We start from the raw sequence: 144,179 nt of genomic DNA on the forward strand, positions 1-144,179 counted from the left end.
TTGTTTATCAAGAATGTGACTTTGCTCTTGTAGAACTCAAATACTAGTATTGAAAGATGTATTTTATAATCTTATCCATACCATTCACTTCTTTCTTGGCAGGAGATTCTTCCCAAAAGGGATTTAGTTACCTTGTTATGAATATTTCTTTTCAGTATTATGCTGTAATTTCATAAATCATTAATTAGAATATATTAGATGACTCTTTTTTTTAATGCATAGAGACTGGAAATATTTCATCAGCTTTAAAGTGAACTGGATGAGGCACTAATTTCCATAATATATCTTCAAGTAGGGAGTAAGCAGGGCAGGAAGTGAAATCAATAGTGCTCTTACTACTGCACATGAAGCACTATTTTTTTTTTAATGTGATTGGTCCCTATCATGAACTTCCTTCTAGCTATCATTTAAGCAATAAGAATAAATAGGCCATAAAAAAGGAAAGCCAGAGAGCAGAAAGCATTCTGAAAATAAGATATGGTGAGTCATTTGGGAGCAAATTTTTCTCCAAGTCCCTTTGTTCCTTTTTTTCAGATACCAGATACATGGATAAGGGACTCACAGTGAGAAATTGATAATAAGTAATAAAGAAGGACCATAGACTTGTAACATCCTCTTGATTACTCTCTTAGCTTCTGTGTTTGTTGACTCCCATACTCACTGGTCACTCATTCCATACACATATAGGCATCATGCACTAAGTCTCTGTGCTTACAGCTTATTATGCACTTTTCCTTAAGGAGTGATTGTTTTAGTAAATTACCAAAAATTTTAACCACTTAAAGTCTAAATCTTGAGTTTCAATAAAATTGCTTATTTATTTGTCAAGATTAATCCAAATCAAAACAAAATTAATCACTTTTTTAAACAATCTACCTTACAAAAAAGGCATTGCTTAAATTCTATTAGTATTGTAATAACCTATGGCTACAACTAGGAATAGAACAACAAAAGCTTTTGTGAATAGCACTGACTGCTCAAATGATTGATTAATCAATTTTAATAATAATATGAAGAGCTGTTAGTATTTAATTAGAATTTATTAAGGATCATGATAGTAAATATTTACATGTATCTGGCTCCCCCACTTCCTTTGGCCAACTTTTGCTCATCCTTTACACATTAGCATGAATATTAACTCCTAAGAGCAGTTTCCTAACATATCAGACTAAAGTAGAACACTGTTATTCTAACTCACTTTGCCTTCTGGTATCTATGTACGTACATACCTACATACAGGAATATAGTATTATGTATTATATATTATATATATATTTATATGTATATGCTTATTTTAAGAATATATTTGTTTACTATATACTTGTTTATTCATTCAATTTATGACCTTGGAAGGTTAAAATTGGGATTTATTGCTGTAGTCTCAAAAATTAGCACAGATTTTGTGTATTAATATGGTATTAATCAACATGTAGAATATGTATATTAATCAATTAATTTTATTTGGCACATTCTGTTCTTCCTTTAGTAATCACCTTCCACTTCATTCTTTATTTAAAGAGCTTAATCTGGTCAACCAGACTTTGACACAACCATCCCTTTAAGATGATTCATTGTACTTCTACTTTGATCTCATATACTGAGAGTCTGCCACTTGATTCTGGGGCTTCCTAGGTGGCTCAGTGGATAAAGAATCCACCAGTGATGAAAGAGATGCAAGAGATGAGGGTTTGATCCCTGGATGGGGAAGATCCCTTGGAGAAGGAAATGGCAACCCACTCCAGTATTCTTGCCTGGAGAATCCCAAGGACAGAGAAGCCTAGTGATCTATAGTTCATGGGGTCACAAATAGTTGGCCACCACTGAGTGACTGAGCATGCGTGTACAAACTTGACTAGAGGATAATTTTGCATTCAAGATTCAGCTTTATGTTAATATCCATGCCAGTCATTTGGAAAATAGATACCTAATGCAAGATGATTCTATCATTTAAATTTTAAAGAGATATTGTCAATGTGACTAAAAGCTTGAATATATTTTTTCACTCTAGCCTTTTTGAGGTATATTGTTGTAACTCATGGTGAATAAATACATTTACAAGACAAATATTTTAAAATAGTCCAAAGCATGACTATATCTTTATTGGAAAAATTCCCTAATTCACCACTTGAGTCACAGTGACTTTTCCCTAATGTAACCCTGCTGATTAATCCAAGATTAAAAGAATTAGGAGGTTCTGTTTAGTTCATTCTAATGCTCTATATCTGGATGCAGAGAAAGTTATGGTCAATTTCTTTTTATAGGTGGCTATTTTATTCCTGAATTATTTGAAAATTGAGGATCGTTTCAGATAATGACGATATTCAAAGCATGAGAATATTTTATCTCTTACACTTGTCCTCACACTTGCCAGCTATTGGGAATTCATTTGATTAGTGTTAACAATTATATAGTCTCTGTGAGTCCAAAATAAGTTATGTAGGAAATATGAGGGAATAAGATAGATTTTTCAAATCTGACTTTTATATGCTGTATCGATGATTACATTTAGGTACTAATATCGACAGGAAAAGGGTGCATATGAGGATCACAGTATCACAATAAAAGGCAGAAAGTATTAAATTGTTGACTGCACTAAAATAGATGGAAAAAATAAGATGAATCATAGTTAAGATGTATGGGAAACTTTAAAAATAATTATTTTATTTAGCAATTCCATAGTATAACTCTCTTGTTTTCAGAAAGAATGTATATATATGATAACTGGTAGAGAAAACTATAGTACAAACGAGGTGAATGCCCACTTAAGAATCAACATTAGAAAATCCTCTAAATTGTTTCTCCTGATGAAAGAAATAATCCATGTTTTTCTCTCTGGAAACATTATCTTAAAACAGAATTTTTCTTTGTTGTTTCATTGAACATATTTCTAAATTCTCTCAAACTCTATTTATATCTTTGTACCTAAAAGTTAATAAAATTTATTTGAATATTATAATTCATGTTATATAAGTGTCTTAGGTTCACATTTTGAACAACTGTTAAGGGTCACACTCTGTAATGTTTGACAGTGAAAATGTTAGTCCCCTCAGTCGTGTTCAGTTCTTTACCACCCCATGAATTGTAGCTGCCAAGCTGGAGTCCATGGAATTCCCCAGGCAAAAATACTGGGTTGTGTAGCCATCCCCTTCTCTAGGGGATCTTCCCAATCCAGGAATCAAATCTAGGTCTCTTGCATTTAAGCTGAATTCTTTATCATCTGAGCCACCAGGGTAGAGTGGTTAAATGCAAAAATACTCTGTAGATTGGAATTAAAAATTAGTTAGTTTCCTTGACATCTTCTTTTGAGTGAAAAAAAGGAAAGAAAAATTCCATATGACTAAATGGTCTAGCTGTTGGGATTTAATAAATCAAAATATTAATGCTAACACAAATGTAAAGTATAATTTGATTCACAATTTTGAATTAATATAAGAAGATATTATTTGTGTTATCAATTATTTTCATAGAAGTATAATTTGTAATCACTAATATATAAAGTCTTAGTATTATTTGGGTTTGATAAGTGAACTAAAAAAGTTTAATACTATTTGAAGGTTTTTAGTTAATTTTGGCAATTTACTGAGTCCATCTTTGTAGTCTATATTTTTTGTCTCTGACTTAGATTTAGGGATTTGAATCCTCCCCAGATTTCCTGACTTTGACTTCGTAACCTGATTCCAGACACAGAGAAGCAGGGTCAGGTGCAATATCAGAAACTTTACTACATGAATTTCCTTTCACTTCCCATTCCACATAACCTCAACATCAACATTAGCACTTTATCATAAAACCTCCTCTATGAGATTCTTAATTTTAAAAAATCCCATTCAAGCTTTCTTTGAAAATGTTCTAGAAGGAGAGCTGACTTCACAGCAAATGCATGACCCACAATCTTATGTTAACAATACACTTTCCCACAATGCACTTAGAACACAGGGCAGCACAATGCACTGCCTTGCCCAGTGCAGGGTACACAATGCACTGCCCTGATGGGGTACACAGAATGAGGTCTAATATTCCTCAACTCCACCTCTTCCTCCTTCTACTGTAAACTGCAATGCTTCCTTCCAACTTGGTAACCTAAGACTGAATCCTATTTGCTGTAGGGATGTTTACTCAGCAAGGCATGCGGAGAGCTGGCGGGGACTTATATTTCCTTCTCAAGTTTCTTCTCCTTCTCTTAATTAAAATTATGTTAAATTATTCTGACAATGTATTGGAGAGAATAAACCTGGAAAATCTTATTGCAGTTATATCCACATGGAAAAATGCTTTAAAATATCTTTCTGTCATTGAGATAAATGTTTATGACAACTATAATAGCCTAGTTCTGTGACAAAAGCTTGTAGAAACCACAGGGCCTGGCTCTCCCATGGTTTATATCAAGGAAATGGAATACCTGTTTTCATAACCTCTCTACTTAGGTCTTCATGGGAAGACCAGACACAGGAAAGCACATTTTTTTAATTCAAAATCTACCACTGTTAAGTCTGCACACTACAAGTGGGGATGCAAAGAAGAACACCATGACTCTACCTTCAAAGAGCTTATATTTCAGTAGGATTGATAAAAGATGCTTGCAGAGAGCTGCAATACAGACAAAATTTCAAGAGGCAATAAACTGTATAAAAATTACAAAGAAAATGATGGTTTCTGACACTCTATTGTGACAATCTTGCACTCCCATGGATATGAAGAGCTATGATTATAGAGACACGTCTACAGTGCATCCATTTACAATAAATCCTATTTTGTAAATTCAAAACATGTTTGAAATTTGGTGAGAAAAAATAGTTTCTTTCTTCTATATCACTATTTTCTTTAGATAAAGAAGAACAGTCATTATATCATTGATGTATTTATGAACATATAAAGCTCAAGTTCCTAAGTAATGGCTCAGTCTTCCTTCACAATTAAGTTTTTTTAGCATATGGATCATTACTGATTTCATCTTAATTGTTATGACAATTTCCTATACACTTTGTAGTAACATTTGACATTGTGATTTTATTCAGAATGAATAGCTCAAATATCTGACATTCTAATTTGGGGACATCTGTCAGTCTAAACTAGATCTGATCATTGATTTTTCAGCATCAAAATATTTAGAACTTATAGCAATGAAATGTAAAATAGTCTCAGAAATAATTGAATCATTTTCTGAAAACTAAAGAGTCAGATATGACTGAGAGACTAAGCACGGCACATATCAAAAAGAATATTCTATGTCAACATGGGCAATATACTATAAATCCCTTTTGTTTATAAATATCAACTATAAAATAAAATGTATTAATCAGAATGTTGTGTTGAAATATATATCTCCCCCTCATTGAATAGCAAGTAATTTTTGATTCCCCCTTTAATAAAACAAGATGAAAAGAACCCTCCTTTGGCTAGTTTCTGTAAGTTTTGTGGTTCAGTTACTATAATATGTGATTTTTGATCTGTAAATATTTTGTGAATATTGCCAGTAATTTATTCCCTGATTTTTTTGTTTTAACCAAGATTCAAAATAGCACATTATTGAGATTTGCAGTAGAAGTGGTTTACAAAAATGGCATCAAGAATTCTCAAATAAACTAGAGGTTATAGCTTCCAGTCATAAAATTAAGTTGCAAGGATGTAACATACAGCATAAGAATATAATCAACAATATGGTAAGATTTTTGTATGTGACAGTTGCCAGACTTGGTGATTATTTCCTAATGTGTATAAATGTTGAGCCACTATGTTGTCCACCTAAAACCAATGTTGTATGTCACCTATATTCAACATAAAGTAAAAAATTAAACTAATAGGAGTTATAACAGAATGATCTGGAGAGATCATAGTCCCTTACCAACAGTGGTTTACTTTGTTTTTTCATACACACTCTATTCATTCCTCCTTTTCAAACACTTTAGTCACCACTCTTAGAGACAGGAGCACACTTAACTACTTCGGTGTGTGAAGGGACAGCCAAATATTTGAGAACCATTTGCATATAATACATTAAAAATATTTCCGTTTAGCAAAAAGGAAAAAAAATCATCCTTTTTTTATTATGATATTTAGGCAATTTTTGTAGACAATGAAAGTAGACAAAAACTGTTTCTATCTCATTCCAGGCTTGATTTTATAGATAAAGTGGTTTCTTGTATTTATCCTTTGTCTTTGCAGTTACATGGACTGCTAGAAGACATGCACTGAAATTGTACCAGCAATTACTGTGAGCATGGTCAATTTTAATTATTACAGTTGGATATAAACTTAGGAGGGTTTGTGTGAAGTCAAAGACCTGGAATCTTCCACTGACACTGATGTAAATGTTTCATACTTGGCTCATACTTGGAGAAACATTGCCATGGGGGTTGAGTTCAAGGTTTTCAGAGTCATACCATTTAATTTTGACTCTTGGATTTGTCACTTTTCAGTTAGGCCCCTTCAGACATTGCTCATTTAATGTCGCGAAGTCTCCATTTACTTGCCTGCAAATGAGGGATAATAGTGTTGTCTATTTCTTGGAACTGTGGTGAAGATGTTAATAGATGACACTATAGCTCAGAGGCTGACACTAGGAGAAAACAATTAAGCTCTGTAATCACCTTCATTATCATCATCTCAGAGACATAGTGTAGTACTCTAAGTATTAAAAACTTACAGGAAATTTCCTTTACTATTTCCTTTGATAATATATAATTTAAATGCCATTTTATTTACTTTCTTGTCATTTAACTTTTGTTTTGGTTTGGTTGATTGGTTTGCAAAGTCATAAGATATTTAGAGATATTTTACTAAAGTAATTTGTATCTTTTTAAATCTTTCTTGCTTTTTTTTCCCAAAAATGAAATTGCTAAGCCATTTTAGGTGGGTAAAAATTAAAATATCAAATTATACCTAGCTGGAAAAATCCAGCTGATGTCTAGAAAGAGTAATTTGTTAGTTTTAAGGAGTACATTTTTATTTCATTTCTTCTAAAAAAAGCAACCATTTCAATATTAGACTAAGTGACATGTCAGGAAATGACAAATACTATGTTATATCACTTATATATGGTGTCTAAGGAAACAATAAGAATTAGATCTGATAGAGTGCCTGAAGAATTAAGGATGGAGGTTTGTGGCATTGGTCAGAGAAAGCAGTGAACAAGACCATCCCCAGGTAAAAGAAATGCAAAAAGGCAAAATGGTTGTCTGAAGAGACTTTACAAATAGCTGTGAAAAGAAGAGAAGCCAAAAGCAAAGGAGAAAAGGAAAGATATACCCATTTGAAAGTGGACTCCCAAAGAAGAGCAAGGAGAGATAAGAAAGCCTTCCTCCATGATCATTGCAAAGAAATAGAGGAAAACAATAGAAAGGGAAAGACTAGAGATCTCTTCAAGAAAATTAGATATACAAAGGAAACATTTCATGCAAAGATGGGCTCAATAATGGACAGAAATGGTATGGACCTAACAGAAGCAGAAGATATTAAGAAGAGGTGGCAAGAATACACAGAAGAACTGTACAAAACAGATCTTCACGACCCAGATAATCACGATGGTGTGATCACTCACCTAGAGCCAGACATCCTGGAATGTGAAGTCAAGTGGGCCTTAGAAAGCATCACTACGAACAAAGCTAGTGGAGGTGATGGAATTCCATTGGAGCTATTTCAAATCGTGAAAGATGATGCTGTGAAAGTGCTACACTCAATATACCAGCAAATTTGGAAAACTCAGCAGTGGCCACAGGACTGGAAAAGGTCAGTTTTCATTCCAATTCCAAAGAAAGGCAATGTCAAAGAATGCTTAAACTTCCACACAATCGCACTCATCTCACACCCTAGCAAAGTAATGCTCAAAAGTCTCCAAGCCAGACTTCAACAGTATGTGAACCGTGAACTTCAGATGTTCAAGCTGGATTTAGAAAAGGCAGAGGAACCAGAGATCAAATTGCCAACATCTGCTGGATCATCAAAAAAACAAGAGAGTTTCAGAAAAACATCTATTTCTGCTTTATTGACTATGCCAAAGCCTTTGACTGTGTGGATCACAATAAAGTGCAGAAAATTCTTAAAGAGAAAGGAATACCAGACCACTTGACGTGCCTCCTGAGAAATCTCTATGCAACTCAATAAGCTACAGTTAGAACTGGACATGGAACAACACACTGGTTCCAAATAGGAAAAGGAGTTCATCAAGGCTGTATATTTTCACCCTGCTCATTTAACTTACATGCAGAGTACATCATGAGAAATGCCAGACTGGATGAAGCACAAGCTGGAATCAAGATTGCCAGGAGAAATAAAAATAACCTCGGATATGCAGATGACACCACCCTTATGGCAGAAAGCATAGAAGAACTAAAGAGCCTCTTGATGAAAGTGAAAGAGGAGAGTGAAAAAATTGGCTTAAAACCAAACATTCAGAAAACTAAGCTCATGACATCTGGTCCCATCACTTCATGACAAATAGATGGGGAAACAATGGAAACAGAGACAGCCTGTAATTTTAGGGTCTCCTAAATAACTGCAGATGGTGACTGCAATATGAAATTAAAATACGTTTGCTCCTTGGAAGAAAAGTTACAACCAACTTAGATAGCATATTAAAAAGCAGAGACATTACTTTGCCAACAAAAGTCCATCTAGTAAAAGTTGTGGTTTTTCCAGTAGTCATGTATGGATGTGAAAATTGGACTATAAAGAAAGCTGAGCGCAGAAGAATTGATGCTTTTGAACTGTGGTGTTGGAGAAGCCTCTTCAGAATTCCTTGGACAGCAAAGAGATCCAAACAATCTATCCTAAAGGAAACTGGTCCTGAATATTCATTGGAAGTTCTAATGCTGAAGCTGAAGCTCCAATCCTTTGGTCATCTGTTATAAAGAACTGACTAATTGGAAAATACTCTGATGTGGGAAAGATTGAACGTGGGAGAAGAAGTGGATGACAGAAGATGAGATGGTTGGATGGCATCTCTGACTCAAAGGACATGAGTTTGAGTAAGCTCTTGGAATTGGCGATGAACAGGGAATCCTGGCATACTGTAGTCCATGGGTTCACAAAGAGTCAGATATGACTGAGTGACTGAGGTGAACTAAGTTGAGGGAAACAAACTCTCTTTCTATGAGAGTAAAATAATAGTTGCCAAGGGTTAGGGATGAAGAAAATGGGGTGATACTGGTCAAAAACTCTAAATTTCTAGTTCTAAGATGAATAAATTTCAGGATTTAAGGTACAGTATGGTGAGTATTATTAGCAATACTGTATGATATACTTGAAAGTTGCTAAGAAAATAAAACTTAACTGTTCTCACCACAACATGCATAAGGCTTCCCAGTGGTAAAGAATCTGGCTACCAATGCAAGAAATGCAGGAGACTCCAGTTCAATTTCTGGGTCAGGAAGATCCCCTGGAGAAGGAAATGGCAACCTACTCCATTATTCTTGCCTGGGAAATCCCACAGATAGGGATACCTGGAGGCTACAGCCTACTGGGTCATGAAAGAGTCAGATACAACTTAGTGACTAAACAATAACACATACATAAACATGGTAATTATGTGACCTGTGGAATGTGTTAATTAATTTTGTAGTAATCATTTCACAGCATATACTTGTATCAAATAATCAAGTTGTATGTTTCAAACTTACATAATGTATCTCAGTTATTAGGAAAAAAGCAAACATCCCATGCGTTCCAAGGGTGGTGGAGGCTCTTCCACAGAGAGGACCCACATACACGGCTTTTTACTCACTCATGATGCCACACCTGAGAGACAGCTGTTAATATGAGGAGACATCTTGATCACCTGGCTAAACTGTATCTGCCATTAGTTTGGTTAAGAATAAGGCTAAAGGTCCTAAGGAAGCTGTCTACCTTCTAGTCAACAATAGATGAAGCTGTGTTTAAGATTAATGCTTCAACAAAGTGATATTGATTGAGAAACACTGAAGTTTTCTGGGGGCTTATTTCCTTAAGTGTTCCAGTATTCTCACCCTTTTTTTTTTTTTTTTACACCCTGAGAGCTTTCACTTGTACAACACTCTTGTAAGTACCACTTTTTGGGCAGGGATAAGACACACACTTCTACTCCCTGCCTTGATGCTTTATGAACCATGTTAATGCCTGGATATTCTGTTAATTCTAAATTGGATCTTTCCCCAATTTTGCCCCCACCCACTCCATTCTCTTAAGAATCATACTCTGTGAAAGTGATCTGAAACTTCCTAAAGTGATGAAAGTGTCCTCTGTCTCAATTAAGGTGTTGCCTTATGTGGAAGTATGCATTCCGTTCAGTTCAGTTCAGTCGCTCAGTTGTGTCCGACTCTGTGACCCCATGAATCGCAGCATGCCAGGCCTCCCTGTCCATCACCAACTCCCGGAGTTCACTTAGACTCACGTCCATCAAGTCAGTGATGCCATCCAGCCATCTCATCCTCTGTCGTCCCCTTCTCCTCCTGCCCCCAATCTCTCCCAGCATCAGAGTCTTTTCCAATGAGTCAACTCTTCGCACGAGGTGGCTAAAGTACTGGAGTTTCAGCTTTATGGCTAAAGTACTGGAGTTTCAGCTTTAACATCATTCCTTCCAAAGAAATCCCAGGGTTGATCTCCTTCAGAATGGACTGGTTGGATCTCCTTGCAGTCCAACGGACTCTCAAAATTCTTCAACACCACCGTTCAAAAGCATTAATTCTTCGGCATTTAGCCTTCTTCACAGTCCAACTCTCACATCCATACATGACTACTGGAAAAACCATAGCCTTGACTAGACGGACCTTTGTTGGCAAAGTAATGTCTCTGCTTTTGAATATGCTATCTAGCTTGGTCATAACTTTTCTTCCAAGGAGTAAGCGTCTTTTAATTTCATGGGTGCAATCACCATCTGCAGTGATTTTGGAGCCCCCCCAAAATAAAGTCTGACACTGTTTCCACTGTTTTCCCATCTATTTCCCATGAAGTAATGGACACAATTAACTACATATGTGAAATCTATGCATAAGCTCCTTACACATAAATTTTCCTCAGTAAAAAATAGAATGATCTATGTTGGTGTATTTTGCTTGCAGTATGAGATAGATAATTTTACACTGGTCATATTTTATTGTTTTTAACAGAAAGACATAAATCATATACCTATTCTTCTAGCTCAGTCAAATGGACTGGAATGTGTGGCAATTTTGTCACCAAGTAGCAACCCATTACCATTGGAAGAATGAGATTTACAAGTAAAATTGCAATACAAAATTGAAAACAAATGTGCTGAGTTTCATACCAATGTAGAATTTTATCTATGAAGAATATCTAAGATTTGAAATACCTCTCACCACTCTCAACATCCCTAACAAACTGAGAAAAAGATAAAATAGGCCAAAATGTCGGCCTTCCATGACTACCTTGTTGGACACAGCTTAAATAAGAGTCCAGTGGAGTGACTCCCAGGCCAAGCCTGCAAGAGCACAACTGGGGAAGGGTTTAAGTCTATAGAGCAAAAACTCACTTGTTTTCCGTCTTACGCTAGATTGAAATGGAAATGGAAGAAGAGACAAAATCCCATTGTTTATATCTTTTGGTAGATTAGCTCAGTTGGATGGGAAAAATGCATAACAATGGCTTTTACTCAGCAACCAAATTGGCTGCCCTTGTGAGAGTAACAGCAAGGGGTAAAGGAAGAGGAAAGTAGTGTTTAGGGAATATTAAAATCAGAAGTGTGAAGGAGGGTCATTACCTATTTAACAGAGTCTGAAGACATATACAGAAAATAAGAGAAATCAGAACATGAACTGTAGGCATCATAGGCCTCAGTCCTGGATCCAATGTAACATAGATCACTCTTATCAGAATTTGGTGGTTCATAAATTCATCAAAACAATTCTTTGCAGATGTAGACAAATTTTTTAATGTTGTTACAATACGAAAACATCAACATGAAAAATAAAATTATAAAGCACATCCATCAGGTATTGTTTATTACAAGGGTATTTGTCAACCCCTATATATTATTTCCCAAACAATGTTAAAATAACACAAGTGGCTACCTCTGGCTGAAAATAAGGGCAAATACAAGATCAGGAGACTTTGGTAAGTCTGATAGGATTATTAGTACTTGGAGATAGGGAAGAGTAGACATAAAAATCAGCCACAGGTGAGGACAGGAAAGCCTCCTTGCAGGTATAACATGGGGCTAATGAAACCCCAGGGTTTTCTGGTGTCTGTCTATACTTGCCAATGGCTTCTCATTTCACTCAGGGTAAAACCCAGACCCTGTTAAAGTCCTACACAGTTCTATGTGATAAACCTCTCATAGAACCTTTCAGTCATCATCTATAACTACCTACACTTTTGCTTAGTCCACTTGAGATGCACTTTTCTCTTTGTTATTCCACAGGCACAACACATAGGATCTCATCTCAGTGTTTTTCAGTTCAGTTCAATTCAGTCACTCAGTCATGTCTGACTCTTTGTGACCCCATGAACCGCAGCACACCAGACCTTCTTGTCCATCACCAACTCCCGGAGTCTACCCAAACCCACGTCCATCAAGTTGGTGATGCCAACCAACCATCTCATCCTCTGTCATCCCCTTCTTCTCCTGCCTTCAATCTTTCCCAGCATCAGGGTATTTTCAAATGAGTCAGCTCTTCACATCAAGTGGCCAAAGTATTGGAGCTTCAGCTTCAGCATCAGTCCTTCCAAAGAATATTCAGGACTGATCTCCTTTAGGATGGACTGGTTGGATCTCCTTGCAGTCCAAGTAACTCTCAAAAGTCTTCTCCAAGACCACAATTCAAAAGCATCAGTTCTTCTGTGCTCAGCTTTCTTTAGAGTCTAACTCTCACATCCATACATGACCATTGGAAAAACCATAGTTTTGACTAGACAGATCTTTGTTGACAAGGTAATGTCTCTGCTTTTTAATATGCTGTCTAGGTTGGTCATAACTTTCCTTCCAAGGAGTAAGCGTCTTTTAATTTCATGGCTGCAGTCACCATCTGCAGTGATTTTGGAGCCCAGAAAAATAAAGTCTGACACTGTTTCCACTGTTTCCCCATCTATTTGCCATGAAGTGATGGGACTGGATGCCATGATCCTAGTTTTCTGAATGTTGAGCTTTAAGCCAATTTTTTTCACTTTGCTCTTTCACTTTCATCAAGAGTCTCTTTAGTTCTTCACTTTCTGCTGAAAGGGTTGTGTTATCTGCATATCTGAGATTATTGATATTTCTCCTGGCAATCTTGATTCCAGCTTGTACTTCATCCAGCCCAGCATTTCTAATGATGTACTCTGCATATAAGTTGAATAAGCACAGTGACAATATACAGCCTTGACATACTCCTTTTCCTATTTGGAACCAGTTTATTGTTCCATGTCCATTTCTAACTTTTGTTTCATGACCTGCATACAGGTTTCTCAAGAGGCAGATCAGGTGGTCTGGTATTCCCATCTCTTGAAGAATTTTCCACAGTTTATTGTGATCCAAACAATCAAAGGCTTTGGCATAGTCAATAAAACAGAATCAGATTGTTTAGCTTATACTTTTATTTCCTTCAAGAGTTTTAAAAATGTTACTTTGTCTCAGTTATGACTATTCAATAATTAACTCTTCTGGACCCCTCGTTTGCTTTTCGTATTCCATGGACCTTTTCACTTACCACTGTATAATATGAATGCTTATTATGTTAAAGTTTGATTCCCCTGACTGGAATATAAGTCTATGAGAGAGGGTATTTTTGTCTCTGTTAGTCCCTGCTGTAGATGATGAATGAATGAGAAGCCTTACAAAAGATGACTAAAGCAAAGAACTTTCAAGATTTCCTGATGTTGCAAGATATACATCTCTTTCTGCCACAGTCTGCTCTCCTCGTGACACAGGCTCCAGATAGATGAGCAGCAAAGAATTATCCTTAAGTGCAACCTAGCTGTTAGGTGTTTTCCCAGAATAAAATTCCGAAGGTCTTCCTGCTTAGCTGTCTCTCTGATCCTGTCTCTCTGGTCCCTGGCCTTATACCTCAAGCCTCTACCTCAGATTCTGGTCCCTTCATGTTGATGAGTGCTTTGGGCTTTGTTGAACTTCTTGCCTTTTCATCCAAGTCTCTGTATTACATTCTTGCTCACTCTCCATTCAGGATCACTTCTGTCATCCTGGCCAAAGGAGAGGAAATAGCTGCCTGCTTCACTTTTACATTATTAAAATATGCAGCACTCAGGATAGTAATTTGCCGCCTATAATTTGTTTATATAGCTATGGCTGCAATTTAAAAAATTTGAGATATAACATGCAAAGTGTAAGAAACAGAGGTTTTTTGTTTGCTTGTTTGTTTTTCTTCATTTCAGTCATATTATTTCCTCTGTTCTTCAGTCCATTTTCCTCTAGTCTTTATTGAGTTATTTTATTTTCTGCTTGCCTTGGGGTGTGTCTTCTAGACTACATCTTAGGGTCCTATTTCTCCTGCCTGGCCTCTGTGCATGTTAAATTTCAGAAGAGAGTGTGAAGTGCAGGCATCTAAAACACATCATCTTCCAACAAGGGCCATGGTGGATACTAAGGGGTGAATACTGCACAGAGCAAAAAAGAAAAGAAAAAGAAAAAAAAGATATAAACATTTCATCATATTGAGGTTTTAATTCTGAGAATAAGAAATATTTATTTTTAAGTCTTAGCATCGTCATTTTGCTAGTGGTGACTTGAGAGAAAGTTTTGTTTCTGCAGTTTTCATCTGGGGCTGATAAAACCTGTCTATACTGAATAAGGCTGACAGACTCTAAGATTCCTCTGCTGCTGCGTGGTGATCCCAGCAAATGGAGGTTAACACTTTTGTGTAGGACTCTCCCATGTGTGTGAATAGGACCAGTGACTGGCTTCTAATCAATAGAATTTGGCAAAGGTGATGAATGTCACTCCCGTCATTCTGTTACATTGAGTAAATCTCCATCTTGCTGGCAGACCTGCTCTAGACATGCTGCATGCTTTGCCACAATGAAGTACAGTGACATGTTGGGAAAGCTAACCCCTACTAGGAGGTGCAACAGCCTCCAGGAACTTAGGCAGCCTCTAAGAGCTGAGAACGACCCTGGATTTCAAATCAGTCAGAATCTGGGGCACTTGATCCTCCAGCTACAAAGAAATAAATTCTGCCAAAAATCTAAGTGGACTTGAAAGCAGATTGTTTCTCAATCAAGCCACCAGATAAGAGCCCCAACTCACCTTTACTGTAGCTTTAAGTTCAGTTCAGTTCAGTTGCTCAGTCGAGTTTGACTCTTTGTGACACCATCGACTGCAGCACGCCAGGCTTCCCTGTCCATCACCAACTCCCAGAGCTTACTCAAATTCTTGTCCAGTGATGCCATCAAGCCATCTCATCCTCTGTCATCCCCTTCTCCTCCTGCCTTCAATCTTTCCCAGGATCAGAGCCTTTTCCAGTGAGTTAGTTATTCATATCAGGTGGAAAAAGTATTGGAGTTTCAGCTTCAGCATCAGTCCTTCCAATTCAGGATTGGTTTCCTTTAGGATGGACTGAAAGACCCCAGTGTTTTTAATTTTTATTGGAGTATGGTTGATTTACAACATTGTGCTGCTTTCTGCTGTACAGCAAAGTGTACCAGTCATAAATACACACACATACACACACACACACACACACACACACACACACACATATCTACTCTTTTTTAGAGCTTCCTAAGTAACTCAAGAGGTAAAGAATCTACTTGCCAATGAAGGAGCCACAGGAGACTCAGTTTTAACCCCTGAGTGGGGTTAAAAGATCCCCTGGAGGAGAAAATAACAACCCATGCCAGCATTCTTGCTGGGATAAACCCATGGGACAGAGGAACCTGGTGTGCTGCAGTCCATGGAGTGGCAAAAGTGTCAGACATGACTAAACGACTAAACAATAATGAAATGTCAAAATAGCAGCTTACAATCAATATAAACTTATTACATTCACTCCTACCAAGATGTGTTATTATTTCTGTGCTCTGCATATTTAAAAGAAAATTGGTGATGAATTTATTTATGTAATACAACATTCTCTCAGTTCAGTTTGGTTCAGTTCAGCTACTTAGTCATGTCTAACTCATTGCAGCCACATGGCCTGCAGCACGCCAGGATTCCCTGTCCATCACCAACTAACAGAGCTAACTCAAACTCATGTCCATCAAGTCAGTGATGCCATCCAACCATCTCATCCTCTGTCATCCCTTTCTTCTTCCACCATCAATCTTTCCCAGCAACAATGTCTTTTCCAGTGAGTCAGTTCTTCACATAAGGTGGCCAAAGTATTGGAGTTTCAGCTTCAGCATCAGTCCTCCAATGAATATTCGGGACTAATTTCCTTTCGGATGGACTGGTTGGATCTCCTTGCAGTCCAAGGGACTCTCAAGAGTCCTCCAACATCACAGTTCAAAAGTATCAATTCGTCTGCACTCAGCTTTCTTTATAGCCCAACTCTCACATCCATTGGAGAAGGTAATGGCACCCCACTCCAGTATTCTTGCCTGGAAAACCCCATGGATAGAGGAGCCTGGTAGGCTGCAGTCCATGGGGTCGCTAAGAGTTGGACACGATTGAGCGACTTTACTTTCAATTTTCTCTTTCATGCATTGGAGAAGGAAATGGCAACCCACTCCAGTATTCTTGCCTGGAGAATCCTAGGGACGGGGCAGCCTGGTAGGCGGCCATCTATGGGGTAGCATAGAGTCGGACACAACTGAAGTGACTTAGCAGCAGCAGCAGCAGCTCACAACCATACATGACTACTGGGAAAGCCATAGATTTGACTAGATGGACCTTTCTTGGCAAAGTATGTCTCTACTTTTTAGTATACTGTCTAGGTTGGTCATAACTCTCTTCCAAACGGCATTGTGTTTTACTTTGATGGCTGCAGTCACCATCTGCAGTGATTTTGGAGCCCCCAAAATAAAGTCTGTCACTGTTTCCATTGTTTCCCCATCTATTTGCCATGAAGTGATGGGACCAGATACCATGATCTTAGTTTTCTGAATGTTGAGTTTTAACCAATTTTTTCACTCTTCTCTTTCACTTTCATCAAGAGGCCCTTTAGTTCTTCTTCGCTTTCTGCTATAAGGGTGGTGTCACGTGCATATCTGAAGTTATTTATATTTCTCCCTGTAATCTTGATTCAAGCTCGTGCTTCATCCAGCCCAGCTTTTCTCATGATGTACACTGCATATAAGCTAAATATGCAAGGAGACAATATATAGCCTTGATGTACTCCTTTCCCAATTTGGAACCAGTCTGTTGTTCCATGTCCAGTTCTAACTGCAGCTTATTGAGTTGTATAGAGATTTCTATGGAGGCCAGTCAAGTGGTCTGGTATTCCCACCTCTTTAAGAATTTTCCACAGTTTGTTGTGATCCACACAGTCAAAGGCTTTGGCGTAGTCAATAAAACAGAAGTAGATATTTTTCTGAAATACTCTTGTGCTTTGATGATTCAGAGGATGTTGGCAATTTGATCTCTGGTTCCTCTGCCTTTTCTAAATCCACCTTGGACATCTGAAGTTCATGGTTCATGTACTGTTGAAGCCTGGCTTGGAAAATTTTGAGCATTACTTTACTAGCATGTGAGAAGAGTATATTGTGTGGTAGTTTGAACATTATTTGGGATTGTCTTTCTTTGGGATTGGAATGAAAACGGGCCTTTTCCAGTCCTGTGGCTACTGCTGAGTTTTTTAAATTTGCTGGCATATTGGGTGCAACACTTTCACAGCATCATCTTTTAGAACCTGAAATAGCTCAACTGGACTTCCATCACCTCCACTAGTTTTGTTCATAGTGATGGTTCCTAAGACCTTTTGTTGACTATGATGCCCACTCCATTTCTTCTAAGGGATTCTTGCCCACAATAATAGATATAATGGTCATCTGAGTTAAATTCACCCATTCCAGTCCATTTTAGTTCACTGATTCCTCAAATGCCCATGTTCACTCTTGCCATTTCTTTTCTGACCACTTCCAATTTACAATATTCTCTTGTGTAAGATATTTTGATCAGAACTGTTTCTAATGGGAAGAAATAAAGACAGCATAAGGTTCCTGAATTTGTTGAAGTATAAAAAAATTGTTAATAGCAAATAAATGTTTGCAAACTGTGTTAAAGGCATAGAAAAATCATGTGCAATTTTATGATTATAATTCTAGGTAGAAATCCAAAATCAAGTTTCCATAATATAAGTCACATAGCCATGTTTTTAAAATAAGAAGTATTGGGTAATGCCTCTATTGGATGACATGTACTGCTGATATAGAGGTAAATAAGACACATTAATATCTTTTATCAAACATTTCATAACTGGAGGAAAAGTATTATATAGCCCAAATGTATTGTATTCATTCCTGATAAAAATTAATGTTGAACTCAATAGCTACATCCTTCAACTATTAAAATGAGAAATTTTTAAAAGAACTTTTTACATTACTTCTTAAAATGTAACATTGAGCAGACATAGCTCTTTTTAGTAAAGAAAGGAAATATTGACAAATATAATTGTCATAGTGAAATCTATACTTATTCTCATCAGAAAATTGAATTTCATTTCTTTCAATTAGTGAAATTTTCAACGATTGTCCTAAAGGGTTGAGAGGTTTTCTTTCATAGTTTCAGTTAGAATTCCGGTTAGAATATTTGTTGTAGAAAAGAAATATTGATTCACTTAAACTTGCAAATTATGTCACAGGAGATTGACAAGATTGAAATACACATTTTTTTTTCTGCTCTGGGAATGAAGAAGGAACCACCAGAAAATAATTAGCAGAGTCGGAGATGGTTTTGTTTTGGAGAATAAGCATCAGTTGAAAATCAGAAAAGGGATGGAAGAATAAAGCCACCTGAATGCAAAAGAGTAGGAGATTTGCATCTCCAAAATCACACAAGCTCAGTTCTTATAATAAATCCCCCCCATTTCTTTCTCCATATATGTGCGTATCTTCTAATGGTCCTATTTCTCTGGAAAACCTTGATGTAACAACTCTCTCTTGAATATTTATCCATTCTGAATAATAATTTTTCCAGGCACAAAACAAAGGAACTGGATCAACTGACTTTAAATTCCTTTGTATCCAGAATTTCTGTGAGTTACAATTTAAGGTCATTTTTTCAGAGATATGAGAGCTTGAATGAGCTGCATTCTATTTCCATTGTTGATCACTTATGATATAATTTTTAGTAAGTGCTAAGAGGAAATAGTTGTAATTATGTACTAAGTAATAACCATGTAAACACAGTCTGTTTATAAAGAAATAGGTTTTAAGTCCATATTTTACTAGCAAAATTGGTGGAGAGAAAAAAATCTAGAAGTACAGATTTGTCCTCCCAAATGACCACTTTTTTTTTTTTTTAATTAACAGACTGAAACACCTAATACTTTGTTAACATTTTAGTAGAGCTATTGCTTTGCTTGAAATTATATTTATTTTCAATGTTTAGTCCATCTTTGCAATGTTATTTTGCCTTTAAAAGCTAATGATCTATGCAGAATTCACATACATATATCATCAAAAGCATTTACATAAAGACACAAAATAATTTATTTTCTTGATAATCCAACCATGTTGGCAACTATGTTTTATAAACAGATGGCACTATGATAAATTATCCAGTGCGTAGAAATTATGGTATGAATCTGGAAACTTTGCACAGACGCTTATAATGAGACATTCATGATCACATACCACTTGCACATTCAGAGAATGACAAAGCCTTCTGTTGTAAAGACATTTACATGGTGAGGTTTCCTTTAGTAATGTTTAGGGATGCTGCTTTCCTTTAAGGGTGATGTATTACCTAGGAAATAAATTTACTTATATTTACTTAAGGCAAAATATTTCTAAGAAAAATTTGAATTGGAAAGATCAAGTTAATACAATTTCATATAAAGATTTGAAGATAATCTGGACTTAAAGGTGTTTGCAAAACTAGATTTCCAGATCTCAATAAGATTTTAAATTTCAACCACAAATCTCTCCAAGCTGTCAGGAGAAAATCTTCATCTGAATATATAAAAATAATATTATATAAAGTAAAAAAAATGCTGATATCTAGATATAAAAATTGTACTGCTATGTTAATTCTCCTTGAAATACAGGCTACAGAGCAGCAGATAAAATGGACCATTCAGGAAAAATATTTTCTTACAAAGGCACAAAGCTAATCAACTTGAGTTGCAAAGGAATTTAAGATGATATGAATATGAAACTAGTGATTTGAAATGTTGAGCAATGATTTCCAAGGAAGGCAGATAAATCATTTCCCTTAAGTGGAAAATCCCATGGAGAGAGGAGCCTGGTGAGCTACAGTCCATGCATGGGGTCACAAAAGAGTGAGACATGACTGAAGTGACTAAACAACAACAAAAAAGAGAAAGATCAGTTTTTCCCTGTATTTTCTTAATTTTACTCTGTGGACTCTTTACTTTTTATTTTAATGTTGAGGTGCTGTAACAGCTATAACAAAACAAGGAAACTATCAAGAAACACCCAAGTCAACAGTTTTCAAAATATGAATTAGGGATCTCTGAATTTCTATGAAATCTTTTAGGGGATCGGTAAAGTCAAGTCTTCATAACACAGATACCTCGTTTGTATTTTTCATACTCATTATCTCATGAGTGTGCAGTGGAGTTTTCCAGAGGCTACATTACATGTGATATCACAATGGATTGAATGTGCAAGCAGTTATGAGAGTTTAACTGTTTGCTATTGACAGACATTAAATTTTTTTATGTTAATGTCCCTCTTCTGACTAAAATTGTTTAGTGATTTCAAAAATCAAGTTATTTTGCTTAAAAATGTATTTAACTTAACATGTAGTAGATTACTATTTTGGGCTTCCCTGGTGGCTCAGTTGGTAAAGAATCTGCCCGCAGTACAGGAGACCCAGTTTCGATCCTTGGGTCAGGAAGATCCCCTGGAGAAAGAAACGGCAACCCATTCCAGTATTGTTGCTTGGAAAATCCTATGGACAGAGAAGCCTGGTGGGCTACAGTCCATGGGGTCACAAGAGTCGGACATGGCTTAGTGAGTAAACCCCAACCACAGATCACTATTTTAAGTAAATTTTTAAAAAAAATTCTGCTCTAAGTTCTAACACTGTAAATATTAATATGTGTAGCTCATTAAAAGCTATTTGAACCTTCAATAACCTTTAAGTGTATAAAGAATTCAAAGTTTCTAAACTTTAAGATGTTCTGCCATAAATTCAGTCTTCCCTGGTAGTTCAGATGGTAACTGATAGCTGGGATTATTGCCACTTTCCATATAAATATAAAAACCTAAACTGATCAGAATGCCCTAATATGTACATCTCCCTCTTCTGTTAACCTATTCAATTAAAATAAAGATTTTTTTTTCATATTAAAATCACTGTGCTAAGTGCCAGGGTTGAAATTACCAGTAAACCCCTATGTCTATCACGGAAAGATGCAGTGTTCTAGATTACCATATTCTTACAACTGTGAGGGAGATATTTGCTTGGGAAATTGCACCCTATATCTGATATGGAGCTCTGTTCACTAAATACTGCTTTTGCATTTTATGCTAATTATTATGCCTTAGTTATTCTTTATCTGCAATTACAGCACTGAATTAAGTTACCTGCTTCCTATACCTAATGTGGTGGTGCCCCTTTTTTACACAAGGCTCAGAGTTTACCTGGGCTATGCACATTGCCTCAAAAGTTTTTCAGTTTACATGATAAGAATATAAAAAATAATATTCTTACAATGTCCTTACAGTGTTCTGAGAGTCTATTTTAATGTGAAAGCACTTGATTGGTTAAAGTAAGGCTTAGTCAAGAGAGTAAAATATCATGGAAAAGCAAATGTTTAAGGTGCCAATAGCAAAACATAAGCTTATGTCATAATAAGGATTAGATGATAGAGTCACTTGACCCAAGGAAGATGTAGTTCATCTGACAAAGAATGGGATTTAGAAGAAGATACTGAAAACTGCAGTCAGAGGTGAGATTTATGGAGGCCATGCAAGGAGAAGCAAACACAGCATCACAAGTCTGGCCAGTCTGGGTCATGTTATCACAGAGCTATGTGGGATCCAGACCAATACATGAGTCTCATCAGTTCCCAAGTGAGCATGTGCCTCATGTGTGCTGGGCTAAGGAGTCTTGTAGGTTATGCATCTCATCATTTCTAGTAAGGGTCTTCATCAACAATTTCCTACAGGTTGCTTATGAATAGTCACACAGAAGTGATTCTCGTCAATGCTACAAGATTTTGCAGATCTCCAATCAAAAGGGTTAATGTGGGTGCTCCAGGTTTTACATCAAGACCTCTTATAAACCTTTTGAATAACATCAGAGAATTTATAAAATTATAATTATACACAAGACATAGACCTTAGCTGCTGGGCTATAAAGGTATAAATCAGACAGACCTATTACTCATGAGGATTTATATCCATACCACAGAGTCAATACCAATCTTTGGGGAAAAAGAAAAAAAGAGAGAATTCTAGTCATTTGAACCCAAGGTCATAACTGACCCTTTAGGGAAAAAAATATACCAAGAAAGAAAGCTTTTTCAAGAAAATAAAAAGTGAAAAATACAGAAAATAACCTCTAAAGCTTCCTTCTTGGATTTTAAACTTTCAAAATATGGAAACTCTTTTCAAGTACAGAATATGAATCTCCACAGCAAAATCCTAAATGTTACAGCCAAGAGAATATTTGAAGAGGTGAGAATTTGTAGAAAAAGACTCGTCTGTATATCTAGGACAGAAAGAATATGTGTAGCTGGTAATGTGAACGCTAAGTCACTTTGAAGATGTTGTGAGCAGGCAGAAAAGAGTCTTGTCATTATTAGGGGGTGAGGATGCCTGCATCCCTCTTGAATTAGATGCAGCTGTGATTCCACTGGAGAATGATGCACAACTGCTCAAAGAAAGCCTTGCCTATGCTAGTGGCAAAGCTACCAATGGAGGACATGAACATTCTTGGACCCACTGCAGACCTTCTGAATTGAAAACTCTGGGTGCAGAGATTTAACAAGCTCCTCTGATGATTCTGATGCAGTTATTTTGAGAATCACTATTCCAGGTTGAAGAAGGAAATGGCAACCCACTCTAGTATTCTTGCCTGGAAAATCCCATGGACAGAGGAGCCTGGTAGGCTACAGTCCATGGGTTCACAAAGACTTGGACACGACTGATCAACTGAGCACTTTCTGGGTTAAGGAGCTTCCTAGGTGGTGCTGAAGAAGTGACGTGTTAGTTTCTCAGTCTCAACCCACCTGCCAATGCAGGAGACATAAGAGACTCGGGTTCTAGCCGAAGATTGGGAAGATCCATGGGAAGAGAGCATAGCAATCCACTCCAATATTCTTGCTTGGAGAATCCCCGCAGAGAGAAGAGCCTGGCCACAGGGTCACAAAGAGTTAGACACAACTAAAATGACATAGCACACAAGCATTCTAGCATGCAAACCTTAAGATGTAGTATCCTCTACTATTCAATTTCTGGAGAGATGGCATGTCATAGAAAAATCAAGTTTGAGAGTATTTGGCTTTCAACTCTAGGACAAAATGGCATCCTTGCCAAAGAGTAAGTGTCTTTTTCAGGAAACAGTGGTGTACTTGGATAGAATGAAATTAAGGTAATATTTTCCAGATGAAGGTAATGGAATTCTATTTCTGGTCATCTCAGCTATATGCTGGATTCCACACCCATTAAAATAATGGCATACATTGTATCAGAGGAAGTTCAAATATAGCCTAAATATTTATTGATCAATTTTGAGTTTCAAATTAATCTTTTAATCTAATGAACATAATTGACTTTGGTATTCCTTTTCCCTCACATTTTAGAAGCTTCTTTTCAAATATCAAGATAAAATGAGAAGTCTAAGCACAGCTTTTTACCAAAGCCAAATGTAGGGTGAATATAGTATATAAGTGACATAAGGACAGTATTCTGTGACTTAGAAAAGATATAAACATGTGAGTATTGGCTGTAACATAAATATAGAGAATAGAAGACTTGTTAAGATATTGATTAAGGCCTCAATAGGGCTTCCCCATTGGCTCAGTGGTAAAGAATCCATCTGCCATGCAGGAGACACGGGACATGCGGTTCAATCCCTGGGTTGGAAAGAACCCCTGGAGGAGGGCATGGCCACCCACTTAGGTATTCTTGCCTGGGAGGATTCCATGGGCTGAGGAACCTGGCAGGTTACAGTTCACTGGGTCACAAAGAGTCGTACATGACTGAGGTGACTGAGCACACATCCAGGGCTCTGATAAGGGACAACAGCCACTCCACCACCACTTAGGATGGGGGAAGAGAAAACAATTGCAAAACAGGGCAAAGAGCAAACCGAAAGAAAAGACTTGCTCTCTGCGGCACATTATCATCATGGAAGAGGAGAAGTAGCATTTGGACATTCATAGACATTTCTAGTCAGAAGAAGACCTGGAGATGGTGCACAGGGATCTAACTGAGAGCTTGCCTGAAGCAGGCATGAACTACAGAGGGTCTTCTTCACTACTAGAGTGTGTGGCCAGGCTGAAGATCTGAGATCTGAAAGGGACCCAAAGTTGGAATAAGGCAGCAGAAGAATCCAGGAATCTCGTGATCTGTCAGTTATCATGAATGAGGACCACGCTGATAGTCTAAAACCAGGATGGACCCGGTGTTCCTGACAGGATCCGTTCAGGAGTGACTGCCAGGGCAGTGTTTAGTGAGGACAAGAAGATGCTTATGGATGATGCCTTCTGCAGAGATTAGAAAACTTCACTTTGAACCAAAAGATCAAACTGGAAAGTCGTGATAAGACCATTTGAAGCACAAAGCAGCTCTGACAATGTGTTCAAACTTTATATTGATAGAATATTTAAGTAAAAGGAACTATTGTCAACCAGAAGAAATCAAATTTAATAAACAAATGCAGAGGCCAATACTCTATCTCTACCATCAGCAAGTATGTGTGTTCCAAGAGGTAATGAGGTCAGCTATAGATAACCAAGTTATATTGTCAAAGTCAAAATACATATCCATCTTCATTGCAGGAGACCCAGGTTCAATTTCTGGCTTAGGAAGTTCCCTTGGAGAAGGGATCAGCTACGCACTCCAGTATCCTTGGGCTTACCTGGTGGCTTAGATGGTAAAGAAACTGCTTGCAATTAGGGAGACCTGGATTTGATCCCTGGATTGGGAAGATCCCCTAGAAGAGGGCACAACAACCCACTCCAGCATTCTTGCCTGGAGAATCCCCATGGACAGAGGAGTCTGGGGACAATAGTCCATGGGGTTTCAAGGAATCAGACAGGATTGAACAACTAAACACAAAATATATAACCAAACACAGAAGGAGTCAGAATCCATGGGCTTCTCTTTTCCTGAAATCTCAGATCTTCCAAGTGAAGCTGCCTCTCACAGCAAGTAAGGCACTTTTGCAACATCTTAGATAAGTAGGTCAATTTTGTGTCCAAAGAGACATTATACTGGCATTTAAGTAAATGCAGACTATCTGAAACAACAGTTACAGGCAATCTATGTGTGTATAAAAGCAGCAATAAACTGCATTTGTTGAAGTAAGATTTTCACTATCTGACTAGCATCTTTTCAGATAAATTTGAGAGGAAGGCTACAGCAGTCAAGAAGTTTCCCAGGAAAAATTTTGAAAAATCAGTATGACTTATTTATCAAAACTAAGCTGAGTAACCTGGCTGTGTGTTTTTCAAATAGTGGCATCTACTTCCAAGGCCAATATAGCATGTAGCCAAGGTCTGAGTGCAAACAGGTCAAGATATGCTACATAAAATTATGCCAAATGAGATAATAAATGCCTTCTATAAAAACAAACTTACTCATAAAAAACATTCTTTGTTAACAGATAACTCATGCTGACAGCTTGTGAATTCCAGAATTCTTCAGGCAGTTTTTCTATTGGCCATTCTTTCTGGCCCAAGTTTAAAAGGTTCACTGATTATCACAAAAAGGTGGCTAAGGATGCATTTTAAAAAGAGAGTTTGGATAATTTTGGATTTGCAATGGCAGACAATAGAGAGCCTTAATATGTTATATGTTATCTTTCTAGATGTATAGACCAATGAAAAGGATAAAGCACCAAAGAAAAGATCCCGGCAAAACATGCATGGTTATATAAAGATTGCAGCCTTAACCTACAAAGACAAACTTCCAAATTGCACACATTTTTAAAATGCAGCCATAAATCTATTTAAAGCGCTTCTTCATTCAGGCCTGCAAACATAGCATTGTCTTTGTCAATTTGTCTGTAGCCTGTTCTGGTAGGTGACATTGTTCTTGAGCACTAATCAATTGATGTCTCCGTGCCATCTGGCATTCTGTTGCTAAGCACAGCAGCAACACTGTAAAGTGAAGTGTGAGTGGCAAGAAGCAGGGTTTGTGTTCATCACGATGTCATCGTCCAGACTATACAGTCAATAAATCCTTCACATACCGGTCTTATCCTAATGGTGAAGAAATGCCTTGGCAATGCATGGGAGAAAATAGGATGAAAAATAATCACTCCAATGAGACTTTGAAGATCTTGCTTTGTTTACAGAGTGACCTCATAAAAAAAAGGATACTGTTCTTTACTTGGATGGGATATATATGTCATTACATAAAATGACATTACTGAAAACTCTGAGCTCATATTTGTTCTTTCTCACCTAGATATATGTGCAACATTTCTTATGGACTCAATTTCATCTCTCAGCGGAGCCCTCCATAATTTTTCTTCAAATTTCTGAGCATAAAAGGCAGCACTATTAATAATTATGCAGAGAAAGCAAGCTGATACCAAGAGTGTCCCAGGCAAAGTACAAGTCTGCAATTTGAGAAAGCTGTCCCATTAAATATTGTAAGATTCAAGAAAAAAAAAGAGGTGCTTACTAATATGTTCTCAAAATACTGCTAATAGTTTACTTTCAAAATATCACAGATAATTGGCTATAGTTAAGCTTGGATGTAGTGAAATTGTACACAATTTTCCTTGATGCAAGAATAGTAAGGTGTTGATTTCAATTATAATCACTAAAACATATGAACTATAAACATGATGTACAGCCCAGGAAGTCTCTATTACTGTGTTTCATAGTTACCAAAATCAGCATAATCTGATGTGGGAATGTGTGTGATTAGTTCAAGTTACATCTCCCTGAATATGACATTCCAGATTTTCTATTCCTTAGACAAAAGATATATGCCTAACTTTCAAATAAATCACTCCATTGGCTATATCTGGCTGGAAAACAACTGGTTGAGAAAATACCATGGGGAAAGGTACTGGCAAATCCCTGTAGGAGGTAACCATCAATAATCGATGAATGGCTTCAAAGGTTATTCCCAAATATGCGAAACATTTCTTCTTTTTAAAGCAGTGTACTTTCTCATTATAACAATGAAACTTTTAGAGTAATAGGCACACTGTACATTTAAAATGTTTTTTGAGAAAAAACAGTTTAAATATTTTGTACATTTATACATTTAATTATACATTCAAACAACTACCAAATTTTTATAAAGTATATAATAATAATACTATGTGCCAAGGAATTTGCAAAGTACTGGCAATACAAACATATACAAATGACTATGCATTTTAGAAACAAATATAGGAGGAGAGTGACACAAGAAAATTAACATGGAAAGAACAAGAGTAAGGTATTTACTTTAAAAGTACTCCCTTTCTTTTTTCTATGACCACTTACCTTGGCTTATTCAGATGAGCTTAACTGAAGTAATCACTGAGTAAAATAGTCACTTTAAAATTACTATTTGAGTGATATAGGTCAAAAGAAAGAGGAATAGGAAGAGGACTAATCATCCATCCTTCTATACACATTGTCACTTTAAAAGTAATAGATTCTTGGTGTACGGCCAACCTTCCTCATGACTGTTGCGACTGCCCATAAATGTACTTATGTTTCCATTTATAGTTTGATATTGTTTTTGAAAATCCTCTACCGATAGACTATGATAACAGAGGTTGGGGCATTTCTTATTTCTCTAAGATCGAGTAAGAAGATCCAGACTCTGATCACTGTTGGTGATACAATGCTATTGTGCTTTGGGGAACAAAGAATGAGTAAAACAGAAATCAAAATGTTTTCTGGTTATTCATATTTATAAAATATAAAATAGAGCTATGCCATGATATAATTCATTATGTGATTTTTCCATATATTTCTTCGTGATTTTTCCCTAAATTTAATGAAATACACAAAGCAGGAATATATAGTCTCTCTTGAAAGTTCTTACTGTCTTTACTGTATCCACCTGATACAGTACTTACAGTACACTGATATGGCTTACGAAAGCTTATCAGTTCAGTTCAGTTGCTCAGTTGTGTCCAACTCTTTGCAACCCCATGGGCTGCATCATACCAGGCTTCCCTGTCCATCACCAACTCCTGGAGCATGGCCAGACTCATGTCCATTGAGTTGGTGAGGCCATCCAACCATCTCATCCTCTGTTATAAAAGATTATACATCCATAATTTTAACAATTATATAAAAATAATTTAGATGTGTGTATATATTTGTAAAAGAATACTCTGTAAAGGCTACAAACATGTCCTTTCAAGTCATGTTTCAACTTGTGTCATGTTGATTGTTTCAACAGAGTCAGAAATTTGACATTAGAATAATTATACAGAGAACTGAAGTGCTGTCTGATGGATTTAAGGAGAATGTCAAAGGTAGAACCAATACTTGGAGGAAACAAATTATTTTAATAAAAGCTTTCTACTGGCCAGAAAAACAACATTCTCTATACTTAGGCATATACTCTGAATAAAATTCCTTTGTATGATAAAATCATTCTGTGAATGTGATCACCATATATGAATAGACCGAAAAGCAATATTAAGATACAGATTGTACTGATGTAGCAAGATTTATTACTAGTTGCCTGATTATATTTAGTAACTGTTGTAATGCAATGGCAATCCAGTGCTTTGCTAATTAGTCAGACAATTTGGCACTACATTCGTTGAAAAACAGAGGTGAATGTCGAAAAACAGAGGTGAATCTTAGCAGTCCAGAGATTTTGCCTTCTGGCTTTTGATTCTATTTCTCTGTAAATACAAGATGAATTTTGGCATTTGCAAAGTCATCCTAGAGAAATAAGTTTCAAATAAAAAGCAGAAAAGGAGGTATCATAGAAGACGGAAGATTTTCAGACAAAATACAAGACTGAGGAGAGATTACCTTGGAGATGAAGGCAAGACCACTCTGAGGAAGATGCCACTCATCTCTCTTTTTTAACTCATGTTGCAGAGGTCTCAGATGGCTCCAAAATGTGCTAGTAGAATGATCAATATTGTTTAATAAAAAGCTTATTTTTATTTAAGCATGTTACCTGCAAATTAGGAAGCTTTTCAAGCTATAGAAATAGAGAAAGAGAGCAAAGTGTCACAATTTCCAATGTCACAGATACCACACCATAACTATTTTACATACTATATAAATTTCTCTTTTTTTTTCCTGTCTAAAGTCCAGCTCTGCATAATCTCGTAGCCAGTGTTTCTCTTATTCTACACACACATACATTTGCTCCAGGATCATTAAAAAAATCAATGTTAGTCTCTACTAACAATTTGAAGATTCTCAGGAGGGATTTACACTTCACAAATATCTGCCTTCCTAAAAGTCTTTCCTATGTGCATAACTCCCCCACCATTCTACTCTTCAGGGTGACTCCCCAAATCACTCCCTTTTCTTTACCTTTCATCTGCCTCTCATCTTATTTAACCAACCTCAACATAAATCTCTTTGCTCCGGCTTCTTCAAACTACAACTTGTCTTTTTTTTTTATTATTGCCCTTAACTTCTTTTTCATAAAATTTATATTTTTTCAATATTTCAGTATCACATGGCTGGCTTTGCCTCTTCCCAATACTCTAAAACAATTAGCACAAAACAAAGTCTCTTGTTAGATCACCTTAAAATGAAGTGCAAAGTGAAAATTTTGATTGCTATTTATTTAAATTTGACTATATATATATAAATATGATGATAGGAATAGTACACTTGCATTATTGAAAACTGGAAAATAGAGCAATGAAACGTTTAGAAATATCACATACATTCACTAGGCAGTAACAACCACCATTAATATTCTAACGATTACCCTTCCAAATCTTTCTCTCTGTGTATATTTGTGTGTACACACACCACAATGGAATCGATTTTTTCATAGTATACTACTACCTACTTCTTTTAATCCAGAACTTTTACCACAGTTATTCTCATCTAATCTAATAGCCAGAATTATTTAGATTTCCAAAACTGACCCCCCAAATATCATTTCTGATATTCAAACCCATTCCGAGCCTGAACTATGCTCTCTGCATCTGATAATGTCCCTTATATGTGGTCCAGTCTTACATAGAAACTTTCTTTATTATTTTGTTGAAATAACCAGGATAGACTGTCCCACTTTCAGAAGTTCCTGGATTATTTAGTATGATATAATTAATTTTGCTCATTTATTTTGTTTATTTCATACAAACTTTGCCAGATCTTCAAGCTTAATGATAAAAAATGCAATTCAATTAAAAAAAATTTTAGATGGACTAGGTCCTGTTTTGTTCCCAATATTCCTTAAATTTGACCCTCTGCTTAGGTCATGAAATTCTAAATGTAATATATGCGATTTCTAAGTAATATCAAATATGTAGTTCTCCGTCAATCATATACTTAATAATTTTAATACCAGTTGTTAATTCTTGGCTGACCCAATTTCACCAGTTTGTTAAATCTTTGTTTCTAACATATTATTTCTTTTACATATATTTGTTATCCTTCTCTAAATTAGATTCATCCCTCAATAGCAGGGCTATTTAGTTTGTATTATATTTATCATACTGCTGATTGAATTCACTTGTATCTGCAGCAGGTGAATTTCCATATATCTTAAAGGAGTATTCAAAGATAAAGGAGCATTATGCCTGCAAATAACACAGAAATAACTCAGGAAAAATAATAGTCAATATATACACATACATATATATTTCACATAAAGAAAGAGAGCATGATATTGAAAATATGTCAAAATAGAAGCATGCAGTGAATCTGGGGGCTTTCCAGGTGGCTTTAGTGGTAAAGAACCTGCCTGCCAATTCAGCAGATGTAAGAGACAAGGATTAGATCCTAGTCAGGAATATCCCCTGGAGGAAAGTGAAAGTGAAGTCGCTCAGTCGTGTCCGACTCCTTGCGACCCGTGGACTGTAGCCCACCAGGCTGCTCTGTCCATGGGATTCTCCAGACAAGAGTACTGGAGTGGGTTGTCATTTGCTTCTCCAGGGGATCTTCCCGACCCAGGGATCGAACCCAGGTCTCCCTCATTGCAGGGACTTTAACCTCTGAGCCACCAGGGAAGCCCCTAAGGGCATGGCAATTCACTCCAGTATCCTTGCCTGGAGAATCCCAAGGACGCAGGAGCATGGCAGGCTATGGTTCATAAGGTCGCAGGGTGTTGGACGTGATTAAACCGACTTAGTACGCATGCGTGTGAATCTGGGTAAATGTATATGAGAGTTCTTTACAGTGTTTTGAAATTATGTCTAAATTAAAATAGTATATTTTAAGAAACCGATAAACACATGGCTGATCACAGTAACAGCAAAATAGTTAAATATAAGGTTGTAGTTTATCAAGTGAAATGGAGAAACAGGAAAATACATAATCATTTATCTTTTAAGCATAAAGCAGATATATTAGATTGCCAGTGGTAATATAAACTGATAATATTTTTGTAGACATAGTTGGTGATATGTGTCCTAGCTATAAAAGTCCATGTACCTTTTGAAAATTCTGATTTAATTATTCCATGAAAAATAAGAAATGTATAAAAATGTCTACATTTGTTATGCCTATTTTTATGTTACTATTCCCATGATAAGTTTAAAGAAATCTAACTTTACAAGAACAAAAAAAAGAAGTTAGGTAAATTATAGTACATTGTAAAAACAATACACAGGCAATGAAATTAAGGTGGAGTATTTATTTGATAGACTTTCAAATAGTATTTCAAATAGATATATTTCAAATAGTATTTATTTGAAAGTAGTATACAATTATTTGAAAGTATTATATGCAATATTGCATTTGATGCTTTTCCAAATTAGCTAAAGTAAAAGGTGTAATTACATACAAGTGGATAGTCCATTCTGAAGGAGATCAGCCCTGGGATTTCCTTGGAAGGAATGATGCTAAAGCTGAAACTCCAGTACTCTGGCCACCTCATGCGAAGAGTTGACTCACTGGAAAAGACTGATGCTGGGAGGGATTGGGGGCAGGAGAAGAAGGGGACGACAGAGGATGAGATGGCTGGATGGCATCATTGACTCGATGGATGCGAGTCTGAGTGAACTCCAGGAGTTGGTGATGGACAAGGAGGCCTGGCGTGCTGCGATTCATGGGGTCGCAAAGGGTCGGACACAACTGAGCGACTGAACTAAACTGAGCTAAACTGAGATAAAAAAAGATAAACCATAAATATGAGACGACAACAATTTTCTAAGGAGTCAGGACCCCGGCCTCTGCCACTTGGTGTGGTCTTTGAACTTCCTGAGTCTGTCTCACATAAGAGGCTAGTTTAAAAATCTGAATCCAGGATTTCTAAAGAGCACCAAAATTGATCCAGTGGCATGCTAATGTACATTTTTTTTGTCTGAGCATAGAACCAAGATTAATCAAGGGCTTGGTAAGACTAAATTTAGGCCTATACAATAAATAAGATTATAAGCCAAGAAAGGTACTGATTCTCTCTCTTTTCATGTTAAAAAAAATTAATTTCTCCTTTCTTTGCTCAAGCCCTGTGTAATTTAGTTTTAGAGCTTATTTCTTTACTTTGATCCTTTTTGCTTGCAAATTCCATGAAATTGGGCTTGGTATTTCCTCAGAAGCTGTGGCTTATTATTGATCTTAATTATCTTCTAAGAGTCTAGCCTTCTAGACTGTAATCAAATTGTTGGGAGCTTATAAGCCTCTTTCCATAACATTTTACACAAACTACCTGTATCCTGGTCTAAATAGCATAGAGCTAGTTCAGACTTCCCATTATTCACGCGCCCTTAATTCCAAGAGATCTTTGCTTTATCATGCAGGATAAAACAGGAATTGCCTGCAGGCACTTCCAATATTAGGTGTTACCAAACTCAAAAAATTATTTGTTTGTAGGACGGGAAACTTTTAAAATCTGTCAAGAAATTTACCTTTAAATACCTCACTTTGCCACATCCAGAGATGAATATCTAGTCTCCTAACTTCAGAGACTTGTTCAGATTTATTCCTATCAAGAATATTTCTCCTTTTGCCAGAATTGTTGAAAGGCTATTCTTAGTCAACAGTCTATTGAGGACCTCAGAAAATTCCAAAAACAAAATGAAACAAAAAAACAAACAAATTCTAACTACATTGTACTAATTATGCTCACTTATTCTGCTTCTGGGAAAATAGATTAAGAAAATGAACAAAAGTTGCAAAAATGCCAACTGTGAGTGTTTACATTTAAAAAATTAGATAATACTTTCATTACCTGTATGATGTTTGGTAAGTTACTAAAACACTTTCTGACTAAATTTCTTTAACCAAAAAATAGGGATAATAATAGTACTTACTTAAAAGGTGGTTTTGAGTTTTGGATGACTTAATATATTCAAAGTCCTTAGAACAATGTCTGCAAGTAGTAGTGCTTGCAAATTATTTTATCATCATAAAAGAAACAAATGGTGCAAGAAATTGTAGTACAATCATTGATAATGTATCACTAAGTCATTAAAACATTGTAATAAAAATTAATAACATGAAATAAATTTTTAAAATAAGGAAAATTTTAATAACTTAATTGAGTATTGTTTTATATATGTCTGATTATAACTATGTACATAGTTTTTTTTTTTAAAGTAGAAACACTTCAGTTCAGTTCAGTCGATCAGTTGTGTCCGACTCTTTGCGATCCCATGAATCACAGCACGCCAGGCCTCCCTGTCTGTCACCAACCCCCGGAGTTCACTCAAACTCATGTCCATCAAGTCAGTGATGCCATCCAGCCATCTCATCCTCTGTCGTCCCCTTCTCCTCCTGCCCCCAATCCCTCCCAGCATCAGAGTCTTTTCCAATGAGTCAACTCGTCACATGAGGTGGCCAAAGTACTGGAGTTTCAGCTTTAGCATCATTCCTTCCAAAGAAATCCCAGGGCTGATCTCTTTCAGAATGGACTGGTTGGATCTCCTTGCAGTCCAAGGGATTCTCAAGAGTCTTCTCCAACACCACAGTTCAAAAGCATCAATTCTTCGGTGCTCAGCTTTCTTCACAGTCCAGCTCTCACATCCATACATGACCACTGGAAAAACCATAGCCTTGACTAGACAGACCTTTGTTGGCAAAGTAATGTCTTTGCTTTTCAATATGCTATCTAGGTTGGTCATAACTTTTCTTCCAGGGAGTAAGCTTCTTTTAATTTCATGGCAGCCGTCTGCAGTGATTTTGGAGCCCCCAAAAATAAAGTCTGACATTGTTTCCATTGTTTCCCCATCTATTTCCCAAGAAGTGATGGGACCAGATGCCATAATCTTCATTTTCTGAATGTTGAGCTTTAAGCCAACTTTTTCACTCTCCTCTTTCACTTTCATCAAGAGGCTTTTAGTTCCTCTTCACTTTCTGCCATAAGAGTGGTGTCATCTGCATAACTGACATTATTGAGACTTCTCCCAGCAATTCTGATACCAGCTTGTGCTTCTTCCAGCCCAGTATTTCTCATGATGTACTCTGAATATAAGTTAAATAAGCAGGGTGACAATATACAGCCTTGACGTACTCCTTTTCCTATTTGGAACCAGTCTGTTGTTCCCTGTCCCGTTCTAACTGTTGCTTCCTGACCTGCATATAGGTTTCTCAAGAGGCAGGTTAGGTGGTCTGGTATTCTCATCTCTTGAGGAATTTTCCACAGTTTATTGTGATCCACACAGTCAAAGGCTTTGGCATAATCAAGAAAGCAGAAATAGATGTTTTTTTTCTAGAACTCTCTTACTTTTTCAATGATCAAGCAGATTTTGGCAATTTGATCTCTGGTTCCTCTGCCTTTTCTAAAACCAGCTAGAACATCTGGAAGTTCATGTTTCACTTATTGCTGAAGCCTGGCTTGGAGAATTTCGAGCATTACTTTACTAGCATGTGAGATGAGTGCAATTGTGTGGTAGTTTGAACATTTTTTGGCATTGCCTTTCTTTGGGATTGGAATGAAAACGGACTTTTCCAGTCCTGTGGCCACTGCTGAATTTTCCAAATTTGCTGGCATATTCCGTGCAGTACTTTCACAGCATCAGCTTTCAGGATTTGAAATAGCTCAACTGGAATTCCATCACCTCCACCAGCTTTTTTTGTAGTGATGCTTCCTAAGGCCCACTTGACTTCACAATCCAGGATGTCTGGCTCTAGGTTAGTGATCACACCATCATGATTATCTTGGTCATGAAGATTTTTTTGTACAGTTCTTCCATGTATTCTTGCCACCTCTTCTTAATATCTTCTGTTTCTGTTTGGTCCATATCATTTCTGTCCTTTATTGTGGCTGTCTTTGCATGAAATGTTCTCTTGGTATCTGTAATTTTCTTGAAGAGATCGCTAGTCTTTCTCTTTCTGTTGTTTTCCTCTATTTCTTTGCACTGATAGCTGAAGAAGGCTTTCTTATCTCTTCTTGCTATTCTTTGGAACTCTGCATTCAGATGCTTCTGTCTTTTCTTTTCTCCTTTGCTTTTTGCTTCTCTTCTTTTCATAGCTATTTGTAAGGCCTCCTCAGACAGCCATTTTGCTTTTTTCATTTCTTTTCCATGGGGATGGTCTTGATCCCTGTCTCCCGTACAATGTCATGAACCTCATTCCATAGTTCATCAGGAACTCTGTCTATCAGATCTAGTCCCTTGAATCTATTTCTCACTTCCACTGTATAATCATAAGGGATTTGATTTAGGTCATACCTGAATGGTCTAGTGGTTTTCCCTACTTTCTTCAATTTCAGTCTGAATTTGGTAATAAGGCGTTCATGATCTCAGCCACAGTCAGGTCCTGGTCTTGTTTCTATTGACTGTATAGAGCTTTTCCATCTTTGGCTGCAAAGAATATAATCAATCTGATTTTGGTGTTGACCATCTGGTAATGTCCATGTGTAGAGTCTTTTCTTGTATTGTTGGAAGAAAAGACTCCACACATGGACATCACCCCATGGACAGTATGGAAAAAAGTAGAATGGAATACATCAAATGACCTTTTCCATCTCTGTGATACATAAAACGTTGGGTATTTTTTCGTAACCCATATTTTTTTAGAGAAGGCATTGTTCTTTTAAAAAAGAAACTATTAATAAAAGATTAGGGCATTTTCATAGCATGAGTGTATCTAATGATGGTATAATGTGGTATTACTATTTCCCGCACTATGTCAAATCTCCTTCAGAGCTGCTATGTAGAAAACAAGCAGATCAGTGGTAATTAAGTAACAATAAAATCTTAAAAGTAAAAAGTCTGTGTGATAGACTAACTGAAAATGTTAAGACTATAATGTTTGCCTTGCCAGACCTTCAGCGTACATGGTTGCAAACCCTGAGTGGTATTAGCACCATTTCAACACTCTTGTGGTATTTGAGCAGCATTACTTAGGAGGCAGTCTCAACATTTAATAGTATGATCATGAACCCTCAAGGGTTCTGTCAGGTAATAGAACAACCCTTGCCAAATAACCTTGAAACAAAATTCATTTTGTGTGACCAAGTCCTCTTGCTGTATAAGTGTGAAAAAATATTGGCATCACAGAAGTAAAGTAGCTGCTATATGTTGAGCCACAAATGAATAAAACCTCCAATAAGACAGGAAAAAGAAATGCATTAAATAGGATGGCATGTCTGAGGAACGCTGAGGGTAAATGAAATAAAAAGAGAAAAAATTGCCAGATTTTGTTATCAGTTGACATTGCTAGTCAGCCAGTTTAAACATGTGTTAAAGATATAAGGATAAAAGATTTTTTTGTTTACTTTCCTGTTTAAAGATGAAAATGAAATACAGTAATATCTGATATATTTTCATTGTGATGTGTTAATATTACATGCAGAATGTTCTCCTTTATTTGCTAACATCAAAAATATCACTCAATAATTGCAGGAAAATAAGATCAACCACATGCTAACCCTGAACAATGCAGTGCAGCTGTGTTGGAGAGAAGAAATTTGGCATTTCAATGAAAAAAAAAAGGCACATATATTAAACTAATGAACTCTGTTCCACAGGGATTACTAGAATGACTATATTTTAAACAAAATGCCATCACCGCACTATTCTCTGCGTTGTCAGTGTACTGTTTTTGAAAAAAATCTTTATTCCTTTAGATAAACGATTTACTCTGTAACTTTGGTGTTACTAGATTGTCATTACATAAACTATATTCTAAATACAATATAAATCATTGTATTTATTGTGACTGTGAAATTCATTGTCTAAAAAATACCTGCTAAGGAGCAAATTTACCAGAAAAGATTATTTAAAAAGGCCAAATTGGTTAGTATTGGAAACAGTTGACATGGAATGACATCAGAAAAATCTAGGTTAAAATTCTGATGCCAATTCCTACTAGTGGTAAAATATATATATAGCCAAGTTTCTGATATTTAAAAGCCTTAGTGTCCTCATCTGAAATGCAATTAGTAATATTTAACTTGTATATTTGTTGAAATAAAATAAAACAAGTTATGAAAGCTGTCAATTATAATGACTGATACAAGACAATATTAATAACAGATGGCAGTTCTTACATTTGCATATTTGAAATCTTAAACATTATGTTTTAAAAACAAAAAATAGGCTTATCCACAATTACATGCCTACTGGTTAGTCCATGACAAGCCCCAGGGCGAGATATTTAAAAGTGAAAGTGATCTTTTGTGGGAGATAAAGAATATAACTGCATTGAGAAGTCAGGCATTAAATGGTTCATAAAAAAATTTTTTTTAATATATTTTTTCATTTGCCCGAAAAGCCAAGTCAGGGAAGATAAGGTTGAAAGATGCATATACATCCTTGAGAATTCACACAGTTTCAGCTGACACGTGTGTTTTTCTATAAAGTATAGTGATGAATGTTCATTGTATTTCATTTTCCCTGTTTCAAGCAGAAAATTTGTGGCTTCTTATAACACTTGGGTGCCTGCAGGGTCCCCAATTAGGAAATTATTAAAGCTGAGATCTGTATGATTTACATGGATGTTGGGGTGTAGGGGCTGGAAGGACATACATATTGAAGGAGGAAACAGACAGACCAGGCTCCATCTTGAAAGCAGGAGTCCATCTTGGGCCGGACTGTGGACTTTGAGCTCTATGCCCAGTATCTATGGAAACGACATACCAACTGAAAAACCAGGCCCCCTGGATGGAACCCCAGGGCTCGTAGCTAGACTCTCGTTGCCTAAAAGAACAATCTAATTATCTGTGTAACTGAATAGAATCATAAATTTTATTATGCTTATTGGGGTATGATCACAGGCCTGTTGATAATTGTCCACTGTTAACTTACCTAGGCTTAAGGAATATGAATCATGGGTTAACTTTGATTGTATCTTTCTTTTCCTTTGTTCAGACTAGTTTCAGGGAATTTGAGGAGGTGGGTATGGGCACGTACACTTAGGGTATATAAAGTTTTCAGAAAAACTGGTCAGGGTCCTTGGCTAAGAGGAAACTCTGCTTTGGGCCCGCCGATGTAATAAACTGCACTCCACTATCTGCATTGTCCTTCTGAGTGAGTTTGTTTCCCGGAATGTGTGGCTACAACAATATCACATTCATTCACTGATAAAGCTAGTCTTTTGATTTTCATAGTTTTATCTATAGAATAATTAGTTTCCTATTTAATTTTTTACACTCCTTTATAACTTATATGTGAAGAAGGAAATGGCAACCAACCCCAGAACTCTTGCCTTGGAGTATCCCATAGACAGAGGGGCCTGGCAGCCTACAGTCCATGGGGTGGCAAAAGTGAGTAGGACCCAACTGAGGGACTAAACAACAATAATAACATAGCTACGTTCTTGACACAGATTGAAGGTACAACAATTTCAACAACATTTCTTTAAAGCAACATATATATACTTAAATCAAAATCAGCATGAGAAAAATGTAGATTCCATAAAGGAGAATAAAACCTTAAAAGATCTGGTAGTGTTTAAAAAGAAAATGAAAACAAACGATTAAAAAAAAAAAAAAACCCTGTGTAGTTTCTGTTCAATTTCAGCATCTGCTCTGTAGCTTTCTTTTTCTTCACTCTAGATGAGTGCCTGCAATCGTAAAACACGACTCCGGTAATACTTTTGTAAATGAATCACTACAGCATTCATACAATTAGCCTCTGAACAGATGTCAGAAAGTAAAGATCGGCCGCTTCTAGATCAAGTTGCCGCTGCCAACTCTCGCGAGCTTTGTCAGTAACTGTTGATTGTAATGTCAGTGCAGTCCAATTTACAGGCTGGAGAAGCAGCTGCATACTGCATTTCCCTGAAGTATTATATGATTTCCACTCCTTGCAAACTTTATCATCTTTGTTGCAGTGAGTCGGGTAAGTTGCTCTGAATTTACGTCTTCCTGTAGAGATGGAAGTTACCCTGAAGCTTATTCTGTAGGAGGAATGCGATCCCTTCACGTGTTTGTTTGTGCCCCTTTGGTGCTCTGTGGGAGGCAGTCATTGGAAATGGGACAGATGAAGGCAGCAGCCACATACATCAAATCTTCTGATTATTCAGGGAACACAGACTGAGTTCATTTAACTGCTTACGGAAATAATGAATTTGTTCAACTTTGTATAAAGGACCGTAGCAGTTAATAGTATCACTGTAATGTATGTTCCTAATGCACCCTCTAAGGGAAAACATTTTATGCTGTGTTTTACATTTAAATGCTCTGTTTGGTGAATGTCGCCTTAAAAGAGTAACAGAAGTGTTTCTTGACCAATCTTACTCTATTTTTCTTTTCTTTTCTCTATTTTTCTTTCTGTTTTTCTGAAATGAATAGTTCTCTTATTGTCTGGTTTTACAGAGTACTTAACATTTTGCTATTTGAAACTTTAACAAAATCAATTTGCAAAGGAAAGGTCTAAGTTTGTTTTGTATAAAAGGAAAGATCTATTTCTTGATTTGATTTACAAACTTTTGTCTAGTTTGCCCTGTTTCTTCTCTTTTGTAATATGTGTATTTATAGAAAAGTCTTTTACATTCGTTATTTTTATTATTATAGAAATAATAGCAAATGCACATTTTCTGCTCATCCTACAATTTTTTAAATCTACCTTTATTTTGATATCAATTCCTATTTCACCAGAGGATTAAGCATTGTGTTTTTATAAAACCATATGAATGATTAAAAGTGAACTGAAATGTGAACAAAATTATTTCACTATTTATGATTTCTATTTGTAATTAAAAAAAAAACTTGTCCCTTCCAACTCTTTATGAATATATTGCATGATAATAAACTCAGGAGTTACTGTTATTAGTCTGTATAATGCCTTCCATAATATGAGCTATCTCATAGCTATGATAAATATAATTATATGTCACTTCTGTAGTTATTAAGGGTAAGCATGAGGTTTTAAAGAATGATTTTTACTTTAAATGAAAACCTTTAGAATTCTCTGTGTGTTTGAAATAGAGTGGTCTTTTGGATGCAAATTATATTTCTAATTGAATTTTCAAAGTTCTGTTTTGTTCTTCTAGACACATTATTGTCCTTAGTTTTTTAATTATAAGAAAATATTTGGTGGAACTCCAACTGAAAATCTAAATATATTTATTTGAAACAAAAATTTGTAATATATAGTGGAACTATACATAACATTGTTCTGTAATTTCCAAATCTCCTGTAAATGTGTTAGCATATTTTCAGATTAAAAAAAAAAAAAGAAAGCTAAAAAAAGAAAATATAGGGATCTACTCTATATTTCAGCTTTTAAAATATAAGCAAATGATATCTTATTTACAGACTTAATTTCCGCTTTGATTTATTTCTTGGTAACAATGAATAATGCATGCTTAAATTATATGTTGTCTTCATTTTAATGCTTTCTTGCCCAAATCTGCTCATTCTTATCAAAATTTAACTGTTCCAAATGAAGAATTATAACTGAATAGATGTCAACCTAAGAACAGATTGAACTTTGCAAGAAGACTCAAGATATCTAATGTTAAATGTTCAAATTATTCACACAATAAAAAGTTTGTAAAATTTTTTCCTCATTGAGGAAAGTTATAGATCTGTGTTTCATACCTAATATAGTGTCTTCTATCTATACATCCTTTTAGTGTCTATTGGATATCTGAAGGATCCCTGGAAGACAATGGTGTAGTTTATAAACAGACTTCCTCAATTTCCCGCTTCACTTAGCCTACAACAAAACAAGCTTTTTAGGTTTGATATAAAGGCTCAGTTGTTTTAATTGGACTATCTACATTTTAGTGGCCCTTGTTCTAGACCATATTATCTAGATGGCTCTTTTCTTACCATTTTAACAGTCTTTATTTTTATATAGAAGTATATATTCTACTAAAACTTTTTTAAAATGACAAGAAAACTACATTCAGTGAAAACTATTAACAGGTTTTGCTTGACCATCCTTTAATAAGTCCTTGACTGCCCAATTATTTAGAAAATTTGATATCCAATTATGACAAATATATAGCAAATAAACTGCTTTTTATACCAATAATTTTATTATACTCATACCTTATACCATTGCATACTTTTAAAACTAGTCAAGGAATTTTGATACTACTTTCAAAATTGAATTAAAAATACAAAAAGAAGAAAATAAATTTTTACACTTTTAATTTTGAAAGTTTTTTTTTTTTTTAATTGAGAATAATTTCCCAAAATTGCCAGTAGATTTTGATATCCTGGAGCATTTGATAAACTTGGAACATTATAGTATTCATTATTTTCCAGGTTTGTCTCCTTCCCCACTCCCATCAATTTTCTTTTGCAATTCCAAACAAAACTTCTGCCTTTAATCAAGTATTAAATATTATTACAATAAATTAGTTGATCTAAACTGAGTATTTCTAAATTCATTTACTCAGGTGTCCTTGGTATGAAAATTTACCCCATTCTTTGTGATAAACATGCTATGTGTTCTCAGAATTTAAATTGTTTAATGTACCAGTAGTCAATTTGCAACAGAATTTATAGGATGAAATAAATGAAATTTTATTGAATACTTTAATTATTAACAAACACTTAGAGATACAGAGCAATAACATTTTTTAATCTCTTTTGTCTACTTTTTGATTGCTTAATCTTGTGATAATGTATATTAAACACATAAACATCCCTTAATGGTAAAACTACAGTGCAGCATTTAGACTAGAGAATACTACGTTATGAAAAAAAAATTATTCTTACTTAAATAAAGGACTTCAGTGGCTCAGCAGTAAAGAATCCTCCTGCAATGCAGGAGACCCAGAGTTCAATCCCTGGGTTGGGAAGATCCCCTGGAGGATGGCGTGGCAACCCACTCTAGTATTCTTGCCTGGAGAACCCCATGGACTGAGAAGCCTGGCAGGCTACAATTCATAGGGTCACAAAGAGTTGGACATGACTGAAGTGACTTAGCATGCATGTAAATAAATATAAACATATTAGCCTACACTAATAATAAGTATGCAAATAGAAACATATGTTCATGTTAAAACCTAGATTTAATAATATAGTGTTTAAAATGTACTCCAACAGGTTAACACCAAGGTTAATTAGAATTATATTGCCATTCTTGCTACAAACACAGACTTATATGATTGAATGTTACTAATTACATTATTTACAATTACAAGGTGTAAGTACTTATATTACTAATACCAAGGTGATGACTCATAGATATCACTGTTGAAAAAGAAAGATTATTATTCATGTAAATCATATTATATAACATTAAGTTCTACTTAGCACAAAATATAAATAAAAGCATACAAGTTCTTATATAAATCAATTAAGTGACATGGAATGTTATTGCAACCTTTTAGATGTTATAGCAGCCTTTCATAATACATGCAATGAAAATTATTATATTTATTAATTACATACAAAAACAAAATATGTTGGTAGTAATTTTATATTCACTATGGAATAAAATTAATAAACAATAGAATGAAAGTTTGAAAACTGTCAGAAACCAAAAATTATCTGGATCTGTTATATGGTTTATATAAACCAAACAAAAAGAATACAATCTTTATTAGACTCAGTAGAGATTGATTGAGCTAGGCCAAATGCCTACCTCCAATTTAGACGAAATGTCTTAGGATTTATCAGAAGGGGGAAAAATAAAATTGTAGTATGTGTTAGCAGTATCTCTAAAACTCCTAACTCTCTGAAATATAAAATTTTATTAGAGTCAAATTTGCTACTGCTGTTGATATTTAGTCATTAAGTTGTGTCCAACTCTTTGTGACCCAATAGACTGAAGCCTCCCAAGTTCCTCTGTCCATGGGATTTCACAGGTGAGAATATTGGAGTAGGTTGCCATTTCCTTCTATGGGAGATATTCTTGACCCAGGGATCAAACCAGGGCTCCTGAATTGGCAGGCAAATTCTTTACCACTGAGCCATCAGGGAAGCCTCAAGTGTCAAGTTTACAGGCATCTTTATATTACCATGTTGTTGCTGCTGCTGCTGCTAAGTCGCTTCAGTCATATCTGACTCTGTGTGACCCCATAGATGGAGCCCACCAGGCTCCCCCATCCCTAGGATTCTCCAGGCAAGAACACTGGAGTGGGTTGCCATTTCCTTCTCCAATGCATGAAAGTGAAAAGTGAAAGTGAAGTCACTCAGTTGTGTCCGACTCTTATCGACCCCATGGACCATAGCCTACCAAGCTCCTCTGTCCATGGGATTTTCCAGCCAAGAGTATATAGCATGACATTATATTTATTATTTTTATTTTAAAAATATATTTAATTTGACTATAATATCTAAATTTCATAATAGTATATATACAGTGTTAAAATATTATATACTTTGATAGTATATTTTATTGGTAATAACACAGAGTCATTTATTTCAAAATTGAGAGCATAAAAAATCTTATGGCTTGATTTCTTAAAGCCTTACTATTATAGCAATCATTATGTATAAATATGTATGTATATATATATATGCATAAACATGCAGATATAAGTAGAATTAGAGATAAATATATATAAATATAGACATAGCCATAATCATAGACAGAGACAGAGATAGTAGTAGAAATGGATATACATCTATAAGTACTGTACACTGAACAAAATAGTGTATACAATGAATTAGTTTATTCATATATTTTGGGGGATCAAAAAATACTTGTTGGTTACTAACTGTCCTGTGAGCAGTGGTGAATGAGGCTCATTAACTATGAGGATCATAGATCTAAGACAGTTATCTTAATAGGTAGTGCCTAAATCACTGCCTTCTAAGACATTCTAAAATTTAAGAAAAAAAAAAATCTAATACAAATTCTCAGTGCTCACAGGATTAGTTTCTTGGACACATAGTTTGAATTTATTATTACACTCTCAAAACATAATGAAGAAAACATTTTGTACATGTATAGAACTTTGCTATTGTTTTATGGATGAGAATCAGTGTTTGTATTTGCCAATTTTAATCAGATTTTCTTTTTTTTCTCAGTTGTATAAAGATATTAATTCTTTCAGATAATATCTGCATTACATTTTTCTATCCTTTGTCACTTAGAGTTTCAGAATGTGATTTAAATTTTTTATTGAAAAGAAACTCAACTGTGCATTATGAATTTTTAATAAAACTTTGATTTGCCCAAATGTTCTTTTCATATTATTAAATAAATATTATTTCATGAAATGTCAAGTAGTGATGATTTGGTAGGTATTAAAGATTACTGTTGCTTCCCCTGCTTTTTCCAGTAATTCCTCAATTTTAATCCTCTGATGTCACTGTCTACTACCAAAATATAAGCAAATCTGACCATGCTAACACATTTAACCTTCCTAGTTGCATATGCTTTAATAAATTAACAGATTAAGACATTTACTGAGTCATCTCTAAGTGTAAAATTTCTTCTAAATTGATTTCTTCATTCACACATTACATTATCAGTCAGTCTCTTCATTGGCAATATAATTTAGGTAGAAAAATCCTTCATGGTTATTCGGTTCCAAAGGACTGGTATACATACAATCTTCTCTATCTAATTTTTCTGGTAGACCTTTATGGTGGTAGCAGATTTGTTTGTTTTCACAATTTGTAGGATTAATGGCAGCTATTGTATATTTTTTTTCACTTAACATTTTATGAATTGCTTGTCCAAATTCTCTTCTGACCTTACACTATGCTTATAGTTGTACAGAGGAAAAAACCACCAAGGCAAAAAGGACCCCAGATGGGACTGTGGAAACAGAAAAAGACAGTAATAGAAGTCTGAAGATCCTTAGAGTTTCTTAACCTACTTCACAGCTCTGTCAAGAGCCAGTCAGCCATGATTAGAACTGTATATATTCCAGAGAATATGTGAGTTTGTATTTCTTTCTCTAACCAAGGTAGAAATTTAATCTACTGTATCTGTCATAAATAGACTGCCATTTAATGCCTGGTAAAGTCGTACACATACACACACACACACACACACACACACACACACACACACACACATGCCTTGGACAAATTTTCTCCTTAAAATACTAAATCTCTCTTTCTTACAGAGGTTTGTAAATGAATCTCTTCAAATTGAAATCATTTCTTTTTCCTTTTCCATTTCACTCATTTCTTTCCTAAATTGAAAACTGAAATATGTCCAACCATTTTCTTTTGTTTGTAGCAGTAAGAGATTAATTAGTTTTCATAATTTACAGGATTAATAAGAGCTGCTAAATTTTAGTTAATTATCATCAATAAAATATAACATTAGATGCATGGAGCTGTTGAAACTTCCTGCTTACCTTTCTTGCAGAAACCAATATGCAGAGCCGGAGTACAGTCATATACCTCAGATTTGTCTTACGGTTCCTTCTGCTCTGGGTACTCTTTGAGAAGTCACACACTGAAGAAGACATCATAATTACCACCAAGAATGGAAAAGTCAGGGGGATGCGCTTGCCAGTACTTGGTGGCACAGTAACAGCCTTTCTTGGAATCCCGTATGCACAGCCACCTCTTGGTAGACTACGATTCAAAAAGCCACAATCCTTGACCAAATGGCCTGATATTTGGAATGCTACAAAATATGCAAATTCTTGTTATCAGAACACAGATCAAAGTTTTCCAGGCTTCCTTGGATCAGAGATGTGGAACCCAAACACTGACCTCAGTGAAGACTGTTTATATCTGAATGTGTGGATTCCAACACCTAAACCAAAAAATGCTACTGTAATGATATGGATCTATGGTGGTAGTTTTCAGACTGGAACATCATCTTTGCATGTTTATGATGGCAAGTTTCTGGCACGGGTTGAAAGAGTTATTGTGGTTTCAATGAACTACAGAGTAGGTGCCCTTGGATTCTTAGCTTTACCAGGAAATCCTGAGGCACCAGGGAATGTGGGTCTATTTGATCAACAGTTGGCTCTTCAGTGGGTCCAAAAAAACATAGCAGCCTTTGGTGGAAATCCTAAAAGTGTAACTCTCTTTGGAGAAAGTGCAGGAGCAGCTTCAGTTAGCCTTCATTTACTTTCTCCTAAAAGCCACCCGTTGTTTACCAGAGCTATTCTGCAAAGTGGATCTTCTAATGCTCCTTGGGCAGTGACATCTCTTTATGAAGCTAGGAACAGAACATTGACTTTAGCTAAATTTATTGGTTGCTCTAGAGAAAATGACACTGAGATAATCAAATGTCTTCGAAATAAAGAGCCCCAGGAGATTCTTCTTCATGAAGTGTTTGTTGTCCCCTATGGTACGCTCTTATCAGTAAATTTTGGTCCCACTGTGGATGGCGATTTTCTCACTGACATGCCAGACACACTACTCCAACTTGGACAGTTCAAAAAAACCCAGATCTTGGTGGGTGTTAATAAAGACGAAGGGACAGCATTTTTAGTATATGGTGCTCCTGGTTTCAGCAAAGATAACAACAGTATTATAACTAGAAAGGAATTTCAAGAAGGTTTAAAAATATTTTTTCCAGGAGTGAGTGAGTTTGGAAAGGAATCGATCCTTTTCCACTACATGGACTGGTTAGATGATCAGAGAGCTGAAAACTACCGAGAGGCCTTGGATGATGTTGTTGGCGATTATAATATCATATGTCCTGCTTTGGAGTTCACCAAAAAGTTCTCAGATATGGGAAACAATGCATTTTTCTACTATTTTGAGCACCGATCCTCCAAACTCCCTTGGCCAGAATGGATGGGAGTGATGCATGGTTATGAGATCGAATTTGTCTTTGGTTTACCACTGGAAAGAAGAGTTAATTACACAAAAGCTGAGGAAAGTTTTAGTAGATCCATTATGAAACGCTGGGCAAATTTTGCAAAATATGGGTAAGTGCCAATTTTTGTAATTGTTCTTGTTTGTTTTGTTTTGCTTAGCTTTGCATGGTCCCCTGTGTAGACTTCATTCAAGGTACAGAAACATTTTGATTATTTATTCTCTTCACACTTTAAGCTGGTTTTGTTTTTCATTATGTAGTACATTTCAGTTCCTTGCATCAGAGTGCTTAAAAGAAATAATCAAAGAACTTTTATGAAAAATATTTTCTGATTTCATTTCCATAGCAGCATAAAGTACTTTAACAACATTCGCCAAAGTTTGTATGGAACTAGATGTCCACCTTGCGAACAAGATATCCACCTTGTCAAGTATTTTTCAGCGTAAAGGTTCACAGCGTTCACATGTTTAAGAAGGAGCAGGAATATCTCTCTTTTGCTTGTGCTCTTAAGCAGTGGCACACTGTTACCTGATGCACAAAGACAGACACACCATCACAGGAAAATCAAAGGGCAGGATGGTGTTAGGGTTGGCCCTCACATTATTCAAAATACAGAATTTGACATTTTATCAATTTTTTTTATTCCTTAATATGTTTGTTCAGAGGTTTTAGGTAACCTTTGTTGAACAAGAGTTGCAAGGCTCATCTTGTTTGGCTAAGCTGTTTTATACTTGAATAGTCACAAGGGTGACATTACATAATAAGAGATGCTACAAAAGAACATATTTTCCCTCATATGTTACAAATATTGTGATATTATCTCTTTAATAGTCAGAGAAAAATGCTCTTTTAATATCAATATATTTTCTATTTTTAAATACTTCATGTGTATAAAAAATAAGGATTCTGTAATAGTGTGTAACCTCAAATTGAATTTTATACACTGAAACAGTTTGTATCAGTGAGTTTAACCAAAGAAATAAAAATTGGGGCACCTCTTTTTTGAAAAACGCTTACAGAAACTCACAAATTGATTGATGCATTAATCCAATCTGTCATCCTATCTTTATAATCAAAAAGAATTTGGGGAGTGATTTTCTTTCTGGTTTTCTTTTCCATCCTCCATTTAGAATTAATTATGTTGATGCTTCATGTTATTATTGGTATTTTTCTACAAAGTACGTGTATTTTATAATTCCTCTCAAAATGTTTTGACACTTATTCACTGTATATAAGGCTAAAACTCTTCCATCTGGCATTAAGATGCTTCTGTAACCTTGCTACAACCCGTTCTCTTCAGTACCTGTTTCCTTGGTAGAGGAGATATCTCATGAATATCAAAGATTTCAAGTTTAACTACACCTTAGAGCCTGTTCTTGCTGTGTGCCCTGTTTAGAAAATTTACCTCTCTCCTTTGTAATGATACAAGTCCTACTATTGTGTTAAGTTTTGACCAATTACATGTTTCATACAGAGTATCTTTAATTCTAAAAGTTGTAATTGCTTCAGACCTGTTTTACACTCTGAGAGAAACCATTGACAGTCATGTATCTAAATGTTATCTTTCATTGTATTCTGAGCCTCCTAAACTAGACTAAGAACCAACTTCTTGAAAGAGAAGTTATGGTTTTATTGTATACTTATTGAAGTACTGACATTGGTGTATGTTCCACTTAACAAATATTTAGATTCAATAAGAACAAGTTAATTTTTTTTTTAAGATATGTAAGCTATTATCTGTAGCTGTACAATATGTTACACCTTCTCAACATCAGCCTAAATTTCTGCTTAACAAGGAACATCTTATTTCTAGAGCTGCTTTAGAATTATGTATATTTCATTCTGTTCTCTCCCTCAAGGCTTTAATCCACATTAAATCACTTGAGTATGTTTTTAATTCTGTCTGACAATTCTAGAAATTATAAATATTTTAAGGGGACTATTAAGGGAATTTAAGGGAAACATCAACATTTCTTCAAATTATTGATGCCTATAATTTTTAAAAGACTTTATATCTTACATGTTAAAATCATCAAGAAATACATATTTTCTTATTTCACAATGGAGAACACTGAGAACCAGGTGAAATAATGGTCATATCTATGGAAAATGAGTGCAACAGGTCAAAGAAGAGAATATTTGATACTTAATAGAATAAAAGATTGTATAATCCTAATTTACTTATATGATTAGCATATTTTAATAGGAAATAAATGAATGTTGACAAATTTTGATTATAATAGTAAATTCATATGAACAAGATTAAAACCATAAAGATTAAAGTAAACTTTTTAATGTACTTCAGCTATAGATACCACTCAGCAAGATACCATTTTAACCAGTGAGTTTCTTTATAGTCCATGCTTGCACAGTTAGACAGAGATAATAATATGTCATATGTGTTGAGATTTGACTTGATGGCAAACATAATGTTAATCTCCTGGTGTGCACTATATTTTTTCAAAGTATACCTATGTAATAAATACAGAAGCTTAGAATGATTAAATAAACTCCATGATAACAAATTCGGTTTAAGTGTCAGGTTTGGAAATTCACTCACATTCATTTGCCCACAAACATGACGTTTGATGTTCTCTTCCCAGGGAGATGCTCCCCCTTGGTTTGCCTCCACTCCCAGTACCAAGGACATTTAGCAATATCTGGAATTATTTTTGAGTATCACTTCTGGAACTGGGGTGGGCTACTAGCTATATAGAGGCCAGGGATGCTGCCAAACTTCTTACAATGCTCAGGATAGTCCCCCAGCAACAAATTATTCATTCCAAATGTCAGTAATGCCTAGATTGGGAAACAGCAGATTTTTACTCCCATATAACCGCAAAATCACACATAAAGAAAGTAAAAGGTAGAAATAAGAATTGTAATTATCATTCAGGAAAGTGAATTTTCAAGTACATGGTTCATAAAATGTTTTAATGAATTTTTCTCCTTAAAGAATGTTTAGTATACATTATATTTCTTATTAGGACTAAGTTCAAAATAATTTTGAAATTTTCTTTGTGATATTTTATTTTCCCAATGGGTTGTTTAGTAGTCTTTTATTTAACTTTTAGCTATTTGGATAATTTCTAGATAGTTTGTTGTGGCTTTTTAATTTAATTCAGTTCTAGTTAGAGACTCTACTCAAGATTTTCCGGTTTGAAATATATTGAGAATTATTTTATGACCCAGAATATGATTCATATGGGTGATTACTTTATGTGCTCTTGAAAAGAATGCATGTTCTTTTGGTATGATATGTTCTGTAAATTAATTAGTCCATGGTTTCTCAGGTGTTCTAATATTTTCGTCTACTTATTTTAAATACTGTGAGAAGGGTATTAACATCTTTCACTATAATTGTGATTCTGTTTATTTCTCCACTTAATTCTACTAATTTTCCTTTTACTATTTTAAATTTGTATTATTAATTCTGTGCACATTTAGGATTATGTATTCCTGATTAGCTGACTTTTATCATTTTGAAATGTCTCTGTCCTGAAATTGTCTTTGCCTAATATTAAGATAGATACATCAAGTTTCTCATGCTATGTTTGCACAATATATTTTGTTCCATCCTTTTACTCTAGCTCACCTAATTTAAAAAAAAAAAAGAGAGAAAGAAACCTTGCTTAGATTTAGCATGATTAACCCAATTGGCATTTAGTATAATTATCAATGTGTTTTGTTTAAATCTACCATCTTGCTATTTTTAATCCATCCTTCTTATTGCTCCTTTGCAACTCTTTCTTCTTTAATGTTTATGCTATTGTATTTTTTTTTTTTTTTATGGATGTTTAGTTTGTCTTTATGGAGAAGGTAATGGCAACCCACTCCAATACTCTTGCCTGGAAAATCCCATGGACGGAGAAGGCTGATGGGCTGCGGTCCATGGGGTCACTACGAGTCGGGCACGACTGAGCGACTTCACTTTCACTTTTCACTTTCCTGCACTGGGGAAGGAAATGGCAATCCACTCCAGTGTTCCTGCCTAGAGAATCCCAGGGACGGAGGAGCCTGGTGGGCTTCCGTCTATGGGGTCGCACAGAGTCGGACATGACTGAAGCGACTTAGCAGCAGCAGCAGCAGCTGTTTGTCTTTAATTTTTTCCCCAGTGTTTGTTTTAACACTAAAATTGTTTCACTTATAACTATCTACTTAAAGTTAATACTGACCTACTTTGCTGACATTTCCCACTTTCTGAACAATTCATGCTTCCTATTTTCCATTTCACTAACTACTTCACAACTGTAAGAAATTAACAATAAAGTTTCATGTACTCTCCTCATTTTTATATTTCCCTATGTTTATGCAATGTATAATATAAAATATCTCTTAAAATTGTATTTGTTTTTTACAAGTTATATTAATGTAAATTCATAAAATAAAAAGCAGAGTCTTTTATGTTTACTTGTGTCTTTAGTGGGGTTTCCCTGGTGGCTTAGATGGTAAAGAATCTACCTGCAGTTTAGAAGACCTTTATTCCATCACTTGGTTGGGGAGATTTGGAGAATGAAATGGCAATCAACTCCAGGATTCTTGCCTGGAAATTTCCACGGGCATATACCATTTCCAGTATTCTTGATCCTTCCTATGGATTCTAATTGTCATCTGGAATTGTTTTCCTTTGTGCTAAAAAACATCCTTTAGAATTTCTCATTGGCAGTTTGAATAGTTACAGATCCTCTCAGCATTTTTTTTTTTAAATCTGAAGATACCTTTATTTTCCTTCAATTGAATGATTTTTTTTAAAGATAGATTTCTGGTTTAATATTTTTTTCTTTTTCTTTCATCAGTTTAAAGATATGTTCCATTATCTTCTTGTCTCTTCAGTTCTGATGTAAAGTGAACTTGTATTTGTATGATCGTCTTTTCTATACAATGTAAAAAATTTTTTCCTCTGGTTGATTTCAAAATTTCCTCTTTATCTTTGGTTTCAATTGTTTATCCATGGTATTTCCAAGAATGATTTCTTTGTCTAGGGATTTTGTCTTATTTTGTTTTTGTCTGATGTTTGCTAAGCTTTTTCTCAGTAATTTTTAATATCACATTTGAGAAAATTTGTATCAGTATTCCATCAAATATTATTTATGCCCCATTCTTACTCTCATCTCCTTCTAGAACTCCGATTATACATGCACTAGATTATAAATTTTGTCCCACAGGTTACTAAGCTTCTGTTGCCTTTTCTGCACATTTCCAAATTAGATACATTTTTAATTTTTCTCTACAAGCTCAATGACTTTTTCTATTATCTCCAATCTGTGATTGAAGGTAACCAATGAATTTTTTATTTCACTTATTTTAGTTTTCAGATTTAATTTTTTCAGTAGTTTCATTATTTTGCTGAGTTCCTTCCTGTTTTCTATTTAGATATTATTCTTTAAGTTCCTGAACATATTTAAAATAGCTGCTTTAAGTTGTTCATTCAATATCTAGTTGATGGGTTCATGTACTGTTTTCCTATTTTTCTGCATGTCTAGAAATTTTTACATTTGTACTAGACTTTGTGGATGATACAACAGAAATTCTATATTATTTTAGCCTTCTCTGAAGAATATATGCTTCCACTGAATGATGGTTGTTTGTGTTTAATTTTACCGAACAGTTCAATTAAGGGATGTGTATATACTTCAATTTGTCTGAAGCATGTGTAGACTTGGTTTTATATTTTGAGTGAATCCATGAAAGGTCCAAAATATTTATAGACCCTTTAAGTTGACAGAACTTAAACTAATGTTTATTTTCACTGAGGATGTTACAGTTACTTGTTTTTTGTCTATTAGAGTGGAGATAGTGCTTCCAATGTGGTGCAGTAGTAAAGAATACACCTGCCAGTGCAGGAGATGCGAGATCCGCAAGTTCAATCTCCTGGGTCAGGAAGATCCCTGGAATAAGAAACGGCAACCCATTCCAGTCTTGTTTCCTGGGGAATCCCATAGACAGAGGAGCCTGGCAGGCTGCAGTCCATGGGGTCGCAAAGAGCCAGGCATGACTGAGTACACACACACCATGGTGGAGATAGACAGGGTCTCCTTACTCTGAAGTTATGGCCTTCCACTCAGCTGGCCTGCATATTAACGAGATGAAAGCAAAGTGTTGACAACATTATACTAGTTATTCACTCTTCAGCTGTCCCATGTCTTCTGCTCTCAGCCATGCAGTCTCTTCTCTCTATTCCCAGCCTCTCATGTTCTCGCTCTGAATCTATTCAGCCCAGGCCTCAGCCAAAGATGTTTAGGGAGACCTGTCCCAAAAATTCTAGCTACTTCAATACCCCAGCATTCTTATTTCTGTTTTTTCGCCTCAGTGAAGCTACTGTACTTTGCTTAGGTTCAAGCTCCCTACATCTTGGACAGCCGATTATCTTCATGTGAGTAACCACAGTAAACACGGCCTCACCTTGAAGTTCCTCTTCTCTCAAATAACATAGACTTATGTTGCCTGTTATCCAGTTCCTGAAACTCGTCATTTTATTTTTTTGCTTTTGGTCCAGTATATACTTGTTTATGGTGGGACAGTTAATCCAGTTTCAATTATTCCATCATAGATGACAATGAAAGCCCAACCCCATTTGTATTTCAAAAGAATCTTAACCTTTATGTATTTCATTCAGGTCCATGAAATTCATTTTTCCAGTTACTTTAAAAACACTTGTCAATTTCCAAGATATAGGTTAAGAAAAACTTTTAAAATTTCATTTCTTTGCAAAAATAAAGAAAATGTTATCCTGTGAAAGCACTAAATAGTATTTGAATTTGGTATCTTTAGTTACATGTTTTGAAATTCCTTATAAAATGTATACAACTTAAGCCTTAGCTAGTTGGAATTACTGTCTATATGCGTTTTGCTTGCTTTTGCTTTTCCCTCAATCCCATCTCTAAAAATGAATTTAAATCTAGATCCAAATAGCAGGCATGTGCATCACACCCAGTATCCTATAATAGGAGACATTAAAATATCAATATAACATATATATATCCATCAGTTATTCATCTAGTCAATACCTTGATGACCAATACATTAGATTAACCAGCACTTAATGATGTATCTTCAGCACTACCTCAGTGATACAGGAAATTGGGGAAATCAAACTTGATTTGTCAAACAGACCAGACAGCTAAAGGAAGAATATAAGCCAAAATACAATTAGTAGTATAACGTCAGATAGAGGATCATTATTTCTGCTGCTGCTGCTGCTGCTAAGTCACTTCAGTCATATTCCTGGACCCCTCCAATTGCCTCCTGCTGCTGCAGAGCATCATTTGTTTACTGTGTTCTCTCTGGGTGCTATTTTCAGAATTCCTCCAGGGCACAGCCTCAAGTAGAGCTATTCACAGTGCAGTTACATAGCCTTCCCCATCATAAGTGATAGCCCTGATGTGTCCAGTGTTAATCTTACTAGGGATCCTTTGTGTATAACCTCAGTCAAGTTACTTAACATCCCTTACTGTGTTTTCCTATCTGAAAAAATGAGGTTATAAATATACCTCCCTTATTGACACGTTGAAATAAACCTTATCATTGACAGGAAACTGCAGTCCTCTATTTCATTAAAAAAATTCTGTTTTCCCGCTACCAAGCATAAACTACTTCAATCTATTCTTATCTAAGTTTAAACTTGACTTCCTCCCCAAAATGTACAATTGTTTAACTTCCTGGCTTAGCATTAGTCAAGTTTTCAAACAAATAAAGGTAAACTACAAAACTGAGGCAATTAAGTTTCTTCTGTCTCTTTGGTGAGAATTTGTTTATTCAGGCTCCTCTAAATTGGTTAATGTTTCCTAATACCTTTTTACCAGAAATAAATGGTATGACACAAATACTTTTTGTCCTATTTTGATGTCATGAAACCAAAAAGTTACTTCGCAAAGTATTTTTAGTAAACTCACAGCAGTATACTGATGTTATCCTCATGTGTCTTATTTATTTACTATTTATTCCCTTCAACTTTTTTACATAGGAATGAAAATATATTACTAAACTTTCAGTCCCCTGGTTTACTGATCTGTATAAAATAAATATGAACAGTTCATGACATTTGTCCTGGAAAGCAGGTGAGATTAAATGAATGCTGAGTCATAATTTCTTAGTGCATAAGATTATTTTGAATAATTGTCAATTTAAAATAGGCTTGCCTCTGTGTACTAAATTGTAATTACAACCATCAGAAATTTACAGATTTGCCAGATTTCTAAAATAATGAACTTTATAGCTATATTCCAGATATATATAAGATGGGTATTACACATGTACTTCCATATCTTCCTTATACTAGTAGGAATATGCTTATTTTCTAATATTTATATAAAGTTCATTTAATAATATTTAGTTTTGAATAGGTGTATTTCTCTTGTGTTTACATATATATGACACAAGAAATAAAGTAATTGAAACAACACTTCAATTCCAGTTAATTTTCAAACAAATCTGTTTTCTTTGTATGTTCTCTTTCTTATCTCCTGGAATCATTTTATATTTTTAAAAGGTAATAGAAAAACTGAAGAAAAGTTAAAAAGAAAATGTTAGTGGAGAACTGGTGCCCCTTTATTCTAATTCTCTGTATAGAGATTTAGCGTGTATCTGTTCTCATTTGATAGAGTTCATATCCTGTCACCAAGAAATTAATTTTAAAATTACACTTGAGTTTATTTTTATTATATTTTTCAACTTGAAATAAATATTCTAGGACTTAATTACAATATACCTCTTGAGAAGCGATTTCTTAAATATACTAAAAAGGTAGCAGTTGAAGATAGTTTTAAAGTGGACAGTACGATTAAACTGACAAGGTATGAAATACATTTATGCTGCTATTAGAATGAAAATTTGTTGAAATGATGACATTATCTAACATTTTCTGATGAGAAGAATGTGGTCCATAGAAGAATAGTGAATTGGAGCTAATAGGTGACAGAAAAAAGATTAACTGTGACTCAAGACTATTAACTTTCATTTCCTTCTATTATCCATTCACCAGGCTGCCTTCACCATGAATTATTGAAAGCAGTCATTAAATAGGCTTACAAAATGCATTTGGTTACAAAGTTATAATTTTAACATGTTAGCATGCTGATACTTGCCTGGATAATGTTACAGAGGTAAGGACAGAGAATAAACTAAAATTAAACATCATGACATGCACAGACAAGCTTAAGTTTGTGATAGACTCATCTGGCCATCTAGTCCAATTATTATCAGGCTTGTAATTAGATTTTTTGACAGATAATAGTTCATGTGGCTTCCAGAGTGCGAGAAAAAGTCCTTGCCCTCCAGTTCTATAATTATTTGTGGTGCCTTATCGTAATTAACTTAACTGAAACATTTTGAAGACTTTACAAAGAGGTCAGGGTTCAGATCCTTTGGGATTTATTTTATTGTTATCATGAATGCATCAATGTTGTATCACTTCAAATACTTTTCTCCCCCTTAGGAATTAGTTGAGGAATTAGTTGGGAATAAAACAATAAATGTTGTCTGCAATATTCCTAAAAATACCTTAGTTTAACAAATATATTATATATGTAGGTGAAATATATATACATATATATGCATTAGGTGAAGGTCACTCAGTCATGTCTGACTCTTTGTGACCCATGGACTATGTATTCCATGTAATTCTCCAAGCCAGAATACTGGAGTGGGTAGCCTTTTCCTTCTCCAGGTGATCTTCCCAACCCAGGGATCAAACCCAGGTCTGCCACATTGCAGGCGAATTCTTTACCAGCTGAGCCAGAAGGGAAGCCCATTTTTGCGTTAGTGTAACCTATTTGAAAAGGAAGAATTATGTCGCATGACAACCTAAATTGTACATAAGATGATGTGCAAACTGTTCAGAGTGCAGTCATATTTTGCCATCAGTGACAGTGGAATGAAAAGGAGAAACCAGAATCCCCAAAGAGCTACTACATCTACAAAAATGTTTGACTAAGTGTTTTGAAGTACTGTGGTATTTTAAGGGAGCTCATTAAAACATGGAAAATCATATTTATGTTATAGGATCAATTTACTTAGAAATAGATGAATGTGATTTGTTCTCTGAGTTTGCCCAAAATTTTTGTGTATTTGTAAAAATTATAACATTCAATCTGCCTGTAAATCTTAAATTCAATCTGAAATTAGAATTAATCATTTTTAAAAAGTCAAAATCATATTTTCAGGAATGTACATATAAATGCAGTACTTCAAAGGATGTGTCAGAAAGAAAATAACAACTTCAAAAAAACCAAAATGTGGCTTTAAATATTTTGTTGTTTAAAATACTACATTTTTCTGACTGTTCCAAAATCAGAAATTACTAAAATGTGTTTGGTTAGATTGATAAGTTCCAAGAAATTATTCTTGGTGCAGTTTTTCTCCCAAGTCATTAACACTCAAGATCAGAGTTAACAAGCATAACTCCAATCTCTTAAATTTTCAGCGTGTTAATAGCTCTCTTGGACACCTTCACATTAACATGATAAATACTATTAACCTGATGAGATAATCTGTAGTTTTTTTATACATGAAATGTTAATATTAACTTGTACACAGACCTCTGTTCTGTAAAAGCAATTTAATCTTTATCTTATGCAAATTAAATTTAATTACTTTTGCTGTATCATTCTTTATGAATTGATACATAATAATATCTGTCTTATGACTAGATTTAAAAATACTAGTTATAAATCATATTTTTATCTGATAAACCATTATAAAACAATAACACAATTATATCAAAAGTGTTAGAATTTCATATTTTTCTTAAAAACCATAATGCCAAACATGCTTTTGCTGGTTTTGTATTTATGGAAATAGGAAAAATTACACATTTTATGAAACTCCTTATAATAAAAGTTTGCATCTTTTGTAGACCTACTAATCACAAGTTAATATTGTTTGTTTAGATAGGTCATTATGTTGATTGGTTTATTCATTCTTCCACTTAGTCATTCAACAAATATTAACATATCTGAAAGCTTATATGAATCAAGTATTACTTAGGTGATATGAATACAGTAGTCATCAAAATATACCCAAGGAAAGAAAGAAAGGAAAAGCAAAACATTGGAGAGGAAAAAAAAAAATCCCAGAGAAAGTTTCTACCTTCAGGGGCCATACAAATTAATAGAAGGACAAATATATAATAAAATTTTATATTGACCAGAGTTCTGAAAAAATATTAAGCATAATTAGGGACCTAGAGCCTGACGTGAATGGAATGTGATGATATTTGTAGGATTGCCATGAAAAGTCTCTCACAAAGTTATATTAGAGTGAAATGACAGAGTTAATCATGTGGATTTCCAGGAGAAAAATGTGATGTCAGTATCTTGGGAATAAATTTTCTCCAGAGAAAAAGCAGCAAGGACATGCCCTAAGACTGAAATATTTAGGATGTTGCAATTCCCAGGTGGCTCAGTAATGAATCTCCTGGTCCAATGCAGGAGATGCCAGAGACACAGGTTCAGTCTCTGGGTTGGGAAGATTCCCTGGAGCAGGAAATGGCAACCCCTCCATATTCTTGCCTAAAAAATTTCACAGACAAAGGAGACTGGTGGGCTACAGTCCGTGGGGTCACAAAGAGACATGGCTGAGTGACTGAATGCAGACACAAGCTAACATAGAAAAAGCTGGAAAGCAAGTCTATGTGAAGGTAAGTGGTGAAAGGCAAAGTCCGAGAAGTACAGAGGGTCAAGATATATAAGATTTGGTGCTTAGACTGATTTTCTGGAATCTACTCTGAATGAAATGATAAGCCATGGGGCATTTGGGGCAATTGAGTGGCATAAGTTGACTGAAACTTTATAAGCATCTCTCTGACTGGTAGGTAAATAAGGGTGAAGCAGGGAGAGCAGCTAGGGGAGTCCTATTAGAACAACCCAGGTGATGTCTTGAATTGAGTATAACTGGGAAGGACTGTCAGGACATATTTTGAAAGATCTGATAGGATTTGCTCACTGGATGTGCATATGAGAGAACAAGTGGAGAAGAGGATGAACCAAGGTTTTCGATCTGAGTCACTAGAAGAACAGAGCTGCTGCTTTGTGAGATAGGGATGACTGTGTAGGATAGTGGTTGAGATTGTGTGATCAAAAGTGCTGATTTAAACATTTTAAATTTAAGGTGCCTATTCTGTAGACACCTGGAGCAAAAAAAAAAAAAAAAAAAAGCTATTCTGACACTGAAGTCTGAAATTCAAGGAAGCGGTAGAAGTTAGAGCTCTAAACTTTGTACATAACAGCATTAAAATGATATTTAGAGCTGCCGAATTATATCATTTATGGAGGCAGATATCTGAGCTCTTCAGAGATTTGGAGGAAAAGAGTAACCATCAGAGGGAATGAGTAGCCAATGAGTCAGACAAACAACTAGGAGAACAAGATATCTCCCAAGACCAATAAAGAAAGAATTTCAAGGAAGGTATAGATATCCGCATCAAACATAGGATAAGTATAAGGGAAACTATAGGAAACTGTATATATAGGCTTGTGGGTTTGGAATTATGGAGGTTATTGGTGAGTGACAAAGATACCTGATGTTTTGATGAAAACATAGAAACTAAAATCTTAGTGGAAAGCCAAAAAACAATGAGAGGAAAATGATTAGAAATTGAAACTTGACTCATCTTTTTTAAGAACTTTACTCTTAAGGGGAACTGAATCTGGGGATATGAGAATAAGAGCAAACAGAAGGGGTTTTGATTGTTTTTGCTTTTTTTGTGGTAAATATTGCAACATGTTTGTGTGTTGATGGAATGGTATAGTGATTAATGTGACTAATTTTGTTTTATGTCAGCATCATAACCATCTACCTAATTTTACTCTTTTATTTATTTTCTTCTGAGAAAACAATGCAGTTAAATACAATGCATACCCTTTGGATAGAAATCAGGCTGTCAGTAACTTGGATTTTGCAGAACACAAATTAAGGTTCTCAAGAGATGGGAAGCAAAGTGAAAATAAAACCACAACCCAAATATTCGGAACATCCAGAAAAAAAGGCTGTCATTAAATACTTCTTTGATATTTATTCCACAGAAAAGATTGTATTTCATTCTTTAGAACCTATGGACTTATAATGTGCCCTAAATTCTGGAAGAATTATTTCTTCATCTTTTAAGATGAGAGACAAATCAAAAGCAACAGATTTCTGAGAGCTAAGGAAGGAAGCAAGCAACTTTACAACAAAACTAAGAGGTCACAGACTAAGTCAGACCAACAGCTGTCAGGGTGGGGAGCCTATAACCTCTGGTATGTAAGTGCCTGTAACTAGTGACAAAATATTAGCCTTTAGACCAAAAAAAAAATTGTGTAATGCTTTCATTAATGTGTCCTTTAACATTCAGGGAAGAATTATACAATATCTATTAGGAAAATTTTCTTTATTAAAATTAATGTGGTTACAATAAAAGTAACTGAGCCCTTAAGGAATATGCCTCACATATGACCTATACATAGTAATAACTTAGCCTACTGTTATCGTCTGGATATTCTTAAGAAGGTACTGAACAAGTAGTTATTTGGATTAATAAATTTAAGTCTATTGTAATATTCATGTTGATAATAACATTAGTTAAAAATTTATTAACTGCTAATGATAAGGACAGAGACAAGGGACGAAGAAAGTGATTAAATAGTTAATTTCACTAGGGTATTGTAAATAGAAAATATATGAGACCCCTAAAATTTAATGATTACTCAAGAAAGTGGATTTGCTTAACCACAAAACCAAGCAAGCATGCTTAGCAAAAAAAGCCATTCAACAAAAGCATGAGACATGCCCCCAGACAATAAAACAAGGTGGCATGAGACCCACATTCTGCCCAGGGAGCTCAGTTCAGTTCAGTCACTCAGTTGTGTCCGATGCTTTGAGACCCCATGGACCTCAGCACGCCAGGATTCCCTGTCCATCACCAGCTCCCGGAGTTTACTCAGACTCACGTCCATCGAGTCCGTGATGCCATCCAACATCTCTGTCATGCCCTTCTCCTCCCACCTTCAATCTTTCCCAGCATCAGGGTCTTTTCAAATGAGTCAGTTCTTTGCATCAGGGCACCAAAGTATTAAGTTTCAGCTTCAGCATCAGTTCTTCCAATAAATATTCAGGATTAATTTTCTTTAGGATGGACTGGTTGGATCTCCTTGCAGTCCAAGGGACTCTCAAGAGTCTTCTCCAACACCACAGTTCAAAAGCGTCAATTCTTCAGCGCTCAATTTTCTTTAAGTCCAACTCTCACATCCATACATGACCACTGGAAAAACCATAGCCTTGAATAGATGGACCTTTGTAGGCAAAGTAATGTCTCTGCTATTTAATATGCCATCTAGGTTGGTCATAACTTTTCTTCCAAGGAGCAAATGTCTTTTAATTTCATGGCTGCAGTCACTATCTGCAGTGACTTTGGAGACCCCAAAAATAAAGTCTGTCACTGTTTCCATTGTTTCCCCATCTATTTTCCATGAAGTGATGGGACCAGATGCCATGATCTTAGTTTTCTGAATGTTGAGCTTTAAGCCAACTTTTTCACTCTCCTCTTTCACTTTCATCAAGAGGCTCATTAGTTCTTCTTTGCTTTCTGCCATAAGGGTGGTGTCATCTGCATATCTGAGGTTATTGATATTTCTCCTGGCAATCTTGATTCCAGCTTGTGCTTCATCCAGTCCAGCATTTCTCATGATGTACTCTGCATATAAGTTAAATAAGCAGGGTGACAATATACAGCCTTGACATACTCCTTTCCCTAATTGGAACCAATCCTGTGGCCACTGCTGAGTTTTCCAGATTTGCTGACAAATTGAGTGCAGCACTTTCACAGCATGATCTTTTAGATATTGAAATAGTTCAACTGCAATTCCATCACCTCCTCTAGCTTTGTTCGTAGTGATGCTTCGTAAGGCCCACTTGCATTCACCTATGCTCTAGGTGAGTGATTATATCATCGTGGTTATCTAGGTCATGAAGATTTTTTGTATACTACTTCTGTGTTCTTGCCACCTCTTCTTGATATCTTCTTTCTGTTAGGTCCCTACTATTTCTGTCCTTTATTGTGCCTATCTTTGCATGAAATGTCCTCTTGGTATCTCTAATTTTCTTGAAGAGATCTCTAGTCCTTCCCATTCTATTGTTTTCCTCTGTTTCTCTGCATTGATCACTGAGGAAGGCTTTCTTATCTTTCTTTGATATTCTTTGGAACTCTGCATTCAAATGGGTATATCTTTCCTTTTCTCCTTTGCCTTTTGCTTTTCTTCTTTTCTTAGCTATTTGTAAGGCCTTGTCAGGCAACCATTTTTCCTTTTTGCATTTCTCTCTCTTGGGAATGGTCTTAATCCCTCCCTCCTGTACAATGTCACGAACCTCTGTCCATAGTTCTTCAGGCGCTCCGTCTATCAGATATAATTCCTTGAATCTATTTCTCACTTCCACTGTATAATCATAAGGGATTTGATTTAGGTCATACCTGGATGGTCTAGTGGTTTTCCCTACTTTCTCAATTTAAGTCTGAATTTGGCAGTAAGGAGTTCATGATCTGAGCCATAGTTAGCTCACATCCTTGTTTTTGCTGACTGTGTAGCGTTTCTCCACCTTTGGCTGCAAAGAATATAATCAATCTGATTTTGGTGTTGAGCATCTGGTGATGTCCATGTGTAGCATCTTATAGTGTGTTGTTGGAAGAGGGTGTTGGCTATGACCAATGTATTCTCTTGGCAAATCTCTATTAGCCTTTGTCCTGCTTTGTTGTGTACTCCAAGGGCAAATTTGCCTGTTACTCCAGGTATCTCTTGGCTTCCTACTTTTGCATTTCAGTCCCCTATAATGAAAATGACATCTTCTTTGGGTGTTAGTTCTAGAAGGTCTTGTAGATCTTCATAGAACTATTAAACTTCCACTTCTTCAGCATTACTCGTCGGGGCATAGACTTGGATTACTGTGTTATTGAATGGTTTGCCTTGGAAATGAACAGAGACCATTCTGTTGTTTTTGAGATTGCATCCAAGTACTGCATTTTGGACTCTTTTATTTACTATATTGGCTACCCCATTTCTTCTAAGGGATTCTTGCCCACAATAGCAGATATAATGGTTATCTGAGTTAAATTCACCCATTCCAGTCCATTTTAGTTTGCTGATTCCTAAAATGACCTCACTGAACTCAGTAAGTTAATAATCCACAAAAAAAAGCACAAAAACCCCATAATTTATAAACTTAGCTTGACCATGCAGAAACAGGAAAACTCTCCTGCTCATCCTGGAGGAGTAACTGATGATGGAAACATGACATCTACTTAAGAAAGACAAATAAGTTCTTCTCCCCCCACCTTTCTTTTCCTTTGATTTTTTAAAACTTTTGCCCTCTAATTTTTGTGGTATGGCATTTCTTGCCCACTTACTTATAAGCCTCACAAACATCCTATTTTAATAAATCAACTCTTATCTATCACTAGGCTCTTACTGAATTCTTCTCTGCATTGAGACCTAAAGGACTATGGTGCTGGAGCTATCCAGAACCCCCGAAATGACAAACCGTTTCACTGATTCCTGTCTGTTCTCTGCATGGGACTTCACTTTCAGTAGGACAGACAGCTTTCTAAGAAAGTATGATCATCATCAACAGGTGGTGACAAGGATACTGAGAGTATTTAAAGAACTTAAGCTGCTCAAAATTCCACAGGTATTAGTAAAAACCAGAGCTCTAGTTTGAGCCCTGTGGTCTGATGGAAGAACCCAGGTCTATCTTTTCCACAGTTTGCTTCTTTTGTATTCGAATTTTTATGGATCAGTGGGAAAGGGAAAGAGCAAATAACTGAATCTTTCCTGCCCTTAGTTTCCTTATCTTTGATATGGGAGTGCTGATAACTATCTCCTAGTTGTCATGGAAATCTGAGAAACTATACGTAAAAAGTCTAACATATTTCTAGACACACAGTGCAAGTAGGGAAATGGCAACCCACTCCAGTACTCTTGCCTGGAAAATCCCATGGACGGAGAAGCCTGATATGCTACAGTCCATGGGGTCGCAAAGAGTCGCACACAACTGAGTGACTTGACTTCACTTCAGTGCAAGTAGGATTAATGGATAAGAAGCAGGATACTCAGTTAAGTTAGTACATATTGTTTAGGTCAGCTAAACAAGAAATATATATTTTTTTAATATAAGATTTCTCATAAATCCACATGGGGCATACTTATACTAAAATAAAGTGATTAATTGTTTAACTAAAATTCACAATTAATTTGGTGTTCTGTTTTGTTTAGTTTTGTTTGTGCTGAATCTGGTAATCCTAACAAGAAGTCAGATAGCTTACAAAGAATGTGAAGTAACCCTAAGGAGCAAAGTTTGGTAAAGCTAAGAAAGGTGTCAGAAATTCAGTGAAAGTTCTGAAGCCAAATCTAGCCTCTGTATCCTGACACCAAATTGATTCTCAGAGACAGAGTTTTGGGTCAAGTGGAAAAGAATAGCTTTATTGCTTTGTCATGCAAAGGGGGACACAGTAGGCTTTAGCCCTCAAAACTGTGTATTCTAACCTGGAGGGGTAGTGAGACATTTTATAGTAATGGTTCAAAAAGGGTATTTTCTGTTTGTGGACATTCTTCTAGTTAGTTGGTGGTGAGGCAAGTGGAGGTTAGCATCATCAACTTCCTGGTTCTGACAGGTCTGGGGTCTACATCCTAGTGGGCAACATCCTTTAACTTCTCCCACCTAGGGGGATTTCAGCATCTGCAAAACAGCTCAAGGATATTACTATGTGTATCCCTTGAAGGGGAACCAGGACCCTGCCCCAAGACTGCTATATTGTTTCTTTGACAGTTCCTATTTTGTTTCCACACCCCCTCCCTTCAGTTCAGTTCAGTTCAGTCCCTCAGTCTGTCCGACTCTTTGCAACCCCATGAATGGCAGCATGCCAGGCCTCCCTGTCCATCACCAAATCCTGGAGTTCACTCAGACTCATGTCCATCCAGTCAGTGATGCCATCCAGCCGTCTCATCCTCTGTCCCCTTCTCCTCCTGCCCCCAATCTCTCCCAGCATCAGAGTCTTTTCCAATGAGTCAACTCTTTGCATGAGGTGGCCAAAGTACTGGAACTTCAGCTTTAGCATCATTCCTTCCAAAGAAGTCCCAGGGTTGATCTCCTTCAGAATGGACTGGTTGGATCTCCTTGCAGTCCAAGGGACTCTCAAGAGTCTTCTCCAACACCACAGTTCAAAAGTATCAATTATTCGGAGCTCAGCCTTCTTCACAGTGCAACTCTCACATCCATACATGACCACAGGGAAAACAATAGCCTTGACTAGACAGACCTTTGTTGGCAAAGTAATGTCTCTGCTTTTCAATATGCTATCTAGGTTAGTCAAAACTTTTCTTCCAAGGAGTAAGCATCTTTTAATTTCATGGCTGCAGTCACTATCTGCAGTGATTTTGGAGCCCCCAAAAATAAAGTCTGACACTGTTTCCACTGTTTCCCGATCTATTTTCCATGAAGTGATGGGACCAGATGCCATGATCTTCGTTTTCTGAATGTTGAGCTTTAAGCCAACTTTTTCACTCTCCACTTTCACTTTCATCAAGAGGCTTGTTAGTTCCTCTTCACTTTCTGCCATAAGGGTGTTGTCATCTGCATATCTGAGGTGATTGATATTTCTCCCGGCAGGCAATCTTGATTCCAGCTTGTGTTTCTTCCAGCCCAGTGTTTCTCCTTTCAATAGTTAGCAACTGTTTCAACCTGCTCATTGGAACTCAGGGAAGGCCACGGAGGAGGCTGAATGAAGTTTATTTCCTATAACCAAGAAATGTCAGGAAACAAAAAGGCTTTTGTGCCCAGCAGCCCCACAGGGCATTTTACTTGGTATCAGGGCCACAGGTTGGTAAAAAGATGAACAGAATAAAAAACCAGATACTGAATTCTGTTGTGAAAATTCATTCTCACAACTGGATCAGACCAGCAGTATTAGGGAATTTGGGCTCTGAAGGGACTCACTTTATTTCTGTCCTGGTTGTATTTCTCAAGGTTGGCTCTGAGGTAAGAGAGACCTCAGTCTGCATGTTTAGAGTTTACATTATAAGTGAGCTGAGGAAAGTAAAGATCAACATCATAAAGGAAAAATTTGGTCTAAATATTAACTTTATCATAGAAGCAAGGCTTTTTTTCCCCCTTAATCTAAATCTCTAAAGCTCTGAATATGCATTTACTTGTGTTTATTTCATTGTTTATTTTTGGATTTTTGTTTTGTTTTCTTTTCTATGTTAAGAAAAGATAAACTCTGGGCAATGAATGTTTCATAAATATATTCATAAAGACTTTTGAATAGTATTGATGAACCCTGTAATATAGAATGAGGGGGAAATGGCATAAACTAGAAAATATGTTATTTGTAGGTTCTTCAAACTAATTCTATTTATAACACTAGATTGCAATCTCAAATTTCCTTTTTATTACCTCCAGGAATTATTTACAGTGCTCTATATACTCATAAATTTGTGTTATCAGAAAATAAACTACTCAGACCTTGTAATATAAGAGGTTTTCTTACAAAGTAGTCATTGTGGAAGTTAAAGAAACCTAATAATTATAAAAAATAATTAAAATTCAAGGGTGTAGAAGTCCAAATCTTATTTCCTCCATCAACTTGGGAGTAAAGATAGTCTTCTAGTTATTCAGGCTTCTACTATGTATAATGTAAGTAGATTTTTTTGATCTCTACCTAAATTATAGAGCCATACTGGATGATTTGTCCCTTTCCCTTATTACCTTCTTTTTCTACCATTAGTACAATGGAGATCATTATTTATATGTGCCTGCATGTTCAGTAACTCAGTTGTGTCTGACTCTTTGTGACACCATAGACAGTAGCCCACCAGGTTACTTGGTCCATGGGATTTTTCTGGGCAGGAATACTGGAGTGGGTTGCCATTTCCTCCTCCAGGGGTTCCTCCAAACCCAGAAATTGAGCCTGTGTCTCCTGCATTGGTAGGCAGATTCTTTACCACTGAGCCAACTGGGAAGCCTTATTTATATGCAATGGCTAAGCAACTTTAAAATGAGAAAAGTTAACTTCTAAATATGAAGTTGAACCTCATCTTTGCAGTTGCCCTTTCTTATGTGGAAACTTTTACAGAAATTTTGCTTAAAACCTGTTTATATTCATTTTTTGTCAAATGACAAAAATAAAACAATTTAGTAATGAGTTTGGTATTCAAGGGGAAATAATATATAGACTATATGTAGATTCAAGGGAAAATAATCTATAGACTGGGGGAGTACAGTGCCTTACAAGCAGTGAAGCCTTCTTTCCAAGGGATGTTTGGACAAGAGCAAGTTTTATGGACTCTAGAAGCGGTAAGGAGGGCACAGAACATGGCTGACTGAGGTTACATATGAACTTACTTAGAAAGATCAAGGATCAAGAAAATAAATATGGAGCCCAGAACTGACTTGATGTTTGGGGATTGGCTAGCTGGATGTACAGTTGACACTTGAACAATGCTGGGCTTACTGGGACTCAACTTCCTGTGAAATTGAAAATCCAGTATAATTTATAGGTACCCTCTGTATACATGGTCTACAGCCTTGGATTCAAATAATGGAGGATCTTATAGTACTATAGTATTTATCATTAGGAAAAATTATTCCTATAAGTGGAGCTGTGCATTTCAAACCCATGTTGTTTAAAGGTCTAAGAAATCTTTGAACAAGTATATTACAGTATATTTTTGTCTCTTCAAACAGATTATTGATAAAATTGTGTATTCCAGAGTTGGTACCAAAGTGTTAAGAATGTATAAAGACTAAAAATATTTACTCATATATATTTGTTCCTGATAGAATGATGTGGTCCTTTATCTGTTCTTGAAAGTCTCTTTTCATAGAATCTTCAGGATCCACCTTGCAGATATTTTGATCTCTTGAACTGAGCTTCAATTAAAAAAAATATATATATATATCTAGAGGATGACAGGTGAGAATAAGGGAAAAGAAAGAAAGAAAAAAAATAGGAAACTTAAATTTATCCAGTGTCTATCTTTGGACTAATGTGTTCACATATATTAACACATTTAATTTAATTCTCATAACAAATTCATTTAGAAGGTATTATCTCGCTTAGTTAGATGAAGAGAGAGGGTGAATTAAAGTAGGCAAAATCAAATGCTAGATATGGTATGAAGTGGGCTTCTGACAAAAATTATTTCTGAAACCAAAGCCGTTTTTTCCCACCTGGTCACATGGCCAACTTGCCACTCTATATTTTACTATGTTTACTATTATTTTTTAATCCCTACTGCCTATAGTGTCCAGTACTTACAGTTTTGTGTTTAAGCTGAAATTCCATGCACTAGGAAGATAACAATGGTTATTCATGTATCCTACTATATTGTTGAGGGAATAAGAAATCTAAGTTATCAGATTAAATTGTCTTTATTTCAAATTTAGAAATTAAATTTTTAATACTGAAAAGAGTAACAGAATTTTTGAAGAGCAAATCAAAATGATTTCTTTTGTGATTTGAGTTTTGTGTTTCTTGGCAGATGCAGATAATTTATTTAACCCCAGAAATTACCATTGTTTTTTCATTTTATTTTAAACCTCTCTTGTTTTTAAAATAATTTTATTACTTTTCAGTTTATCCTTTATTCATGAATTTCCTCTCCACATGTACACTCCTCTATTTACACACACATGGGGCATTTGTTTATGAATATATAGGTGTTGTTGCTGGCCAAAAACGTGGCTTTCTCTGCTCACTGAAATCGAATAAAAATTATGGAGACAGAGTATGGAGGAAATAGAAACATGGTTTTAATTCTCAGTCTGCAGAGAGGGGAATATAGTAAGCTCATGCCTCAATAACTGTGCCTGCCCTCAATCCCCCATGAGGAGTCTAGGGATTTATATAAGATAAGGGCTCACAGTCAGGAGTCTATGAGGAAAAAAGGTGTTAGGATCTTGATTTCTTCGTCCTGATTGTTTCAAAGACAGTTATAGGCTGGCATCAGTAACCCAGTAATTGAGTCTGGCAGTCCAATGGCTCTGAGGCCTTCTTTCTGATATGTAAAAAGAAGAACTATAAGGGGAAGAGTGTTGTAAGGATAAACACCAGGTAAAGGATATATTTTGCATAGAGTCAAAGGAAAATAGGTGCAAAGTGTAGTTCCTATAGAGTTAGGGGGCAGAAAAAGCAAACTTAGTTACCCTTTAAAAAAAGAAAAAAAAGAAAGCTAGGAATGTTCAGGTCTGCTCACTCTTCTCAGGGGGGAAAAAAAAAAAAAACTTTTTTCCCCCTATCAATGCAACAGTGTGTCTTAACTTTTCTCTTAGACTCATGTCCTTTGATATTAAAAAAGAAGAAGAATTATACCTCCACTGGCATGAGCAGAATAATTTTTGATGTCAGTTCTTCTGTGAGGTTTGTAACTGCCTCTTAAATGGAGAGATATAAATCCCTCCTCTTTAGATTCTTTAGCAGTTTGAGTCTTTGAGCCAGATTGTTTCATTTCTCAGTGGTTATATTATACTCATTAAATTCAACATTGCTGCTGTTTTCATGTTTGTGCTAAGTTGCTTCAGTCCTGTCTGGCTCTTTGCAACCCCATGGATGGTAGCCCACCGAGCGCTTCCATCTGTGGGATTCTCCAGGCATGAATACTGAAGTGGGTTGCCATTTTCTTACTCCAGGGGATCTTCCCGACACAGGGATTGAACCTGTGTCTCTTATGTCTCCTGCACTGGGAGGCGAGTTCTTTACCACTATTGCCACTTTGGAAGCTTTATTGGCCCACACTGGGCTTAAATTCAAAGTGTTTTCAAGGCTGCATCTCTTTTGGAGGCCCCAAGGAAGAATCAGTTTCTTGCCCTTTCCAGATTCCAGAAGCCACACTCATTTCTTGGCCTGTGGGCCTCAGTCTATCTTCAAAGCCAGCAACATTGGGTTGAGTCTTTTTTAAAATGCCATCCCTGCAGTTTCCCACAGCCAGGATTTTGTTGTGGTTCAGTCACTAAGTCCTGTCTAACTCTTTGTGACCTCATGGACTGTACCCAGTTAGGCTCCTCTCTGTCCATGGAATTCTCTAGGAAACAATACTGGAGTGGGTTGCCATACCCTCCTCCAGGGCATCTTCCCAACGCAGCGATTGAACCTGTTTCCTTCAATGACAGGCAGATTCTTTACCACTAGTATCATTCATGGCTGATATCAAAAATTAAACATTTATTGTATCTACTTTGGCTATCTATCAGTTGTGTTCAGTTCAGGTCACTCAGCTGTGTCCGACTCTTTGCGGCCCCCTGGACTGCAGCACATCAGGCCTCCCTGTCCATCACTAACTCCCTGAGTTTTTTCAAACTCATGTGCATTGAGTCCGTGAAGCCATGCAACTGTCTCATTCTCTGTCATCCCCTTCTCCTCCCGCCTTCAATCTTTCCCAGCATCAGGGTCTTTTCAAATTAGTCAGTTCTTTGCATCAGGGTGCCAAAGTATTAGAGTTTCAGCTTCAGCATCAGTCCTCCAAATGAATATTTAGGACTGATTTCCTTTAGAATGGACTGGTTGGATCTCCTTGCAGTCCAAGGGACTCTCAAGAGTCTTCTCCAACACCACAGTTCTAAAGTGTCAATTCATCAGCACTCAGTTTTCTTTATAGTCCAACTCTCACATCCATACATGACATTGAAAAACCATAAATTTGATTAGAGGGCTTTTGTTGGCAAAGTAATGTCTCTGCTTTTTAATATGCTCTCTAGGTTGGTCATAACTTTTCTTCCAAGGAGCAAATATCTTTTAATTTCATGGCTGCAGTCACCATCTGCAGTGATTTTGGAGACACCAAAAATAAAGTCTGTCACAATTTCCATTGTTTTCCCATCTATTTGCCATGAAGTGATGGGACCAGATGCCATGATCTTAGTTTTCCGAATGTTGAGCTTTAAGCCACTTTTTTCACTCTCTTCTTTCACTTTCTTCAAGAGGCTCTTTAGTTCTTCTTTGCTTTCTGCCATAAGGGTGGTGTCATCTGCATATCTGAGGTTATTGATATTTCTCCTGGCAGTCTTGATTCCAGCTTGTGCTTCTTCCAGTCCAGTGTTTCTCATGATGTACTCTGCCTATAAATTAAATAAGCAGGGTGACAGTATACAGCCTTGACTTACTTCTTTCCCTATTTGGAACCAGTCAGTTGTTCCATGTCCAGTTCTTACTGTTGCTTCCTGACCTGCATTCAGATTTCTCAAGAGGCAGGTGAGGGGGTCTGGTATTTCCATCTCTTGAAGAATTTTCCATGGTTTGTTGTGATTCCCACAGTTAAAAGCTTTGGCATACCCATAAAGCAGAAGTAGATATTTTTCTGGAACTCTCTTGTTTTTTTGATGATCCAGCAGATGTTGGCAGTTTGATCTTTGGTTCCTCTGCCTTTTCTAAATCCAGCTTGATCATCTGAAAATTCATGGTTCATGTACTCTTGAAGGCTGGCTTGGAGAAATTTGAGCATTACTTTATTAGCATGTGAGATGAGTACAATTGTGCAGTAGTTTGAACATTGTTTGGCATTGCCTTTCTTAGGAATTGGAATGAAAAATGACCTTTTCCAGTACTACAGCTTATGTTTATCACTGCTTTGAAATAAATTTCAGTTAATTTATCTTATAGTTCTTGAGTAAAATGTAAAACAAAAAAATGCAGGTAATTCAACTGTTGTTTTAGTCAGAGGTTTAATGTTAATCATGAATCAGTTGTCTGCTTGTCTAGAAGTTTCCCTCAGTCTTATGTTGATCTTGCCACAGGTTGCCCTTTGAGATGAAAGCACCACACAAGTTCTTCATTTAATGTTATACTGAAGAACAAAAAGTTTAAAAGAGATAACAGCTTACATCAAAATCTGCTAAGAAAGCCAATGTCTAATAACTTGTTATTAATTTCAAGTGGAGAAACTTGATTCTCCAAATGGCCACCAAAACAGAGCTGATGAACATAATGCATTGTTATTCCCAATGGCATTGTGACTAGTCCTGTTTGTCCTAGTATCACAGCCCAGCTTCTAAGCCATAAACTGGTAATAAAATAATACCCCAAGGGCAAAATGGGAACAAATGTTATGAAGTGATAAAGCTATGCAAATATTCAGTGAATCCCTTAAAATACAACATTAGCCCACAAACGAAGAAGTATATATCCTGGAAAACCCACACTCTTCCACGAAAAACTATAGTGTATACCAAGATAGTTTGATATGATTTTTCCAGTAATCAAGTACAGATATGAGAGTTGGACCATAATGAAGGCTAAGCACTGAAGAATTAATGCTTTTGAATTGTGGGGCTGGAAAAGGCTCTTGAGAATCTCTTGGACTTCAAGGAGATCAAATCAGTTAATCCTAAAGAAAATTAACCCTGAATATTCATTGAAAGGACTGATTCTGAAGCTGAATCTTTAGTACTCTGGCCACCTGATGCAAACAGTTGACTCATTTGAAAAGACCCTGATACTGGGAAAGATTAAGGGCAGGATTAGGAGCAAGTGATAGAGGATAAGATGGTTTGATAGCATCACCAACTCAACAGGCATGAGTTTGCACAAACTCTGGGAGATAGTGAAGGACAGGGAAACCTGGCATACTGATGTCTATAGGGTTGCAAAGAGCTGGATATGACTTAGTGACTGAACAAACAACAGCAAAGATATTTGGCATGGGCATAATCTTCCTAGTAGAGACAATATGGAAAAATTTCATAAAGGTTTTGCCTATAAATTTGAACTTGCTGCTAGAAAATCACAAATTGAATATAAAAAAAATTGTTATCTATAGCTCATATTGATTATAAGAATAAATAAAAAACCTAATTCTTTCCCCCGAGTTTTATTGAGGAAAAATTAACATATATTGCTGTATAAATTTAAGATGTACAGATTGATGGTTTTATTTATATATTTTGTGAAATTTTTACCACAATAGATTTAGTCAACTTCCATCATCTTACATAGATGCAATAAAAAGAAAAGAAAATATCTCCTTGTAATGAGAAATCTTGGGATCTATTCCCTTAACTTTTCTATGTATAATATCATATAGCAGTTTTAATGTTTTACTAATATATCTTATAAGTAGAAATTTGTTCCTTTTAACCACTTTGCTCCAGTTCTCCCTCCCCATTCTTTGCCTCTGATAACCACAAATCTGATCTCTTTTTATCTGAGTTTGGTATGTTTTTGTTTTTGGATTCCAAGTATAAGTGACCTCATACAGCATTTTTCTTTCTCTAACTTATTTTGTATAATGCCTTCAAGGTCCATCCATATCATTGCATACAGTAAGATTTTCTCTTATTTTATGACTGACTGATATCTTATTGTGTATATATGTGTGTGTGTGTGTGTGTGTGTGTATGTGTGTATATATATATATATATATAGACATATACATATATGTGATGGTGGTGGTTTAGTTGCTAAACCATGTTTGACTCATAACCCCATGGCAAAGTAGCCCACCAGGCTCCTCTGTCAGTGAGATTTCCCAGGCAAGAATACTGGAGTGGGTTGCCATTTCCTTCTCCAGGGGATCTTCCTGACCCAGGGATCTAACCTGTGTCTCCTGCATTGCAGGCGGATTCTTCTACCTACTGAGTTGCCAGTGAAGCCCGTGGGGTGTGTGTGTGTGTGTGTGTGTGTGTGTGTGTGTGTGTGTGTGTGTATGTGTGTGTATATGCATACACACATATGTATATATACTTCTTTATCCATATATCCATCAATGGATATATGTTTTTAAAAATTTAGTTAGCAAGAATACAGCCTACCTAAAACTCATTATTGTTGTATCCAAAATAAATCTCAGTTTCTACAGTTAGTGTGAAAATACAGAATGAATTTAAATCACCTAATACAATGTCTATCATAGAGTAAGCATGACTAATAATGGACATTTTTAATATTACTAATAATCATAAACATTAAAAATCTTCTTAAGAATGCCCAGTACTATTGACCACTATAAAATGCTAAATAAATGGAAGTATTTCCATTAAATTATGTTAACAACACAATTCTTATCTAGACAACACCTTTTTTTTTTTAAAGTTTGACAGTGAAGAAATTTAATTAAGGCCCATGCTCTACTAAATATGCTAAATTCAGATTTTGCTGTAATAAGTTTAATCATAAAAGCCATACCAGTTCTCTTAGGTAATTTATGTATATTTTTAATTATGTGCTTTACATTGGCAGATACTGCAAATATGAAAATATGTTACTCTTAGATTATAAAAATGCAGTTATATACATGGAATTAGTTAGAGGGTAATTTATTTAACACATGATTGTCTCAAGGTATCACTGATAAACTTATGCTAAATATGAGCAATGGATTTAAACAGTTATGCATTTGCAATTGTATAGATATATACAAAATGACAAGTGACATATTTTAATACACCTTGAATGTCAAAAAAATCTTTAAAATCTACTCATTTCTTATTGAAGAAGTGAAAGTTTAATCACTCAGTCATGTCCAACTCTTTTCAACTCCGTGAACTGTAGCCCACCAGGCTCCTCTTGTCCATGGAATTCTCCAGGCAAGAATACTGGAGCAGGTTACCATTCCCTTCTCCAAGATATCTTCCCAACCCAGAGGTCAAAACCAGGTCTTCTGAATTGCAGATAGATTTTTTTACTGCCTGAGCCACCAGGGAAGCCCAAATTCTTATTATATAACAATAAACTAAAAGTACCATGTATTTAAGTTGTTATGTCACGCAAGAGTCCTACAAACATTCAAATTTGATGATAGTTTGATATCTTGACATAAAAGTTGAAAAATTCTCATGAAATTTTTAAATTGAAACCACATGGAAATTGATTAAGGAATTTTTAACCTGGGCTTCAATATTTCAATTGATTGACAATTTTATCCATCCAACCTCCAGAATAGTCCACAGAAAAATAAAGGATAAATATTTTTATAATACAGAAAAATGAAAGTTCTTAACAGATTTGTCTTCTAAAAGCTAAATACTAAATAATATTATGGACACCCATTTATCATAATAACAAATGATTTCTTATCAACTTGAGAAAACTTGTGAATTTTCTATTATTTAATATTAAAGGTAAAAATAGTCTTTAACTTTCTTAGTGATGAAATAATAAATAATACATGTAAAGTCAAGAGGAATAAATAACTTTAATTCACCTCTCCACAATTGATGATAATTTTATTTTTTTCCTACATTTTACTTTCTTAACTTAACCACAGATAAGTTTATAGTCAAGATTTTTCTGTACTATACATGTCTGTTTTATAGATAAAAATGGCATTTTGGAAGAATATTCATAGCAGTCTAAGTGCTTTCAAAATGGCCTTCTTGAGTTGTAGCAGAAATAAACTACAATATTGTCATAGTCTTTGAAATTAATTATTTATTATGTTTATAAAATAAGAAAAAAGGATATTTTTAAAAATAGAATGTATTTCCTAATGACAATCTTGTCATAATGGATTGATTACCTAGCATTTGTTCACCAAATATCACTGGTATATTAGAAATTCAACATACGAAAAATTACTTTAAAAATTACAAATGTCTTTCATTGTTTCCTTATACTGTATGTACTAGAATAGAGAGATTAGGTATATATTTGACAGTCTAAAATTTTTCTTGAAATCGATTTTTTGTCAGCGTTTATGCATTCTTAAAGGACACCTGACATATCTATCATTCCTTTTCCAATAGTTGGTGTCAGAATACTTAATGTTGTTTAAAATAAGCGGACTATACTACTTGGTAGTCAGTTTTTCTTAATGAAATACAACTCAAGAAAAAAACCCTTAAATCATAAAAATTTTTCTGTGAGTAACATACTTTTAAAAATCTAATCAAATTTCATTTTGATAGAAGTCATTTTAAAAATGAATATCTCAGTGTCTTCTGCAGTGATAACTGGTTATTGAAAACAATTGTAGCTATTTTATGAAAACATTATAATGTTTCAGTCAGGGAGAATTTCAACTCTATTTCCTAAGGAAACTTATTGGGCAAATAAGCTTCTAAAAAATATTACTTTGCTTTAAAGGTGGCCTTTATCATGAGAAATTAGAGCAAAAATTTTTTTAAAGGTCTTATATGATGTCAGAAAAGTAGACAAACACTGTAATGCAACTATAATTTACCTTAATCCATAGGATTTTCATTCTGAATTTATTTGTTAAAAAAAATTGCTGGAAATTATTAATAAATTAATGTGAGGAACTAAAGAAACATTTTAGTTTCACTGTAGTATGTACCTCAAAAAATAAGTAGAAATGAAATTTATATGCTATTTGAGTTTCTGTATCCATTCCACCAACCAAAAATATAGTAATACTTTCTTCAGGAAAATATGATAGATCATAGTTGCTTAAAGTTTTGATAATATCTATTCAGAGACATAGGATCATTCTTTATAGTTGTTCCCCAAAGATTATAGTATTCTATCAAGCTATTTTTTCCAACATCTGAATTTTTCAGAATCAACCAACACAACCATGGAAAGCGCCCAGTTTGGTCATTAAAATAATCAGTACAATATTTCATGCACTTTGACTACTATTTAGGCAGATTAAAATAAATTACATAAGCATTATGCTAAAGATATGATTATACCATTATTTCAGCATCTGGTTCTGGTCCCTTTTTGTTGTATCCAATGTTATGAACGTAAGTGATGATTATAAAAAAATCATATGCTTTATGTTAAATTTTATCTTTTCTCTTTTAATATTTTATACTCTCATTCATTGAAGAAATATTTATTGAGCAACAGTTACAAACCAGGCAATATGCTAAATACTGTGGAGTCAGTAGGAATATAGTGTAAAAGAAATTGCAGACCTACTAGCAGGAGGTTACCACCTTCTGCTGGAAGACAGCAGCAAATAAGTAATGTACCGTAAGGACTATACCATGCTTAACTACAGACTTCTCAGACCAATCCTAGAAACCTTCCTGAAGGAGACAAACAAGCCTTTGGGACAGATAATGGGTTTTATTTGTTTGTTTTCCCTTTAAGGCCATGCTGTATGATATGTGGACTATCACCAACCAGGGATTGAACTTGTGCCCCTTGCATTGGGAGCACAGAGCCTTAACTACTAGGCTTCCAGGGAAGTCCCTGGGAATGTTAGTTTGTATTTGCAAAGACCCAGAGGTGATAGGGGGCTTCTCTAGTGGCTCAGTGGTAAAGGATCACCTTCAATGCAGGAGACACAGGTTTGATCCTGGGTGAAGAAGATACCCTGGAGAAGGAATGGCAGCCCACTCCAGTATTCTTGTCTGGGAAATCACATAGACAGAGGAGTCTAGCGGGCTACAGAGTCCATGAGCTCGCAAACTGTCAGACGCGACTGAGCGACTAAACAAGTGACAGAGTGAGAGAATATAAGAAAGTGAGAGGGTAACAGGCAGGAAGGCCAGGCGTCTCCAAATGGAGGAAATAGGCTGCAAGTGTCAGGCATTGTTTTGTCTCTCTCTTAAGGGGCAGGAGGAAACAAACTCTCTATGGAAATGTTTCTTCTGACGCTATGTTCATGAAACTATGTATTTGCTTTGGAATTGGCCTTTCTTTGAAATGGTTCCACCTAAGACTAACTTTTCTTTTCTTTTTTTTTTTTTTTCTTTTCTCAAACCTTGGGCTGATAATAACTCAACAAACCTGTATTCATATCAATTGTTTCATGGCTGGGGGATGACACACCTCATGCCATCCTATCTCAAAAATGCATATTGTGGGAGAAGGGCCTGGTGAAATGCCTTCAGCCTTGAGGTGTCTCTCTTACCTGATTAACAGCTTTTTAACAGACATAAAACAGCTTGCTATAACTAGGAAAACCAGGGAGCACTCTCTGTCCCCCTTCTGATGTCTCTGTCAGAAGCATCTCTGTCACTGTTCTTACTTAAATAAAACTGCTACACAAAAGCTCTTCAGTGATCAAGCCTGGTCCCTGATTCTGAAGCTAAATCTTCTTTGGAGATCACAAATTCAACATCATTCACAGTAAGCTATCAAAAGGAGGTACAGAAAGATATGACTTTAGAGAGGTATGGAGGAACCAGGTTATACTTTTGCAAATTCCACCAGTTATGGATTATATTCTAAGATTACCATGTAGAGATATTTTGTTTGTTTAAATCAGGGAATAATGCTTATCGACTTTGAATTTTAGTAAGATCATTTTGTTTGCAGAGGAGAGAATGACCTAATAAGCCAGAAAGGTGAAAGGGAGAATAATTTGGAAACATGTCACAATCACTTGGAGCAGAGGCAGCATAATAATGGTCTCAATTAGCAGGGTTTCATTGGAAATGAAAAGACTAGGTAGAAGATGTCTTTGAGGGCTTCAGTGGACATCAGTCAAATTGTCTGGTGATTACTTAGGTATGGAGAGAGAATTAAAGTAAATCAAGGAATGTTACCTGGTTTTCTGACTTGACTAACCAGGGTCTTTTACTGAATTTGATGCATGTGGAGGACAGGGTTAGATTGATAAGTTCAGTCATTCGTATGCTGAATTAGTGCTCAGGACACATCTATGGGGATATGTTGAGTAGGTACTTGGATAGAAATGATAATTTAATTAATCAAACTGGATGTGATCACTAAGATATTTTACGTAGGATGAGAAGCCTATTAGGTGTAGGACCTGACAATCTCCAATGTTAGGGAGGAAGAAAAGGTAAAGTGAAGTGAACTGAAGTGAAGTTGCTCAGTCGTGTCCAACACTTTGCGACCCCATGGACTGTAGCCTACCAGGCTCCTCCCTCCATGGGATTCTCCAGGCAAGAGTACTGGAGTGGGTTGCCATTTCCTTCTCCAGGGGATCTTCCCGACCCAGGGATTGAACCCGGGTCTCCAGCATTCCAGGCAGATGCTTTAACCTCTGAGCCACCAGGGAAGCCCAAAAAGGTAAAGATGCCTACAATTCAGAGTAAGAAGGAATGACTAGAAAATTAGAAGGAAAAAATAAGAAATTTGTGATGTTTATAAAGGCAATGAAAATTAGTTTTCTAAGAGAAATGTGAACAATTGTTGAGCAGGGGCTAAAAATATGATCTTTATAGTTAATAATTTAGGTCATTGGGGTCATCTGTGCTGTATCTTAGATCTTCCAGAATCATATGAAGATAGAATATTTCCCATCTGCCTATATACATATGACTGTGCAAGCATTGAATTAAATATTCAAAACACATGACAAGCCAATATTATGTCACTAAGAAATGTAACCCTGTGTTTAACAATCTCTTTGAAAATATATTTTTGTTCCTTTAGTAATCTATACTGACAAATATACTATTCATATTACTATTTTTCCCAAACCTTCAAACCCCATCAACTGTTCTTTTTGGGATTCCAAAATTCACTACCGTTTCAACTTCTTGAATATTTCCTTAACTCTGGCTTTGAATGATGTCTGGCTGATTCTAAAGATTCTATTTCACATTCAGTCTGTTCAACTGATGGCTGTTTTTATTTCACTATTCTTGTACCGCAAAGTTGTATTTATATCCACCTGACTAGAGGTTACCATTTTTAACTTTACTTCTCCCTCCTCTCTCACAATATTTCAATTTACTTGAAGCAGATTCTGTCAGACTATATTGCACTATGCTATTCACTCCCCATTTTTGCTTTCTCATCCTCTTAAATTCTGGTGAATCCTATTCATTCATTGGAGACTTTTAGCATTTAGCTTACTTTCCTTCTGTTCCACTGTAAATCATACAGGCATATTTAATCATTTTAGTGTTTATATTAATAACCTATCCAACATTTTGACTCCTTTATCTCAATGTTTCTCATTATCAAGAATCAAAACTTTATGTCTAAATCTATAATTGTGGGCTTCTCTGGTGGCTCAGTGGTAAAGAATCTGCCTGCAATGCAGGAGACATGGGTTTGATCCCTTGGTCAGGAAGATCCCCTGGAGAAGGGAATGACAACTCATTCCGATATTCTTGACTGGGAAATATCATGGACAGAGGAGTCTTGCAGGCTACAGTTCATGGGGTCTCAAAGAGTAGAACACGACCAAGCAACTAACACTTTCACTTTCATCTCATCTCTAAACATTAATGTTTCAAAACTCAGCTCTTGGACATATCTTTTCTCTACATATTCATTCCATAGATGATACCACCCAGTTTCGTACCCACCATCTACATGTGGATGGCTTTAAAAGTTATATCTGCAGCCCAGGTCTTTGCCTGAACCCCTGGACATAATGTATCTATCCACTTAAATATATAGTATCACAAAATTTTTACAGCCATAGTTTTCTTTAAATATTTCCTTCCAAGGTTTTTCCATTTCAGTTAAAAAGCACAGCAATGGGAAAACCTTGCACCTCAAGGAAAAGTAGCCCTCACTCACTCCAACTAGAGAAAGCCTATGTATAGCAACAAGGACCCACCACAGTCAAAAAATAAAAATAAAGAAAGAAATCTTTTTTAAAAAAGTGTAGCCAATCAGAATTCTCATCAAGAGTACACACTGATTACAATTGCTAATGTCCATTACATATCTTTTAATCTAAAATAGTCTTAAATAGAGTCTGGCCAGTGTCTGTTAATTGCTTCTCATGTCCAATTCTTTGTGACCACCTGGACTGTGGCCCACCAATCTATTCTGTCTATGGGATTACCCAGGCAAGAATACTGGAGTGGGTTACCATTTCCTTATCCTGGAGATCTTCCCAACCCAGGGACTGAACCCAGGTCTACTTCTTTGCAGGCAGATACTCTAATGTCTGAGCTATGAGGAATAGCAGTCTGGCCATTAGGTGATTAAAAAATCATTATTAAATTTATTAGGTATGACATTGTTTTGGATAAATAGAAACAATGTCTTTCCTGAGAGGAGGAAGTGCATCTTGAATTGATTAGGTAAAGAATGTGATGTCTCTACTATAGCATAAAACAAACAAATAAATAGAAAGAGTTAGAAAATACTCATAAATTAACCAGTCTTGGCTACTTCCACTGCCACTACTTAGGTTCAAACCAACATCTTCCCATAGCTGTGAAAAAGAAGGGAAGCGAAAAGCAAAGGAGAAAAGGAAAGATATACCCATTTGAATGCAAAGTTCCAAAGAATAGCAAGGAGACATAAGAAAGCCTTCCTCAGCGATCAATGCAAAGAAATAGAGGAAAACGATAGAATGGGAAAGACTAGAGATCTCTTCAAGAAAATTAGAGACACCAAGGGAACATTTCATGCAAATATGGGCTCAATAAAGGACAGAAATTGTAGAGACCTAACAGAAGCAGAAGATATTAAGAAGAGGTGGCAAGAATACATGGAAGAACTGTACAAAAAAAGAGCTTCATGATCCAGATAATCACGATGGAGTGATCACTCACCTAGAGCAAGACATCCTGGAATGTGAAGTCAAGTGGGTCTTAAAAAGCATCACTACGAATAAAGCTAGTGGAGGTGATGGAATTCCAGTTGAGCTATTTCAAATCCTGAAAGATGACACTGTGAAAGTGCTGCACTCAATATGCTAGCAAATTTGGAAAACTCAGCAGTGGCCACAGGACTGGAAAAAGCCAGTTTTCATTACAATTCCAAAGAAAGGCAATGCCAAAGAATGCTCAAACTACTGCGCAATTGCACTCATTTCACATGCTAGTAAAGTAATGCTTAAAATTCTCCAAGCCAGGCTTCAGCAATATGTGAACCGTGAACTTCCAGATGTTCAAGCTGGTTTTAGAGAAGGCAGAGGAACCAGGTATCAAATTGCCAGCATCCACTGGATCATGGAAAAAGCAAGAGGTCCAGAAAAATATCTATTTCTGCTTTCTTGACTATGCCAAAGCCTTTGACTGTGTGGATCACAATAAACTGTGGAATATTCTGAAAGAGATGGGAATACCAGACCACCTGACCTACCTCTTGAGAAACCTACATGCAGGTCAGGAAGCAACAGTAAGAACTGGACATGGAACAACAGACTGATTCCAAATAGGAAAAGGAGTATGTCAAGGCTGTATATTGTCACCCTGCTTATTTAACTTCTATGCAGAGTACATCATGAGAAATGCTGGACTGGAAGAAGCACAAGCTGGAATCAAGATTGCTGGGAGAAATATCAATAACCTCAGATATGCAGATGACCACCCTTATGGAAGAAAGTGAAGAAGAACTAATGAGCCTCTTGATGAAAGTGAAAGAAGAGAGTGAAAAAGTTGGCTTAAAGCTCAACATTCAGAAAACTGAGATCATGGCATCTGGTCCCATCACTTCATAGGAAATAGATGGGGAAACAGTGGACACAGTGGCTGACTTTATTTTTCTGGGCTCCAAAATCACTGCAGATGGTGACTGAAGACATGAAATTAAAAGATACTTGCTCCTTGGAAGAAAAGTTATGACCAACCTAGCTGCTGCTGCTGCTGCCTAGTCGAGTCAGTTGTGTCCGACTCTGTGCGACCCCATAGACTGTGGCCCACCAGGCTCCCCTGTCCCTGGGATTATCCGAGACAAGAACACTGGAGTGGTTGCCATTTCCTTTTGAATGCATGAAAGTGAAAGTGAAGTCATTCAGTCGCATCCGACTCTTCGCAACCCCATGAACTGCAGCCTACCAAGCTCCTCCGTCCTTGGGATTTTCCAGGCAAGAGTACTGGAGTGTGGTGCCATTGCCTTCTCCATGACCAACCTAGACAGCATATTAAAAAGCAGAGACATTACTTTGCCAACAATGGTCCGTCTAGTCAAGGCTATGGTAACCAGTGGTCATGTATGGATGTGAGAGTTGGACTATAAAGAAGACTGAGTGCCAAATAATTGATGTTATTGAACTGTGGTGTTGGAGAAGACTCTTGAGAGTCCTTTGGACTGCAAGGAGATCCAACCAGTCCATCCTAAGGGAGATCACTCCTGGGTGTTCATTTGTAGGTCTGATGTTGAAGCTGAAACCCCAATCCTTTGGCCACCTGATGCGAAGAGCTGACTCATTTGAAAAGACCCTGATGCTGGGAAAGATTGAGAACAGGAGGAGAAGGGGACGACAGAGGATGAGATGGTGGATGGCATCACCAACTCGATGGACATGGGTTTTGGTGGACTCTGGGAGTTGGTGATGGACAGGGAGGCCTGGAGTGCTGCAGTTCATGGGGTTGCAGAGTCAGACATGGCTGAGCGACTAAAATGAACTGAACTGAACATGTGTTTTTGCACTAGTCTCCTGTCTGATATCTATTCTCTGTGTTTATTCAACTCCTATCTGTTCTCAATGTAGCAGCCAAAAGAAGCTGTTAAGTTTGTCAGGACATGTTAAGTCTTTTGATCAAAGTCCTTCATTTATTTTCATCTTACTCAGGGTAAAATGAAGTATTTTACAATGGTTTATAGGCCCCTTGATAATCTCTTCTCTGACTTCTTCTCCCCTGCCTTTACCACCTCCAATCCACATCAGCCACACTGGTTTCCCTTCTGTTTTGAACTTCCTGGGCAAACTCCCATGCTAGCTATAGTCAGAACATTTGCATGGAGTTTCCTTTAGTGGTCTATTTGTCTCCTTCTCTAGACAAGCATGTGAATATAGCTTTCATTTTCTTCAGTTCAATCCAAAATCACCTTCTCAATAGAGACTTTCCTGGTCACCTTACCACATTTTCAACTTTCTGCGTACTAAATATCTCCTTCTTAATTTCTTTTGTCCCCTTAGTTTGTCCTATTTAACTGGTTGATCTTATATACCCTCTCTTTCTTTCTCTCACCAAAATACTAGCTCCAGAAGAAAAAGGAGTTTTATTTATTTTGTTCAGAACCATATAATCCAGTACCCGGAACATAACTTACACACATAATAAGCAATAAATAATTGCTCAATAAGTGAATAATTGAATAATTAAGTGGATTCTTTTAATCTTCCCTATATTTACAGCTTTCCAGAGCTTTAAATCTCTTCCCTCTCTTTTCCTATGTGCTTCCCTAAGTAAGATTATCTTATTTCTATGATGTTAAACATCATATATACACTCTTGTGACTTTTCTTTATATCTCTTTAAATATCTCCTATATTTACAAAAGTTACTTAAAACCAAAACCTTTGCTCACTAGGAATTCTTACATCTTCCATTCCATATCAGCAAATTCTACAAACTCAACCTTCAAAATATATCAGAAGCTAACTCAGATAATACTGTTCTCAGTTAAAAACCTAATCTATGTCAGGAGTGTGACTGGGTTTCCTACAATAGCCAGCCTCCCTGGTTCCTCCACTGTCTCTCTGTTGTTTATTCTCCTCAATGTGGTTGTAGTTATCTTTCTAAGATGTAAACTAAATTTTATCACTGCCTAGACAATAACTCTCCAGTGACTTCTTACTTTATATAGAATAAGATCCAAATTTCTTATCATTGTCTAAAACAGCCTATATGACATGTTCTTTGTCTACCTTGGTTAAAATTTTCTCCCTGCTCACTATACTCATCATTGCAGTCTCCTTGATACAATTTATTGAAAATGTATGGATAACTAGTCTCTGAGAAGTTGAGGAATTCCATATAAGTTTAACCCATTTTAGTAGTAGATACCGGTCACAAAACATGTGGTGACAAATCAAATATGTGTTCCCTTGGATTGCAGTGTGACACTGGGACCAGGTTGAGGACATCCACTGAATTAGATAAAACAATAAGTGTGCACTTTTGTGGAGGTTAAACATAGTGTGGCCTCACTGAGTTGAAAGGAGAGATAGAATGCTAAATATAGGTTTATACACAGTGGCTGAGATTTCATCACTAGGGTCAAGCAAAGTGCTGTGGATGAAGAATGTGGAGAGAGGCAGGTGAGTTCACTGCATACAAGAACAATTAAAACTGAGAGTGGGTAAATTTGTTAAAAAAGTGAATAGAGGCAGAAAGGAAACTTAAGCTTGGGACTATGAACCTTATAAAAGGCAATACCTGGGGAACCCAGAATCTGAATGGCAATTTGATTTTTTACTTATTACAAACCTTTGAGTAGCAAGGTCTTATCTGCCTTTGGAATATTGAGTCACAATGATAGCGCTTTTAACGATAGAGAATAGGACATCCATCTTCATCAAAGTTTCTAGATAGGCACATGCAATTTTTAAAACTCCTGCAAAAAGGTCTGGCATGATTCCAGATGGATGTGTCTTCTAATTAGCACCCTTTCCCTCTACTCTTATTTCACTTTCCATTGAGAATCTCTGATTTATGGTATAAAAAGCAGAAATACCTTAAATTATTTTTCAAACTACATCAATAAGGAAAGGTTAAAAATATAACAGAAAATGATGGTAGTAGCTAAAGAGACACAGAGTAAAAAATAAATATATACTTAATTTAAAAGCTATATCATGGATAATAGTCATCATTGCACAGATAATGTAAATTAATGATATGTGGGTGTCTAAAAGAATGTACCTTCCAAAAAAGAGTTGTGATGACAATATTTAAAAGTACAAATACATTTAAAAGATGCAGTGCTTTTATTTTAATTACTTTTCAATTCTGAACATATTGAAATAAATGATGCTGAAAATCTAAACACATACTTTAGTATGAACTTATTTTACCTCCACTAAAAATTTTTATAGAGGCCTTTGTTTTTAGGTCTCTAACAAACAATGATGCATCAGAAATAGCCTGCCCTTTAGACAAACACATAGTTGAATTTTGAAAACCATGTTTACCACAGAGTTGCCAAGGTAATTAATTCTGTGTCTCTGTTTCCTGAATAAAATCTATCTCACATCTTTATTGGCAAATCTTGTCCAATAATTTGGGATCCTACCATGAGAAGTTGCAAACAGCAGCCAGAATGACTCTGGTGGTTACAGGATAGTGTGGGTTTTGCCTTCATCACTGCTGGCATCTTCCTCTTCGCCATCATAGATTCAATTCATTAAATATTTTATTCAGATTCAAACATTTCTGTGAAATTATGTATAAATATTTCATATTTAATTTACAACTACTCTATGTAAAATGCATTAATATCCCTATATTACAAATAAATTAACAATTGGAGAATTTAGGCAAATTGCTCAAGATCATGGGCTTCTCAGATAGCTTTTCTAGTAAAGACTCTGCCTGCCGAAGCAGGGGACATAAGAGACCCAGGTTAGATCTCTGGGTCCTAAAGACCCCCTAGAGAAAGGAATGGTAACCCATTCCAGCATTCTTACCTAGAAAATTCCATGGACAGAGGAGCCTGGTGGGCTACAGTCCTAGGGTTGCAAAGAGTCAGACAGTGAAGTCACTTATCATTCATGCATGCTTATGAACAACAGTAACATTTTAAACAAATACTTTTCCACCTCATTTTATGATATTAAAATTGTCTTTAAATTATGACACCTGCAATAACACTTTAATACTAGTATCAAAGCAAAAACAAAAAACACCTTTGAAACATAAGATTATATTGTTGGCAGAAATATTTATCTTCTTTAAAAATCTGCCATTTTCTATGCAGAAAATAAACATTTATCTCACCTCTCAGATTAAGGATATTTTAATAACTTTAATTTCAAAAATAATATTTACATAATATTTATATATTTCATAATTATATTTCAGGTTTCATAGTTCTATAGTCATGTAAATTGTTGACAATATGTCTCATCATAACAAGATAAAGATATCTGTAGCTCTAATCATAATACAGAATACAATTTAATAGGAAAGGTATTTTTAATCTTTCATTACCTTAATATTTTGCATAAAATTCATGAAATAGTGTCCAAGGAAACCTGTATTAAATTAACAAATTATTACATCATATTTCCTTAGTAAAATAATTATCTTTGTAGTTTTTGTTATTGTCCATCTGCCCCGGACATAAGTAGAATCTTGTGACTGACTTAACTGTAATTCTCAAGTCATTCGGAAGTCATATGCATCACTGTCACTGAGAAGAGTCCAGAAGATATTGCCTGGGCTGTATTTAGCATCCATGAGAATTGCACAATCCATTGCTTCTCATGTTTTTCCTTCTAGGTAAAAGCCAGAAAGCGATAGCCAAGAACCAGTGCTGGAAGGAAGGTTCGCTTTCATTACCCTTCCTCAGTTTGTCTCACTTCTCCTTTCCATGGCTCAGTAGCCAGTTCTTAATTATTGTATGCTCTTTAAAGTCATTTGGCCATACTGCTTATCTTTTCTTCATAGTAAATGTAAGTACCTGAATTTTTATTTTATTTTAGTACCTGAATTTTTGATAATGTTACTTTACTTCTAGTCCATCTTCATTAAATTGATCAGTCTCTGTGATCAGGGACTTTATCAGTCTTGTCACTGCTATATCCATTGCCCATGGAGTTCCTGTTGCACACTGGGCAAAAAAATTCAGGAAGTGAATGACAAACAACTTCCTGAAAAAAATAGGTTTGATATTTTATTGTGGATTAAGGAAAATTCAACAGAATATTGGCTATCAAGTGACACATCTCCAGATAAGAAAACCTTATTTATTGTCTCATGAAGGAAGAGATTTTCTTTAGTCTGGAGGACAAAAAGAGGTGTTTGAGTGAGGAGATGAATGTATCTGGCTTCAAGTAAAACAAAATGTGTCAAATTGTCATAAAGAGAATTTGGATATATTCTTTGTGGACATAAACCCGGGAATCTTTGGGTAAAATTCATAGATATGTCAATTTAGCTTAGCATTAAAAAAAAAAAAAAAACAAACAGCAAACTACTCTTGATAAAAAGTGAAAAATAGCTGCAGTGCCTGGAATTCTGGAAGGGCTTTAATACAAATATGTTTTATCAAGTAGGGTTAATAATGAATAAAGTTGTCAGGATTTAGAATGAACTTGTCCAAAATCTGACACACACCTCATGATGTAAAATGAACAAACAAGCAGAAGACCTTTAAGCAGATATTTTATGCAGAATAAAACACTGAATAGGAGATGAAACAACATTACCTCAAGGAAATTTCAACTTTATATTTAAAGATCATAATATTTATCTCTGAGTAAAAAAGTTAAAATTATTTAATTAATAGAAAAGCTAGGAAAAGTATCCAGAAAAGAGCCAAAACAATTTAAGAATAGAAAATCTTTGATTATAAAATATGTCCAACTTCATGCCAATAAAATACAAGGCTTTCAAGAGAAATAATTGAGATAAGGATAACATAAGGAGCTTTCCTCATGGCTCAGATGGCTCAGACAGTAAAGAATCTGCCTTCAATGTGGGAGACTCAGGTTCGATCCTGGGTCAGGAAGATACCCTGGAGAAAGGAATGGCTACCCTCTCCAGTATTCTTGCCTAGAGAATTCCATAGTCAGAGGAGCCTGTTGAGCTGCAGTCCATGGTGTCACAAAGAATCAGATACAACTGAAGTGACTTAGTATGCATGCTTGCATGGGACATCCTAAAAGTTTTAAATAATTTAAAATTATGAAAATGACTATTTTAATTTACTAATTATTAGTCAATTAATATGATAGAAGAAATATTAAAATAGCATTTTTTTAAATGGTAGATAGCAAACATATAGATTTAATATCAGTTGGATCAAAGAATTTTACCAATTAGTTAGATTATAAAAAATTGATCTTAAATATGATTATTTTATTTATATAACCATGTTAATAATTAGAAATTCAGTATGCTTTGGCAGTTTGAAAAATTCATTAATCATGATTTGAGTCTATTGTGTATATATGTGTATTGCAATAAAGCTTACTTAAAATATTTATTTCTTCAAAAATAATCTCACTGCTATCACTGCAGCTTAACTTGGCATATTTTTTCCTTCATCTTACTTTCCTTGGAATCAATGTCCTGTAAATAAAATCAAATATACATGGATATTTTAATTTTAGTTTGCAATGTATCATTCATCATATTACCTAAATTATTTTTGTGTGTTTTTGTGCTTTGTATTCAAAATTACATTGGGTTTTGGTACAATCAATCTAATGGTTTACTTACTTAAGCAAGCCCTCTGGTAGGAAAAATCTTCAGCAAGCAGCTTTTATTGAGCACAGACTGTGCTAGGCTACAAGAATGAACAAAACAGGCATGTTTATCTACTCTCATGGAGTTTTCCAGCCTAATGGAGTTGATAATTTAAACAAATGAAACTCAAGTAAATGGTGATACAATGAAAAATGTTTGAATCCAAGAAGAAGTATTTTATATACTCACACTCTCCCATAAATAAAAAAATTGCAATTAAGTTTTTATGTAATTTTCTTAGAGCATTTGATTTCCCAAGTCCCTTCTAATGTTCAAGGGTTCCCTTAAAATCAACCTATTTTAAGAATTGCATAGCTACTACAAAACTCAGTTTCCAGGACTTTTTCTTGGCATTTCCTAGGCTTATTCTTGAAACTGTGGGCTTGCTGCCATCAACTTTATGGCACAGATTAGAGCAAACTGACATGAAGAACAAAAATAGTAAAATTTGGAATACTCAAAAGAGAAGCCAATGTGTTTCAAGTTTGGGGTTATTTTCTCATCCATGATTAATACTTAGTCTGAACTCATTAAAAGAAATGCTCTGTTGACACTATGTAAAATTGCATTTGAACTTAATACAGACTATTGCCCTATAGCCCTTCTGGGGTTAATATGATTGCTTCCAAATGATAGCAGTTGCTCTGATGTCACTGGAAGACAGGTATAGGTACAAATACAGTGCATTTTCACATTAAAAATTAGGCAGATTATCTGAATGCATCTGCAAAGCTAATAAAGAAAAGAAAGAAGGCAGGAGGAAGGGAGGAAGAGAAGGAGAGAGGGAAGAAAGAAGGAAGGAGGGAGGGAAGGAAGGGAGAGAGGAAACAGTTCTGCTTCTCTTTAAATCAATCTAGTATTCAGTCCAGTTCATTTTTCTAGAGAGCTGGAGGAGGCTAAACATTGGCTGGTGTTTCTCTGTAACTCTCTAGGTAATTAAGTCAACCCTTCTGTCCAAACAATGCAGAGGAAAGAAGAAAGAATAATCCTCCAAACCATGAAAGCTTTGTTCATCCATCATATCAACCATCTAGTGAGAATCTTAGAGATCTTTTGTCTGGCAACCTTTTTCCCTTTCAACTGATAAACAACTGAAGCTGTGCTGTGCAACCAAATTGCTAAATGCAAACTGTGTTCTGGGAATCAATTTGTTTTCATGATTCTATCCAAGTACTTTGGTCAAGCATTTAGGAGACTGAGTTAAGTACAAAAACCTCTCTTAAATACTAATTACATCTAAATGTTCCTATAAAATAATAGAAAATGTGCTTTAAAATGGGCACCTGACTTTTAGTTATATATTTAGAGAGGAAAAACAACAAAAAAAAAAAGAAACCATGTGTCAGCAAAGGTGAAAATGTGTTGGAACATACAGTTTTGGATTAAGAGGAGTAGCATGTTTGTGTGTTTTTAAGATATTTTGAACTCTTTATTTTCCCCTTCAATATGATCGAGTTCAACAACACTGATTGAAAATCTGTGGCAATTTCTTTATTCAGTTCAGTTCAGTCACTCAGTTGTGTCTGACTCTTCACAACCCCATTAATTCCAGTACGCCAGTCCTCCCTGTCCATCACCAACTCCAGGAGTTCACCCAAACTCATGTCCATAGAGTCCGTGATGCCATCCAGCCACCTCATCTACTGTTGTCCCCTTCTCCTCCTGGTCCCAATCCTTCCCAGCATCAGGGTCTTTTCCAATGAGTCAACTCTTTGCATGAGGTGGCCAAAGTATTGAAGTTTCAGCTTTAGCATCAGTCCTTCCAAAGAATACCCAGGAGTGATCTCCTTTAGAATGGACTGGTTGGATCTCCTTGCAGTCCAAGGGACTCTCAAGAGTCTTCTCCAAGACCACAGTTCAAAAGCATCAGTTCTTCTGTGCTCAGCTTTCTTTAGAGTCCAACTCTCACATCTATACATGACCACAGGAAAAACCATAGCCTTGACTAGATGGACCTTTGTTGGCAAAGTAATGTCTCTGCTTTTGAATATGCTGTCTAGGTTGGTCATAACTTTTCTTCTAAGGAGTGAGCGTCTTTTAATTTCATGGCTGCAGTCACCATCTGCAGTGATTTTGGAGCCCCCCAAAATAAAGTCTGACACTGTTTCCACTGTTTCCCCATCTATTTCTTTATTAAGTGCTAGTAAAAAAATAAAATTGAAAAGATGAGACAAGGTTCTGACAGTCAAGAAGTCTTACCTTTTATGAAATGTTCAGCTTTTAGACTGAATGTTTTTTTCTTACTTCCCAGACATCCATTTCATAGTGCCTGTCTATCTATATTATATAATAATTGGCCTCTGCTTATTGCTAGAGCTGAAACCTCATCCCATATTCTGAATGCCTCCAGTTACTACAGTTACTAATTATTTTTAAAGTTAGAAGATGATGTGCAGCTAAATATATCTCATCTTCCTAATGGCATTTATTTAACTGAAATGTAATTTGCTCCTTTTTATTAGTGCTGACTGAAAATAAATCTTCCTCTTTTATTCCTTCCCCAGAAAATTTAGATCATTGGTGTGTTTTGCCTTTTGATCAAATTAGGTAGCAGGATTATTTAATTTATATATTTCTATGGAACTCTTCTCTTTAGTTCCTTCTTTTATCTTGCTTTCTCTTTTTTCTTCTCTTTCTCTCATAAAAATTTTGAATTCTTATTTCTCTGTGAAGTTGAGACTATATCCCAATCCACTAGTTAAGAATAATGAGATAATAAAAATTTAAGAACCAACTTGACCATGGATCCTGTTTACATAGTATATTTAGATGGAAGAAATAATTTTTGGAGAATTTCTGAATTATTGCAAACTTTTACAGTGTACTGGTACAATTCTGCCACCCTGGGTACCCATATTCCTGCCTTGAAAAACAAACCTGTCGAAGTAAGGAGGAAACTTAAATTCATGAAGCTAGGGAATGGTTCTTCAGTAATTACTTCTTTTATTTCCACAGTTTTCATTGAAAATGTCAGGAGATGGGGGAAACAAGTACCAAAAGTGAACTAGAGTAAGACATTTGTGTTAAAATATAATCTAAATTGCAAGTGATCCACTTATAAAAAATTCTGTATGCCCAAGTAAATTGTTATAAACTCTATATTGCTTTGGTAACATTTTTTTTCCCCTTATTACCTCCAGGGAGAGAACAGTACAGTCATAACAATCTTTCTGATAATGTACAGTGCATCTGGATGGAAGAAATAAAACTTGAAAAAGAGTTTCAGTCTGTGAACAGGCTTAAGAGTAACTCATACACATTGTGACCTTCCATTAGCTCATGTAGGACTTTGAAGTGAAATGTATTATTGCTTTAGGCACTTGAAGAATCAATGTATGTTTTCAGGTTTTTATTCTTAAAAGAGTAATGTTTACCATACATTTTTATTCATCTTAACCCAAGAGAATAAAGTGAATTTCTCTTTTCATATAGTACTGTGAAAAATATTTAATAGCTCATATTGAATTAATTAAAAATATATCCAAAGTAATGAAGGTTATTCACTTAGTTCTCATTTCAATAAGCATTTATTGAGCATATACTTTTTGCTCAGAATTATTTCAGGTACTGAGCATACAAAAATAAATAAGATATGATTTATTTCAGAGCTCAATATATCGTTGTTGTTATGTAATTTGGCACTGTTACAGTGAATTGCAATAATATGCTACTATATATATTTTAATCTTGATGTAAATGATATTTGCTCAGTTGTTTTTGGCTTCCTTAATATTTGGGCTTTCCAAGTGGCTCAGCAGTAAAGAATCTGCCTGCAGGACAGGAGACCTGGGTTCCATCCATGGGTCAGGAAGATCCCCTGGAGAAGAACATGGCAACTTGCCTGGAGAATCCCACGGACAGAGGAGCCTGATGGGCTACAGTCCATAGGGTTGCAAAGAGTCAGACACGACTGAAGAGACTTCGCATACACACACGTACATCCTAAATATTTAAGTTGTGTAACACACACACACACACACACACACATATGTATGCTGCTGGTGCTGCTAAGTCGCTTCAGTCGTGTCCGACTCTGTGCGACCCCATAGACGGCAGCCCACCAGGCTCCCCTGTCCCTGGGATTCTCCAGACAAGAACACTGGAGTGGGCTGCCATTGCCATCTCCAATATATATATATGTATATATACATGTTATATACAGTTATCAGGAGCCAGATTAACCAGAATGTGTACATTTGCATGTATATTTTTGAAGAAAACTTGTTTACATTATTTCATTCATCATTGAAGCTTCATCACGGAAGCTTGTAGAAAATCACGAGATTCAGGATAAGAAGTTTTATAAAACTAATTAACTTAGGCTCTAACCTTATAAATTAAAATGCAATCAGTATCCTTGAATTACTGGAATGCATTTATGAATTAATAGTTGTTTTAATAGAATTCAGTGGTTATTAGACTAATTTTATTTGGTTATATAAATGTTATAATTTATTTAATTTAAGAAAGCTATCTTTGGGTGAGTTTTAAAATTGTTCAGATTTTCAAACATCTAATTAAACACAATTCGTAGTGCAATCTGATCAATTTTACAAATACTACAGTCACAGAAATTCTTCTGGAAGGAATAAAAAAACTACTTCAAAATATATTTGATGCCTATTTTTATCCTAAGAAGTTTACCATATGCAAAATGATATGGAAAATATGACCTTGCAATAAGCAAGATGGTATTTACCCTTTTCTGTTTATTATCCTTTTCTGTTTCACCCGTGTCTCCATATTTACTTAAAATAATAGATTCTGTTAGGAATACACATTTCTTTTTATATGCTTAAATATGAAGAGTAAATTTGTTTACTATATGAAAATCGCTTTGTCTGTTCTTTATATAAATCTGTCAGTATAATAGAAGCAACATGTGAAATGTTTCAAGTACTGCTCCCACTACTAATCATGATACTCACAGAATGTCTCCTTTTTTGAGCTCAATTTTGCTCAATTGCTTCCTGATTTTTTTTCTAAGGGTACTAAATCTGAACATCTCACTTTTGAAATATGGATCCTTTAGGCACAGGCTATATACTTTATTATCAATTGTTTTTATTAAATGCTGAATTGCTATGGTAAAAAAAAAAAGAATAATGTACATGAAAGGGACATGTAAAAACTGTTGTATGGTGTCTTACAGCCATAGTGAAAATTTATTTGATGCAGAATTTCACATTATTTAGCTTAGCATGTAGGACACTCAGCTGGTGTCAAAGACTTGCTTATTGTTGTGAAAGGGTGGGGCAGTCTTGTAGGACTGAGTCCTTTTCTGTTGGATCTGATGCTCTGTCCAGGTAGTGTCAGAACTGAATTAAATTGTAGAACACTCAGCTGGTGTCAGACTAGCTTATTTTACTGAGAAAAGTGTTCACACAGTTAGTGTCTAAAAGGATCAGTGGTGAAGTGTTCTATGTGATAGAAAAGGAGACTAACAGGAAAGAAATATACAGTAAGGAAAAGCTGTGTTTTTCCCCCTGCATAGGAAGGGAAAAATCTGACATTCTTCCTAAAGACCTGGGAAGAGTTGAACTCATGTTATTTTCCTCCAAGTATGCTCTTCTGGATGAATTATAAGCTGGAATTAATATAGGCATGAGAAACATCAACTATCTCAGATATGCAGATGATATCACTCTAGTGGCAGAAAGCGAAGAGGTACCAAAGACCCTCTTGATAAGGGCGAAGGAGGAGAGTGAAAGGGCCGGCAAAAGACTAAATATTAAAAAACGAAGATCATGGCATCCCAGCCCCATTACTGCATGGCAAATAAAAGGGGAAAAGGTGGAAGTAGTGACAGATTTCTTCTTGGGCTCCAAAATCACTGTGGACGGTAATTGCAGCCATGAAATCAGAAGACAATTCCTTCTTGGCAAGAAAGCAATGACAAACCTGTTTGAAAGCAGAGACGTTACTCTTCTGACAAAGGTCTATATAGTCAAGGCTATGGTCTTCCCAGTGGTCATGTACGGTTGTGAGAGCTGGACTGTAAAGAAAGCAAATTGCCAAAGAATTGATGCCTTTAGACTGTGGTGCTAGAGAAGACTCTTAAAAGTTCCTTGATCAGCAAGGAGATCAAACCAGTCTATCTTAAGGGAGATCAACCCTGAATATTCCCTGGAAGGACTGATGCTGATGCTGAAGCTGAAGCTTAAGCTGAAGTACTTCTGGTCAGCTGATGTGAACAGATGACTCATTGGAAAAGTCCCTGATCCTGGGAAAGACTGAGAGCAGAAGGAGAAGAGGGTGTCAGAGGATGAGATGGCTGGATGGCATCACCAATGCAATGAACATGAACTTGGGAAAGCTTCAGGAGTTGGTGAGGGGCAGGGAGGCCTGGTGTGCCACAGTCGAAGGGGTCACAAACATTCTGACACAACTGGATGACTGAACAGCAATAGCAACAACATGCTCTTCTTACAGGATTTCCTATTTGAATGATGGCAGCTCTGCTAATCCTCCCAATTCCTCAGGACAGAATTCTTGGAGTCATCTTTGACTGTTCTCATTTCTCTCCACTTCTAATTCATGGCCAGTTATAAGGACTCACCTTTCAAAATATTTGCAAGCTCTGAACACTTCTCTCAATTTCTGCTACTACTTCTGTGGTTCACACAGCCATCATCTCTCACGTAAATTATTCCTGTGGTCTCCTAACTGATCTCCCTGTTTTTACCTGTAGATTCTCTGCAGTCAATTCTCAGAGATAATCTTTTCTTGTCCTTTATTTGTGCAGACCTTCCAATTGCTTCTTCTCTCTCTCAGAGCAGAGGTAAAAAGATTATAAGGTCCTACAGGTAAATAAATAATATCACCTTCTACTCCTTCCTCCCTGACTGGCTTCACTTCAGTCACACCCTCCTACATAGGTCCTTGGAAAACTCCAGGCACACACCTGTCTCACTGGCCTTTGCTTTCTGCTTTTGTTAAAATACTCTTCACTCAAATCAATTGCATGGCTCACTCTTCAGTTCAGTTCAGTTCAGTTCAGTTCATTTCAGTCGCTCAGTCATGTCCGACTCTTTGCGACCCCATGAATCGCAGCATGCCAGGCCTCCCTGTCCATCACCAACTCCTGGAGTTCACTCAAACTCAGGTCCATCGAGTCGGTGATGCCATCCAGCCATCTCATCCTCTGTCATCCCCTTCCCCTCCTGCCCCCAATCCCTCCCAGCATCAGAGTCTTTTCCAATGAGTCAACTCTTCGCATGAGGTGGGCAAAATACTGGAGTTTCAGCTTTAGCATCATTCCTTCCAAAGAAATCCCAGGGTTGATCTCCTTCAGAATGGACTGGTTGGATCTCCTTGCAGTCCAAGGGACTCTCAAGAGTCTTCTCCAACACCACAGTTCAAGAGCATCAATTCTTCAGCGCTCAGCCTTCTTCACAGTCCAACTCTCACATCCATACATGACCACAGGAAAAACCATAGCCTTGACTAGACGGACCTTTGTTGGCAAAGTAATGTCTCGTATCCTCTGTCAACTCTTCACTTAAGTTTCTTTTCAAATATTGCAGAGTTTCCCTACCCAGAAACTTCCAAAGTCAAGGTTAAGGCACAGCTCTTCAGACTGTCAACTTGTCCCAAGATTTAGATCTAACTTGAGAGTTCAGAGGCCACATGCATTCCCTCAGATTTGGTAATTCACTAGATTGACCCACCGGACTTAGAAAAATGCCATAAATCACAATTTTCAGTTTTAATTTAGCAAAGGTCTTCCCTGGTGGCTCAGACGATAAAGAAAATCTGCCTGCAATGTGGAATACCTGGGTTCTGAAGATCCCCTATAGAAGGATATGGCAACTCACTCTAGTATTCTTTTCTGGAGAATTCCATGGACAGAGGAGACTGGTGAGCTACAATCCACGGAGTCAGAGTTAGACACAACTGAGTGACTAACACACAAACAATATAGCAAGAACACAGCTCAGAACCAAAGGAAAAGATACAGAGAGCAAGATCTACAACTAACAAGCTTCCAAACAGAAATCTTCAACATCCTCAGAGACGCTTCATCTTCATGGCATCAACTGTGGTAATGCGCACATGGAGAACTGCCAACCCAGAAAGCTCACCTGACCTTGGGGTTTAGTTTTATTTGGGTTGCATTAGCAAGTCATGGCACAGTCAATTATTGGCCAAGTGGTTCGACTCAATATTTAGGCCCCTCCTCTTCCTGGAGCTCAAGGTTGATATCAGTTGGCTCAAAGTCCCAACCCTCTAATCACTGAAATGGCAACCCACTCCAGGATTCTTGCCTGGAGAATCCCAGGGACAGAGGAGCCTAGTGGGCTGCCATCTATGGCGTCGCACAGAGTCAGACATGACTGAAGTGACTTAGTAGCAGCAGCAGCAGCAGCAGTCTTTGAGGGGTGGTCAGTTCCTTCCCTAAGATTATCAGTGTGTGCAGCCCCACCCTGAGTCATTGCGTTAGCAAAAGCCATCATGTGCACAACATGAATCACCCTGTTAGTATAAACTATCAGGTATGGTGCAAAATTCCAAGACTTAGAGGTTATCTCACAAGGAAATTTGGACAATATCTATCAAATTCCTTATTATATACTCCCTATTCTCTGCCCTCCATACATACACACATACTTAACATACTCATGATTTCCTATCATCCCTACTTTCCACTTTATTATTTCTAGGAGCTATTACTATTCAACATACTATATATTTTTCTATTATTATTATCATTATTGTCTATCTTTCTCAAGAATGAAAACTGTATGAGGTAGGAATTTTTTTCTGTTTTTGTTGTTGTTGAATCTTCTGTGATTCAAACAAGTTTGACAAAGTATGCTCTCAATTGATAATTGTTTAATGAAAGAATAGGTTTAATCTCTAAATTCAGGTTCTTTTATAACCCTCTATTCTTTAAATTAAAATATAGTTTTATTTAAGCATGACATGACAGAATATAAACCCATGAATGTTTGCATATAAGAAATTATCCACTATATACTATATCCTTGTGGCCTGCTTATGATTGTGGAATATTTCAGGTGGCCTTTCAGTTTACAACTAGTAATCATGACTTCGTTTTACTAGATTACAAAAAAAACTAAAATATATTCATTTTAAAATAACTGTATAGCACAGGGAACTCTGCTCAGTGTTGTGTGGCAGCCTGGATGGATTTGATGGAGAATGAATACATGAATATGTATGGCTGAGTCCATTCAGTGTTCACCTGAAACTATCACAACATTGTTAATTGGTTACGCTTCAATATAAAATAAAATGCTTAAAAAGGAACTATATATCTTAGTTAGAAATAACCATCTCTGAATTCTTAAAGGAATCTTAATTCCTGTGTTAGGACTGGGTAAGCAATATTGGAATTTGTATTCCTAAGAAAATTTGATACATGAAGTTGAATATATCCTAGTTCTTCATAGTCAATTAATTTATTTTTAAAGATTCTATTCATAAAATGAATAGAAAATGTTCAAATATCAATGACAAGCAAGCAGTTTTCTGTAATACAATTGTTCAAACGATATTCTGCATTTTTGGTTAAATAAACCATGTCTTAAATTTTTTCAATCTTACATTAGAGGAAAAGTGCAATGAATGATCTTTAGACTACTTTTGTATAATACAAATTAGAAAAAAAAAAACAACCTGAGAACATAAAAAGAAGAGATTTCTTTATATGATGGAAAGTGTTGCATATTTTCACTTTGAGGTCTTTATTTTGTAATCGGAATATAAAATATTTTTTAAAAAATGGCAAAGTCAGGATGTTTAAATTTATTTTGTAATTTTGAAATTAAAATTATATAGTGTTTCAGAGGGTTTCCCAGGTGGCTCAGTGGTTAAATACATCTGCCTGCCAATGCAGGAGATGCAAGAAATATGGATTCAGTCCCTGGGTTGGGAAGATGGAGGAGGAAATGGCAACCCACTTCATTATTCTTGCTGGGAAAATTCCTTGGACAGAGGAGTCTGGTGTGCTACAGGTCATGGGTAGCAAAGTAGCTGAGGGATTGAACATGCACAACACAGTGTTTCAAAATTTTGTATCTGGAAAATATATTGCATTTTAAAAAGTTTTTAATTTATACAAATAAGAAGAGAATTGTTTATCTCATTAAGTTTGAGTCTTTGGAGTTTTTTTTCAAATTATAGAATAAAATGTTTCATCACTTCAATAGCTATTTCAATCACTTTTTGAAAACAATATCTGCATCCATAGGCAAAGGAATTTTATTATCTCTGAACTACAATTTGGAATGTCATGAGTTATTTCATAGGACAAAGTTTGTTAAATTAACACTGGCAGTGCCATTAGTGCTTCACTCTTGAACTCAAGTAAAAGTCAGCTCTGTTTAAGTCACCATTTGCAGAAGCCAGAAATGAATGTGCAGTTAAAATGGTGCCATAAGTTAATTAGAATAGAATTAGAAGGAAAGTAGGCTATTTAGGAACATAAGAATTGCTGTACTGAATCAGACCAGTGGTTCTCCTGGTTTAATATCCAGCCTCCAGCAGCTGTACTTGTTAGTTTCTAAAGCTTTAAAATAAAAGAAAAAAAACTACATAATTCACCTAGACAAGTGTGCCATCTGTGATCTGGAGAAATTTTCTTCCTGACCTTTTTCAAATAATACCCTAAAGCAAGAGGATTCAATCCTGTTATGATATTGGTTTAGCTTGAATAGCTCTGGTTTTTAATAATTCTTATTAAATCATCCAGTTCCTACATAAAATCAACCAGTTCATCACGAAACTATTTATCTCTATAGCTCTTGACTCATGGTTGAATATGTCTGCATCTGTGATAAAATAGGAACTTATGGTACTTATTCAACACAAGTTCTTGATGGCACAATCTGCCTCAGATAACCATGCTGATGAATCCCTGCTTTTCTTTCCAAATTCTAGGGGTTCACAGGCTTTTGGCAAGAAAAAAAATGTATGTTCTATCAGTACTCCCAAGTTTCTGTCAATAATATATAGAAGGTATGTTGTTAATAATGAAGAATTTTGTGTGGTATACTTTTAGAAAAGTTCAGCTGGAGATTTTCTTATATGGTTGTGCTTAAGTTAGAAAGCGATGAATTGCATTTGACTGTCACTTTAATTTTTTTTTTTTTTTTTTTATTATACAAGTCTCAGTGACTACTTTCTAGGTTTCTTGGTTATTCTAGATACCACCTCTAGGTTAGTAATTCTAAACTATTATGTTTACAGTAAACCATCTGGCCAAGAATCCTTCAAGAATTGTAAATGCCTACGAACTAAAGTCTAAACCATTTTCCTAGATTGTCAAATCTTATTGCTATAACACTAATATCCTAAAGCTATAATTCTAATAGAATCTCCTCTTAGAGTCCAAGAAAACAACTTTTTTTTTTCATTGCTATTTGAACTAGGAGGAACACAATTTTTTACCTATTTTATTTCAGCTTCCTTTCTTTAGTTTTCCAAAATTTTCTTTCTGGTTCAGTTTCTTATTTTTTTCTCCTTACTTTATGTAAAATTGCATTTCTTCAGGTAATTCCCTCTTCTGACAAGTCATGTTTATGCTTGATTTAGGCTACCATATATTGTTGGCTCTTTGTTTTCATGGATGTCCTGTCTTGTAATTCTCTGAGGGAAACTACGTTTTCCATATGTATTTGTATTTCTAAAGCCTAGAGCAGTGTCAGACTCATAAAAGTAGCATACAAATATATTAAAGGGAAATCTTTAGAATTACCAGTAACTATCCAGATAGTCACTTCCAGAATGTTTATTCTTTAAGTTTCTGTTTGTGTGACCTAGGCAATAATATATTATTGAATCCTACAAGGTGTAAATGAACCAAAAATTATAAATTTCTGAAAAATTGAGTCAAGCACTATTGATTTAAAAATCACAATTGAAAATATGGGAAGCATCAGCATGAAAACAGTATCTGAAGGTTCTGAATTGGTTTTGACACCTGATATTAGGAAATGAAGCAATTCCAGGCAAAAGTAATAGCTAGACAAAGACAGGAGGTGAAATAGAGAAAGAAATCACGAAGAAAGTGTCCCTAACTTGTGTTGGCTGGCCTGCAGAGAGAATACCTGAAAGTAAGCTTGGAAATGTGGGTGGCATGTTCACTAATATTTATCTAATCTCACAGGGGGATTATTGAAGGATTTTTAAGCAGTGAACAAATTTATATGAATGAAAGAACAACTTAAAAGTTAGACCTAGAGTAATACGGTTATTACATACTTAGGAAATAAGCAATCAGTCCCAAACTTAGATATATATGTTCAAGTGTAAAGAAAGTATTAGCATTTTATTTTATTTTATTTTATTTTTATTTTTACTTTATTTTACTTTACAATACTGTATTGGTTTTGCCATACATTGACATGAATCCACCACGGGTGTACATGTGATCCCAAACATGAACCCCCCTCCTACCTCCCTCCCCACAACATCCCTCTGGGTCATCCCCATGTACCAGCCACAAGCATCCTGTATCCTGCATTGGACATAGACTGGCGATTTGATTCTTACATGATAGTATACATGTTTCAATGCCATTCTCCCAAATCATCCCACCCTCTCCCTCTCCCTGAGTCCAGAAGTCCGCTATACACATCTGTGTCTTTTTTGCTGTCTTGCATACAGGGTCATCATTGCCATCTTTCTAAATTCCATATATATGTGTTAGTATACTGTATTGGTGTTTTCCTTTCTGGCTTACTTCACTCTGTATAATCAGCTCCAGTTTCATCCATCTCATCAGAACTGATTCAAATGTATTCTCTTTAATGGCTGAGTAATACTCCATTGTGTATATGTACCACAGCTTTCTTATCCATTCATCTGCTGATGGACATCTAGGTTGTTTCCATGTCCTGGCTATTATAAACAGTGCTGCAATGAACATTGGGGTACACGTGTCTCTTTCAATTTTGGTTTCCTCAGTGTGTATGCCCAGCAGTGGGATTGCTGGGTCATAAGGTCACAACAGACAACACAGAAATACAAAGGATCATAAGAGACTAGTATCAGCAATTATATGCCAATAAAATGGATAATGTGGAAGAAATGGACAAATTCTTAGAAAAGTACAATATTCCAAAACTGAACCAGGAAGAAATAGAAAATCTTAACAGACCCATCACAAGCACGGAAATTGAAACTGTAATCAGAAATCTTCCAGCAAACAAAAGCCCAGGTCCAGACGGCTTCACAGCTGAATTCTACCAAAAATTTCAAGAAGAGCTAACACCTATCCTACTCAAACTCTTCCAGAAAATTGCAGAGGAAGGTAAACTTCCAAACTCATTCTATGAGGCCACCATCATAGCCAAAACCTGACAAAGATACTACAAAAAAGAAAACTACAGGCCAATATCACTGATGAACATAGATGCAAAAATCCTCAATAAAATTCTAGCAATCAGAATCCAACAACACATTATAAAGATCATACACCATGACCAAGTGGGCTTTATCCCAGGGATGCAAGGATTCTTCAATATCCGCAAATCAATCAATGTAATTCACCACATTAACACATTGAAAAATAAAAGCCATATGATTATCTCAATAAATGCAGAGAAGGCCTTTGACAAAATTCAACATCCATTTATGATAAAAACTCTCCAGAAAACAGGAATACAAGGAATATACCTCAACATAATAAAAGTTATATATGACAAACCCACAGCAAACATTATCCTCAATGGTGAAAAATTGAAAGCTTTTCCCCTAAAGTCAGGAACAAGACAAGGGTGCCCACTCTTACCGCTACTATTCAACATAGTTCTGGAAGTTATGGCCACAGCAATCAGAGCAGAAAAAGAAATAAAAGGAATCCAAATTGGAAAAGAAGAAGTAAAACTCTCACTGTTTGCAGATGACATGATCCTCTACATAGAAAACCCTAAAGACTCCACCAGAAAATTACTAGAGCTAATCAATGTATATAGTAAAGTTGCAGGATATAAAATCAACACACAGAAATTGCTTGCATTCCTATACACTAATAATGACAAAGTAGAAAAAAAAATTAAGGTAACAATTCCATTCACCATTGCAATGAAAATAATAAAATACTTAGAAATATATTGACCTAAGGAAACTAAAGACCTATATATCAAAAACTATAAAACACTGATGAAAGAAATCAAAGAGGACACTAATAGATGGAGAAATATACCATGTTCATGGATCGGAAGAATCAATATAGTGAAAATGAGTATACTACCCAAAGCAATTTACAAATTCAATGCAATCCCTATCAAGCTACCAGCGATATTTTTCACAGAACTAGAACAAATAATTTCAAGATTTGTATGGAAATACAAAAAACCTCGAATAGCCAAAGCAATCTTGAGAAAGAGGAATGGAACTGGAGGAATCAGCTTGCCTGACTTCAGGCTCTACTACAAAGCTACAGTCATCAAGACGGTATGGTACTGGCACAAAGACAGACATATAGATCAATGGAACAAAATAGAAAGCCCAGAGATAAATCCAAACACATATGGACACCTTATCTTTGACAAAGGAGGCAAGAATATACAATGGAGTAAAGACAATCTCTTTAACAAGTGGTGCTGGGAAAACTGGTCAACCACTTGTAACAGAATGAAACTAGATCACTTTCTAACACTGCACACGAAAATAAACTCAAAATGGATTAAAGATCTAAATGTAAGACCAGAAACTATAAAACTCGTAGAGGAGAACATAGGCAAAACACTCTCCGACATAAATCACAGCAGGATCCCCTATGATCCACCTCCCAGAATTCTGGAAATAAAAGCAAAAATAAACAAATGGGATCTAATTAAAATTAAAAGCTTCTGCACAACAAAGGAAAATATAAGCAAGGTGAAAAGACAGCCTTCTGAATGGGAGAAAATAATAGCAAATGAAGCAACTGACAAACAACTAATCTCAAAAATATACAAGCAACTTATGCAACTCAATTCCAGAAAAATAAACGACCCAGTCAAAAAATGGGCCAAAGAACTAAATAGACATTTCTCCAAAGAAGACATACGGATGGCTAACAAACACATGAAAAGATGCTCAACATCACTCATTATTAGAGAAATGCAAATCAAAACCACAATGAGGTACCACTTCACACCAGTCAGAATGGCTGCGACCCAAAAATCTGCAAGCAATAAATGCTGGAGAGGGTGTGGAGAAAAGGCAACCCTCTTACACTGTTGGTGGGAATGCAAACTAGTACAACCACTATGGAAAACAGTGTGGAGATTCCTTAAAAAATTGCAAATAGCGTTTTAAAATAGAATATATTTTTCTTCCTATATGTTAAGCAGAAATATGTGTGAAAATTTCTTCTTTAAATTTTAATTCCTACGATTTTAACTAACATAGTGCTTCAAGGTACTGAAAACATTCAACTAGTTCTTTAATGCTTGACATTATCAAGCAAATTCACATTTTCTGACTTTTTAGAAGCTCTTATTGATTTCTGAGAACATTATGTATGTGTGTGTATACACACACACACACATACACACACACACACACACACACACACACACACACACATATATATATATATATATATATATATATATATATATATATATTAATCTATCAGTGACTTCAATAGAACTATCTCTATTTTTTTTTAGAAATCCGAATGGGACCCAGAACAATAGTACGAGATGGCCTGTTTTCAAAAGCAATGAACAAAAGTATTTCACCTTAAATACAGAGTCACCAAAAGTAAATACCAAACTACGTGCTCAACAATGCCGATTCTGGACACTATTTTTTCCCAAAGTTTTGGAAATTACAGGTATGTGTTACTTTTTTGTTCTGTTAGTATTTGGTTAAATAATTAATTGTGGGCTATGTAAAAGAGGAAAAAGTTACACAATCTAGGGCAGAGTGATAATGTTCATCTGCAACTTTACATTAATTGATTCCACTGTGTACATTATTTAAAGAAAGTAAAACCAGACATTTTCTCTAGAAGAAAATGAAACCTAATACTGGAACTAAGGGTGATCTTGTTATTCAGCAAATTTTTGTGGAATTATTTAATACAAATTGAAAAAAGTAAATATATAAAATAAACAACTTATAAAACTGAAAAATTGAACTGATATAAAACTAAATACAATTGATAATCCAAAAGAGGCAAAAACAAAATTTAGTGATACATTGACTGATTTTTAAGGGGGGAAAATCTCTAGCATTTATATATTTGAAAACATTATCCAAATATTTCTAAATATTCTGAGCTTGGAAATATTTAAGACCAGAGACAAACATTATATAACATAATAAACAAGTAGTAATTTAGTTAGCTATGCTTCAGAAAGTGATTACTTAGATTTATATAAGGAAATATTAGGAAAATGGTTCAGATGATCATATTATTTCAAAATTCACTAGTAAAATATTTAACTAAGCTCAAACCATCAACTTGAGTGATTGCATATTCTCTGAGAAAAATGACATACATTTACAATTCATTGCCTTTGTTTGTTTGTTTGTTTGTTTTGTTTTGTGTTTTTAATGCCCAGTTCTTTATAACTGATGTGGCTCCTCAAGTCTATTTTCTATATTTTTCAAATAAAAGTAATTTACTTTCAACAGCTGGACATACTGCTAACCAGTTCCTTTAGACTTTACCCTTCTGTTTCTCATAATATTCCATAATTTTCAAGCTACATTTTAGATATCACTATATAGTAGTTGTTTTAGTTTCTTCTTTAGAGAGGTTAAGGGTTAGTTTTTGGCAAATAAGGACATTTCAGAGTTGTATTTGATTGTTTAATATGCTTTTTTATTTTCTCAGACATTACTCACCAAAATTATAATTACAGACTCCACCTGTTTGGGAAGCACTAATTATAGACCAGTGCTCTGTGTACTCCCAAATGTTCTGTGACACAATATACATCAGAGATAGGCTTCTGCATCCCTTGGCAGAGCTACAGTGCTGCCCTTTTGTCCTCTGGGTGTGAATAGCAATGAGGTAACATGCATAATCTGCCAGGAGACTAGAAGAGGTACCATTTAACATATCACAGATTATATATTCTCAATCTTTACTTAAAATATCAGTATTTTGAAATGGTAGGATCATAATTTGAAGCAAAATAAGCTGAGAGTAAGGGAAATTTTTAAATGACTAATTTATTATAAAATCAACTTAGTCGTTCAGGTTCAAGCACATGTGGTCTATTGCAGTGTGCATGAGTGTGTGCTAAGTTGTTTCAGTTGTGTCCAACTCTTTGCAACCCTATGGACTGTAGCCTGCAAAGTTCCTCTGTCCATGGGATTCTCCAGGCAAGAATACTGGAGTGGGTTGCCATGTCCTCCTTCAGGGGATCTTCCCAACCTATGTATCAGACCTGTGTCTCTTAAATCTCCAGGTTCCATTGGCTGATGGGCTCTTTACCACTAGTGCCACCTGGGAAACCCTTACTGTAGTGTATTTGTGGATAAATTAAAATTTTAATATCAGCAAACTTTGAAGATGTACTTCAAAATCTCTATCTCTAAATACCCAACTTCTATAAAGCAGTTGAATAAACCAATTCCTATGTTTTTGGCTAAATGCTGCTCTTTTCTACACAGGGCTGAACAACTTCCTAATGTAAAGAACACTGAGCAGTATGGAAATACATATCTCACTCTGGGATACTTTCAATGTGTCTTGAAAACATATTTTATATTTATCACTATTTTTTCATATAATCACCCAAAAGGAGTTTTATGAAATATATTTAATAAATTTTAAAGTAAATGTATGACATAATTGTTATAATGTCAACAATGTAATCATCAATAATAATAATATTTACACTTAAATAAACATAATTAGTTTGAAATGTCATGTCTTTGGGTTTTATAAGCAAATAATGTAGAGGGATTTATTTATTTATTTATTTTATTTTTATTTTATTTTATTTTTTCATTTTTTTTTTAATTTTAAAATCTTTAATTCTTACATGTGTTCCCAAACATGAACCCCCCTCCCACCTCCCTCCCCATAACATCTCTGTGGGTCATCCCCATGCACCAGCCCCAAGCATGCTGTATCCTGCGTCAGACATAGACTGGCGATTCAATTCTTACATGATAGTATACATGATAGAATGCCATTCTCCCAAATCATCCCACCCTTTCCCTCTCCCTCTGAGTCCAAAAGTCCGTTATACACAGCTGTGTCTTTTTTCCTGTCTTGCATACAGGGTCGCCATTGCCATCTTTCTAAATTCCATATATATGTGTTAGTATACTGTATTGGTGTTTTTCTTTCTGGCTTACTTCACTCTGTATAATCGGCTCCAGTTTCATCCATCTCATCAGAACTGATTCAAATGAATTCTTTTTAACGGCTGAGTAATACTCCATTGTGTATATGTACCACTGCTTTCTTATCCATTCATCTGCTGATGGACATCTAGGTTGCTTCCATGTCCTGGCTATTATAAACAGTGCTGCGATGAACATTGGGGTACATGTGTCTCTTTCAATTCCGGTTTCCTCGGTGTGTATGCCCAGCAGTGGGATTGCTGGGTCATAAGGTAGTTCTATTTGCAATTTTTTAAGGAATCTCCACACTGTTTTCCATAGTGGCTGTACTAGTTTGCATTCCCACCAACAGTGTAGGAGGGTTCCCTTTTCTCCACACCCTCTCCAGCATTTATTGCTTGCAGATTTTTGGATCGCAGCCATTCTGACTGGTGTGAAGTGGTACCTCATTGTGGTCTTGATTTGCATTTCTCTGATAATGAGTGATGTTGAGCATCTTTTCATGTGTTTGTTAGCCATCCGTATGTCTTCTTTGGAGAAATGTCTGTTTAGTTCTTTGGCCCATTTTTTGACTGGGTCGTTTATTTTTCTGGAATTGAGCTGCATAAGTTGCTTGTATATTTTTGAGATTAGTTGTTTGTCAGTTGCTTCATTTGCTATTATTTTCTCCCATTCAGAAGATATGTTCTTATTATACTTTATATTTTTCAAGTCATAAAACTTTAAACATTTTACTCTTCAGTATTCTGAAAATTGGGTTCTTCAGATGACCTGGGCTGAAGATTTTATGGAAATACTCCTTTTGGTTTTTTAAAAGCAAGTAAACTTCACAAGCAAGGGAAAATTTCAAAAAATAAATACTGAACAAGACTTCTTGGTATGATTTTTTTTTCAGGTTTTAATATACATTTATTTATTTTAATTGGAGACTAATTACTTTACAATATTGTATTGGTTTTGCCATACATAAACATGAATCCACCACTGGTGTACATGTGTTCCCATCCTGAACCCCCCTCCCACCTCCCTCCCCATACCATCCCTCTGGGTCATCCCAGTGCACCAGCCTCGAGCATCCTATGTCATGCATCAAACCTGGACTGGCAATTCATTTCACATATGATATTATACATGTTTCAATGCTATACTTCCAAATCATCCCACCTTCGCCCTCTCCCACAGAGTCGAAAAGACTATTCTATACATCTGTGTCTCTTTTGCTGTCTCGCACACAGGGTTATCATTACCATCTTTCAATATTCCATATATATGCATTAGTATACTGTATCGATGTTTTTTTCTTTCTGGCTTATTTCACTCTGTATAATAGGTTCCAGTTTCATCCACCTCATTAGAACTGATTCAAACGCATTCTTTTCAATGGCTGAGTAATACTCCATTGTGTATATATACCACTGCTTTCTTATCTATTCGTCTGCTGATGGACTTCTAGGTGGCTTCCATGTCCTGGCTATTATAAACAGTGCTGCAATGAACATTGGGGTACACGTGTCTCTTTCCATTCTGGTTTCCTTGGTGTGTATGCCCAGCAGTGGACTTTGTTATTTATTTATTTATTTATTTTTAATTTTTATTTTTACTTTATTTTACTTTACAATACTTTAAAGCCATACATTGACTTGAATCCACCATGGGTGTACATGCGTTCCCAAACATGAACCCCCCTCCCACCTCCCTCCCCATAACATCTCTTTGGGTCATCACCATGCACCAGCCCCAAGCATGCTGTATCCTGCGTCAGACATAGACTGGCGATTTGATTCTTACATGATAGTATACATGTTTCAATGCCATTCTCCAAAATCATCCCACCCTCTCCCTCTCCCTCTGAGTCCAAAAGTCCATTCTAAACATCTGTGTCTTTTTTGATGTCTTGCATACACATATATATGGAATTTAGAAAGATGGCAATGAACAAGACTTCTTAAAAGGAGCAATGTTTATTTCACTCACAATACAATAAGTACAAGTAAGCATAAGTACTTTCTGAGCAGGTATTTACATCTGAGTAGTAAATATGCTCAAAAAACGATCCTTAAGATTTGTTCAACACACAAATTCTAACACTTAACTTCAGACTATATTTCAGCACACACCTATGCTCTTATTGCAAGTACCTGCAAGAAATAAAATACACTATTTGTTTCAACTGTTAACAAATTCAGATTTTTTTGCTAAGAATATAACTACAATATATCATAATCACAAGAAACGGAAGTAGGGAAATGACCCATTCAATGTTGATGAAATATCAATATTATTCATTAAAATTGAGGAAACAAATTCATATATAGGGAAAAAATTGACCTTCACATCTTCTCAGATTAAAAAAAAATATCAGATTCATTTATTCCTCCTTTTGCCTTTGAATAAATCATGAAATACTGCTTGATACAACTAAAAAAAAAATTCTGATTGGTCACACTGGAATCTCATATTCTGCTCCTGGCTAATTAGTTAGCAAGAATGCAAACAAAAATGGTATAGTGAAAAGGTAGTTTGAAGGAAAAATATCAAGCAATTTTTCATATTTGACTGTTCCATGCCTTGTTAAAAGCAAAATAAAGTAAGTTCAGTTCAGTTCAGTCTCTCAGTTGTGTCCAACTCTTCATGACCCCATGAACTGCATCATGCCAGGCCTCCCTGTCCATCACCAACTCCCAGAGTCTGCCCAAACCCATGTCCATCAAGTTGGTGATGCCATCCAACCAGCTCATCTTCTGTTGTCCCCTTCTCCTGCCCTCAATCTTTCCCAGCATCAGGGTCTTTTCAAATGAGTCAGCTCTTCACGTCAGGTGGCCAAAGGATTGAAGTTTCAGCCTCAGCATTAGTCCTTCCAATGAACACCCAGGACTGATCTCCTTTAGGATGGACTGGTTGGATCTCCTTGCAGTCCAAGGGACTCTCAAGAGTCTTCTCCATTACCACAGTTCAAAAGCATCAATTCTTCGGCAATCAACTTTCTTCACAGTCCAACTCTCACATCCATACACGACCACTGGAAAAACCATAGCCTTGACTAAATGCACCTTTGCTGGCAAAACAACACCTCTGCTTTTTAATATGCTGTCTAGGTTGGTCAAAACTTTCCTTCCAAGGAGCAAGCGTCTTTTAATTTCATAGCTGCAATCACCATCTGCAGTGATTTTTCAGCCCAGAAAAATAAAGTCAGCCACTGTGTCCACTGTTTCCCCATCTATTTTCCATGAAGTGATGGGACCAGATGCCATGATCTTAGTTTTCTGAATGTTGAGCTTTAAGCCAACTTTTTCACTCTCCTCTTTCACTTTCATCAACAGGCTCTTTAGTTCTTCTTCGCTTTCTGCCATAAGGTTGGTGTCATCTGCATATCTGAGGTTATTGTTATTTCTCCCGGCAATCTTGATTCCAGCATGTGCTTGCTCCAGCCCAGTGTTTCTCACGATGTACTCTGCATATAAGTTAAATAAGCAGGGTGACAATATACAGCCTTGACATACTCCTTTTCCTAATTGGAACTAGTCTGTTGTTTCATGTCCATTTCTAACTGTTGCTTCCTGACCTGCATACAGGTTTCTCAAGAGGCAGGTCAGGTGGTCTGGTATTCCCATCTCCTTCAGAATTTTCCACAGTTTACTGTGATCCACACAGTCAAAAGGCTTTGCATTGTCAATAAAGCAGAAATAGATATTTTCCTGGAACTCTCTTGCTTTTTCAATGATTCAGCGGATGTTGGCAATTTAATCTCTGGTTTATCTAAAACCAGCTTGAATGTCTGGAAGTTCACAGTTCACGTATTGCTGAAGCCTGGCTTGGAAAATTTTGAGCATTACTTTACTAGTGTGTGAGATGAGTGCAATTGTCCGGTAGTTTGAGCATTCTTTGGCATTGCCTTTCTTTGGGATTGGAATGAAAATTGCCCTTTTCCAGTCCTGTGGCCACTGCTGAGTTTTCCAAATTTGCTGGCATATTGAGTGCAGCACTTTCACAGCATCATCTTTAAGGATTTGAAATAACTCAACTGGAATTCCATCACCTCCACTAGCTTTGTTTGTAGTGATGCTTTCTAAGACCCACTTGACTTCACATTCTAGGATGTCTGGTTCTAGATGAGTGATCACACCATAATGATTATCTGGGTCATGAAGATCTTTTTTGTACAGTTCTCTGTGTATTCTTGCCACCTCTTCTTAATATCCTCTGCTTCTGTTAGGTCTCTACCATTTCTGTCCTTTATTGAGCCCATCTTTGCATGAATTTTTCCCTTGGTATCTCTAATTTTCGTGAAGAGATCTCTAGTCTTTCCCATTCTATTGTTTTCCTCTATTTCTTTGCATTGTTTGCTTAGGGAGTCTTTCTTATCTCTCCTTGCTATTCTTTGGAACTTTGCATTCAGATGGGTATATCTTTCCTTTTCTCTTTTGCTTTTCATGTCTTTTCTTTTCACAGCTATTTGTAAGGCCTCCTCAGACAGCCGTTTTGCTTTTATTGTATTTCTTTTTCTTAAGGATGATCTTGATTCCTGTCTCCTGTATAATTTTACGTACCTTCATCCACAGTTCATCAGGCACTCTGTCTCTCAGATCTAGACCCTTAAATCTATTTTTCACTTCCACTGTATAATCATAACGGATTTGATTCATGTCATACCTGAATGGTCTAGTGGGTTTCTCCACTTTCTTCAATTTCAGTCTTGAATATGGCAATAAGGAGTTCATGATCCAAGCCACAGTCAACTCCTGGTCTTGTTTTTGCTGTCTGTATAGAGCTTCTCCATCTTTCTGCAAAGAATATAATCAATCTGATTTCTGTGTTGACCATCTGGTGATGTCCATGTGTAGAGTCTCCTCTTAAGACTTTGAGTTATTTGATGATCAAAGTAACTGTTCTATTTATTTCACTGTAAAAGCATAAGAAGTCTTCACAGAACCCAGCCTGAGTCATCATGAAACTGAAAATTGCTCAATGTGTCCAACACTTAGCGACTCCATAGACTATAAAATCCACATGGAATTCTCCAGGCCAGAATAGCCTTTCCAACCCACAGATTGAACCCCGGTCTCCCCCATTGCAGATAGATTCTTTACCAGCTGAGCCACCAGGAATGTCCAAGAATACCAGAGTGGGTACCTATCCCTTCTCCAGTAGATCTTCCTGACAAGTTTATTGTAGTTCACTCTATCTCACCACACACCTCAAATTATAACAGGGAAATTAGTAAGTTTATGATTTACTCCATAAAGAATTATGAATTCTTCTGCAATTTTAATAAGTGATTGAAAAACTGGAAGATAAGGAAGTAAAGGGAACAGAAGATATTTTTATGATCTCTTAAAGCACAGGAAATATGTTATTTTTTATTGTAATGTTCAGTATCATTCAGTATCAATATAATTAATGTCTTCTACCTTCATCTGGGTTAACAATAACAGTAACTTCTCTTATGTTCTGTCCTAACTCCTCAGACTTGGCTAGTTAGACTTAGCTCACCCTTCTTTAATTGACAAGACAAAAAATAGTTTAATTATTTTCCTTCTTTCTATAGGGAAGACTGCTGACTTTCCCCCAAATGAAACATAATGTGGGCAAAGCAAAGATCATAAAAATCCTGAAAAAGTTGTATAAGTGTGTTTTTAAATTACTGGTATTAATCTAGTTCTACACTGATTCAATAAAGAGCAAAGTTAGGAATGAATTTTTGTAACAAAGGCAGTAAGTTCATTTCCAGAGCTCCCCAAAGATGCATATAGTTTAATTTAAAAATGTACACACCATCTCAATTATCCCTCATGGCAACACTGCAAAATAGGGATTACCAACTCCATTTTCCATTTGGAAAATTAATTTGAAAAGTTAATTTATTTTATACTAATATCATAATTGGTCAAGTTGAAATTTCAACACATGTCACTCCAAAGCCTATATTGATGTTCTTTTTGTTATTTCACAGTGCAGTACCCTGTTAACTACAAAACAGATAGAACTACATCACAATGATGATGATAAATCTATAGCCACTTAAGTACAAACATTCCAGTTTGGGAGGAAAAATAAGGAGGGGAGGAGAAAAAAGTTCTAATTTTCATTACAGTTTATGACATAGGACTAAGGTTTTTTTTTTTATTGTCTTTTCATTACAGTGTATTCGGTTCCTTTAAATTCTGTTAGAAAATAATTAAATGTTTTGTACACTATTGTCTCAATCAATATTCAGTAATTCTAAAGGGAAAATGTAATCAGATTTATAGAGCATTTTGACATTAGAAAGTAAACTTTTAGTAAGTAAATTGTATAAATATTTGATTATGACACAAGAATAAATAAATTTATGTTTATATGAATCAATGGATTTTATATAATTCCATGAAGAAAATCAGATATAAGACCTTTTCTATAAATATTAAAATTCATCATCTAAATGCTAAATTACCAATCATTTATTTGTTATACCAAAAGTTTTGTTGTTTCTAAACCAGTCATTTATTTGTTATAGAAAAAGTTTTGTTGTTTCTAACCTTATTTTGTGTAAATAATTTTAAAACAGCATTTAATTATCATAAAAAAGAACAGAAGAGTGAATCATTTGGTAGGATATTTAATATCTTTCTTCCACATTTACTGTTTTTTGATTCTTTAGAAAAGTTATTTTATTCACAAAAAATTATAGCCATTGACCTTTTCAAAGGCATTTTACATAAAAATAGGATATATTTGTCCTATAAACTCAAATATAAACTCACAAATATGTGTCCAATGTCCAAGCACTGTGAACATTTCAAACCTAAATATATCTTAAATTACAGGGGATCTCTTAATGGCATTAAATATTTTGATTTTCATTTAACAAAAAGCAAATCACTGAATGTGCTCCATTGTTAATAATATGAAGATATTTTTATGTATACATTATAATGTAGTATGAAATCACATGAACATTCTTCTCCTAATTAACACCTTACAAAGTTATAATTAATTTCAAAAATTTCTAACTGAAAAATATATAATAAAAATTGTCAGTTTTTATTTTCACAATAGGTGAAATAACTTAAAACTTTGTTTTTAATTTAATGACTGTAGCTCATCATCCTAAAGACTTAAAAAGTGACAGAACTACAAATATATAAAATACCTATAGATTTAAATAAACCATCTTCTAGTTTTATTCAGTTCAGTTCAGTCGCTCAGTCATGTCCGACTCTTTGTGACCCCATGGACTGCAGTATGCCAGGTTTCTCTGTCCATCACCAACTGCTAGAGCTTGCTCAAACTCATGTCCATCGAGTCAGCGATGCCATCCAACCATCTCATCCTCTGTCATCCCCTTCTTCTCCTGCCTTCAGTCTTTCCAAGTATCATTGTCTTTTCCAATGAGTCAGTTCTTCGTTTCAGGTGCCCAAAGTATTGGAGTTTCAGCTTCAGCATCAGTCCTTCCAATAAACATTCAGGACTGATTTCCTTTAGGATGGACTGGTTGGATATCTTTGCAGTTCAAGGGACTCTCAAGGGTCTTCTCAAACACCACAGTTCAAAAGCATCAATTCTTTTGCACTCAGCTTTCTGTATAGTCCAGTTCTCGCATCCATACATGACTATTGGAAAACCATAGCTTTGACTGGATGGACCTATGACAGCAAAATAATGTTTTCTGTTTTTAATATGCTGTCTGGGTTGGTCACAGCTTTTTTTCTAAGGAGTAAGCATCTTTTCCTTTCATGGCTACAGTCACCATCTGCAGTGATTTTGGAGTCCAAGAAAATAAGGTCTGTAACTGTTTGCATTGTTTCTCCATCTATTTGCCATAGATCCAGATGCCATGATCTTAGTTTTTTTAATGTTGAGTTTTAAGCCAACTTCTTTATTCCCCTCTTTCACTTTCATCAAGAGGCTCTTTAGTTACTCTTCACTTTCTGCTATAAGGGTAGTGTCATCTGCATATCTGAGGTTATTGATATTTCTCCTGGTAGTCTTGATTCCAGCTAGTGCTTCATCCAGCCAGGCATTTCTCATGATATGCATATAAATTAAATAAGCAGGGTGACAATATTCAGTCTTGACTTACTCCTTTCCCTATTTGGAACCAGTCTGTTGTTCCATGTCCAGTTCTAACTGTTGCCTCTTGATTTGCATACAGATTTCTCAGGAGGCAAATCAGGTGGGCTGATATTCCCACCTCTTTAAGAATTTTCCACAGTTTGTCGTGATCCACACAGTCAAAGGCTTTAGTATAGTCAATAAAGCAGAAGCTGATGTTTTTCTGGAACTCTCTTGCTTTTTTCAATGATCCAACAGATGTGGGCAATTTGATATTGGTTCCTCTGCCTTTTCTAAATCCAGCTTGAACATCTGGAATATCACAGTTCACATACAGTTGAAGCCTGACTTGGAGAATTTTGAGCATTACTTTGCTAGCGTGTGAGAAGAGTGCAATTGTGCGATAGTTTGAACATTCTTTGGCATTGCCTTTCTTTGGGATTGGAATGAAACCTGACCTTTTCTAGTCCTGTGACTACTGCTGAGCTTTCCAATTTGCTGGCATATTTAGTGCAGCCATTTCATAGCATCATCTTTTAGGATCTGAAATAGCTCAACTGGAATTCCATCACCTTCACTAGCTTTGCTGGTAATGATGCTTCCTAAAGCCCACTTGACTTCACATTCCAGGATGTCTGGCTCTAGATGAGTGATCACACCATCGTGGTTATCTGGGTCATGAAGATATTTTTTATATAATTCTGTGTATTCTTGCAACCTTTCTTAATATGTTCTGCTTCTGTTAGGTCCATGCTATTTCTGTCTTTTTTATGTGCCTATCTTTGCATGAAATGTCCTATTGGTATCTCTAATTGTCTTGAAAAGATTTCTAGTCTTTCTCATTCTTTTGTTTTCCTCTATTTCTTTGCATTGATCACTGAGGAAGGCTTTCTTGTCTCTCCTTGCTATTCTTTGGAACTCTGCATTCAAATGGGTGTACCTTTCCTTTTCTCTTTTGCTTTTCACTTCTCTTCTTTTCTCACCTATTTGTAAGCCCTCCTCAGGCAAATATTTTGCCTTTTGCATTTCTTTTTGTTGGGGATGGTCTTGAACACTGCCTCCTATACAATGTCATGAACCTCTGTCCATAGTTCTTCAGGCACTCTGTCTATCAGATCTAATCCCTTGGATCTTTTTGTCACTTCCACTGCATAATCATAAGGTATTTGATGTAAGTCATACTTGAATGGCTTAGTGGTTTCCCCTACTTTCTTCAATTTAAGTCTTAATTTGGTAATAAGAAGTTCATGGTCTAAGCCCCAGTCAGCTCACAGTCTTGTTTTTGCAGATTATAAGGAGCTTCTCCATTTATGGCTACAAAGAAAATAATCAGTCTGATTTTGGTATTGACTGTCCGGTGATGTCCATTTGTAGAATGTTCTCTTGCGTTATTGGAAGAGATTGTTTGCTATGACCGGTGCTATCTCCTGACAAAACCTCCTAAAAACTTAAAACATGAGAGTACTACAAATATATTAAATACTCATAGATTTGAATAAACCATCTTCTGGCTTTATTGCATCTATTTATATTAGGAACTTAAATACTTAATTTTAAAAGCTTGTAATTTAAGAGCTTATATTGTTTACAATTTTTATTCTTTAATATAATACACTTTTCAAATAAATCAACATTTCAAGTTTTTTGTATTACATAAATCCTTTTTGGTTCATTGTCTCATATTATTTCTGGTAGAAACACTCCTCTCCCCTGACAAATACATACACTTTGCAAGCTGCTGGAAAACAGAGATTTTCTTGGTCATCTTTCTAATTTTCAAAGCAGTAAATAAACTTCCATATTACACTATTTTTAATAAACTCTTCAATGATCAGGCTTTGTGTGTAATGAAAATATATTGATACAGAAAGAATGTAAAATCTATGTAGAATGCCAACTACAAAATTCTTCTAAAGCATTAATAATAAATATTTATATATAAATATTTTCATCAGAAATAATAATCTGCTATATAATTATATATGTAAAATAGATGCATTAAATGAGATTTTTGCTATGCTTAGGGGACTCTAGAAAATAATATTTATGTATCTTCTCAGAAACTAAAGAAAAAATATGTAATGTAATTTGACATAATATACAAACTCATGTGTGTTGCATTTTATGTTGAATACATCTTGTAAGTATATATTATTTTCATTTTCATATAGTAAATTTACAATTTTATTACAGTTTTTTCATGTAGTGAAGGAAGTTGATAATAAATAATGAATTAAAAGATCACTGTACAGTGTACTAGGAGAAAATGGCATCTGCAATCAAAATTATTTTTTAATTAACATAAACAGAAATTGAAATGTAGATTAACACAGCTCACTTCATGTTTTACAGGAAATATTGATGAAGTAGAACGAGAATGGAAAGCAGGATTCCATCGCTGGAACAATTACATGATGGATTGGAAAAATCAATTTAACGATTACACTAGCAAGAAAGAAAGCTGTGCAGGGCTCTAATTAATAGATTTACCTTTTACAGAACGTTCATTTTCCTGTAGATCAAGGCAAAACTATCATTGGCTCTCTTACACTCCTGGTAAGAAAGCTATTATGTATAAAACAAAAATGTCAAAAGGATAAAATTGATTCCTCTCTTCTTTCACTTAGTATTGTACCTAGCATTTCAAAACCCAAATGGCTAGAACAAGTTTAATTAAAGTTCACATTATAAAGTATGACAATTAATTATATGCATATTAAAACAATTTGCAGCTTCAAACTCTTTCTTTCCTGAATAACTTTAAGAAATTATTTCCTTAAAACGTATCTCAGTTCTGTTTCCTATCTCCAATTTATTTTTATTACCACTGATGAAAGATATTTTTAAAAAGTGGGTGGGAGGTCTTGAAACATTACATACTGTGATTTACAATATTATTTCCTTTTAAAGTAATTTATGTGTTTAATGTTAATATGGTATATTAAAACAAACAAAGTAATTGGCTTCTTTGGTTTTTCTTTTATATGAAGGCAAGAGAATTTATTTAAGAGAATCTTAAAATAAGAAGCTTGGTCAGTTGGAATCACCTAATGATAGAAACAAAATGTCGCAACCAAAAGACAAAATGTAAAAAACTATAATTACATATATTTTGAATTTTTTAAAGATGTATATATGCTTATAGTCCTCAAATTATACTCCTGTTCTTTCAACTTTTTTCTTTCTCACATCCTCACTCCTCAACTCTCCCAAACATGTCCACATGTAAATTCCTGTAATTCAAAAATTATGTACTATCTGAAATATCCCTTGACTGGACCCAGATATACCAGGATTTTAGTAAAGAAATTGTTCAATTTCAAAAAAGAAATGATTATATATTTCAGATAAATTATATTGTTTTAATAATTTTAAAAATTAAAAATTTGCACTTACTAACATTCATGACAAGGGAACACATCTCATGAATAAATTCATTGTCTTTCATTAAAGGGAAGATGTCAGCGGATTTTAAATCCCAGGAAAGAGCAGCACTGTTTTTGTTTTGTTTTGCTGTTTTTGTCTTAAATGGCTTATCTCTTTTTTTCTTTTTTCTTTACAATTTTATTTATTTTTCAGGCTGTGCTGGGTCTTCGTTGTTGTGCAGGCTTTCCTCTAGTTGTGGCATATGGGGGCTAATCATTTTCACAGTGCACAGGCCTCTCATTGTCATGGCTTCTCCTGTGGAACACAGGCTCTAGGGCACATGCACTTCAATAGTTGTGGCACGTGGGCTCAGTAGTTGTGGTTCCCAAGCTCTGGAGCACAGGCTCAGTAGTCGTGGTACACAGCCTTAGTTGCTCTTAGGCATGTGAGTTATTCCTGAATCAGGCCCATATCTCCTGCATTGACGGGTGGATTCTTTACCACTGAACTACCAAGGAAGCCCAGGGCAGTATTGTTGATTATGCTAATTAAGAAGCGAAAACTAGTACTCAGTATAAAGTGAGTCTATCAGTCTGTAGACTGTCAGCAGAAGCAAATCTCATTATTCATTGGTCATAAGTTTCTCTAGTTAGATCCAATAAATATAGATCTGCAGTCCTCACTCAGTGTGTCACTCAAAGATCATGGTATTTATCAACTTCAGCTGATCAAAAAGAGTTGTTATACATGCCAAGTTAATTTGTTTCAGTGGTGCTATAAATGGACATTTTATTTTATATTTCTTCCCTCATCTTGAGATGAATAAAAAAGCCACACATAAGATAGCCGGATATCCTGGTTTTCCATTATATAACCACCATCTTGGTTTCAGGTGCTATTCTCCTAGGATCTATTATGTTTTTCTGAATCAGTTGAGTGTCATTTTGATGTAGAATCCTCTTATTTATGAAATAACTAAATGATGCCTGTTCAACGTTTAAAAGTTCTCTTGATGAGAGTAATAATGAATAAAACATAACTGATATTTGTAGAATACCTGCAAATTTTCTTATATGACTAGTCCCAGTCATTAGAAAAGATACCATGGTCCACTTTGTCCTACCTTGGACAACCAACTGCTTCATTCTTGAATTTTAGCTAGAATATCACTTGACTTATTCAGAAGCTTTTATCCATGAGTTTAGTTTGCCTTGCTCTGTCTTTTACCTAATGCAAAATCTCATCATTAGAGTCACCAAGTGATGAGATAATAAAGCAGCAGGAGTGAAACAATGATTTGAGAAGTGAATGTTAACACAAATAACCATGCACACACCACATAAAACTCCGCCCACAAAAGACTGGCTTATTTTCCAGACATTACCCATTTTCTTAGCCTAGTTTAATTCTTTATGGTTACCCTGAAAGGTGAAAAAATCCAAGTTTCTATGGCAATTAACTGCCAGTGCCTTGATATTATCAGATTCATCTCTAGATTCCCAGCTGGGAACTGTTTGCCAAGTACCATCTCTGGGTGGATGCTTGCTGACTGAGTGAATGGATGGGAGGATGAGATACAGCTGAGTTTAGTTCCATTGTGTAGCAGGAAAATTACATTGTGAGTCCTCTGAGACCCAGGAAGAAACATGACAAAAGTAGAAGAAAAAGATTGAGGGAGGTGTGTGTAGGAGGAAACCCTTCACTGAATTTATCCAAATAAACTATCCTATGTATGCAGGTCAAGAAGCATCAGTTAGAACTGGACATGGAACAACAGACAGGTTCCAAACAGGAAAAGGAGTACGTCAAGGCTGTATATTGTCACCCTGCTTATTTAACTTATATGAAGAGTACATCATGAGAAACACTGGGCTGGAGGAAGCACAAGCTGGAATCGAGATTGCTGGGAGAAATATCAATAACCTCTGACATGCGGATGACACCACCCTTATGGCAGAAAACGAAGAGGAACTAAAAAGCCTCTTGATGAAAGTGAAAGAGGAGAGTGAAAAAGTTGGCTTAAAGCTCAACATTCAGAAAACTAAGATCATGGTGTCTGGTCCCATCACTTCATGGGAAATAGATCGGGAAACAGTGGAAACAGTGGCTGACTTTATTTTTCTGGGCTCTAAAATCACTGCAGATGGTGATTGCAGCCATGAAATTAAAAAGACGCTTACTCCTTGGAAGAAAAGTTATGACCAACCAAGACAGCATATGAAAAAGCAGAGACATTACTTTGTCAACAAAAGTCCGTCTAGTCAAAGCTATGCTTTATCCAGTGGTCATGTATGGATGTGAGAGTTGGACTGTGAAGAAAGCTGATTGTCGAAGAATTGATGCTTTTGAACTGTGGTATTGGAGAAGACTCTTGAGAGTCCCTTGGACTGCAAGGAGATCTAACCAGTCCATCCTAAAGGAAATCAGTCCTGGGTGTTCATTGGAAGGACTGATGCTGAGGCTGAAACTCGAATCCTCTGGCCACCTGATGTGAAGAGCTGACTCATTTGAAAAGACCCTGATGCTGGGAAAGATTGAGGGCAGGAGAAGGGGACAACAGAGGATGAGATGGTTGGTTGACATCACTGACTCAATGGACATGGGTTTGGGTGGACTCCAGGAGTTGGTGATGGACAGAGAGGCCTGGCATGCTGTGTGGTTCATGGGGTCGCAAGGAGTCAGACATGACTGAGTAACTGAACAGGACTGATGTACCTGAGTTTTAGCACAGAAGAGGTGATGAGATAGAATTGTGGATATGTATAGTAGGTAATTTCACATTGATATTTGGGTATTTAATTAAATGATTCTCAAATTTCAACCTTGACTACATTTGAGAATCTTGGAGTGGAATCTCCTCATCAGTATTTTTAAGTTTCTCAGGTGATTCTGATTTCAGCAAGTGGTGGGGGCGGGGGAGGGGGGCAATAGTCATACTGTTTTAGTACTCACAAGCAGATAACTATAAAACTTGCAATTTAACAGGAGAAAAAAATGTATTTATTATTGATATCTGAGGACCTAATTGTTTTCCTCTGAATAAGGAACTATAGCAGATATTACTGAATACATAAAATAAATTTGGCACACACAGTTTTTTCAATGACCTCCACACCAGAAACGTATCCTTTCAGGATGTCATTTTTATTATAAATATATACTCTGAGAGGATGTCTGAAAAATAAGAAAGAGTACATGAAATACATAGAATATTTTACAGTTCGTTAGCTGCTGTTATTACTGAAGATCATCCTTTTGTCTGAGCTAACCCAAAATTTGCTTCCATTTCCCTGGTGGTTCAAATGGGTGAAGAATCTGCCTGCAATGCAGGAGACCCAGGTTCAATTCCTGGGTTGGGAAGATCCCCTGGAGAAGGAAATGGTGACCCATTCTAATATTCTTACCTGAAGAATTCCATAGATAGAGGAGTTTGGCAGGATACAGTCTGTGGCATCGCAAAGTCTGACATGACTGAGTGACTAACACGACACGCAGAATTTGTTACTTGACACTAAGTAATAATAATAACAATTCAGATGCAAGGTGACTAATCAGACTTTTAATTTCTGTTTCCCATCGTACTTTTCATTTTAAAAGTATTGACTGTTTTGCGAACTCTCAAAAATATGGACAAGTAATCATTCTTGCCAGGTTCAGAAAGAGATGCTACTAGGATTAATTACATAATGATTATTAAACTAAGTAGGTGAATACAAAGACTTGCTTTTCTCCTCAGAAGCATTTGTAGAAGTCTTTTGCTTGAGGCAATTACTATATTACCTTGCTTTTCTGAGTTAGACATTCTAATTAGTTTTGATTTCCTTCAATGGTTAGGGAGAAAAAACAGGAGCAGAGGGGATTTATCAGAGAAGTCTCTGGATAATAAACTATAAAAATGTATATAACAGTGTTAAACACCTTTCTAAAATACTTGGAGTAAATATATCAAGAGAATAATCTAAAAATAAGAGAGAGAGAATGATCTATCAATCTATCTATTATCTATCTATCATCTATTAAGGATAACTGCTCCCAATTTTAGTCAAAGAGAGGGATAAAAGCCAAAGGAATGTTATTAGTATACCTAATACAACCTGGAATATAAATTCAAAATCATTGTCTTGACCAAGAGAGCCTTACTGTTCCCCTCAGCTTGACAAAGTTTTAGACAAATTTCCTCCTGGCTGTGGGCCTCTGACTTCCAGTTTCTTAGAGAATTTGCTTCAGAAATCTTGCATTGTAAATTCTTTCTCTGTACCTTTGAAATGTATATAAATCTCTCAGCCTCTTGTCAGTTTTACTACCCATGAAATCTCTTTCTCAAGGACCTGAGAACTATTACTTTGAAACTAAACATTAAGAGAGATAGTGCCTCCATCACTCAGTCTCAATGGGAAGACAGGAGCCTAACTTCTTTGGGAACCAATTACCAAACACTGATGGCTTAATCCCAGAAGAAAACATTGCAAACTCAAGAATAACTCTATGCACTCAACATATCCCTTTGGTCAACCCTCCCCCAAAGTCTTCCAGTACATTTCTACTAGCTCACCTCAACATGAAAAAACCTTCACATCTTTTATTTCAGAGAAGTTGAGTTCAGATTCTCTCCCCATTTGCAACTGTTGTTATTGTTGTTCAGTTGCTCAGTCATGTCTGAGTCTTTGCAACACTATGACTGCAGCAGGCCAGTCTTCCCTGTCCATCACCATATCCCGAAGTTTGCTCAACTCATATCCATTGAGTTGATGATACCATCCAACCATCTCATCCTCTGTTGCCCCCTTTTCCTACCTTCAATCATTCCCAGCATCAGGGTCTTTCCAATGATTCATCTTTTTGCATCAGGTAGCCAAAGTGTTGAAGCTTCAGCTTCAGCATCAGTCCTTCCAATGAACATTCAGGACTGATTTCCTTTAGGATGGACTGGTTGGATCTCCTTGCAGTTCAAGGGACTCTCAAGAGTCTTCTCCAACACCACAGTTTAAAAGCATCAGTTCTTCAGTGCTCAGCTTCACATCTATACATGAATACTGGAAAAACCATTACTTTGCCTATACATATCTTTGTTGACAAAATGATGCCTCTGCTTTTTAATATGCTGTCTAGGTTAGTCATAACTTTTCTTCCAAGGAACAATTGTCTTTTAATTTCAAGGCAGCAGTCATTGTCCACAGTGATTTTGAAGCCCAAGAAAATAAAATCTGTCACTGTATCCATTCTTTCCTCATCTGTTTGTCATGAAGTGATGGGACAAGATATTGGTGAACTTTATTTTGTGAATGTTGAGTTTTAGGCCAGCTTTTCCACTCTCCTCTTTGACCTTCATCAAGAAGCTCTTTAGTTCCTCTTTGCTTTCTGCCATAATGGTGGTGTTATCTGCATATCTGAGGTTATTGATATTTCTCCCAGCAATCTTAATTCCCCAATGGCAAAAACCTTGAATGAAGTTTTTATTGACTGTTAAACTTTGTTCAGTGCAGTATTTACTTTCACAGCCTAAACCAAAATTCAACACTTCTTTAAGTGCCTAGGGCACATTCATATCTATATTAATATTCTACTACCATATTAGGAAATACAAGTATTTTCTTGCAGCAGATATTCTTCAGAAAGGATGATTTGCTAATGAAGAGGGGAGTAAAATGTGAATTTATGAGGTTTTGACTATCTGCTTTTTAGTAAATTTTTTCTGATATCTTTTAGACTTTAGTCACATATGATAATTTTCGTTCTCATGTTTATCTTGATATTTTGGCATTTTTTGTTTTTTGCATTTCTCAATGTTTCATGATTGATCATTTTTTCTCCTTGACATCAAATTTAAGTTTTCTTGGTTATATTCATCTCCTCATAGAATGGCTGAGGGCAAATGGATTCACTCGTTTTCCATGTGGGCTTTCTTTTTTCTTCTTTCCTCTCATCTTATTTGTCTCTTCCATGAATGCAGAAAACAGATACAGATTCTTGTGTTGTGGTCTAGGAATCACAGGTGACATAAAGGATTGTGTATATAATTTTAATGCAAATTTTCATTATACTGTTAGGCCTTTGGGATGAAAAGTAATATTTTCCAAGAAAAAAGATATTATGAAGAATAACAAACTTCAAGAATCATACTTGCAAGGACCCCTTTGAAGACATTGTGTGTAATTTTATTTTTGCTAAAGACAATTTCCAGAAATACAGGAGTTTCAGGAAGAGCAAAACTTAGTTTAGTTTCTGTTTTTCACTGCATCAATGGAAATGAGTCTTTAGTCTATAGCCTCAGGCACAAAACAACATTTTTAGTCCAAGAGGACTCTGCCTCCCTCCACTGCCTTTAAAGACATTCCACCAATTTTCTTTAGTTGAAATGTGCTATCATTGTTTTACAACATTGTAATATGCTAATTTTGAAGTTACTATCTTTGTGCAAGGTAATAAGTGAGTAAAAACTCAAATGCTAACATCTGCTGTGGCATTTCAATTTTAAACCAAATGTGTGTATAATATTCTCTTTGGTAAGTGAATTAACATTTTCACATAACCATGAAAGATAAAATTTTAATAATCTCCCTTGGAGTTTTCTCTTTGAAGTCATGTGCGAAATATTAAGTGAGAAGAAGAACAGAACACTAGTTCTTTCTTATAAGATTATTGAAGTTTTCAAAGACAGAGATTGAATACCATGTCCTTCCTCTCAGCTCACCTGGAATTATAGTCAGTTGTGAGAGGCAGCAATTTACTTAGAGTAGATTGAAGTCTACAAAAAAATGCCTTGAATTCCAGAGCATCCATGGTTCTTGGTCAATGGTTGACACTGCTGTACAGAATTCTACATATGAAGGCATATTTTTCAATGCCTGAAAAAACTTTTTCTAGGATGTCTTTCAATCATCTTTTCAACCTCTTTTTGACCGTCACTATCCCTCAGAAGAACAAATATTTCAACTATTATATGCTAATGTCTTAATAAACAATATTTTATTTATCATATTACATTATCACTCCAAGGCATGTCAATTTCAGTAAAGTAAGTCTGTCTTGGATCCCATTTAAAGAAATGGAGTAATAGAATATTTGATGACATCATCCCATTGAAGTTCAGGCAGAGGGAATGAATGAGAAGGTCCTATGGAGATCTCCTCACGTACTGTGTTTAGGGAACAGGTAAGAGGTCTAAGCTGCTGAAAGAAATAAGGGAGGGTGATAGGAAATGAGGTGGAAACTGATGAGAAAGGCAGATGGCAAGTCATCAGAGGGCATTGAGCAGACTAAGTAACACAATCATGATCATGCTTTTTTTTTTAGAAGGAGCACTCTCATTCTTTGCAGGCTAAACTATAAAAAGGCAAGAGTGGGCATAAAGGAAGCTGTTTAACTATCCAGATAAGAGAAAAGAATGGCTTGTAGTTAGTAGCTACTGAGAAGTAAAAGGTATTATATTTATAATATTTGTAAGCAATAGCCAACAAGATTCACCAAAAGACGGGAGTAAACAATAAATATAAGATTTTCTGCTTAAGTAACTGGTAGGGTGAATCTATCATATTCTGAGACTGGGAAAGTTGTAGGTCCTACAGGTCTAAATAGAGAAACAACAGTTCATTTCAGGGCACGCTGGCTTTCAGATGCTTATGAGGTATCTAAGAAAGAAAAAGAGAAAACACTTTGTTGAAGGAGAGTAGAAGGGAGATGTCTAAGTTAGGGATATGAGTAAAGTTATTTCTAGCATAAAGATGGTATATAAAGCCATGGAACTCAAGATTACCTAGAAATTGAGTGCAAATATGAACTGAGTCAAGTCAGCACTCCAGCGCTGAGACTTAACTTGATGTTCAAATCTGTCAGTTTTATAAAGTTCTCTGCTTATCACCAGACTGTTCCCTATCCTTAAGTTTCTAACCTTGATTCATCTCCCGTTCATCTGTTGTTCAACAAATTTTTTTCTTCAGGAGAAGTAAACCAAGACTTTTTATAGATGAGAAAACCTTTTGGTGTCCTCAAAAATAAATGAATATTTGGTTGAATTTATAATATCACCACTTAAATATATTTTCCTCAACTCCATAGAATTCTCTACAAAATGAAAGTCTACGAGCAACTAGATTCTTATTTTAATGCTCATAATCTGTATCTTCTGTTTGTGTATTTTGCAAGACTTGCATGTGCATGCAAACATACATCTAATTCAGAAGCTAAATAATGGACCCCACAAATGACAGCCACTTCCTAATTCCTGGAATTCGTAAAGGTGGCCTTATATTTCATAAAATAATTTTGTAGAAGTGATCAAGTTGAAGGCCTTGAGAGAGGCAGATAATGTTGTATTAGCTATTTATCAATAAATGCAATCACATGTATTCTTACAAGAGAGACGCAGAGGGAGACTTGACACACAGAAGAGAAGGCAATGTGACCACAGAGGCAGAGTTCTGAGGGACACAGCCGCAAGCCACAGAATGCCAGCAGCCGCCAGAAGTAGAAGAGACAAAGAACAAATTCTTCCTTGGCACCTATGGAGGGAAGTGTGGCTCTGCCTACTACTTGGTTTTGACGCAATGAAACCAATATCAAATTTCTAACCTCCAGAACTGGGAAAAAATTAATTTCCGTAGTTTAAACCATCAAGTTTGTGTTAGTGTATTATGGAAGCCATAAGAAACTAATACCTGAGATTAAATTTCACCAAGATGAACCTAAATATTGTTTATCTAACATAACTTTCCCTAGATTTTCAAAGATATTTTCAAGCTGCAAGTTAATATGTATCTTAATTTGGTGAAAGTTCTTATGTGTATCTATTTGTTTTTTCTGGTCTGGCTGCTTCGTTCTCACCACCTGTAGTCCTACTATATACAAGTGATATTACCTGAATCTGTCTCACTTTAGCTTCATTTTAATTTTACTTATTCTTTTCCTTAGAAATACTATAATTTGGGAAAATTTCCAAGTGTTTGCTCCTCCTCCAAGATTTGTCTTCTATAACTGATCCATTATTTTTATTACCACAATTATTATTATTAAATGTTACAATTTTTTGCATCTCATATATTTTTACTTATTTAAACTTTTTCTCTCATCATCCATTGTTATGATTTCATAAGTGTACAAATTCCTTTAATCTTTCAAAAATAATTTTTATATATTCATAAATTTTCTAAAAATTTCCTTTAGTTTTGCACTAGCAGAATTTCAAAAGCAGTATAGATTTAGATATAGTTATTCCTTTCAAATGAGTCATCTTTTCATAGGTCTAATATAGTACCATGTGATATAAATATTGAAATAAATTTTGACAGAAGTAGGTGGGGATTCCTGGTCTAGTCCTACAGATACAGGCAAAGGAAAAGGAGGCTTTATATTTAATATTATTTTTATTTATCAGTGAGAAAATCCAATATCTGGCACCATCTAAGAGGTAATTCTAGTGGAGGGCCGTGCCACAGAAGGGATATTTCTTGGGTTCTACTCCAAGATAAGTGTGATAGCAACTTAGCAGTGTCCTACTTTTTCACTTTTCTTGTTGGCTTTATTTCCCATTTTTTTCAGCTTTGCTTGGTAATGGGAAATATCAGAATTCACCTTCAGAGGTCCTTTTGGTCTTTGTCTGGCTCAGTTGTCAGTAATAGAAATATGATTAATTAAAATGTTAAAAACCTAAATTCTGCTGATCTGTATTTTTAAAGTTTTCAAGATCCTAAAAGATTAAAGGGGTATAGTGTGTATTAGTCACGCTCAGTCATGTCCAACTCTTTGTGGCCACATGAACTGTAGCTTGCCAGGCTCCTCTATGCATGGGATTCTCCAGCCAAGAATACTGGAGAGGGCAGCTATTCGCTTCTCCAGGGGATCTTCCCAAAGCAGGGAATGAATCTAGATCTCCCAAATTACTGGCAGAGATTCTTTACCATTTGAGCCACCAGGAAAGCCCATAGAAGGGTATAGGCTGGAATTCTGAGTGACATCTGTGCAGAAATTCATATGGTAGAAAAAGAAGAAGAAGAAAAAAAACTTTATCCTTAAAATCTGTCGGTAAATCAGTATGTCAGAAATCTTTCATTAGAAACTCAAAGAGATATATTACCCAAGAATAAGTAACTGCTATAGTGATATCAACTGATAATCACAGTATTGGGTATTAATTGTTCTGTACAAAAGACAACTGAAAATGTATCAAATAATAGTCATAAGAACCATAAAATTATTTTTACTGGATCAGAGTACTACAGTTTTTTTTTGAGTAGCACTTCCACCAATAATTTTATTTGCTCGTAATAGAAGCTCAAAAACTGTCAGATATACCTTCTGTAATATGCAGCAGCATTTGAAGACTCCTTTCATTTTTCACTGAGATATTTTCAGTTAAGAGTCAAGAGGCATTGTGCTGCTAACTTGGAGTTGGAATAAATCAACTCAGGACTCAGGTATAGTAAATTCACCAAATGCTTCTTCCTTTTCTTGCTTTAACGTAGCACTCAAGATGAACAAGGGACCACTAAGCTAAGAGACTGTAGGTGCCATAATTAAATATCAAAATGTATTTTAAATATAATAATATTTGTCAATAATGAATGAAGGAAATAATGACCTAATTTGGAAAAAAAAAAATTCATGGAACAGATAATAATTGTAAGCAAATATATTACCATTAAATAAAAAAAAAACAAGTAATTATAGAATCAATAATTCAAAGCACAGATAAAAGAATTCAGGATAGAAATGGTAGGTAACAGAGATACAATACATGAGTTAGCAAAGGACAAAACAGAAGGAGGGAAAAAAATAAACTCTCAGGTATGCTGCTTACACTAAGAACATCATAAAAGAGAATGATACTGTTTTAGAAGACACTGATGATATGACAGGATTGAAAAATAAGATAAAATAAAAGCAGGAGTAAAAGAATAGAAGAGATTTCAAAAGGATATACAACACAATCAGCTTGCTAACAGTAAAAACTGAAATAGGAGATCAAAACAGAATTAACTCAGAATGTTAAATACAAGTTTTCATCTGTAAATTGAAAAACGGCACTATTTCTCAAGGTGGAAAATATGTTAGAGTAGTACAAAATCTTAGGACTTATCCAAGACTTTAAAAAAATTCTTTGTTAGAATGATACATAAATGTCCACTAATAGGGAGGTGTTAAAGCTAATTTGGTTTATTCAGAAGATACAATACCGTGTAGCTATTGGATGAGGTAACTAACTCCTTATGAGTTGATATAGAAAGATCGCCATGATTTTTTTTTTCACCAAATTTGAAAGAAAATAATGTGAATAATATTAAAGATGAGTTATGATTTCTATTTAAAAACATTATGTTTTGTACCTATGCTTTAATGTATGTAGATGCTATCTGAAAACACGTTTTAAAACTATAGCAGTGAATACCTCTGGGGAAGGAACTAGATGGCCTGTGATAGAAATATCAGACTAAAAGTTATTGCTCATGTTCTGTCTTTAAGTGCCTTTTATACTCTGTAGCATGGGCATATATTACCTACTCAAACAATAATATGTAATTATAAAAAGGCAGGGAAACCTGTTTAATTATTTGCAAAGAAAAATTATACAATAAGAACAATAAGAACTAAATACCCATACTATTGTTTTCGACAGGCATTGGTCTACAATACAATCGATGATGCTAAATAATTCCATCCAACGTGAATACTTTCAACTAAGTAGAATGGTATTTTGCTGCCAGTTCATCCTGGAAGATCCATGAAAGCAGTGCTATTCAAAATTATACGTTTGGCAAAGAGATTTACTAATTCCTCCAATGTCTATGGATAACTGGGAACATCTGCCCTCAACATTTCCAGGCCAAAATGGCTTTCCCATCCTCCGTAGTATGGAACTCTGGAATCTCAACCAAAGCATTGATTCTTTTACAGGGAAAAAAAAAAAAAGTCAATAGAACTCTTTAAATGAAAATACAACTTACAGTTCTTAATTTCCACAATTAACTGTTAAAATGAGTGCTTACTGTATGCTTCAATCAGTATCAAATGTATCTATTAATATAGCCTGGGTTTTTTGAACAGATGAAATGGATATGAGGACTTGGCCCAAACCCAGGCCATTTTGTCTTCTTATATGATAAAGGAGAATAAGCCCTTAGATTTGAGTATCAACCACACCCACATAAAATTTCTTTGGATCTTCATATTACCCATACACATTCCCTTTGTCTCTTTGTCTGTTGATAAGATACAAGAGGAGGTTAACAAAGGCATAAAGTCATAATTCCATGCCCAGGTAGGTTCTTTGTCATATATCATGTCTGTTTTCTGATCAAGATAAAGGCGATTTTCCTTAGACTGCTCACCATACTGGTTTCTATAGTTTCTGAAAAAAGCAATTATGACACTTACATATAAAATACTATAGTTGACAATTTTTTGCTACATAGCAAAAGTTTCTCAAGTAAAGAAAACAGTGCATTAATTTACATTCTGTTGCAAGTTCCTTATTTATATTTCCAACTACTCAGAAGGTCTTATTTGAGAACGGTGATAGCATATGCCTGGGATATGGTCACAAATGGTTCCCCAAGTCCATGTTGTAAATCTGAGATGAAAATGACAAGAATGAGAACATTACATAGATGTCTGAGGAAGAGCATTTTATATTAGTGCAAAGACCCCAAGGTGAAAATAAGCTTTGTGTGTTTGAGGAAAAGACTAGAATTTAGAAAGAATAGCATGAGCCATAGGAGATAAAGTTGAATTATAAGAGCTCTAGGATTTTTCACTTTATTATAAATTCAATAGAGAGTTATTAGAAGGTTAATAAGTGAAGGAATGACATGATCCAATTTAGAAACTGAAAGGTCACTCTGACGTGTCTGTGGCAAAGATTCTTAGGATAGGTGGTCCAAGCAAAGCAGGGAGACCAATAAGGAAGCTATTAAAATAGTGTAGATAAAGGCTTGAAAGGTTTGAATTTGGAATATGGAGGAGGTGGAATATGCTTTGAAAGTGAAATCATCAGAGCTTTTTAATGGATTGAGTATTGGGTTTGATGGAAAGAAAGACTTGAGAGTGACTCCAAAATTTTTGTTTTGATTAACTCAGTGTGTTGTGGTGCAGTGAGGTGGGGCAGCTGAAATCAGGAAACTCAGAAAGAGGAACAAGTTCATTAGTTGAAGGTGTAAATCAAATGTTCCCTCAAATAAGACACACAATTCACATTGCCTATGCTTAGTAAATCCCATATTCCTTAGGAAAACTTATTAGATCTTCATTAAAAAATTTTTTTTCTTTTCATTTTTTAAATTAGGGGAAGGTATGACAACATATTTACAGAAGACTTAAAAAAAAAAGAACAAAGTTACGTATAGTTCCATTATATATTACAAATATTTTAAAGTATATAAATTAGGATTTTTCATTGGAGTTTCAATATCAAACTCTCAAAAATTAATAATATAAATAGAAAAGTAGAAGGATATAGTAGACCTGAAAAGCACTATGAACTCATTCAACATAATTAAGCTTCATACAATTTTCACACAACAGTAGAATATAAATTCCATTTAAGTTCCCATAGACTGTAAACTAGGAGACTCTGAAACATATCCAGGAATTACATTAGAAATCAATATCGAAAGATATTTGAAAATAACCCACATATTTTCAAACTCAATGTGACATTTACCAAGAGAGATCCTTGATTTAGCTTTTTAAAGCCTCAATAAAGTTAAAAGACTGAAAAAACACAGAGTGTGATTGCAGAGAAGAAAGCATTTAAACGAAAAATTAATATCAAAATGAGAGATCAACATCAAACATATTTTAAAAACCCCATGTATTTGGAAATTAAATGTCCACTTTTAAATGAGGGGTGGATATAAGAAGCCATAACAAGGAAAATGAGAAAATACTTGTAGCAGAGCTTCATTTTTGATCCAAGACAATCTCTCCAGCCACATCTGTAGTTGATCCTAACAAACAGGTAAATTCCACTTTCCAAAACAAACCTACTGTTTCGTATTTCTTTGTCCAAACTACCTACATCCAGATACTTTCCTAATGAAGTACTACACATCCTATAAATCTCAAGTATATATCAATTTCTTTCTATTGTTTTCCTTGATCCTCATCAGGCACACTGCCTCCCCCCAAGTACTATCACTTCATTTTATTTGGACCTTTTAGGAGAAGGGATCACATTGACATTTCCATCAACTCTACTATGAGTTACTCAATGATGAATCTATCTCTAATTCATATTAAGATTCCTGGAAACTTGCCCAGTGCATAAATTCTCACTCCAGACAAATTTTCTTACACACTTAATGCTGAAAAATAGCTCACAATATTTCAGACCCACCCACATATCTAACTCTAGTATTCTTGGACTTCTGTGGTGGCTCAGACGGTAAAGCATCTGCTTTCAATGTGGGAGAACTGAGTTCAATCCCTGGGTTGGGAAGATCCCCTGGAAGAGGGCATGGCAACCCACTCCAGTATTCTTGCCTGGAGAATCCCCATGGACAGAGGGACCTGGTGGGCTACTGTCCATGATATCTCAAATAGTCAGACACGACTGAGTAACTAAGCACAGCACATATCTAAATAGCAATCCCTCTCTCTGCATACCTCTTCAAGTATGTATGTATCTTTGGAACATCAAAGGTTTATTTTAAAAACTAATAGCAGATATAAGATCTCTTTTTTAATTAAAGAAAACCTCATCTTAAACAGTTTTATTATTATTGCAGAAACATTCTATTCTGTACTAGGAAGAAAAATATTATTTTCAAGTTTCTCAATTCCTACTCCTTTGTTGGTAGTAAATATTACATGAAGGAACGCATTATTTTCATATTAAATTTGTGCATTTGTAATTAAACCAAAATGGTTTTCTTGCAAGTCACAGATTTGGGTCAAGAATCTGACAGTGATTCAGGGGCTGAGAGGCAATGAAAGCAGTGAGTCTGGCTCAACTTTGGGCCCCTGTGCAGAAAAGGATGAGTGCCAGCTGAATGAGTATGTGCTTTCCCTCTGCTTCTTTTCACAACTGTGGGGCACAGCCAAAAATCTGTAGATTGCTGGCAGGCAAGCAGAGCCAATCCAAGCACCTGTGTTGCAAAAATCAGCAATTGTGTGATTGCCATTACCAATCCATCTGTGAGGATGGTTATTTGCCACATTTCAGTTGACTCATATGAGGTGAGTTGGAAGGGAACTTCCCTTAGATATGGAGGACAGCAAAATTAATAGATCATTTATTCTTTTTGATTGAAAATATATAGTGAACATTGATGGAAAGTGAGAATTATACAAATGATTGGAAGAGATTAATAATGGCTATTTCGTGGCAAATGGAAAAACTTCAATTTGAAAGGCAAACATATTGTATCATTTGAGGAAAAAAGCTTTTACTTTATGTATTATGTACCTCATATCACACACCTGGTGGCTCAGATAGTAAAGAATCAGCCTGCAATGCAGGAGACCCGTGTTCAATCCCTGGGTCAGGAAGATCCTGGAGAAGGGAATGGCAGCCCACTCCAGTATTCTTGCCTGGAGAGTTCCATGGACAGAGGAGCCTGGCAGGCCCCAGTCCATGGGGTCACAAGAGAGTGGAATACGACTGAGCGACTAATACAGACACACAAATGAGGACTTCTCTGGTAGCTCCGTGGCAAAGAATCATCCTGCCAATGCAGGAGATGGGTGTTCCATCCCTGGATCAGGAAGATCTCCTAGGGGAGGAATGACAAGTCACTCCAGTATTCTTGCCTGGGAATTCTCATGGACAGAGGAGCCTGGCACGCTATAGTCCATGGGGTCTTAAAAGAGCAGGACATGACTTAGTGACTAAACAACAACAACAACAAAAACACACAGATGAAGTATCAGAGTCATAGTCCAGTACAGAGATAAAAGAATGATGTCTTCCCAAATAATCTAATACATTTAGTGAAGTTCATTATCTTAGATTCTTAAATAACAAAATCTCAATGGCTGAGACTCAAAAAATTCAGACTTTGTGATAGTAGATCTTGTCTAAGCTGAAGTTGTGCTGCATTATGGGAACAGTCTTACTAAAAATATCAATAATGGAAAAATATTGAAACCTCTTTTAAGTACAGACATGTTTAGCATATTTTGGTCTGTGAATTTGTGAATAATATGCAAATTTTAAGTTACATACTAATATAAATTCATACTTATATACACTGTGCATGTGATGTGCACTGGATGAAGTGCTACAAGCGTCTTATTTTGCTTCTCTTGAAGCTGTTAAAGTTCTATAACTGGGGCTCAGAGTAGTTACCTGTCTTAACCATTCAACAAAATAACCTGTTTAATATTCTCTAACATAGTTTTACTTCCTTTATATTATTTTGTGGCACAATTCATAGTGGTGCCTATTACACAGTACTTGATAAACATCTCAGTCCTTAGTCTATTGAGAGAGTACAATCTGATAATACTGTATTATGAAGTACATGTAGAAGACTGTACTAGCTGAGAAAATCAATAGAACATAAAATATCCATAGGATAGGTCAATGAGAAATCCGAAGGATGAAAACAATATTTGTCATGATAAGATTCAGGTGGGAAATGATAAACTCGAATTTTAAGAAGCAGGGTTTCTGGCCAAATCTGTTAGATGACAAAGATAATGTGTGCTTCCCATCTATTTGCTTTACTCACTCTCACTTTTAAAAGGGCATTTATTAAAGCAAATTCTAAAGAACACACACCAAGTATCTCTGAGTAGTAAGAATATAGATAATTTATATTTTCAGATTTTGTTCTTTTGTATTTAAAAATGGACAGCTATTCATTATGAAATTGAAAACTTCGAAGAAATGTTTGAGGTGACCAATTATAATCAGTGATCAAGGTGCACATTGAACTTAGAAGTTGAAAGGTGAATGAATTTAAAGTAATGTAAAATACTATCTGAAGTATACTAGGAATAGAGATTCTTCTAGACTCTCAAGTGCATAGAAATACTAAATGAGAATGCATGCTTAATGTGAGCAAGTTCTGTTTGATTTGGTTTTTATTTTTTCCCAATATTTCATTGGGATAATTTCTAAGACAAAAATAAGTTGAAAGAATTTTTCTGTTAAAATGCATATATGTACTATATCAGTGCAGAAATTAATATTTCACTCTATTTGTTTTATCACATATCTGTTTGTCTATATCCATCTACACATCCCTCTAACCATTGATTCATGTATATTATTTTTTGATGCATTTCAAGCAAAGTTACAGACACAGTACAGCCTCACAAAAACTTTAACATGCACATTATTAATCAGAGTTCAATATTTATTTACAATGCTTTTTTGTTATTGTTGTTGAGGTATATATTTATATAAGTTGAATTCATAAACCCTCAGTATTCTTTCAGTTTTGACAAATGTATCTAGTTATTAATTTTAAAAGGGTGTGGGCTTATATTAAGCTCTTCTCCTTCTTTTTATTTTCTCAATATCTTCCCAGATTGGTGGGTTGAGGGTAACAAATGAAAATCATTGTTTTTACGGATGAGGGAATTTTTTATATAAATGATATTTTGTCAACTTGGCCCTATTACATTTTCTGATTTGACTAGTGAATATTTGTCATATTGGAACAGTGAAATCACTTCCTCTGGACACAGTAGCAGGACTCATTGTGGTTAGACTAGGAGAAGTACTTACTGACACCAGCTAACAACAAACAGCTCTTTAATGAGGCATCCAAACATTTAATCTTTATGACAGCATCTATCACAAGGATTCTAAAACGAAAGCTAATAGTAGCCTTTTTCAGCCTGAGAAGAGGTTGTTTCAGCAGCAAGACTGAACCAGGAAACAGTCCAAGTGACTAATGACAAAAAAGCTCTCATGACAGTCATTTTGGTGGTTCCAGTTCTTTTTCTAAGGTTTGGACACATGAGGCCCTTCTGACCTGTAAGTTACCCTTATGTTCTATTCTGCTAATATTTTTTTTCTTTTTGATTGAACATTTCCCAACAAGCTTGTTATTTGCCAGTAAGAGTTATAATTATCATATTAACTATAGGTAGACAATTATGATCAGGAAACTCCTTTACACCCACATTGCAGTTGTATGACAATTTATTAAATGTGGAACTCAATATTTCTAACTATAACCTTACATGTAATTAATACTGAATTTATTGCCTCCTTAATAAATGACATGATAGAATGACGAGTTTCTTTTAAAACAAGGAATTCCTTCTTGTACCCTTAGAAGTAGCTGAGAGAGCAAAAGGATTGAGAAGTATTAAAGAACCATCTCATCTTCATTTAAATTACTATCCGTTTTATCTTCTCCACCCCATTTTTATAAAACATTAATAACGCTGTATGTCTGAGCTCTTATGTCATTGTAACTAAGTGTAGCTTTTGGACACTCCAAGAGATTGACTCCAAATATGGTATTTTCTTGCTGCAAGTAATGTGCATATGAGAGGCGATAACTCATCTCTGCAAGCTCTAATTTCATAATAATTTATTCCAAGGCCTTGGCAGCTAATGTTTCAGTCACTATTAATAGAAAACTATGCAAGTAGTGTAGGTGGTACTTTCAGTTTAGTGGTGCTGTAGTTAATTTCTTTAATTTATAAAGTATTTATAAATCTCATTTTTGCAAAGCTGCTGAAACTGTGTAGGCAGAAACCAGTTATCTCCTTATCTCACAGCCTTCCAAATTGTATCTTCTGTAGCCTACATAATCACTTCCACTCCTCTCACTAAATCTGTGTGACCCCCATCTGTTACTTTGTATCTTGTGAAGTAGCTAATTATTTGCATGGCTTATGACTAAGAATTGTTTTGTCATTCCAATTACTCTACAGCAGGATTTTTTTTTTTTTTTTTTTTTTACAGAGGGTATGGTACAATTTCAGATTTGTTGTTGTTGTTGTTGATATTTAGTCGCTAAATCGCGTACAACTCTTTGTGACCTCAAGGACTGTAGCCTTCCAGGCTTCTCTGTCCATGGGATTTTCCAGGCAAGATACTGGAGCAGGTTGCCATCCCCTTCTCCAGGGGATCTTCCCAACCCAGAGATCGAACAGCATTGGCAGGCAAATTCTTTACAGCTGAGCCATCAGGGAAGACAACTCAGATTCCTGAGCTCTATATCAGCCCAGTTAAAAATTTCTATTTCATCTTCATGAATTTGCCTCAGTTATATTTGGAAATCCCTGTACCCTCAAAGCCTCCTTTACATGACACTAGTATCATATCAGTTTTATCACCCTCAGTGTTTGTATGGTATGTCTTTTCTCATCTTTTTACCTTTCCATGTTATAATAAAACTTCATTTCTGCTTTTTAACATTTGAATTTCATATCATTTTTCACTTATATTTTCTTTTGATCCAGTTACAATGGAAAACCCATTCCTAGCTTGAGGGCCATACAAAAATAAGCAGTGTGCCAAATTTAGCATCACTTGGCATTCCTTGCTCTACAATACAGAATAAACTTAATCCTGTCTACAATGCTGGATTCAATATTCAGAGTTCATTTCTATTTGCTCATTTGGTATTTATTGATTTCCCAATTCAAATTGGGAAAAGTGCTGCAAAGTTGCAAAGATAAATAAATAACACAAGTGAAAGTGAAAGCTCAGTTCTGTCCAACTGTTTGTGACCCCATGGACTATATAGCCTGCCAGGCTTCTCTGTCCGTGGAATTCTCCAGGGCAGAATACAGGATTGGGTAGCTGTTCCCTTCTCCAGGGTATCTTCCCAATCCAGTAATCAAACCAGGGTCTCCTGCATTGCAGGCAGATTCTTCACCAGTTTAGCTATGAGGGAAGCCCCCAAAATAACTCAAGCAGGACTCTATATATGTATTATTTCCAAAAGGAGAAATAATGCATTTAAATGTGTAGAAAATCCAATATTAAATGTGGTAAGTGAAAAAGGGGTATTATGGAAAATACTGGGAACTGATTTGAGGTTTTTTGACAAAGAATTTGCATGAAGTAAAAACCACAGGTGTATAGTTTGAGAAGTCTGACAAATGTGTACTCCTGTGAAACCACCATCCTAGTCAAGAAAAAAGGTATCTTATTACCCTGAGAAAATATAATTTGCCCCTTTACAATCAAACATTCACCAAGATCAACCATTACTGAGAAATACCTCAAATTAAATTAGTGTTTTGCATATGTAAATAAAATTTTAATGTATGCCCAATAATAATGATGGCTTTGTCTAGTTCTCTCTTTAGCTCCAACAGTTATTACTTATGATTTGTTGAGCTCTGTTATTAGGTACAAGCAATTTAATATTTTTAGATCCTTTTGTTAAATTGATTCTCTTATAATTATAAATATTCATTATACCTGGAAATACCCTGTGTCCTGACATCTACTTTATCTGATAAAATATGATCATGTCAGTTTTATTTCACTGTGCTTACATAGCATATCTTTTCTGATGTTTTCACTTTCAACTTTCCTATGTTAAAAATTCATCTCATGTATACTTCATATGAAGTCTTCCCAGGTGGCTCAGTGGTAAAGAATCTGCCTGCCAATGCAGGAGACCTGCTTTCAATCCCTGGTTTGGGAAGATCCCCTGGAGTAGAAAATGGCAATCCACTCCAGTATTCTTGCCTGGAAAATTCCATAGAGAGAAGAAACTGGCAGGCTACAGTTCCTAGGGTCATAAACAGTTAGACATGACTGAGAACGCAGACACACATACTGTATATAGACAGAATTTTCCTTATTTATCCAATTTGACAATCTTTGACTCTTAATAAGACACTAAGTACAGTTTTATTTAGTATAATTAGTGATATTTGGGGGTTCAATTCTACCTTTTTACTATTTGTCCTATTTTTTGTCATCTGTCCTTTGTCCACTGTTTAGCCATCACTGCCTTTTTTTGTTTGTTTTGGTTTTTAGGATCCCTTTAGTTTGCTGCTTTTCATTTCACTTTTTTTTTTCATTTTGAAGGGTCATTGAAGTATCATTTACTAAATTCTGTGAGGAAAGTTGCCTCTGGATGGTTGTGCCTAGGAATCACTGAGAAACAACAATCCCATGTAGAGTAAACAGAGTGGTTGAGCCAGGCAGACTTCACAGGCCGATGTGTCTTCTTCCTTTCCCCCAATCCAATCCAAGCTAAGAGAAGACTGAGTCGCCAGAAGGTTTGGAAGGAACCAGTTTAATCTACAATAAAGCAACTGACTGGGGCCTGGGAGGCAGAAGATACAGAGCACAGGCTCCCCCAGACCAGGATTCAGGTAGGTGATCACCAGGAGAGTCCACTCTAAGGACTGAGGCTGGCCCTCAGTACCTATTTGTAGATGGTTAGTGGGTCTCAGTTGTTCCAAATACTGAAAAGTGATGTGTGAACAATGACCTTGGGTGTTCTCTTCAGCTGTCTTCTAGACTGGGACCTTGTACTCCCTTCCAGTTTCACAAAGAACTTGTAGAATGTGGAAGGAAAGAGAGAGAGTCCCAATCACAGCAGCTCTCACCCCTTAAGGAAAAATCTAGTGAGGGCCTGCTGAAGCTGAAGCTCCAAAACTTTGGCCACCTGATATGAAGAGCAAATTCACTGGAAAAGACCCTGATGCTGGGAAAGATTGAGGGCAAAAGGAGAAGGGGGTGACAGAGGATGAGAGGGTTGGATACCATCAATGAACTCAATGAACTTGAGTTTGAGCAAACTCCAGGAGATAGTGAAGGACAGGAATGTCTGGTGTGTTGCAATCCACAGTGTTGCAAAGAGTCAGACACGGCTTAGCAGCTGAACAACAACAACAAGGGCCTGGATGAACACTTTTTTTTGAAAAATCTTCAGTGAGGTAAGTTGCAGTTCCTATTGCTGTGGATCATCCAGACTCTTCTCTGAGAAACCAGAGGTGAATAATGATTTTGGGAAGCCAGCCAGGTCCAATAAGAAGACACTTTTGGTGAAATTTAGCACACCAAGGTAGTTTCTCCAGACCTGGGATCAGAATGCATATCGAAGGGAAAGACCATTCTGCTGGTGCCAGTTCTCTAGCAGAGGTTGTTGGTTTGGATTTCCTCCCATCCCCATGGTTACCAAGATCTGGACGGGCTATTCACGGTGTGGTGAATATAGAACTGATTCACCTTCTAGGAGAACTGAGTGCTGGCTAGTTGGGGTCAGTGGTCACTTGGTGGGTCCTCTGTCAGCAGTCCATGCTGAGTACATCTCACAAACAGGGTGCAGGATCAAAAAACAAAGACTGCATGCAGTCTTGAGCTTAATACTACCCCTGTGATTAGAGTGGTCTCAGTTTCATAGCCTCATCTAGCTGACACTCAGGAGGATATTCCATTTTAAAAAGTGTTTTTACACTTTTGTCCAAGGCTTGGATTGTTTTACGTGTCCTGTCCTTTCCTTCTCATCTCACATCCCCCTTTCTGTTATTGATGTACCATGTCCAAACATAAACATCTGTTACATTTATCGTATGGCCGATGAAGAGGGAAGGTAGAGGCATATTTCTTCTTTCTCCCTCTAAAAGGATAGGAAGTTTCTCCCAAACCCATGTATACTGTGATTGAAAATATGCAATTGGGGGATAAAGTCTATGGGTGAGGTTATTCCTTTGCTCCATTCTTGACAAGTCTTTTCTTCTCTTGTCTCGCCTCGGAGATGGAGGGCATCATGTGTTTCAGGATACAGAATGTTCTCCTGGCTGACTGGGGATACCACTGTCAGGACTCATGGGATGACTGACCCTGTGGAGAGCCTGGCCTGGACTGGGGCGCATGAGCATAAGAGGAAACCTCAGGTTTAGCCACTGAATGACCCTGTCAGCTCCCTTTTCTTTCCATGGGGAAAAGGATCGTTAGGACAAGAACTCTCACATGTGTCCTCAGGCACAGACTTGGTGTGGCCTGTGATTCTCAGATCTGGAATATCTCATTCCTATTTGAAATATTCCTACTCTGGAATATCTCTTCCTGCTTGTCACTGTTATGTCTCCAAAGAGAGAAACAGTCTTATAATCATGATTTTCTACACATCCCAGGAAACATCTCTTGTTCTAGCTATCAGGAAAGATCTGGCCTCCTAACAGAAAACATGAGGTTTTTATTTGCAAACTCTCCAGATCTGCTACACGTTTTTTGTCTTAACTTTTCTTCATTAGTAGTGTACAAAGAATTCTGTGTGTTCTTTGGGGCTGCAGCTTCTATCAATAGAGGACACATTCACATCTCATTTAGAATTTCATTAAAAATACCCCTTTTCTTCAGGAGTTTCATTTCTGCAATGTAGCTCATACAGTCGATTAAATCTTGGATTAGGGCCTCACCCAGGTGACTTGAATATTCTGTTTGTATAAGAATTACCTATCTTTGTATGCCACCAAGCCATTTCCTGGAAACACATAATCGTATCTTTTTAACCACATCATTTTCCAGCTTCTCTTGCACTTTATCAAAAGTCAACCCACCAATTACTCAGATTTTGATCTTCTGCCTTAGTTTGTGTAGAATGCCATTTATTTCTTTCATAGTTTCCTGGCAAGAGGCCAGCAAGGTCAAGGAGGCAGAAGATCGGGCCAGGAACCCTCAAGCCCTTAGATTCCATCTCTCCTTCCTTACTTTCTGTTAAATTATTGAAAATATAGTAATAGGTTGTTTTTACTATTCCACTCTACCTCCTATGCAGAATTTTGTTTTTCACTGTTTCAGTTAGTTTTCTACTGGTTACTTTAGAGATGACAATATGCTCCCTTAACTTTTCATCTCCCTGGAATTGATATCTAATTAATTCACACAAGGCAAAAATTATTTTTAGTCTCATTTTCTTCTGTTGGATCCACTTCCTGTAATGACCCTTGCAACTCTGCTCTGTTAGTCCCTGATCCTCTTAAGTTTTGTTTTCCTGAAAGTTTCTTTATTTTACCTTCTTTTTTGAAGAGTATCTTCACTGTATATAGCATTCCAGGCAAATGTACTTGATTTTTTTAAGCACTTTAAAGACACCATTTCATCACTATCTCTCTTCCACTAGCTGTCCTGTTCATCTTCTACTGTATACATTGCTTGTTCTCTCTCTTTCTCTCCCTTTTTTCTTTTTTTCTACCTCCCTTCTTCCTTTCTTACTGGATGCTTTGAGATATTTGCTTTATATGTCATTAGTAGTATTTTCACCTGGCTGAGACCTGGTGTAGTTTTTATTGTATATATCCTGCTTGGGATTTCTTTCTTCTTGGCTCTGTGGACTGATGTTTTTAAAAGCTTAAAAATTTTATTTGGGGTTAATATTTTTTCTTTCCCATTTTTGCTTCTCCTCCTGGGACACCAATTACATGTATAGTAGGTTCCCTGCATACAAACAGTTCTGTTCCAAGAGGACGTTCATAAGTGCAATTTGTTGGTTAAGTCCAACAAAATTAGTCTAGGTACCCCACTATTGGCTATAGCATTGCACTGTAATAGGGTTTGTAATACTTTTCACACAAATAATACACAAAAATAAACATAAAAAATGAAGAAAGCATTTTTAATCTTACACTATGGTACCTTGAAACGCATAGAAGTATATTACAAGAGCTGGCATCCAGTGAATAGGCAAGAAGAGCTACTGACTGGAAGAGGGAGAGGTGGTGTGCTAAGGGAGAGCTGAAGGATTTTCAGCAATAAGAAATGGAGGACAATCTGCAGTTTCACTTATGCCTGACACTGATGGCACAGGTTCTGGTTCCTTGCTGGAACAAGATGCATGCTCACAACTTCAAGGTTCACATGTTGAGGTTTGTATCTAGACTGTTTGTTATTATCACCACCTAAGTCTCTATGGCTCTATTTTTTCAAGCTTTCCTTTTTATATCTGTGCTTCAGATTAGATTAGTTTCTATTTACTGCTCTTCAAGTACATATTCTTTCTCTATATTGTCATTATTCCCCTCCAATAATTTTATTTCAAATATTGTATCTTTTTAGTTCTAAGATTTATATTTGGTACTTTTAAGAGAGATTTCAATCAGTTCTGAAACTCCTTATCTCTTTAACATTCTATTCATCTTTGGCTATAAATTATTTAACATATCTCCAACAGTAATTTTGATGCATTTGGCTGCTAATTCAAACAAATGTACCATCTGAGTATCTTTTTCTATCCACTTGCTTTCTACTTTGATTATAAATTTAATTTTCTTGCCTCTTCATATGTCAAAAAAGTTTTAACTCTATGTAAAACACTATTGATGATATAGTGAAGAA

General features: G+C 35.7%; 1 protein-coding gene across 1 annotated transcript; it reads left to right on the top strand.

Moving 5' to 3' along the window:
- Positions 1–39,438: 39,438 nt before the first annotated feature.
- BCHE (butyrylcholinesterase) lies at positions 39,439–118,083 on the top strand. The gene is made up of 4 exons (XM_052649603.1): positions 39,439–39,553; positions 45,947–47,471; positions 104,935–105,101; positions 117,959–118,083. Exons 1-4 carry the CDS (start codon positions 39,439–39,441, stop codon positions 118,081–118,083), a joined length of 1,932 nt encoding a protein of 643 aa, XP_052505563.1.
- The last annotated feature ends 26,096 nt before the right edge of the window (positions 118,084–144,179 follow it).

The sequence above is a fragment of the Budorcas taxicolor genome, chromosome 1, assembly GCF_023091745.1.
Source record: "Budorcas taxicolor isolate Tak-1 chromosome 1, Takin1.1, whole genome shotgun sequence".
Taxonomy (NCBI): domain Eukaryota; kingdom Metazoa; phylum Chordata; class Mammalia; order Artiodactyla; family Bovidae; genus Budorcas; species Budorcas taxicolor.

What these genes read in the sequence shown, in the direction of transcription:
- BCHE (XM_052649603.1), top strand. Translation starts at nt 39,439, where the DNA reads ATGTCAGTGCAGTCCAATTTACAGGCTGGAGAAGCAGCTGCATACTGC. An exon ending in GCAAATTTTGCAAAATATGG is followed by an intron (nt 47,472 to 104,934) that starts GTAAGTGCCAAT and finishes ATTTTTTTTTAG; the next exon opens with AAATCCGAATGGGACCCAGA. An exon ending in CAAAGTTTTGGAAATTACAG is followed by an intron (nt 105,102 to 117,958) that starts GTATGTGTTACT and finishes CATGTTTTACAG; the next exon opens with GAAATATTGATGAAGTAGAA.